Raw genomic sequence first — 121,896 nt, 5'->3', positions numbered from 1 at the left:
ATCTGTGAAAAATGAAATGCAGCATGAATTATAATTCCTATTAGTGATAATATCAAGGGTACTACAAATAGCACTACACTATCACTCTACATTCATTTAAAAATACATTTATTTATTTGGCTGAGCCAGGTCTTAGTTGTGGCATGCAGGATCTTTATCTAGTTGTGGTGCTTGGACTCTGGAGAGTGCAGGTTCAGTAGTTGTGGTGGTGGGCTTAGTTCCTCTGCGCATGTGAGATCTTAGTTTTCCAACCAGTGATCAAATCCATGTCCCCTGGATTGCAAGGCAGAGTCTTAACCACTGGACCACCAGGGCAGTCCCTCACTTTACATTCGTAATGATAGGAAACACTAAGTTTCAGTTAAAGGTCATTGAGAATAAAGAAGGGATTTTTTTATTTTCCTCATCCAGGTTCATGGTACTGATTTCTACTGATGGATACCTGGAGCTCTGGTTAGGACCCCTGAACTGGAGTTTTTATAGGCCTAGGAAAGTGACATTCAAATCATCCAGCCTCACACTGAACACTAATATATGCTTCATAACAACTCGAAGGAACAAGATGGTTTAACTTCTCTCACTTGTCCAAGAGTCTGGTTAGGGAACTATTCAAGGGTCCAGACTGAACTTCCCTATTCTCAGGTAATATCAGTAAGAGATGCCTTAATAAGAACTCAGAGTCCAGGAGAGCTCACCAAACTCACCAGAATACAATGACCTGAAACAGTGATGATCACATTTCCGTGGCCTGAGTCGTTTGGTACCATTCATCAATTCCTTTCATTCTTTTGACAGCCACACAGCTTGATATCATGAGCAGATGTTGTTTGTCAGACTGGACTCAGATTTGTGCAGAATTTAGGTATGGAAATAATGTTGTAGTTGCCCTCAAGGAAATTAATATTTTCTGGGATGAAAATTAGATTATCAGAGATTAGACTAAGATGGCACATATCCTTTCCTGCCCTCAATTTCCTAAAGTAACGGAAAACATAGCTTTGAGAAATTGTAAATCTCCCACTTTTTCTCTACTAGAAAGAGCAATATTTGGAAGAAAAAAAATGGTGGTGAATGGCAAGAGCAGTGTGTAACTTGGGACTAGAGAGTCTATGAAGGCAAGATGGTGCTGTTCTCTGGTTTTGATTCTGGAGATGGAGGAGTTTGTCACATTAATATTGATAATTATATTATCAATTATATCAATTAGCTATATTATTAACAGCCTTTTATTGACACAGAACTTTTCATGTGTTCAAGTTTCTTACACATTTATTTTCTAATTTAAATTTTTTCACCTCACAACAGTAGAGAACGCCCTGCCTAAAGGAATGCAGAGAAGAGACACAAAGCCTGTTCTTGGTCCCCAAGATTAGAACCACTGCATTCTTTCCCTTGGGCTGGGAGAATACCTTGCACACTTTTGGAAGGATTAGGTACATAAATCACAGACAACCTAGTTAGTGGTTTTAAATTTGTGTGTATCATCTGAAGGAGCCTGTTAAATATGCTTTCTGGGGACCCAGTCCTGAAATTTGGATTCAGCAAGTCTGGAGTGACGTAAGTCTGCATTTTTAACAAGTGCTCCATGTCCACTTGTGTCTTGTGCTTTAGGCATGTGACTGAAATTTGGAAAATCGGCCTGAACTTTCCTTTTAGGGTCACACTTACTAGGTTGAGATAATTTGTCTCTAATTACTATCCTGCTCAGGGGAGTTCAAGCCTGGGCTACACTATTCGAAAACAAAGGTCAGAGCAAGAACAAGATCACCTAGGAAAAAACAACGAGGAAACTTGATTAATACAGATTAATAACCGCACAGGCTCCAAGACTGAAGAAGCCAGGCACATACACACCATCTCCTATGCATTGTGTGGTGTTCATTAACGTCTTTAGTGTCGGACATACGATTGTTCAGTGAGAATGGATGAAAAGAATAACAAATACGAGGACACAAAAACATTAAGATATATTCTCCAGTATTGTTTTCAACTTGCTATTAAATTTAGGTCACCGTTTGATAGAAATGAAACCTCATATTCGCCTTTAATGTTATTTTCAAGTTTCAACATAAATACGGTGAATGAAAGTAAAGCAATAGACAAAGCAGCTCTCTGCCGCATCAGTGGGTACCGGAAGAGGTGAGCCCAAGAGGATGCCAGCGGAGGAAAACCATCAGGTTAGCTGTTTTGGTTGGAGGAAATAAGGATACCGCCCAACATCCCTGCCGGGCCGGAAACAGGGGCCCTGGGCCGCTCCAGCTTCCGGCGTCACTTCTCCGCGACTTCCTGCGAATGACATGGCTGCCCTCAGCCGTGTCCGCTGGCTGACCCGAGTGAGGCCCGGGACACGCAACGGCAGGCGGGAGGGCGGCGGGTTTGTACCGGGCTCACAGAAGTATTCGGGGCCTGAGGCGCCCAGATCCGACTTAAAAGGCTTGTGTGTCTGTTGCAGGCACTGGTCGCCGCTCCGAATCCCGGAGCATGGAGGAGCCTGTGTACCTCAACCGTGGCGCAAGCCTCCTCGCGGACCCAGGTAAGCGCAGGCCCGGCTCCAGTCTCGCTCAGTCCCCTGACATCTCCTTTCCTGGTCATGCCCTCCACCCCGCCCCAGAACCCCTTTCCTCGCCCCAGCTCTAGCTCTGCTGCCCCTGCTCGCAGGGCGAGGACGTGAGGGTGGAGGGCGCCTTTCCCGTGACTATGCTGCCAGGAGACGGCGTGGGGCCTGAGCTGATGCACGCTGTCAAGGAGGTGTTCAAGGTGAGTGCCCTGGGGCGTGACAGGGACGATTGCTTAAGTTGCAAAGGATTTACTCGATTCTGATCCTGTGATGTTTGGCACCTGTTCTTGAAGGCTGCCTCTGTCCCAGTGGAGTTCCAGGAGCATCACCTGAGCGAGGTGCAGAATATGGCATCTGAGGAGAAGCTGGAGCAGGTGCTGAGTTCCATGAAGGAGAACAAAGTGGCCATCATTGGTATGTGTGCCGAATAAATGCACATTAAGCTTCCCTCAGCACACACTAATACATTAACTCTTCTGAGTTCTCACCACTGATTGGTGACCATTAGTGGGAACCCAGTTGGAAACCCAGGAGCTAAGAGATCATGTGCCTCATGCTCTATGCAAGAAGGCTTTATGAATTTGTAGTCTGTCATGGGGCTACGTCGTGAGTCCTGGTGCTCAGTCCCGTCAGACTCTTTGCTTGGACTGTAGCTCGCCAGGCTCTTCTGTCCATGGAATTTTCCAGGCAAGAATATTGGAATGGGTTGCCATTTCCTTCTCTAGGGAAGTGGTCATCAAGTCTTGTTAATTGTGTCTTCAGAAATGCCATTTCTAGCTGCCTCTTTTCTGTCTTTCCTTCTGCTTTCCTGCAGTAACTGCCTCATTAGACTTTCTGGCTTTCAGTTCTGCCCCTACAGTCCATCCTGTACAGCTCTTCTCTTGGAAAGACCACCATGACTTTGCCAGTCCCAGCCCTAGGGTAGGAAAGTAAGTTCGTTATGAGTTTTTCTGCCTCAGCTTTTCTGCCTTTGTTTATGCAACATGTGTTCTGTTCTTTGGTCACTCCAGGCTGTGTTAGTTTCCAAATAATGTGTATTGTCTTGACTTTTGCTGTTCCTTCTGCCCACAGTATTCTCCTTTTGGTTCCTCCTGTCAGAATCTTCCTTACTCACTGTATTAGTTTCTGAATGCTGCCACACATTACTATAAACTTGGTGGCTTAAAATAATAGAAATTTTATTCTTTCCCAGTTCTGGAGGCCAGAATCCCAAAATTAAGGTGTTGGCAGAGCTTCGCCTAAAGACTTGAGAAGAATCTTCCCTAGCCTCTTCCAGCTTCTCTGGTGGCTCCTGGTAGCTACTGACATTCCTCAGTGTTTCTTGACTTGCAGACGTGTCACTTCAGTCTCTGCCTCTGTCTTGATATGGTTTTCTCCACTCTGTGTCTGTGTATCTGTTTCTCCTTCTTTTCTTGTAAAGGACTTGTTACTGGGTTTAGAACCTACAAGGATCCAGTGTGAATCCATCTCAAGATCCTTTACTTATTATCTCTGCAGACACTGTCTTAACAAATAAAGTCATATTTACAGGTTCTGGGAGTTAAAACATGGACATATCATTTTGGGGATCACTATTTAACCTGGTACACTCACTCAGACTAAGGTCTGGCTGAAGTGCCAGATGTTCTATGATACTTCCTGGTACCACCAGATCCCTCTGTGCATCCCTTTCTTCTCTGCGCTCCTGTGCACGTTGGTAATACCTCTCCCACGGTATTTATCATGTCCTTCCTATGACTTTCTTCCCCCAGTGCATTGTTTGCCCTTGAAGACAGGAGTTTGTGTTGTTTTTTGGTTGGTATTCCTAGTGCCTGACACATGATATGTGTTGGTTGAAAAGATGTCACATATGTAGACACAGAAACATCAAGAAAGGTCACAGATCTAAGTTGTTTCTCAACCTATTTAATCCAGGCCCTTTGAGAACATGAGAAAATTTTTTTCTGTTCTCCTCTTAGGTTATTTTGAAGTTTCAACATATATCTGGTGACTAGAAATGAAACAGTGGATACAATGTTTCTGGTTTTAACTACATTATTCTCCTTTGCCCCTTGCCTCCAAAGGCATTTAAGGGTCACTTATTTGGAAGTGTGAGGTGGGAGTGTGGGTTGCATTATGTCACTGAGGGGACACCACTCCGAGTTTCCTTGAACTTGGCCTGTGCTTGATTCTCCCCCCACAACCTCTACTTTGTTTATGCAGGAAAGATCCACACCCCAATGGAGTATAAAGGGGAGCTAGCCTCCTATGATATGCGGCTGAGGTAGGTGATGGGAGGCTATTGGTGAGGGGGTACTGGGGCACCAGGCACAGTGTTTATGGCTCTGCCCTATCCCCAGGCGGAAGTTGGACTTGTTTGCCAATGTGGTCCATGTGAAGTCACTTCCTGGGTACAAGACTCGACACAACAATCTAGATTTGGTGATTATTCGAGAGCAGACAGAAGGGGAGTACAGTTCTCTGGAACACGAGGTGAGATCCTAGAAACTGTGGGGAGCAGGGGTGAAGAGGGGAGAGAGGCTTAGCTCCTTCTTCCCTTCTTTCCAGTGTCACCCAGCTGCTTCTCTCTTATGCAGAGTGCGAGGGGTGTGATTGAGTGCTTGAAGATTGTCACTCGAACCAAATCACAGCGGATTGCAAAGTTCGCCTTTGACTATGCCACTAAGAAGGGGCGGGGCAAGGTCACGGCTGTCCACAAGGCCAATATCATGTGAGGGACATAACTTTGCATGGGGTAGGGTCCTGGGAAGGTAGCCCCCAGCACTCTCCCAGCTGAATCTGTTCCCTTTGGCCCATGAACAGGAAACTGGGGGATGGGTTGTTCCTGCAGTGCTGTGAGGAAGTTGCTGAACTGTATCCCAAGATCAAGTTTGAGAAAATGATCATAGACAACTGCTGCATGCAGGTAAGGCCCTCCCAGTGTCTCTGTTCTCAGTGAGAAGCAAGGCAAGGAGTTGGATTTATGTCTCTTCTCCATGCCCCCAGCTGGTGCAGAATCCTTACCAGTTTGACGTGCTGGTGATGCCCAATCTCTATGGGAACATTATTGACAATCTGGCTGCTGGCCTGGTTGGGGGAGCTGGTGTGGTCCCTGGTGAGAGCTACAGTGCAGAGTACGCAGTGTTTGAGACGGTGAGTGAGGTCATCTCCTCCCTCAGCCCTCTTGTGTGCCCTTCATCTGACCTCATATCCCCGATAGCTCTCCACCAGTGCATTCCCCTGGCCTGCTCATGACCGTGGCCTGCTCTTGTCCCCCCACCCCTTGCATCTTCTCAGTGTTCCTCGCCTGACCTTTCATGTAATACCCTTTCCTGGCCTCAGATTCTGCAGAATGTCTGCTGCTAGTGACTCTGGCCTGCTCATCTGTCCACAGGGTGCCCGGCATCCATTTGCCCAGGCAGTGGGCAGGAATATAGCCAACCCCACAGCCATGCTGCTGTCAGCTTCCAACATGCTGCGGCATCTCAAGTAGGTCACTGCCAGGCTAGGATGGTGGCTGGGTGGTTTGGGAAGCATGGGTGGGGAAATCAGGAAGATGACGTGGGGGTAATTTAGTTTCTGTCCACATTGGCAGTCTCGAGCATCACTCCAACATGATTGCAGAGGCAGTGAAGAAGGTGATTAAAGTTGGCAAGGTAAGTTTAGAAAGGCTGTGGGGTTTAGGGTCTTGGGCACTAATTTCTGGGAACCTGAGTTGGGGCCTCCTTTCCCTCCAGGTCCCCAGAGCTTCTGCTCTTCCCCCAATCCTGTCAGGGCTGTCTCATTCTCTTGATCATGTTTGCCTCTTAGTTTCCCATCTGCTATTTCCTCTTTCATCCACTGGCAGAACTTGTAGCTTCCTATCTAGCGTGGGGGGAGATGGAGCAGCAGAGGGAGATAGCTGACAGGATGAGGCACCACTTTCTCCACACCTGGAAGCCTATCCTTATCTGCCACCCCTGCAGTTAGGTATCTTCCTTCTGTCTGACTTGCATTTCCCATCTCACTCATGCTGAGCTTAACCTGCTGAGGCTGCAGCAGAGCATGAATCGTGGCTCTGGCCCTCAGAAGACAGGAGCGCACAGGTTTGTGCTTTTCCAAACCTGGCTGCCTCCTTGCATCTCTGCTGCATCGCATCTTGTTTTCCTGGCCTTGTCACCCTCTTTGGATTCCATTTCCATCACATTGCCCTGCCCCTCACCTTCATGGGCTCTCTTCTCTTCTTCACCACGGTTATTGCCGGTGGTGGCTGTAGGTACGGACTCGAGACATGGGCGGCTACAGCACCACAACCGACTTCATCAAGTCTGTCATCGGCCACCTGCACCCCTATGGGGGCTAGAGCCCTTTATTCCCTCCAACCTCACAAGGACCATACACCTCCCTTCAGTACTGTGGACCAGAGAAGAGCCCTATACTTCTAGACCATAATTACCTTCTGGGCAGAGCCTAGGTTGTTGGGAGCTGGCTTCCTTAGGGAACAGTTAGGTGGTGGGGGGTTAGGGATGGGGCCCAGGCCACAGAGATGATAACAATTCTCCCCTACAGGTTCGAACTTCTGACATGGGTGGTTATGCCACCTGCCAAGACTTCACTGAGGCTGTCATTGGTGCCCTGTCCAACCCATAGGTCCCACCCACACCCATGTTAAGATGTCCAATAAAACATGGTATGACTCTTTGTGAATTTGTTTTTATTTTTATTGGGCTCTAGGGAATGGGATGGGGAATACCTGTGTTAAGTTATGCCCCACTAGGGTCCATTCTAACTTTCCTGGGATAGCTTTCGGAGCTTTTTCTTTTTCTTGGAGCCGCTGCTCTTACTGGCAGCAGCCTCTTCAGGTCCGCTGCTGAGTGGCTCCTCCTTGGGAGACAATTTCCGCTTTTTCTTGGGGACCCTCTTGTTTTCTGACTCATCAGGGTCAGTAACTGGTTCCTCTTTGGGAAAAGATTTCTTCCTCTTGGGAAGACTTCCAGTACCAGCTGTCTCTTCAAGATCACTACTAACTAGCTCTTCCTTGGAAAAAGATTTCTTTTTCTTGGGTTTGGAAAAAGACACAGAAGGGTCTTCCATTCCATTCTCCTGAAGAACCTCCTGGGGCTTTTGCTTTTTCTTCTTTTTGGGTCTTTCACTTGTCTCCTGATGGCAGAAAGGGAAAAATGGGCATGAAGTGTCATCCAGCTGTTAAGTACTCAAGGAAGAAAGACTAGTGAAAATGGCATTAAAACTGCTCACTGTTTCTGGGATGATTTTTAATGGAATGGCTCTAGCTTTGGAAATCCATGTCAAAAAAAGGTAGAACACACAAATATCCTTAGGTAATTTACAGAAGAACCTCACCATGCTGGTCACAAAAAAGAATCATGATGCCAAGTTCCAGAGGGGACCCTGAAACACTGGCACTGCTGACACTCCTAGGGAGAATGATTCTACCATAGCAGCACATTGGAGTCCTCCCTGTTCCCCATTCCCAGTATGAGCTGCTATCATCTCTAGATACATCTGAGAATAAGCAGAGCAGTTTGCACTACCCCTGATTAAGAACTTCTGGAAGGCAGCAGAGGCAGAACACACTTGCCCAGGGAATGAACAGGTGTTGCTACAAACCAGCTCTCTGGGCTCTTGAATGAGTTCTCTCAGCACCTATCTCCTTCCTATAGAATCAAGAGGTAGACTTCAAGACTTCAATTCAATCCATAAGCATGTACTCTAGACCCTGACTTGAGATGCTATATTTTCTGTTCTGCTGTTTTCTGTCCTACAACCTAAGATCTTTACCTAGGGCTGAGGGCTGACAGTTTACTACTGACCTCACACTCCTCCGGGGCACTGCTATTTTCTGAAGAAGCCAGGGCAATCGCAGCCAGCCTTTTCTTTTCCTTCTTCAAGCGTTTCTTCTCCTGTTTCTCGAGCTTCCTAGTAATCTCAGCAGCCGCTTCCTCTGCCTGGCCAAAGAAAGATGCTGAAAATGCTTGAAGACTTCTGGTTCCCTAGGTCTCTCTCATGGTTTTGTTGGATCAGGCTCATTAAATCAGTTTTTTTGCCTCCACACTACATGGTCAGGGTAAGACAGTTCATCACCTCCAACAGCCAGCTCTTATTCTACCCCACCTGACCTGACCCAAACTGACCTGAACCATTGCCTCCTTCATGACATCCAGATTCTTTCGGGGAATCTCTCCAGTCTCATAGAAGGACAGCCGCTCCTCAACTTGTTCTCGAAGCTTCTCCCCAAAAACACTGGTGGGCACCTCTGGATGTGTTTATATAAGTAAATAAAGCACATCAGCCCCCAGAAGGACAAACTACTAGTTCAACCTCCAGTATTCCATCTACCCTCAGCTTTACTCAGACCCAAAGTATCAACACTCACTAGGTGAACTGCTGTTGACGAAAAATACTGCCATCATTGTAGAAGCTGCTAGGGTAGTCAGCCTCCCCACCCTCCCAACTGCCCACTCCCCCACCCATACCAGAGAAGCAATCGATTCGTGAGGCAATACTGCATTTGTTTGCCAGGTATCGGGAGATGCGACCTTTGTTCTTGGCAGCTGCTCGGCCAATGAAGGTAGAGTGGAAAATGAGTCCGTATTTTGGGGTGTTACCCCTTGTCTTCAAGGCTCTGGGAGAAGAATATTCAGCGGAGACTTTTAAGATCAGAAACTTCAACGGTGTTAGCTAAGGCAGTGCCTCCCTTCCCTTTCCCCGCAGTTTCCAGAGTGAGCCTCAGGCCAGGTTGGGTTGCTACCCCACCTCATGCCAACCCACCGCTCCCAGAGGCAGAGGGAAGGCATCCAATGTCGCTGACCTGGAAACTTGGTCCCTTTGCTGGGCCCAGGGAATCACTCAGACACCAGGACTGGCCATCACCCCCATAGCAGAGGCCTGTATAGGTCAGGGAGCCCTGGTCAACCATCACTGTGATCCCCAAACAAGCAAGTGGGCACCAGAAGTGGCACCTGAGTGTGAGCAGGTGCCCTCACTGGTACCTGAACAGGGCCTTTTCAGCCCCAAGGATCTGCACTGTGGATGCTGGATACTTGGCCAGATTGGTGAGACTGCCAGCGTGAGCAATGAGACGTGCACCTACCTAGAGAAAGAGTCAAGGAGTCAATGAAGCTGGAATTGCCAACGTACCAATTGTATAACTTGCTTCAACCTCCTTCCCCATCAAGTTCAACTGGGGAAGATATGATAGGTCACGAAATACAACAACAATATGACGAATATACATGGTAATCCCATAATCCCCCATCTTTTGGTTTCCCATGACGCACCGCTTCCCCAATCAGGGCAGACAGGCTGGGGGCTACTTGGCTCATCTTGGATCGCAAGTAAGTGTGTAGACTTTGGCGGTACTCTGACAAAGACACCACACGACTGGAGAAGCTCTCGATGTTTATCAAGTCAATGGCTGATATGTCCATGCCTAAAGAATGTCAAGTGTGAATGCAGAAGCCCAATATTTAGAGCCCCATACCTTATTTTCACTGCTAGGCTCTGTACTGACCCATGGAAGACCGTGAGGCATCCAGAATAGCCTTAGCCTTGGCTGCATCCATTGTCAGCTCCTCCAGCTTCTCCAACTTTTCTTCATTAAGCTCCTTCCGGTTTCCAATGAACTGAGCAAGGCGGCAGTACGTAGCATTGTCATTGATGATCTTTACCAGCTCAGGAAAGTGATACCCATACCACTCCCTGCAAAGAACCACAATCACTCCCTGGCCCAGCTGCCATGCCTCAAAGCTACACTCAGCCCTCTCCATATCTACTTTATGCCTGGAGGAAATGGGAACAAATCAGATCCAAAAACCTCCATGTCTCCCCATTCACAATGCAGACCAGGTAAAGGGCCTGCCTGGGCTGAGGTGTATATGGGGTGGGTTTACTCTGCCTCCTCTTTCTATACAGTCAGTGTAAGAACACAGCCTGTGGTAAGCATCAGGAGGCCCAGCTCTACCAGTCCTGATTTTAGGATTCAAAATTAGCTAACCCACAGACCCAAGACCTTGTTTCTCAGGTTACCCCTGCACTTTACCTGACACGCATGGAGAAGGTATTGATATCCTTGTCCAGCTGGTCCAGGAGGCTAATAGACTGGATAATCATGTTGTCCACTCGGTTCACATTAAACTTAACTTTCGCACGAGAATAGCTGTGTCCCAGCCCCAGTTGGGCTTTACAAGCAGACAAATCGGTCAGACCTTTCACCAGGTTGTGGAAGTGCAGACGAACTCCTAGAAGAGGGTGAGACTGTGAGTAAGGAAAGGCTCTGAGCTAGTTCCTGCACACACAGGCACCAGACAAGCAGGAGGGCTTCTAAAAAGCAACCTGCTAGGTTTCCAGAACCACCCCCACCCCCAGATTTCAAAACTGTCTCACCTCGAAGGATCTCGGCTATGACACCTCCAGTCTGGCAGTTGTACCCTAACTCCTCTTGTATAGCCGCACCTATCTTGGGGTCCCCAACTCCCAGAAGTACTTTCTTCTTTTTGGGTGGCAGGTGAGTCTCCAAGAGCAGGCGGAGGTCCTCATGAACAACACCTCAAGGCAAAGAACAGAGCTCCCACTAACATGCTGAAGGATGTTTAAATCGTAAAAAAGCAACTACTGATTAGTGAGACTGATCTTACATTGGTCTTGCAGAGCATGCTAAGATGGCCTGTGCCTACAGACCTCCTCTTACTCAGAGGCTTTGCTCAGAGACATGGAGACATCAGTGATTAAACTCACTCAGGGGATTGACAGACTCAAGTCATCACTGCAAAGCCAGCATCAACCATAGGAGAACAGAACTCAGGCCCAATAACGTAAATGTAAAATATATTACTGAAAGCTTGAAACACACCCTGGAGCACAATGGATGTATTTAGTACCAGATCTGCCTTCTGGGACTAAAACTCTTTCTCCAGGCTTTTGGCATCAAAATTGCCCTTTGCAATCAACTGAACAAACTAGCAGAGAACCACATTTGATTGGATCTACCATTATACCAGCCCCTCAACCCCAGCCTGATTTCACTTAAAAATCATTTATTACTACAGTGCCCACAAGAAATAAAGCCTACATCCTAGGTTGTTAAAGGGTTAACAGTAGCAAGAACTACATCTCGGCTCATCTCCCTACAATATTTAGTGGCCAACTCACTCACCTTCAGACACAGCGTTGGCATTTTCCAAGGCAACTTGGGACGAGGAAAAGGGACAAAAGGCCACAAGACGAACGATGTTGTGGAATTTGCCCAGGTTCAGCACGCACTCCTCCACCTGGGGGGAGAAAGATGAGTGATTTTCTTCCCTTCCTCTTGCCTCTAGGGCGCAGTAAAGCAGCAGCAGCTCTAGGACCTGAACGCACTTTTAGGACCAACCGAACACTAAACATGGACAGATCATGGGTCCTAAATCCAGGTTCCGCTTAATCGGTACGGGGTGGAGTCTGGGAAGCTTACTTTTTAATGCTTCTAACGCAATTCTAATCACGAATGCAGGTAAAGACCCCCTGCTTTGGAACTGTCGGGCCCAGCGCACCTCCCAACGCGCGGCGGGCCACGTGGGAGCGCGCGGTGCATGCTGGGGCACGCGCGGCCCGAGGGGCTGCGGAGCCTCCGGCTAGCCCACCATGTCCACCCACCTGCGGCAGCAGAAGGCTGATCTCCTCCACCTCCTTCAGCGCCAGAAGCGCGTAGCCGACCGCGTGCTCGAAAAGCACGTGCAGCAGCACCTGAAAAGGGAGCCGGAACGCCAGAGTAAGCGCCTATCTCACGTTTGCCTAGCCCCGTCCCCGGGGAAGGCCCTGGTCCCGGCCCACGCTCCAGCCCAAACCCAGGCCTAAACCACGGCCTCCACCTGGCCCGCAACCTACAACCACTCCTCACCATGGCGCTCGCTCCTGGTCCGGCTCGCACTGCGGCGAGCGCGCTGTGGCGCGCGGAACCGGGCTCCGGAGGCCACGCCCCCGCCTCGTCTGCCAATCAGGGGCCGGGGACGGTACCTTCTGTCGGGAGGGGTCGGCCGGGGTGGTACGGCCCGCAGGCGGGAATGGGGCGCGAGCGCCGGCAAGTCTTCCTTTTCCGATCTGTGCTGCGGCGTGGTTGCTTGGTACGCGCCGGCGGGAACGGGCCCTGCAGGCTGCAAAACGGTTTGGAAAGGCGCTTTTCTGGCTAACTGTCCATTCACTCTTGTTTTCATCCTGTAAATTACAGGCAGCAGAGCTTGGTGGGATCCGGGCTGGAGGCCCCCGCACTTTTCGCGGCGACACTTCAGAGCAAAAACTGTTGCGGAGCCCAGTCTCCGCAGCGTTAGGCATCTCAGGACCTAGGCCCGCCCCCGCCCCCAGGATACCAGGATCCCCTGCTTCCCCACCCAGCAATAGGGGTCTACCTCTCCTGGGCCAGGGTTCTGCGCGGGCTTTCCTCATCACTGGGGCGGAAGCTGGGCCTGGGGCGCGCTGGCGCGGACTTTGAAGTCGTGATTCCCATTGCCTGACTTCGTGCTTTTCAGTTATATTTTATTTTTAAAAATAAGGGCTTCAGGCGCTGAAGTAGGAAAGAAAGATGATCCTATCTTTTTTCGGTTCGGTTTATTGTTCCCTGCTTCGGCAGAACCTTTCTTTTGCGGGGCCACGTGTCACTCGCCCTGGGGCACTTCCCAACTTCTTAGTACCCCGTTAGTTCCGGAGCTGCTGTCGTGTCCTCTGGGCAGCTTTAAGGCACTCAGGAGACTGTTTCAAAATTATTGATAGTTTTGTTTAATAATGTCTGAGTTACAAGTCCAAAACCTGGTTACCCCAAAATGGTATATATATGTTGGTAAATTTAAAAATAAATCATCTTAAGGGGATTTTTACAACTTAAATTCCCACAACTAGCGTGCATTTATAAATTCAAGGTATTTTCTTAAGCCGGTTCAGTTATTTGACAAGATTCGAGTATTGAGCTCTTAAAATCTGGATTAAATTTAATAGATTAAATTTTAATCATAAATCTTAAAATCTCATAGTCTTAATATTGCTTACAAATGTGCTTACATTTTGTTGCCTGTATCCACTTAGAATCATGAGTTCAGACTCCATCTCATGTTTTTAAAATGGAATTGGATTAGTTACTCCATCTCATGTTTTAAAATGGAATTGCAAAATTAATCTGTTACATGAGAATGTTAACGCATTATAAATGCCAAATTAAATAGAAGTTTCTAAAATGTACTGGAAAATACTACTGCTATGACTGATTTACTTGATTTACTTGATTACTTCTATACTTAATCCTAAATATTCCTGGGGTTACAGGTGCTTGTCTGCTAAAGTAGGGAATTTCAGAGGAGAGGTTGGAATCCATTAATCGGTTTGCAGAATTAATTTAGACATTCTTGGCCAGCATTAAAAAAGTAGGATAAAAAATAAGGAAATAATAGTCCATCACATAGAGTAAGGAGTATTGATTTGTTAAAATTTTTGTTTTAAACATGTATATATACATATGTGTAAATATACATATATACATGTATATACAAATATATACATATATATACACCATATATATGTTATGTATATGCACATTTCTGTGGATTATGTACTAAAAGCCTGAGAGTCACTGAGTTGAAAGTTTACCTCATGGCTTTAGATAGATTTGAGTCCTCTGGTTATAAAGGAACTGTGTTAAAGCAGTTTGCTAACTTAGAGGGGTAGCTGAAGAAAAGTGCACTTCAACTGTACTGCTAAGTCACTTCAGTCGTGTCCGACTCTGTGCAACCCCATAGACGGCAGCCCAACAGGCTCCTCTGTCCCTGGGATTCTCCAGGCAAGAACACTGGATTGGGTTGCCATTTCCTTCTCCAATGCATGAAAGTGAAAAGTGAAAGTGAAGTCGCTCAGTTGTGTCCAACTCTTAGTGACCCCATGGACTGTAGCCAACCAGGCTCCTCTGTCCATGGGATTTTCCAGGCAAGAGTATTGGAGTAGGGTGCCATTGCCTTCTGCGAACACTCCTTTATCTCCCTCTCTTTGCTAAATTATCTCCCCTTGTGCTTCATAATCCTGACCTCCATGGGCATCTTTGCAGTATGTGATGTCAAAGAGGATATCTCCTTTGCCTTTGAGCTGTTTGTTAAATTCACTGAATTTGGGGATAATTTTTTAAGTAGCAGTAAATATGAATCAGAGTCAGCAAACCTGGGTTCAGATCTGAGCTCTGCTGCTTACAACATGACCTTAAGTTAATCACCCAACTTTCCTAAGCTTGCTTTCTTTTTTTTTTTCAGAATGAAGATGGAGGATTCATTCATCCCTCAACATACATTTTACTGAACATAGGCCAGGTGTGACACAGGTGTGGTACCTGGCATGTAGTAGGAACTCAATGAATATTGGTGGGCTTTTTTTTAAAATCTCTTTTATCAGTGAATAGTGATAATTTTTTATCACATTATTTCATTTTACCTATTCTCAGTTGAGTCCCAGTTCTCCCATCACTTCTCATAGAATCTATTAAAACCCCAATCTTTATAAACCCAACTACTCTGATTCATTTCTAACATTAACTTACACACATAGACAGAGCACTTCTAAAACTAAGTTTAGTTTCACATGGTAAAACAGTTACGCATTCTGTTTTTCAACTTCCAGTGGCAGTAGATAGATGGTTTACTGGTTAAATGTTGTTGAAACCTGAAAATATGTTCAATATATATATAAACCTGCCAGTTTATATACTGAACATATTTTATATACTGAACATATATACTGCTCCTCCATCCATGGGATTTTCCAGGCAAAAGTACTGGAGTGGGTTGCCATTTCCTTCTCCAGAGGATCTTCCCAACCCAGGGATCAAACCCAGGTCTCCTGCATTGTAAGCAGATGCTTCACCGTCTGAGCCACCACGGAAGATAGCTAACCTGCCAGTTATTGGTATCTCGGTTGTTTTTTTATTTAAATAGGGTTGCTAAGAATCTTTCAGGTTTCCTCTGTCTTCTTCAGGTCTTTTCAAAATGGCAGTGGGATTTGTGGGAGCACTCTCATACCCTAGTTGCAGGGGAAGAGGGGGGATTTCTCAGTTCTCTGTGCTTAGGATCTGGTGCTGTGTCTTGGGACACCATCAATCCCTGCTATAAAATGGCTGCTTTGGACTGGTCCCTGGACCTGTATACTTTTATCCTCTGAGCCACACTGATCTTAGCCAGATACTTGAAATCTCTGAGCTGTATCTTCTTATGTCAGGCCTCTATTGGTGGAAATACTCCTCACTAAGGCATGTGTGGTCTTTGGGGTCACCTGTCTGCCGTGTATAGGCTGGGAGGACCACGCTTATCACCAGAGGAACTTTTATCCTAACCCTTTGCTCATGAAGGACATCCCTGGTGTCTCAGACAGTAAAGAATCTACCTGCAATGCAAGAGATCTGGGTTTGATCCCTGGGTTGGGAAGATCCCCTGGAGAAGGGAATGGCCACCCACTCCTCATGAATGCTCTGTAAGCTTTCCTCTGCTGCACTGACCATTGCATCAGGTTGAGTGTGGGACCGATAGAGCAGGGGTCAGCAAACCATGACCCTGGGGACCAAATCTGGCCTGTGGCTTATTTTTGTAGGACCTCAGAGCTAAGAATGATTTTCGCATTTTTAAAGGGTTTTAAGTTTTTGGGGAGTGTGTGCAGAGGCTATATATGTGGCCCACAAAGTCTCAAATATTTATTATCTGACAATTTATGCAAAAGGATTGCTAGTCCCTATTCTGAGATCAGACGAGATTGGGTGTTTTCAGGGTCGTATGGCTGTCCCTGTTCTTGGAGGTAGGCAGTTTCATCTGTGCCATGTTTGGGGAGCATGGCAGAAGTGAACAGATAATGGTATTTGTAGAAATGAAAAACTTGTTGAAATTTAAAAGAAATGCATTGACTCGTTAGCAAATAGGCATGGCTTACGAGAGTATTAGTGAACTGGAAGATCTAACCAAATAATTTATTGAGAATGCAACAAGGTTAGGAGATGTCTAGCCTAGAAAGCAGGAAGGATATTAGTGAGGGTTCTCTACAGAGAAACAGAAGCAATAGGGTATAGCTATAGATTTTCCTGTGGTCATGTATGGATGTGAGAGTTGGACTGTGAAGAAAACTGAGCGCCGAGGAATTGATGCTTTTGAACTGTGGTGTTGGAGAAGACTCTTAAGAGTCCCTTGGACTGCAAGAAGATCTAACCTGTCCATTCTGAAGGAGATCAGCCCTGGGATTTCTTTGGAGGGAATGATGCTGAAGCTGAAACTCCAGTACTTTGGCCACCTCATGCGAAGAGTTGACTCATTGGAAAAGACTCTGATGCTGGGAGGGATTGGGGACAGGAGGAGAAGGGGACGACAGAGGATGAGATGGCTGGATGGCATCACCGACTCGATGGACGTGAGTCTGAGTGAACTCCTGGAGTTGGTGATGGACAGAGAGGCCTGGCATGCTGCGATTCATGGGGTTGCAAAGAGTCGGACACGACTGAGCGACTGAACTGAACTGATAGATACGATGAATGGGGCTTCCCTGGTGGCTCAGAATGGAGTAAAGAATTTGCCTGCAGTGCAGGAAACAGCCGGTTTGATCCCTGGAGAATCAAAGGATCGGGAAGATCCCCTGGAGGAGGGCATGGCAACCCACTCCAGTATTCTTGCCTGGATAATCCCCTGGGCATAGGAGCCTGGCTGGCTACTGTCTATAGGGTCACAAAGAGTCAGATGTGACTGAAGCGACTTAGCATGCACGCACATAGATATAGATAAGAGGAAATTTATTATAGGAAATGGCTCACATGTTTGTGGAAGCCAGGAAGTTCCTGTCTGCCATCTGTGGGCAGGACAACCAGGGAAACTGATGATTTTAATTCAATTTGAACCCAAAGGCCTGAGAATGGGGTTGAGGGCAGCTGATGTAGGCCCAAGACTGATACTGAAAGCCTGAGAACCCAGAGTGTCCGAGGGACAGGAGGAAATGGATGTCTCAGCTCAAGCAGAGATAGAACTAGTTTGCCCTTCACCTTTTTGTTCTATTCTTGTTCTCAGTGAATTGGTTGATGACCATCCATGTTTGGGAGGGCCATCTGCTCTACTCAGTTTACCAACTGATGCTAATCTCTTCCAGGAACACCCTCACAAACACAACTAGAAACAGTGTTTTACCAGCTATCTGGGGGTCCCTTAGTCTAGCTGAGTTGACAACGTAAAATTAACCATCATCAGGAGGAACAATATTTGAAGAGCTGGTGGACGCAGTTTCCCCAGAACTGATGAAAAACATTGAGCCAAAGGTACGGGAATGCATCTCAAACAGGATAAAAAGAAGTCCAGGCTTGTACCCTTGTAATAAACCAGCAAAACACCAAGAACAAAGAGACGATCTTGAAAGCATATTTTAAATAATTCAAATTTATAATGGTCACAAATTGTTTGGGATTTCTACTTGTACCATTTTTGTTAGTTTTCTGGGAATTTGTTCATTTCATATATTTTGTTACTCAGTCGTGTCTGACTCTTCATGACTCCATTGACTCCAGCACACCAGGCTTCCCTGTCTTTTACTATCTCCCGAGTTTGCTCAAACTTGTCCACTGAGTTGGTGATGCCATCCATTTCATCCTCTGTCGTCCCCTTCTGCCTTGAGTCTTTCCCAGCATCGGGGTCTTTTCCAGTGAGTCGGCTCTTCACATTAGGTGGGTAAAGTATCGGAGCTTAAGTTTCAGCATCAGTCCTTCCAATGAATATTCAGGATTGACTGGTTTGATCTCCTTGCTGTCCAAGGGACTTTCAAAAGTCTTCTCTGACACCACAGTTCAAAATCAATTCTTCAGCACTCAGCCTTTTTTATGGTCCAACTCACATCCATACATGACTACTGGAAAAACCATAGATTTGAATATATGGACCTTTGTAGGCAAAGTAATGCCTCTGCTTTTTAGTATGCTGTCTAGGTTGGTCATAGCTTTAATTTCAGTGAGCAAGCCTCTTAATTTCATAGCTATAGTCACCATCTACAGTGATTTTGGAGCCCAAGAAAAATAAAGCATTTCATCTGTGCTTTCACATTTTTTAGTATAGATAGATTTTTTTTTTATGTTTTGTGTAGCATATATAGCTGTGATCTTTTTTATCCTTAATATTTACTTTTACCTTATTTTCATCATTCTCAGAAATATGTTAATTTTATTTTCCTTTTCAAACATTGAACTTTAGATTTTGTTGATTCTATTGTATTTTTTTTTACTTTTATTCTTATATTATCCTTTCTTCTACTTGATGGCTTTATTTTGCTGTGTTTTGTTTCTTAATATGGAAGTTGGTTCTTTGGTTTAAAATATTCTCCTTCAATAAGCATTTCTCTGTAGACACTTCTTTAGCTGTATTCACTAATTTGGCATGCAATACTTTCATTATAATTCAAATCAAATTTATTCTAGTTTCCATTATGATTGCTTCAAGGACCCACATGTTGTTTAGATGGGTATTAAAGGGTGAAGTCCTCCTTGCTTTCCATTGCTGCTTTCTAAACATCATTTCCTCTTTCTCTGAGAAAACCCCCAGCCACCCATTACTGCCTGGTAGCATTCGATTTCGTACTGGGAAGGAGTGTACTTTTTGGATGAGGAGGCAAGATACTATTGATCAAAACAGTTTTGGGGTGCTACAGGCTGTTGTACTTCCTCATCTCAGATTTACTATCCTGATTGTATTGTTCCAGCTTCTGTCAGTATCCACCTAGTTCTTTAAGTGCTGGTGTGGCCCTGACAGCTGGCATCATTTTATGTGTTCACGTGAGGCCCAGGGATTCATTTGTAGTCTGCAGATACCTCACAGACAGGAAGCTTGAACTGGTGGGGGTGGTGGGAGGGTGCATGGAGAAATGAGCCTAAAGCTGCATCTGTTCATCTTCTCAGAACCCTAACTAAGTCATGTAATTCAACTGGTCTTTTTGGGGCCCCTAAGAACAGCTAAGTTTTGAGCTAGTGGGCATCTTGAAGACTATGTGATCTAACATCTTTTGTGGATGAGGCATCAGCTGTAATGAATTTCAAGAAGCTACAGAATCAGTTTTTCCATTCCTTAGAAGAAAAAAAATGGTTTTTATGTGCCTACTGTATGCCAAATATCTTTGTAGATGCTGGGGGTACAGTGGTATACAAAGTCAAGTCCCTGCCACCGTGGAGTTTACATCCTAGGAGACAGGGAATCAAGTAAGTATGTAGCACATACTTGGTACCATAGACGTTGGTACATGTTAAGGAGGGTTGCATCGAGTCCCTCAGTGGAGGGGCAGCATTTCGAGCAGAGATGTGGAAGGATGATGAAAGCAGTGATAGTGCTAACCCATGGCCTCTTCATTCAGAGACTTCACTAGATGTGGCAGTGTGGGAGGCTGACCAGGGTTCCTGAGGAAGATTTCAGGGGCAGGAAGTTAGGTGTTCACAGAAGGATGTGTAGGTCGTTTAGAGATGGAGGGTGGAAAGAGAGTTGAAAGCCAATCCAGAGAGAAGAAACTCCTGGAGGTGTAAAAGATTCATCCTGCTCGGTAGTTAGATGAAAGACTGAAGGATCTAACATGAAAGATCTAGAATGCATGAAGCCTCGAATGAAGGCCAGGGTGAGGGGCTTGGGCCTGATGACTCTTACTCTCCATAAGGCAGTGTTAGCAGATTAGTTTGGAGGTGATGTGCAAAACATTTCCCACCAAGTTCCAGCTGAGAAAATGGCAGCAGGTCTGAAGGAGGCTACTGGCTTGCCAGGTGTACTCCAGGCTCAGCTTTGAAAAGCCATGTGGGCCTTTCTTGTCTCTGTTCACCCATTGGGAAGGATAATACACTGCAGCATCTCTTCTTCTTTTATTTAGCCTGGTGTGTAAAATATGGCTCACTGTGTCATTTTGGTGTAATTAAGCCAGAGGTTTTACTCTGAGCAGTGTTAATGGGGACTTAGGGAAATTAATGTGCTATTTAAGTTCTAAGGACTAGGCAGAGCTTCAGGAAAGGAAATTGCATGAAACAACCACAGGATGGCAGCACTTAACACTCATTTCCTGAATTTTTCACATCAAATTTCAAAGGCGTCTGGCAATTCCTAGGCCAAATAAACCCTGCAACATTCTTTGGTAATGCTTTATACATATTTGCAGCATTTCTTTACAGAGACACATAGGAATGGGAAGCCTTCTAGAAAGATCATTTAGGAATACTGGGTAAAAGTTTTAAAAAGTCAATGCTGTTTGTGTTCATGACCTGAGCCTGAGGATGTTTGATCTTACCCAGGCCTATGATGATATCTGTTGCTTATTGAGCACTTAATCTGATGCTTGGCACTTAGTCTTATATGTGTCAGCTTGTTGAATCTTCACAACAGAATCTGGAGGTCCCCGTGCACCTGTCCTTAGGTTGCTGCTGCTGTGTCGCTTCAGTCGTGTCCGACTCTGTGCGACCCCATAGATGGCAGCCCACCAGGCTCCTCCATCCATGGGATTTTCCAGGCAAGAGTACTGGAGTGGGTTGCCATTGCTTTTTCCGGTCCTTAGGTTAATTCCTGATATATTTTGACTTATTTCTAGTATCATATATGCTTTGTATTTGTGCTGTTTTTTGTTTCTTTGTCCCCCGTCCTTTTTCTTAGAGGCACTAGTAACCTAAGATCACTTTAATTTTTTAGTAACTAATGTATTTTTTCTTTTTTATTGAGGTGTAGTTGATTTACAGTGTTGTGTTATTTTCAGGTATATAGCAAAGTGACTCATGTATATATATATTTCAGATTCTTTTCCATTAGAGTTTATTAGAAGATGTTGAATGTAGTCTCCTGTGCTATACAGTAGATTCTTATTTATAGCACTGTGTATCTGAGGCTCCAATACTTTGGCCACCTGATGTGAAGAGCCGACTCATTGGGAAAGACCCTGATGCTGGGAAAGATTGAGGGCAGGAGGAGAAGGGGATGACAGAGAATGAGATGGTTAGATGGCATCACTGATTCAATAGACATGAATCTGCGCAAACTCCTAGAGATAGTGAAGGACAAGAGAAGCCTGGCGTGCTGCAGCCCATGGGGTTGCAAAGAATCAGACATGACTTAGCAACTGAACAACAACTTATCTGTTAATTGCAAACTTCTAATTTATCCCCCCTTCTCCTTTGGTAATTATAAATTTGTTTTCTATGTGAGTCTTGTTTCATAGAGAGGTTTATCTGCATAATAATTTTTTAGATTTCACATATAAATGATATAATAATATGATACTTGTCTTTCTCTGTCTTAGTGTGATAATTTCTAGGTCCATCCATGTTACTGCAAATGGCATTATTTCATTTTTTATGGCTGAGTAATATTCCATTATATAGATAGATAGATGTGTGTGTGTGTACTGGCTCCTTGTATTGGGAGCATGGAGTCTTAGCTATTGGACTACCAGATAAATCCCTACCATATCTTTATCCATTTATCTGTTGATAGACCTTTAGGTTGCTTCTGTGTCTTGACTGTTGAAAATAGTGCTGCTATGAACAGTGAGGTTCATGTACCTTTTGGAATTAGAGTTTTTGTCTTTTCTGAATATATGCCAGGAGTGGGATTGCTTGATCATATGGTAACTCTCTAGTTTTTAAAGGAACCTCTCCATAGTGGCTGCACCAGTTTGTATTCCCAAAAATATTTCAGGAGGGTTCCTTTTTGTCTATACTCTTTCCATCATTTATTATTTGTAGACTTTGATAATGGTCATTCTGGCAAGTGTGAGGTGATACCTCATTGTAATTTTGATTTGCATTTTTGTAATAATTAGTGATGTTGAACATCTTTTCATGTGCCTGTTGGTCATCTGTATGTCATTTTTGGAGAAATGTCTATTTAGGTCTTCTGCCCATTTTTTGGTTAAATAGTTTTTTTTTTCTTTTTTTCTTGATATTGAGCTGTATGCACTGTTTTGGTATTTTGGAAATTAATCTGTTGCTGACTGCATTGTTTGCAAACATTTTCTCCCATTCTGTAGGTTATCTTTTCATTTTGTTTATGATTTCCCCTGTTATGCAAAAGCTTTTAAGCTTACTTAGGTCCCATTTGCATATTTCTGCTTTTGTTTGCATATCTCTAGGAGATGAACCCAAAAAACTATTCCTGTGATTTATGTTAAAGAGTGTTTTGCCTATGTTTTCCTTTAGGGGTTTTATAGTATCTGGTCTTACATTTAGGTCTTTAATCTATTTTGAGTTTATTTTTGTATGTGGTGTTAGAGAATGTTCTAGTTTCATTCTTTTACATACAGTGGTCCAGTTTTCCCAGCACCATTTCTTGAAGAGGCAGTCTTTTCTCCGCTGTGTATTCTTGCCGTCTTTGTCACGATTAATTGGCCGTAAGAGCAGGGGTTGCTTCTGGACTGTGTCCTGTTCCACTGGCGTGTGTGTCCGTTTTTGCGCCAGTACTGTACTGCTTTGATTATTGTAGCTTTGGAGTTTATTTTGGATTCAGATTCTTCCACCCCTGTTCTTCTTCAAGATTGTTTTGGCTAGTCAGGGTCTTTTTGTTTTTTTCCATGCAAGTTAAATTTTGGTTTTGTTCCAGTTCTGTGAAAAATGCCTCTGGTAATTTGATAGAAACTGCACTGAACCTGTAGATTGTCTTGGGTAATATGGTCATTTTAACAATATTGATCCTTCCAATCCAAGAACACTGTAGATCTTTCCATCTGTTCGTGTCATCTTTAATTTCTTTCATCAGCATCTTATAGTTTTTTGGAGTACAGGTTTTTGCCTCTTTAGGTAGGTTTATGCCTGGGCATTTTATTCATTTTGATGTGATTGTAAATAACCTAAGGTCACTTTAAATTAAATTTTCCATTTGAACTTTTAAAATATTTTTTTGTTTGTTTATTTGGCTGGGCTGAGTCTTGGTTGAGGCACATGGGATCTTCAGTCTTTGTTTCAGCATACAGAATCTTTATTTGCAGCATGTTGGATCTAGTTCCCCAATCAGGGATCAAACCCAGGCCCCCTGCATTGGGAGCATGGAGTCTTAGCCACTGGACCACCAGGGAAGTCCCCTTGAGTTTTTCTGACACACAGCTGGTATGGGGATTTTTGATTCTCTGTGTGAGGGGTGTCTTGAGATATAATTTCTCAAAGGAGACTTTTCGTCTTCCACTTTCTGCTGAGGTCAAAATAGACCAATGTCCCTTTCTGCATGGCAGGTTTATTCCTTATTGTCCCTTTTACAGCATATGGAACTTTGGTGCCCCAGCTTTGGGTGGGCTCTACAAAGCGTATCTGAATTGAGGGTCACCAGTGTAGTGGGTGCTGTTGGTACCCTGCCTAGGTTCCTGCTGGCTGGTGCATCACTTCTAGTTTCTGTGAGTATCTGAGTCATGGGGCAATCAGGTGTCCCCCTCGATCTGCAGCAGGAGTGTGTTTTTACTTATATGCTTCTTTGTATAATGGACCTGTTTATGGACATTAACCATGTAGATTCTTAGAAATGAAAGAATCAGCCTTCAAAAATAGTGTCTGACAGAAAATTTCAGTGTCTGTTTCATTTCCCTCCAGTAAGGAATGTGCAGACAAACTAAGGTAATATTGGTAAGATAACAATTATAGTTCTCTGGATAAACTATTAAATAGACTTGCTAGTTCAATCAGGCTTTCCTGGTGGCTCAGACGGTAAAGAATTTGCCTGCAATGCAGGAGACCTGCATTTGATTCCTGTGTCAGGAAGATTCCCCTGGAGAAGGAAATGGCTATCCACTCCAGTGAAAAGCAGAGATAGTGCTTTGCCAACAAAGGTCTGTATAGTCAAAGCTATGGTTTTTCCAGTAGTCGCTTATGGATGTGAGAGTTGGACCATAAAGAAAGCTGTGCGCCTAAGAATTGATGCTTTCAAACTGTGGTGCTTGAGAAGACTCTTGAGAGCCCCTTGGACAGCAAAGAATCAAAGCAGTCAGTGCTAAAGGAAAACAGCCCTGAATAATCATTGGAAGGACTGATGCTGAAGCTGAAGCTTCAGTACTTTGGCCACCTGATGCAAAGAGCCAGCTCATTGGAAAAGAGCCTGACGCTGGGAAAGATTGTGGGCAGGAGGAGAAGGGGGTGACAGAGGATGAGGTGGTTGGATGGCATCACCGACTTAATGAACATGAGTTTGAGCAAACTCTGGGAGATAATGAAGGACAGGGAAGCCTGGTGTGCTGAAGTCCATGGGGTCACAGAGAATGGGGCACCACTTAGTGATTGAACAGCAACAAAATTCAAATCATTCTTAGGTGAATTGAGGAAAGAAAGGAAGGAAAGAAAGGAAAGAGGGAAGGATGGAAGGGTGCTCTTCATGCTTGATGATCCCTAGGCTGATAACTGAAGCTTTAAGATGGAATGAGCTGGAAGATCAGCCCTGAGAAGGCAGAGATGAAACTCCCCTCACACCGTTTTCTAATGAAATGTCCCAGCTATAAAGTCACACCAGATGAACATCCCTTCTCTCTTACCCATGCCTTCTTCCTCTACCCATCTCCCTAGATCATTAGAAGTTTCCTTTTGCTTGATGATCCCAGGATCCACCATTAACGAATCCACTGATAGATCTTTCAGAAAAGCTTCAGTGTTTTCATGACAGAGATCTGGTAACCATTTAAATTAAGAAACCTGTTAAAATGTGTCCAAAAATTCTTTGACCACTCTTCATTCAAGAGCTGGAGCCTAATTTCCATCTCTGAGTGTAAGCTAGACTTAGTGACTCTGTTCTAATGAACAGAAACTGGTGGAGTTGACAGTGTAACTTTTGAGAACAGGTTATAAGAGGTGTGGCTTCCTCCTTGCTGTCAGATCACTGGGGGGAAGTGAGCTGCTGTGTGTGAGGATACCTAAGCAGCCCTATGGAGAGGTCAGTGTAGAGAGTAAGCAAGTCTGTGGATGGCCAGCAAGGATCCCTCCTGCTAGGAGCCACGAGTGAGCCACTTGTGAATGTATCTTCCAGCTCCTGACAAATGTTCTGATGACTGAAGCCCTGCCTCAGATTGTGACTGCAATGTGCAGAACCAGAATTTCCTGGTGAAGCCAATCCCAAATTCTTGACCCACAGAAACTGTGAGATAACAAACGTATACTGTTTTAAGCTGTTAAGTTTGGGCGATAATTTATTATGTAACAATAGATAACATACTTTCCTTCACATAAAGTTATGTGTCATCAGAGCAGGATAATTTGTATTTGTGGTGGGTGAGTAGGGATATTGGTCAGCCTTGGAAGCCTGAGGGTAACCCTCTGGGAGTCCTGGACTGAGACTGGCACCCTGCTGATACTTGTCCCATGCTGGCAAGGCCTCCTCAGTGGTCTGGCCTCCAGGGCTGATGCCCCCACAAGACTTCTGCACAGAACCAGGATGTGAAATGCAGGATGTGATCACCAGAGACAAGGCTCTGCACTGTACTCTTTGCAGAACTCCGCCCCCTCTCCCCCCCCAAACCCTTTATAGTAAACAATCATTCATTTTAGTATTTTTTGCATGAGAAAGATTTTTCTGCCCTGAGCAGTATTTTGTTTCCTTCACCAGGTCTTCCCTGATGGCTCAGAATGTAAATAATTCATCTACAATGCAGGAGGCCCAGGTTTGATCTCTGGGTCAGGAAGATCCTCTGGAGAAGGAAATGGCAACCCACTCCAGTATTCTTGCCTGGAGAATTCCATGGACAGAGAAGCCTGGTGGGCCACAGTCCATGGGGTCTTGAGTCAGACACGACTGAGTGACTAACACTCTCAGTTAGGTCAGAGGAACCATGCTGCTCTCTCTTTGCCTTGCTGCCAGGGAGGCTCCAGTGCCCTTTTGATGCTTGATGGCATCAGCTCTCCTCCAGCTGGTTTCTGGAGAATCACCATCTTCCCAATCACCAAGGCTGGACTTCATTTTACTTTTATTTTCATTGGCTTCTTGAACCTTTTGTTTACACTGCATCACCCCCTTTGGAAGGAAGTGGTTGGTGGTCAGGAACATGTGTCCCTCTGCAACCTGTTACCAGTTGGTGGAGCTGGTAGAAACCTGTCCCCAGGTGGGCTCCATGCAAAAAGTCTATGATGGTGATCATGGCCCTGCACCTGCTCCTGAGTCTGGAGCTGAGGGAATCTGCTGTGAGTGCAGGGTCCAGAGCTGCCTGAGCCAAGACTCTGGGATGGATAGTTAGTGAGGGGAAGGCTCAGCTCTCCTAAGAGGTGGATGAAGCCATCGTCCTCTTTTGGTAGCTAACAAGAGCCTGAGACTGAGTAATCAAAGTTCCCACGTTCAGTGAGAGTAGAGAGAACATGCATGTGTATGAGAGAAGAGAGGAAGAGAGACTGATTTGGGGGGTGGGGTGAGTTGGTGGGGTCTGAGGATCAGCCCCAGGACTATGCTCCATTAGTCCCAGCTGTCAGTGGGGTGGTCTCCAGGCCCGCTTTCCAGAGGTTGACCTCCAAGGATGAGCCTGAGGCCGGGCTTGGCCAGAGTCTGGTCTGACACCAGGGGCCCGAGATACAGGGAGGTGCTGGGAGGCAGGCAGCACAGTCTTGCCAGCAGAACTGGAGGCCCCAGGGCCCTGCGCCTTCTGGTCCAGGGTCAGGCTTTGGCTAGCAGAGTGATGGGCAGTCCCTGGAAATGAACAAGACAAGAATGAGGATGTAGGAGATTTCCCTACAGTGTCCTGGTGTGGAATTGGAGTTCTCGGAAGCTGCCCTGTGCTTTAGGTGGATTCCAGTCCTATTTGGTGATGTGAGAATGGTTGAATCACCCTTGGGCACCTGGGGGCACCTTGGCCCATTCTTGGTATAAACAGCTGTGTTGGAGGAGTGTGATCTGCTGGATAGAGAGCTAGATTTTGAATGCTGGCCTTAAGCTAGACTCTCTGAGCCTGGTTTTGTTGAGAATAAAATCGGAGCTATAATAACAGCTCACAAATGGCTACCAGGGTCAAATATGATGATAGAAAGGGTTGTGGAAACTGGATCAACCCCAGGACAGTGTCTTGCTAGTCAGATCCTGGGATGTGACAGATTCCAGCTCTTTGACCTACTTGTTTCCTTCCTTTCCCTAACTCCGAGTTGGGGAAAATTACTGGCTTGTTCTTCACCAAACCCAGTTCCAGGACGGAAATAGACTAAATTTCCATTGTGGATAGTATGGCCTGTGGCTGAAGTCCAGGCTTTGATGGGCACTGTATCCATGTGTGACCTCTAGGCTCCTCCCACTCCCAGCCTGATGCAGGTATAGTCACAGGATGAACAGAGCCAGGCTTCCCCACATCACTACTTGGGAGGAGAGTGGCCATCAAGTGGAAATACCCAATTTGGGCTTTATAGAGTGAGAAATTTTTATTGTGTTTGAGTCATTAGCTGTTTTAGGCCTGCTTGTTAGAGCAGTGTCATATTAGTGAATACTTCAAGAAAGAGAGGGCTTCCCTGGTGGCTCAGATGGTAAAGAATCTGTAGTGTGGGAGACCCAGGTTCAATCCCTGGATTGGGAAGATTCTCTGGAGAAGGAAATGACAAGAGAAGTTAAATGAAGGCAGCAATAGCTGCTGTTGGGAGTTTTCCAGGTGAAAGTTTAACACTCCTCAGTTTCCCCCAACATCCTAGTCCCACTGATGTGTTCTGATAGCCCGTTCATTAAAAAAAAAAAAAATCAAACACTGCAATATTGATTTAATTGGCATAAAATCGAAAGAGCTTCAGATCTGTAATAAAAAATTCAGATTTGGAGAGGAGCAAACTTTAGAACAGCAGCCAGTAAAGAAAGTAGAGGAAGGGAGTGGATAAGGGGCACAGGAACCTTGGTACTATGGGGCCATGAAGGGACCACTGTCAAACCAACGTTAGTTTCTTGCTTTCTCATGGAAAATGTTTTATAAACCTATTTTTTCTCTTCCATTGATGTTCAAATACATGCATTCCATTTTTTGTCTTTTTTTTTTGTTGGTGATACAGCAACATAATATCGCGTTTATTCCATTTCCTACCCCTTGTGAAAAAAATCAGGTGAACTCAAAAACTTTCTTCAGCTCCATGATAAATACCAACCACTCGCTCTGCTGCATTTCATCTCTGAACCAGCCTTCCGAGCTGTGGACGGACTGCAGCTGATCTTGCTAAGAGGGCTGTAGCTTTGAAATGCCTTCCATACATTTTTGAGACTCACCAGGAATAGGTTCTGTGTTCACACAGACTTCTTGTCCTCTTTTTGCAACCCCCACTTGTTCATGGCTTATTTTAATAACCTGTTGCTATTCCAATATCAATGAGCATTTGCTAGGAATATCCACACAGGTGCCCTTTTTCCTCCTGACTTGCTTCTACAGTCACTCTCTGCACTATTGCATCTGGGGAACTGAGGGTTTTCACCTTCGGGGAAATACCACTGTGGGATTAGATTCTTGGTTATGTTTCCTGAAGTCTTGCCTATACGTTATAAAGGCATCAAATAAATGGCAAGTAATTTCCGTACTATAAATTCTAACTCCTAAACTCTCAGCCATTTCTTGTGCATCTCATTGAGTTCCCACATGAAAGGTCAAAATTGCTGCATGCTGATACTTAAATTTTGATACAGGGACAATCCTTGGAAAACAAGAACAGCTCAGAGACGGTCTCCTTCAGTTTGCTTTCCTCACTGCTGAAGCAGAGGTGGTCTGTGATGACTCCCCTCTGAAGCTCTGTCACAACTTTGGAATGTGTGTGGCCCTTCCTCTCCATGTAATTCTAGCTGTTCTAGTGCTTCTTGTCTTTTAAGAGAAAATGAATTGGTTCTGGTGGGAGTAGCAGCAGCTAGATACAAATGTCCCTATTTCTTCTCTTAAAAAAACCGCTCAAAACAGCACAGAAAACAAGTAGCTCCTCCATCCCTGGCAGCTGCCAACCTCAGGGCATCTTAAAGGGATATGGGTGGGACACCAGGCATGCTCTTACAGTGGTTTAAGTAGCCAGATACTAAGAGGATATGACATGGGAAATGATGGATCTGGAGTGAGATGAAGGCAAAGTCACTTCAGAAATGAAGAACGATCACCATAGAAAATGTGGCACGAGACTCAGGATAGAAATGAGGGAAACAACCCTGGTATTTCCCCATTTTACAGACATTCCTCCTCCTACTGGTTCCAGGAAGTCTGTAAGCACTTCACATGCATAATCCCACCTCATTTGCACCACCCTGTGAGGTTACCTATGATTTACTCTTGCTTCTATTTGCCCAACTTCATACAGCTAGTTAGTAGTTGTCAGAATTCTGACTTCAGTCCCACATGCATCTGATTTCATAGCATTTGCTCTTTTCACTTTCCATGTCGCCTTGTAAAAATCATCGTGAAATAGAATATACCTTCTTTGGTGAGCTGGGTGTCATTTTTGGAGTTGTTTTTATCCGTGTCCTCTGAATCTCTGGCTGTGGCTCTGCCTTTGACAGATTTATGGCTCTTCTCAACTTCACGGAGCTGCAGAGAAAAAATGAATGGTTGGTCCTGGCCAGGGAAATGGGTGTTTTGAGTTTCGGACCCCAGGATGGTGAGATCCAGAGGGGAGCCACCTTAAATCACTGGTTCTTGTTCTCACCACTGGTCAGAGAGGGCACCCCAGGACTCAGGTTTGCATAGCATTTGAAGGAACATCTGGCTAGGGGAAGACACCCTCAGCCAATCCTGTATTTCAGTGGTTTTCTACACCTGGGCAGGAGGACAGTGAGAGTGGCAGAAGGAAGTGTGGGTGGGGAACTGGCAGCGAGGCTGACGAGATTAGTTCCAGAAGAGAGGGTGAGAAAGCAAGGACAGGGCTTAGGGAGGGTTGGGGTCCAGCTTTTTCCACATTAAAGAGGTGGGGGTGGGTGTTGTGAGAGCAGGAGAGGAGTCAGGGTGTCATGGGATGTTGAGAGAGGCTGTGCTTGTGTGGAGGGGACTTACAGAGGCTCCTTAGGCCATGGGGCACAAGCACTATGTCATTCTGACAATGCTGTTTTCTTTAGTATTTCTAGTACTCGTTTTGAAGAAGGAATTCATAGGGCCTGGACTCCATCTTAGGCCTGTTCATGCTGATCATGCTCGGCCACCTTTCCAATGGACTCTGAACTCTGTGTTTAGTGCCTATGAAAACAACAACCGAAGGATAAGGCCCCTCCAGACTGGGGAACCTTGAAGATCGTATCTAGGTTACTCATCGCCTAAGAGTAAACATACACTAATCACCCCTTCCTCCGGACAGGCCATAAATTTTTCCGTATCAATCGGAGTGTAACCTTGGGTTTATTGATTATTGGCTAATTGTTTGACTGTTTGAGCACATGAGCACATAGTATGTGAATGATGGGGTTATTGGGATTGTATTTTCCTTGGTTTATGTAAGTCTCAAGGAATTTGGAGTGGTGGGTTCAGACACGTACACATGGGGTACAAAAGATTTTCACAAATGCTGGTCGGGGTCCTTGGCTAAGAGGAGACTCTGCCTTGGGCCCGCCGGTGTAATAAACTGCACTCCACTATCTGCATTGTCCTTCTGAGTGAGTATGTTTCCTGGAACGTGTGGCTACAACAGTTTTAATCAGTAGGAGTTATTGTGGGTACTAGTTTTATTATGTTTGAACACCGGTTTAACCCATTGACTTTTTCCTGTTCTTTAGCAACTGCTCAAAATCTAAGTCGTTACTGTTGAAAGAAAGTGAAGTGGTTCAGTCATGTCCGACTCTTTGCGACCCTATGGACTATTGCGTGCCAGGCTCCTCCATCCGTGGGATTTTTCAGGCAAGAATACTGGAGTGGGTGGCTATTTCCTTCTCCAGGGTATTGTCCCAACCCAGGGATCGAACCCCAGTCTCCCGCATTGCACCCAGACTTTACCATCTGACCCACCAGGGGATTACTATTATGTATTCCCAAATACCCTCAGAATATAAATGGGTGTCACTGAATCTCTCAAGGCTGCTTCCTACCATACAGATAACTTGGGGTTTGGTTTAGGAGAAGGCCTTTAAAGAATACAACTTGGCTCAAAAGGTGAATTAGCAAAAGCCAAAAACACAACATTTTGTTTAATGAAAACTCCCGACAGACTTACCGCTTGGATTTTCTTTCTCAGCTGGGCATTTGCTCGAGAAAGGCTTTTGGAAACTGAGTTCAAGTAGTAGATGGCCAGGCTGCAAGAGAAAAGAATGCTCCAGGGGTACTGTGGTCTTGGAAGACGAGAGCTGGACACCTTACCTAGGAATCATAGCTGGCTTCCGGGAATAGGTGACCTACTTTGCCTCTGGGCAGGGTGGTGGGAAGTCTAACCATCCTAAGTTCCCCGCCTAGTATCAAGAAGGTCTTAGATATCCCTGTTCTCTCTATTTTATTGAACACATTTTTAGTTCTCTGAGTGTTTAATAAAGGTTAGCTAGAGGAGTCAGTCCCCTTCTTGGAAATCTGAAGAGGCAGGGCAGAGGCAGTGTTTCTTGTCTGCAGGAGCAGCCTGGGTACCAGGCTCTGTGCCATGTGGATCCCACTCCACATCTCCATGGTTTTGCTGAAACCCCGTAAGAAGAAATGATGACTTCCATCTTTAAGGGTCAGCATCCCGGAATGCAGAGAGTTAAGTCATTTGCCCAAGGCCACCTTATCTGTTAGCACTTGTCAGAGGCTAAATTTGATGCCAAAGCCCTTTCCACAATCTTCACATGCAGAGGGAGGAGAGAGAGGTGCTAGGTGACCTGCTCCAAGTTTGCCTAGAAACACAAGTGCATAGACCCTGAAGGCCCTCCCCCAGGGTACACGGACAGGAATGTCTGTCCTGGACTTGTGGTTTTCAGAGGCCGGCCCCCGCTGGCTGACTGGGTGTCCTTAAAGCTGTAGCCTGGTTTCTCTTTCATGGGACCTGGGATTTGGGGTTATGACCTGGATGTACCACTTGAGAGTGAGGGGCCACAAAAGCCTGGGATGCCTCCTGGACTAGGTGCTCTGACAGCTTGTCCTTATCTGTTTCTTTTCTTCCTGCATTTCAAGCCTCAGCTGCCCAGCTTGGGTCATCTGATCCTTGCCCTGGGGCCACCCTGAGTCACTTCAGCAGGGTCCAAGAGCTCTCTTGCAGGCAGAAGGGAGGAACTACTTTGCCTTTGGCAGAGTATAGGTCAGAGGTGTCCTGTGAGCCTCCTAAAGCAAAGACTCAGAGGACTATGGGTGATGAGAGGCCAAAGGGAGGACAAGTGAAGGGACCACCATCTGTCGGGAAGGCGCCCAGCCTGCTCTCCTAATTCACAGCCCATTCTTTAGGGAGGAGCTGGAGATGAGAGATGATAAAATGCTCCTCGGTGGCTGTTTCTTTTGAGGCTGTTTCCAAGCTTAGTGTTTCCCTGTGCAGCCTGCAAGGTCGGATTTGGCATTTGGGTTGCAGCATTTCCTCAGGTGGTGGTCACTACCATGTCAACCTTCCCTCACATTCAGACTAGATGCAGAGGGTATTTGAAATCAAGGATGTAAGGAAATATACCTATTTTGGAGAGCAATTCAGCACTGTCTACAAAGATTGAAGAAACACATACCTATGACCCAGCCATTCCACTTCTGGAAGTCTGTTTTAGAGAAAACTCTGTGTACAAGGAGACATATATAAGGAGAGCATTTGCAATAGCAGAAGAGTGGAAACAACCTATCTCTATGCAGAGAAATGGGTAAATTATGGTTTATTCATACAACTGATAAAAGCAGTTTTCACATATTAAGGTTTGGGGAAGTCACTCTGGCTTAAAAAGGAGTTAACTTGAATTTTATGCTAACTGAAATAGCCCGTTTGTGGCCTATGAAACATACACTGTACATCTGCTTTCTTTCTTTGTTTTCTCCTCTTGGCTTATAGGATCTCAGTTCTTGACCCGAGATTGAGCCAGGGCAGTGAAAGTCCAGAGTGTTAACTACTAGGCCACCAGGGGATTCCTAGATCAGCTTTAATTATGAAAGAAAAGGGTGCATTGACTAGAAGTAAAGAATGTCCATGTGAAAAATAAAGATTAAATGTCTCCTTTCCTAGGATTCCAATTCCAGTCCTTCTTCAATGATAAGACTCTCTTCCCAGGTGCCAAGGCCATACCAACTCATTGTGTATGTGCTGATCTATTTCTTTTTTTTTTTTGAAACCTTGAAGGAATGTATCCCTGATTTGTTTAATGTTCTTTGTTCTGACAAGATATAAAACTGTGCTGAAAACCAGGATTCTCTGGAGCAGCTTCTCAGAGTTATCTAAGAGGCTGTCTTCCAGGATATAGTCTTCAGTTTGGCTCAAATAAAATCCTTTTCTCTTCCTATTATAGATTGTTTATTGATTATTTTTGAGACACAGTGGAACACAGAAGAGTCATTAAAATGTGTGTTCATGTATCCACATGAGAAAGTCCCCCAAACATAATGTGAGTGAGGGAAGCTGTGTAGTCTGAACCTGTCATGAAAAATTTTATAACTCAGAAGCAATAGTACATACATGTGATTAAATGGTTCAGATTGAAAATGATTAAAATTAATCCAAATAGCGGTTACCTTTGGAGAGGGAGGGAGAGAGAAAATTAGGTGGGCTTGACGTGTACTGTTTATTTCTTTTAAAAAGAGGCCAATCGGAAGCAAATATTGCTAAATGTTAACATCTGCTTAATCTTGTGGTCTTGCACATGATTGTATATGTCTGTACGTTGGGAATATTTCATACTGCCCTCTTCCTTCCTTGAACATTCATTGCCTTCTGTGCCCCAGCCATGGAGCTGGTACTGGGCACACAGAGATCACCAAGCCCACTCACAGGTTCGGTCTGTGAGGATGATGGTGACAAATGTAGCGAATGCGCTCGTGTACAGGGTGCTCTGCAGAGAAATCCCGTGAGCCCAGCCAGGCACAGGCTGCATCAGCCTCGGCTTTCTTGAGGGGTGGGTCTTTGATATTTCTGATGGACGTTTTGGAGAGAGCTGTAGCTGCTGCCAGACTCCCCTTATCCTTGGGCCCTGTCTTCAGTGTGTTCCCTGAAAGACATACATTGCCAGTGCCTGATGCCTCCTCTCCAGCCTGCACAGAAATCATTCTGCCCATAGATGCCGCTGGCCCAAACTGCCGGGGAGTTAACCAACACCTCTCCCCTGCCATATCCAGCGGCGCTCAACCCGTGATGGATGGGAACTGACCTAAAATGTCCCGATCTTTCACCCTTGAGCAGGATAACTCAGAGGCACACTGTTTCCCAGAGCTTCCATCAGGATTAAAGTCACCGCAGGAGTTAGAATGCACCTTCCTGTCCCTTCTCTGTCTTATGTCCCTACACACACTGCCCCCTCCAAGAAACTGCTTGCACTTAAATCCTTGTCTGAGGATCTACTTCTGGGAAATCTAGATTGAGAGGGCAAGAAAGAAGGACCTGCCAAGGAAGTCTCAACTGCAAGGGGAGGTCTCCATGAGGCAGGGCCATGGCTCCTGGCTAACTTACAACATCAGCAGGATGGCTGGAATGATCAGGCCTGGATTGGCGAGGAAGGCAAAGATCTTGCCCAGGAAGGTTGGGAAATCATTTTCAACTGTCTCTTGGATGACGTCATACATTCTGTTTTTCCCACTGGAAAGAGGAGAGGATACATTATAGCATATTTCTTAGCTCATATGGCATGAATGACTGTGTCCATACCTGGAGGGTCCAGGCTGCCACTCACCACTGCTCTCCTGGAAGAACAGAGCTCTTCTGCACAGGGACTGCAGTGAATTGACACAGACACCAGTATGTATGAAACAGATAACTAATGAGAACCTACTGTGTGACACAGGGAACTCTGCTCTATGCTCTGTGGTGACCTAAATGGGAAGGAAATCCAAAAAAGAGGAAACACGTGTATACAAACGGCTGATTCACTTTGCTATACAGCAGAAAATAACACAACATTGTAGTCCAATAAAAGTTGAAAAAAGGAAAAAAGCCCCACGAGGGGATGTCCTGTAGGTGAGAGAGGGCTGCCCCAGCATCCTGACTCCCCAGCCCACCATGCCACATGATCTCTCAACTACCTTGGTTTCCTGTGCCTGGCCCCTTCCTTGGCAAGATGAAAATGTTTGTTTTTTCCTTATGTACTCTCATGGGAGAAAATGGTCTGTGATGTGGCTTAGAGACCAACATGGAGCTTCCTCTGGGCCCCTGGACTTGGGGGCAGCTCTCCAGAGACTGATGTGATGGACACCGTCATGGTGACTCAAAGATACCTACAGTTAGTCTTCAGGTTGTAATTCCAGGAGACTGATTGCCTAGGGTAGGCTCCTGGACAGTTTACAACAGTAACTTTGATATTCTTTGAATACCTAACAACCATTTTGTAGGCTGCCTTCCATAAATACCCGCCCAGAGATTACTGACTGCTGTTAGCTTTTGATTGGTAGTTTGGTGCCAAGAAATGAAATTTGTGTTTTGAAAGTCCTGATTTAAATCCTCATTTCTCCATTTATTAGCTGTGGGACACCACAGACAATTTTCTTACCTTCTGCCTGTATTTATACCCTCACTCTCCCTGGTAGAGCTGTACTGTCCAATGTGACTATTAAAATTAAATTAAAAATTCAATATATTAGTCACACATTTCAATTGCTCAGTAGTCATGTGACTAATAGCTCCTATATTTGAGGAGCTGATGTGGATTTTTTTTCCCCTCATTTAGTTCTATTGGGTAGTGCTGCAGAGATTTGATATCTTTGGGTAAGATACTGAAAATTTCTCTGCCTTGGTTTCCTCATCTGTATAATATAGTACAGTAATGATATAGTATAATATGGTATTATAAATATAATAACAGCATTTGCCTCAGAAGGTTGTTTAGAGAATATAGACATGAATTCATATGAAATATTGAGGATGGGGCTGTCAAATTATAAGTGCCCTGCAAAATGTTGCATCTAGAAGCTTTGCTTTGCTCTTATGTGTCAATTAGGACTGGCCAACAAAGGCCCATGGACCAAATTCTGCTTGCTACCTGATATTATAAGGGCTGGGGGCTAAGAATGATTTTTACATTTTTAAATAACAGGAAAAGATCAAAAGAAGAATAATATTTTGAGACTTATAAAAATTCAGTGTCTGTAAATAAGTTTTACTGGCACACAACCATGCTCATTTATTTGTGTATTGTCTGTGGTTTCAGGTGCCATACATATCACCATATTGTGACATTTAATTTATTATTTTTAAAATTACCAGTGCATACCCATTTTCTTGTTTGTAAAAACAAGAAAAGTGGACTTCAAATGGTACGCTTAAGTCACAATAGAGTGTAGATTATTTTGTCATTGAATTATAATGTATTAGATGATGTATTAGTTTTCAGTGATTACTCTATAACAAATTACTACATAGGTGGCTTAAAACAAGACAAACTATTCTTTTACAGTTCTGGAGCCCAAAAAGTCTGAAATGGTTTCACTGGACTGAAACCAAGGTGTTGGCAGGGCTGCTCCCCTTTCAGAGGGAGGCTCTAAGGAAGACTATTTCCTTTCCTTTTTCAGCTTTTAGAGATTCATTCCTTGCATTTCTAGGCTTATGGCCCCTTTCTGTTTTCAAAGCTAGCAGGATAAAAGCTTCAAATCTCTTCCTGCTTTCAAAGTCACACCACTTACTGATCTTTTATAGTCAAATCTCCCTCTGCCTCCCTCTAATAAGGACACTTGCTATTTAGGGCCTATCAGGGTAATTCAGACAGTCTCCCCATCTCAACATCCTTAATCAGATAATCAAAGGCCATTATGATATATAAGGTAACATTCCAGGAATTAGGACCTAGATATTTTGGGGAACCATTATATAACCCACCAGTCTGCTCTCTGGGTTCAAAGATTCATACTCATTCTACCTGCAAAATACATTCACCACCATCTCTACATGTTTGAAGTCTCAGCTCACCTAAATATCATGGACTCAAAGTCCCAAATCTCATCATCTAAATCAGATGTAGATAAGACTCAAGAGTATGATACATTTTAGGGGCAAAATTCCTTTCTATCTCTAATGAGAGCTGTGAAACTAGAAAGCAAGTTGTACATGCATGCTCAATCACTTCAGTCATGTTATTTACTCCCAAAACACAATGGTGGGCCAGCCAGGATAGCAGTTATAGACATTCCAATTCAAAAAGGAGAAAAAGGAAGGAAGAAAGAAATCACAAGTTCCTAGCAATTTTGAAATCCAATCAGCCAAATTCCATTAGATTTCAAAGACCTGAAAATAATCTTTCCTTGGCTTGACATACCTGCCTGCATGCAGCTCTGCCTTCCAGGTCCAAAACTCTGGCCTTGGAATTATCCTTCCTTTTTCTTGAAGAGTAGCACATGTTTCAGCTAAGGAGATTTAATTAGCCTGTTTACTGTCTGTAGAATATTTGGAGCCCAGCAGCTTCCTTTGTTTTGTCTTTTTTATTCCCCTTTCAGGCCAAGCTGTGTTACTGCTCATAACACATTCTCAAATACCTGGTGGATCTTCTACCCATGTCATGGGAATTCAGTTCACTACACAAGAGAGTCCTACACAGATCATTCCTGGATATTCTATTTCTTCTGCGTCTTCAGGCTTCTGCTGAGATGGTTGAGGGGATCTGAGTTGAACAACCTTCTTTAAAGATTCTTAAAAGAATCCTCTGTGTGAATGAATATTCAGATCTTATGATCCTTTAGAAGTGCTAGCAAAAGGTTGTCCAGCTTCCCCCTTGACTTTCTCCTTAGAGCATGTTTTCCTGACAGAGAATCTGCTCTTCGTGTCTTCTGCAATCTGACTAGGCTGAGAATTTCTAAAATCATCAAGTCCTGGTTCCTTTTTGCTTATCAGTTCTTTCCTCAATTTATCTCTTTCTTACATTTTAGTATAAATGGCAAGAAGTAACCAGGCTGCACCTTCAACACTGCTCAGAAATATCCTCCTGAGTTGGTGATGGACAGGGAGGCCTGGCGTGCTGCGATTCATGGGGTCGCAAAGAGTCGGACACGACTGAGCGACTGATCTGATCTGATAATATCCAAAATATACGAACAGCTTATAAACTCAACAACAGAAAAACAAACTACTCAGCTGAAAAATGGACAGAGGATCTTAATAAACATTTCTCTAAAGAAGACACACAAATGACCAGTTGGCACATGAAAAGATGCTCACCACCCCTAATTATTAGAGAAATGCAAATAAAAACTACAGTAAGGGATTTCCTTGGTGGCTCAGTGGATGGGAATCCGCCTGTCAACACAGAGGACACAGGTTCAATCCCTGGTCCAGGAAGATTCCCCTTGCCTGCGAGCAGCTAAGCCGATGCACCACAGCTTCTGAAGCTCGTGTCCCTGGAGCCTGTGCTCTACAACAAGAGAAGCCACCGCAGTGAGAAGCCTGAGCACCGCACCTAGAGAGTAGCTCCCACTCTCAGCAACTAGAGAAAGCCTGCACGCAGCAATGAAGACCCAGCACAAACAAAAATCAAATAAAAAGTTAATTAATTAAAGAAAAGTACAATGCGGTACCACCTCACCCCGATCAGAATGGCCATCATAAAAAAGTCTACAAATAAACGCTGGAGAGGGTGTGGAGAAAAGGAAACTCTCCTACACTGTTGGTGGGAATGTAAATTGGTGCAGCTACTATGGAGAACATTATAGAGGTTCCTTAAAATAACCGAAAAAATAGAACTACCATATAACCCAGCAATTCCACTCCTGGGCATATACCTGGACAAAACTGTAATTCAAAAAGATGCATGCAGCCCTATGTTCATAGCAGCGCTATTCACAATAGCCAACACATGGGAACAACCTAAGTATCCTCTGACAGATAAATGGATACAGAAGATGTGGTACATACATACAACGGAAAACCACTCAGCCATTAAAGTGAATGAAATAATGCCATGTGGAGCAACATGGACACAATTAGAGATTATCATATTAAGTGAAGTGAGTCAGAAAGAGAAAGAGAAATATCCTATGATATCACTTATATGTGGAATCTAAAACATAATAGAAATGGATTTATCCACAAATCAGAAACACACTCACAGTCACAGAGAACAGACTTGCAGTTGACAAGGAGCGGGGATTGGGGAATGGATGGATTGGGAGTTTGCGGTTAGGAGATGCAAGCTATTACATTTAGAATGGATAAACAAGGTCCTACTTATAGAACAGGAAGGTATATCCAATCTCCTGGGATAAACTATAATGGAAAAGAATATTTTAAAAAAGAATGTATGCATGTATATAACTACTTTGCTGTATAACAGAAATTGGCACAACATTGAAAATCAACTATACTTCAATTAAAAAACAGAGAAAAATAGTTTTTACTAAGATTGATCTCGAAAAAACATCCTCAGCTAAACATTCAAGTTTATCGTTTACAAATTTATCTTTCCATATAACGGAAGGACATAGTTTAGCTAAAGCTTTCTGTCTCTATACAACAAGGATCCCCTTTCCTCTAGTTTCCAAATGTTTCTCATTTACCAGTGATGAAGTAATTAAATCGTAGGAGCTAAAGAAATGTATTCAGAGAAAATAAACTTAAAACTTTTAGATTTTCCACCAAGAGCAGCTGCTTGAGGAGTTGAAAATATTGAGAATGATGTCCTATTCAGACACAAGGCAAGTGATCTCAAGTGGTTTACCTTGGCTTTTGATGAGTCAATAGATGTAACTGATACTGATCAGTTATTTATTTGAGGAGTTAATGCCAAGTCTAAGATGACTGGAGAATTAAATCCCATGAATATTCTGTGCAGGACATATATGGGTGAAAGTTTCTCAAAGAAATTGAGAAAACACTAATTTAGTACAACTGAATTGACTGGGATTCAGCACAACTGAAATAAAGGAGAATCTGCTATGATGTGCTACAACTGACAATGGTCAAACTATATACAGTGAAGAAGAAGGCACAACTGAACAAATTAACATAGCTTGTGAAATTTTCAGTTTGTGCAGACTATGGTTATTCTTATTCATCACTAAGTAATTTGCAGAAAACATTTGAATCTATCATGTACAACTGAATCAACAATGTCAATGGTAAACATTTTCTTTCATGACTTTTAACCATTTTAATATTTGTAAATTTTTATCAGAAATAGAAACAGAATATCCTGACTTGTCCTACTGCACAGCAGTTCAATGGCTTGGCAGTAAAGAAGCTTGTGTCAATTTTTTTTCCTATGGTGGTAGATGTGTTGCCATGTTACTAAAGTGGATCCAGGCAGAAAAGGCAGCAGTCTGGGCAGGACAACTGACTTTTTTTTTTTGGCCGCATGGCCTGTGGGATCCTAGTTCCCCAACCAGGGATTGAATCCACACCCCCTGCAGTGGAAGTGCAGTCTTAACCACTGAACCACCAAGGAATCCCCTAATTTTTGACGATAGAGAATAGCAACTTTGAACTTCTATTGTGTGAAATATCACCTCCTTTCCCTCAGAAGAATTCCATTCTTCTCATGCATAGCCCTGTATTACAAAAATTTATACTCTATTATTATCATATTTTTGTCAATAAAAACTTTGTGGATGTTTGTTCCTCTCCTGTTATATAAGTACCTACATAATAGTCTTGATTTTTGCCTCTTGATCCCCAAAGCTTAAAATATGTACTTTCCGGCTCTAAAAGAAAAAGTTAGCTGATCCCTGGTATAGATAATGCTCACCACCTCGTAGTATTGTTATGACTACCAGCTACCCCAGATTTGGGCAGGACTGAAACTAACAAACTTGTATATATGTCCTACAATGGATTAGCATACTTCTCCTAGTACTTAATAGATAATAGCCCACTAAATCCTTACAGCCACCCTATGAAGGAGGCACTACCATTATTTCCATCTCAGAGATGATGAACTTGCAGTGTAACTTGTTCAAGATGACCCAGCTGGCAAACAACAGACCAGGCTCTAGACTCTATGCTCTAAATCATGGGGGTGGCAATTTTTCTCTGAAAAGATTTTAGACTTTGTGAACCAGGTGGTCTCTGTTGGAACTATTTAAATTCTGCTGTTGTAATTAGAAAGCAGCCATAGATTATATGCAAGGAAATGCATGAGGCTATGTCCCAATAAAACTTTATTTACAAAAACAAGGGGTGGTCTGGATTTGGTCCATGGCTGTAGTTTGCCAATCCTTACTTTTAACTTCATGCTATACAATGCTGTCCACCTCACTCATTTATGTTGCCTGCCTGGATTTGGTCCAAACCCTAAGTCCCTCTCTGGAAAAATGAATTTCTGCAAGGTGAAGGGGCTGGTTTAAGCATTGACCATAAACCAGGTGTTTTCTCCTAGATACTGGGTGTAAACCAGGGAGAAAGGAAGAAAAAGAAAATCATACCTTCATGGAGCTTATGGTCTGGTGGGGGCAACAAATAAGATTAAAAAAGGAAAAAGAGTGGCGTGCTAGATGTTGATGAAGAGATGTGATAATCAGAAGTAATGATAAGGGGTGTGTGTGTGTGTATGTGTGATTTTAGTTACCATTTCTAGGGAAGGCCTCACTGAAAATGAGACCACTGAGTAAAGCTCTGAAACAAGTGGCTTCCCTGATGGCTCAGTTGGTAAAGAATCCCCCTGCAATGCAGGAGACCCTGGTTCAATTTTTGGGTCGGGAAGATCCCCTGGAGAAGGGATAGGCTACCCACTCCAGTATTCTTGGGCTTCCCTTGTGGCTTAGCTGGTAAAGAATCCACCCACAATGTGGGAGACCTGGGTTCAATCCCTGGGTTGGGAAGATCCCCTGGAGAAAGGAAAGGCTATCCACTCCAGTATTCTGGCCTGGAGAATTCCATGGACTGCATAGTCCACGGGATCACAAAGAGTCGGACAGGACTGAGCAACTTTCACTTTCACTGAAGGAAGTGAGAGAACAGCTGTGATGAATGTTCTAGCTGTTGCTGGGTTTTGATCAGAAGACGGATAGGAAGGAGGTGGCAGCCATATGTTCTCCTGGCTCCATTTTCAGGTCCCTTCCTCTGCCATCTGGGGGTCGGCTGTCAAGGGCCTCAGGAAGCAGATGAAGCAAGAGTGGGGCAGGTGCTGAGGGCCAGACGTGGTGCGGGCCCACTCACTGACCTCCTGCCTGGGACAGGTGGGCGGTTTGGAAAAAGGGGCACCAGAGTTCACTTCCAGAGCCCAGCCTTCCAAACCTTGCTCAGGAAGAAGCCAAAAGAAGCTTCTGCCACTTCTGCCGCTGAGGTTGTCCCTCAGCCTGGCACGTAGGCCTCCTACGGCTCAGTGTGGTGCTCCACTCTGGATTCAGCCCCCCTTTTTCTTCTGTCTGGACCCCTTTTCAGCCCTATCACACTCTGCTGTGAGCCTTCCTGCCAAGAACTCCTCAGAACTCCAGGCCCTTGCTGTGGGGCACAACCACAGGCTTTCTCAACGTCAGTCTGTTATAAACTAAGTTCCAGCTCAGCATTTCCCAAAGTATGTGGACCCACATTAGCAGGCAGGGCCAGGACTGGAGTGAGGTGGGTGAGGCCTTGGGGTGCACAGTTTAAGGAGGTACTGCCCTTGGGGTTGAAAAAGTGCAGGGTGGGCACCTTACTTGCCTCACCCTCCTCCTGGCCCTGGATGGTGTTCTGTGAAGCAAGGGTCTGTGGTTAGTGGGGATAGAGGCACCAGCTTGCACACCATATCTCCCTGCACGTTACTGCAGAGCCTTGAATAAAGGAGTGTGCACTGCGTATTTCTAAGTAAGGAGGTGGCTGATAAGAGGGGCAGCATCCCAAACTCTTGAACCACAGTCTTTTTTTACACAGGAAAGAAAGGGCTTTGTTTTCAGAGGGTGTTGCATTTGGAAGCAGAGCAGTAGATAAACATTACCTCTCCATCTACCTCTTTACATAATTATCTCTTTATATACTGTCTCTGAACCTAGTCTGGCCCATAGTGCTCTGTAGAGCATGGGGACCCAGTCAAGAGTCTCGGCAGCTGCTTCACATTTGAATGGCACTTGTAAACGGATGGTCATTTCATTTTCAGAATACTCCCTGTTAACTCATCCTAAAGTAATCCAGGGCAGTAGATTACCCATATGTTAAAAAGTTAGAACTGCCCTTTCCAATATGAGTTGGAGAACTATAACCATACCATAACAAATATGGTAGCCATTAGCCACTGCTGGTTATTTACATTAAAATTAATTAAAATGAAATAAAATTAGAACTTGAACTTCTTGGTCCTCATTTCAAGTGCTCCACAACCAGATGTGGCTGGTGGCTACCATGTTGGATAGCACAGACATAAAACATCTCCATCCTGCAGAAAGCTCTGTTGACAGTGTTAATAACTTGCCCAAAGCTCCACTCCATGGCCTTTTGCAGGCTGATGTGATATCAGAACTGGAATTCTGGGCCTGAGACCTCTGAGCAGACTGCCCCAGGAAAGGAGCTGCTCCCCTCCAACCGAGACTGTGCACCTGAATGGCCCGCAGTCGAAGGAGGGCGGAAGGGACATGATGGTGTAGGCCACGGGCAGGAGGCTGAGGAAGAGCACCAGCAGCAGGAGGCCCATGTAGAAGTTGTTGGAGCGGGAGGCCTTGAACACGCGTTCGTGGGGGACGTTGCTGCTCATCACTGCCCAGCACTGGAAGTACATGGAGGTCAGCAGGCGCAGCACATTAATGCCCACCAGTCCCGGGGCGTAGAAGGAACCCATCCTGGAAGGGCAGAGATGGCACACCTGGTTGACTAGACAGCAGGAGAGGCCAGGGAAAGACGGCAGAAGGAAATGGGGCTGATGGGCTAGGGGCAGGAGGCCTTGCTGCTTTCCCTGTAGGTCCCAAGGGAAGGGATCTCCCACTTAGCCAGGACATTTATCACCAAGCCATAGCCATCCATTCCTCAGGACAGGGATGTTCTAAGCATTACTGGCTTGGGTTCTGGCCAGGATTTTACCACTGCCCCACCTCCAGCCATGAAGCAAATTACATGGCCTCCTGTTACTCTGTGGTCTCCATTAAACTGTGCTGCTGATCAGAAAAGTATCGGAAGTCCTTAAATTAAAAGAATTGGATATTGGCTTGCAATGAGCCCGTGGAAGCCTTTGCCCAGTTCCCTGGTGGCTCAGATGGTAAAGAAACTGCCTGCAATGCAGGAGACCCAGGTTCAATCCTTGGGTCTGGAAGATCCCCCAGAGAAGGAAATGGCAACCGACTCCAGTATTCTTGCCTGGAGAATCCCATGGACAGAGGAGTCTGGTGGGCTACAGTTCATGGGGTCACAGAGTCGGACATGATTGAGCAACTAACACACTTGAAAGCCTTTGGCTGAAGTCAGGCAGCTTCCTTAGTTCATGTGTCTCCCTCTTTCCTATCTTTCCTCCCCACCGCTTCCTCCTGCCTCCCTTTCTTTCTCTTCCTTCCTTCCCATCCTACTTTTTCCTTTTTTCTTTCTTGCTTCTCTCCTCTCTCTTTCCTGCCTCTTCCTTTTTTCCTTCTCTCTCCTTCACTCTTCTCTCACCTTGCTATGTACATGGTAGCAACAGAGTGGGCCAGACACCATCCTGGTTCAAATCTAGTCCTGCTCAAGTGAAGGAAAGGAGCTCAGAGAGGCCAGATGACTTGCCCAGCCTCTGTCCTGCTGACTGAGAGGCTAAGCCTGGGATTCCAGCTTTTTTACTTCCCAGATGAGCTGATGCCCAGAGGAAATGGATAACTCACCAGATCATTCCTTGGTTGAAGATCAAACCAAGCACATTTCCACTAATATCAAACTCAGCATATGAGGGCTGGAGGGAAAGAGAGAAAGAGGAGAGAGAGAGAAAGTCTGTTAGGTGGTGTCAGCCAGATCCCACTACCAGCCAACCGACCAAGCCACTCCATCCCAAAGAGCCTGCTCTGGTGAGCAGAGAGGAACCTCAGATTCAGGGTTCTATTTCTTTAACATGTTTTCAACTTTTTAAAAAGAGCTTTTTTTTTTTTCTTAAGATTTATTTATTATTTATTTATTTTTGGCTGTGCTGGGTCTTCATTGCTGCTCGTGGAGAGCTTGTTGCTGCTCTTCGGTTGTGCCAAGCAGGGGCTACTTTCCAGTTGCAGTGCGCGGGCTTCTCATTGCAGTGGTTTCTCTTGTTGCAGAGCACATGGCTTTGCAATGTGCCTGGGCTTTGGTAGTTGCAGCTCACAGGCTCAGTAGAGCACAGGTTCAATACTTGTGGTTGAACCACGGGTTTAGTTGTCCTGTGGCATGTGGGATCTGCCTGGACTAGGGATTGAAACTGTGGTCCTGAACTGGCAGGCAGATTCCTTACCATTGAGCCAACAGGGAAGCCCCCTAAAAAGAGTTTTAAATTTCTCAAACTTGAAGCATTCTTCAATGTCTTCTTCAATTTAAAAAATGAGATTTTTTTGGGGGAAAATCCATGGTGGTCCAGGGATTAGGGCTCCTTCCTTCTGCTGCTGGGGGTCCAGGTTCAATCCCTGGTAAGAGAACTAAGATTCCACAAGCCACAGGGTGTAGTCAGATTTAAAAAAAATGAGAGAGAATTTTACCATTTAGGGCCTGCAGGTTGACAGTGTGTTCTTGGGACACCCCCTAAGAGAATGTTTTATCAATGCTTTAATCAGAAATGTATCTTGAAATTATGATCAAGTAATCTAAAGTGTAAATAAAATAAATAACAAAATGCAAATAATTAAACGAGGAGTCAAATGTAAAGAAAGCTTTAAAAGCAAACAAAATAAATCAATCACTCCTCCAATTCTCTTTTCTCCTTCTCATCTTCCTCTTGGAAAGTAGTGAGCTCAGACAGATTCACATTTTCAACCTGACTCTGATTTTCAGAGTTTTGGAGATTAGTCAATTGTTTGAAAGGATACAAAGTGTGTGAGCACAGGGGAGCTTCAGTGGGGAGCTGGGGTCTTTGTGAGGCCAGTTTAAACCTGCTTCCTGATTTGTCTTCCAGCTATGGAGATAAAAAGTGACAGGAATGAGAGAAGAGGAAAACAAAGTGAGGAGAGAGAAAAGGAAGGTCACATGAGTGTGGATCAAAGGAGGAAACATGCCAAATCCAAATACAGGAAGGTTAAATCTTGGGGATTTAAAATTTGAAAATATTTTAAAAAACTTCTTTATCTATTGAATTTTGTGACTTGCCTAGAAAAAAATGAAATACTTTACTACTTCACAGAGTGGAGATTGACATTAAACATCTAAATGTCAGAATAATAGAATGCATCTAACTATATCAGAGAGGATGGTTGGAATGCCTTTCTGCAGAATGTTCAGGAAATGGTGACCTACAAATCCAGCCTCCAGGTCCCAGCACCAGCAGTAGTTCATGAACCGGACAAAACAAGCCCGCAGGAAGTCGCCCAGCAGGATGGTGATATACGTTACCAGCATGTCGGACACTGTCAGCCTCATGAATTCCTGCAAAAAGGAACAAAGCGAAAGGGGGTGGTCAGGGTTTGACCATGCCCACTTCTCCCAACTGACTGCAGCCATGCCATGCCCCCCAACTCCATATTCTTTTTTGTGACTCTCTGATTGATAGTAGCAGAATGGTGGTGCAGATAAGACTCCATGCTTTGAAAAATGCTTACTACAGGTTCCAGTTAAGTGAGTTACAAGTTACTAATTTATTGCTTTGAATAGTCTCTGAACATTTTGATGTTGACATTAACCTTGCAAGTTTATTGGGAAGCTTAATGATTATGCATACAAATTTTCTGGCAGTTGGTAACACCCAGTATTTGGTAGTTATCAGCACTATTGCATAAATGAAAGATCTGAAGGCTTACTCCTTGCTTCCCCCACCTGCTCTGAAGTACCATCTGTACCAACTAAGACTGAATCTGACCACTGTCCTTGGGGACAGCCACTGACATTCTTCACCCCCTGCTGATTGATTTTTTTTTGGGGGGGGGTATGTAGAGAAAATAATCTAAGTTTTTTACAGAGGCACATGGAATAAGAGCTCAACGCAAAGAAACAAAGTTTTCTCTGCTTTGCAGAGTACATATAATTTATTAATTTTTTAAAAAGTTGAAAAGATCTACCAGACATCATTAAGCCTTCAAGACATCCAATAGACTTGGAGTTCCCAGGGGCATAGGGCCTGCTTTATTCATTTTTGTGTCTTCCAAGATGATTAATAAATGTTTGCTGGATGAACAGCTGATGAGTTTTTATGGTTTTTCCTCAATCCTAATGCTGTTAAGTAAAAGGCAAACCAACTTGTATTTGGTCTCCACATCTGTGCAAGGTGATGCTCTGAGGCCTGGGGTGGAGATGAACATGGGTAAGCAGGACATAACATTTCAAACCTATCATCACCAGCAAGCTCAGAAAGAAGCAAGCTTTAATCAGTGATGGGCATTCAGGGAGGAGTCAAGAGAGATGCCCTCCAAGGATGTGAGGTGGGAAAAGAGAAATTCTACAGCAGAATATTCCAAAGGAATCATGTAGGTAATGAACTCTTCTGTCTTCCAAAGAGGGTGGGTTTTACGCATGTGAAGACTTTCTCTGTTACACAGCTGTGATGGGTTTAGAAATGTGAGTTGCTCTTCACATTAAAGATGAAGAGGACTTGATGAGAATGGGGTACTCTGAACCAGAGGACATGAGAAGTGGTGAGTCTTAGCCCTCCATGAAGCAAGTAGAGACAAAATCCCCCAGGACCCTGTGGGAAACAGACTCTGCAGCAGGAAAATATCTGTTATTGGACCTGCAGGCAGTGTTTGTCAGGGTGTATGATTAATCCCCTCTTCCACTGGACTTCATTACCCTCAGTTAAAAACATTATTTTCTAAAGCTCTGCTGCTGCTAAGTCGCTTCAGTCGTGGCCGACTCTGTGCGACCCCATAGACGGAAGCCCACCAGGCTCCCCTGTCCCTGGGATTCTCCAGGCAAGAACACTGGAGTGGGTTGCCATTTCCTTCTCCAATGCATGAAAGTGAAAAGTGAAAGTGAAGTCGCTCAGTCGTGTCCGACCCTCAGCAACCCCATGGACTGCAGCCTACCAGGCTCCGCCGTCCATGGGATTTTCTAGGCAAAAGTACTGGAGTGGGTGCCATTGCCTTCTCTGTCTAATGCTCTAGGGGTGCATTAGATTATTCAGCAGTGACAGGTGAATAGAAACCCCATGCAAAGAGATGCAGCTGAGGAGGAGATGGCAGCTGATCCCTATGTTACCCGTGAATACTTCAGATTTCTGCCTGTGAAAACAAAGAACACTAGCCCTAGAAATCTGCACCGTGAAAGTACAAGGACAGTAGTGAAAGTGGGTAAGCGGAAATGGTTGTTGTTAATTTTTGACTTTCTAATGAAAACCTTTAATTCTCTTTACAGAAAAATGCACAGATGCATATACACACAAAATCCTGTACCCAGTTTTTAGGATTATCTATTTATGATTTCCAGGTGGAGAACCTCAGGCTTTTAGTGAAATCTGCAGTAAAACTCTAAATAAATTCAAGTGGTATAGATTGGCAGATGGAAGACATAGAGAAATGTGTGAGACGCTGAGAAAAAGGGCAATGTGAAAAGGTGGAACTTTCCTAAGACATGCTGGCTTGATATTTTGGAGACATGGAAACATCAAGGAAGGGATAACAAAGAACTGAGAATAGGGACCATCTTATCAGGAGAGCGTAATTACTCACAATGCCCACAGCCGTCTCCCAGCAAGAACCCCGGGGCACATCTGCAGGGTGCAGGGGGGGCCGGGGGACACTCTCATTCCAACCTGAGGAGTTGTAGTAGTGAAACAGAGTCCAGTGAGTGATGTTCTTTATCGTCTCTTCATTAGAAAGCTAGAAGGGAAGATGGAGATGTGGGGTTGGAAAGAGCCAGGGAAGGTTCAACAGTTTCTACAGAAAGAACAATTCAAGCCAGCATATGCCACAACCCTACCATCTAGCCTCTGCCCTATCCCTTAACAGGGTCTCTCCAGAACTGCCCTCCCCAGCCTTTCAATCTATAGAGAAGAGGCGGGGGCAACTGGCTGAAGTCCCTGGGTCTTTTCCAGGAATTTTTCTTCTTTAAGTTATTACTCATCCATCCAAGTATACATTCTTATTTTGAGATTAATTTATTCTGGGCATATAAGGCAATGGAGACACAAGAGTGACATAGAAATGAACAGAGTTTACCTCAGAAAATTGCCAGTCTAGAAAATGATACTTACACTTCCTCAGTCTAGTAGTAAGTGAGAGAGATGAACAGACACTTGCAGAACAGAGTGATAAAAGCTGTGGGAAATTTTCTCTGGGGACTGAGGAAATCCACTTCAGACCATGGGGCTCTTTCCTGGAGGTGGGGACATCTGAGCCAAACTGCAGAAGGATAACTCAACTAGTCAAACACGGGGAGGAGAGGGGAGAGTGAGGCAAGAGAGGAGGAAATCTGAGCTCAGAAGGGTGAGACAGTTTATTAGGGTAGGAGGGAAGTGAGAGATGCAGATGGAGGGCAGGCAAGGGCCAGATCCAGTCACTACTATGCTTAGAATCTTCCAGCAGCTTCTTGTTAATCTCAGGAAAATTCATGAGGAGGGAGGCATGGGAAAGAGGAGCATCACCATCTGACCCTTGTCCAGTTTCATCTTTCACTTCCTGCCCTTCATGCACTTGTTCAGCTAATTCACAGTTCTCTATTTGCATAAGCTTTTTCCTCTGATTTTTTCCAGTGTCTGCTAAGATCCCTCATGGTGGGGTCTGCAGCCCCTCCTGTGCACTGTCCTGCTGCCCTGGGCTCACCCCCACTGAAGCACCTGGCCCAGAGTGCTGTGATGAATGAGTCTGTCTCCCCTGGAACAGGACTGTGTCTTGCTGTCTGCTGTACCCCCAGGGCCTGACTTGGTGGGTGCGCCATAACTGGTGAGCAGGGATGAAAGGGTAACTCAACCATTATTTATCATTTCAATGGACACTTGTCAGCTAGTAAACATATGGCAGCTAAGAAACAGTACTGGAAAGGCTGCAGACAAAATATTAAGGTTATCAAAGGACTAGAGGAGGATGTGAAAAAAGATAGCTTATGAAGAAGACAGTAAAGAACTGAAGCAAAACGTTAACAGTTGGGTCATAGGAATCTGGTGACATTTTTTCTTCATCTTATTTTTCTGACCTTTCTAAAATTTACTTAATATAAATCATACACAAGGAAATTATTATATTTAAAAAAGCAACATGGTGGATACTAGGAATTGGGAAGAAGTTTGTGGTCTCTACCTTCAGCTGGATGTCATCCATCAGGGCCAAGAGAAAGGTGTAGAGGTTTCCCAGGAAGAGTGCAAAGATGCGCCCCAGCTGCCACTTCAATCCAATGCGTGGGTGGTAATTCTCCAGGGCGGCAATAGTTTCAAACAGAGGGGGACAAAACATCCCAAGCAGAGACATCACAATTTCTACCTGGAAGTCAGGAGAGCTGGGCTAGCTTGTCATCAATGTCACTTGGTTGTCCACCGCCTCTGTACCCTCAGGGTCATGCATCTCCATCTCCCGGTTGCCTGCCCCCTCCTCTGCCTCTAGAAAAGCCCCACCTGGGGCCTCCACAACTTGCTGTGTGACCCTGACATAGGAACCAATATGCCCTGGGACTGCTTGTCACAATGACTGTTATCAGCAGCATTGATAAAAATAGCAATCTTTGAGAAGGAAATGAATTAACACATGGGACAGTGCTTTGTGTTTGGTAAAAGTTGTGTATCATTAAGAGTCATCTCATCTCAGGAGAATGGAAGACCAGAAGCTGAAATCATGGAACAAAATCAACAGTAGAGGTATGTGGTGTGGGGTGTGACCTTTGGGGTCAGCTCTCTGGGTTTTGGCCCCTGCTCTATTGCTTGCTGGCTTTGTAATTTAGAGAAAGTTACATAATTTCTCTGAGCTTCTTGTTTCTTTGTGTGTAAAATGGTGATGGTGGACTTCGTTGTAAGAATCAGGGGATAAGTCATAAGCCGACAGCACAGAACCGGTAAGAACTAAATTTTGGCTTCAACTTTGGGAAAATCCTGACTCGAATAATGGAACTGCCAGCCACAGTAGAACATTCTCTCTGCCACTGATTCTGCCCACCTAGTGGAGAGTATCCTGAACTGCTGATCAAAGTGCAGGTTGATCAGCTCTTCTGGACTGTGGCTCACTCCCCTCCACCCTCTCACACTGACCTTTGGGATGGCTTCTCATAACCTTCATTCCTCCAGCCCTGCTCATGCAGTTCTTCCCACCTAGAAAGCCATCCTGGCATCACATCCACCAAGGCCCTTCTCTAACGTTTGTCTGATGCTCAGCTTGATTCCTGCCTTTGCCATAATATCCCCCAGTCTCTCTGGCTCACATGGGCTTTCCCACCTGTCACACATCTGAAATGCAAAACATCTTATTTGATCACATTCTTCCTGCCTATTACTGGTTGTGCCAAAGTTTATTCTTGCCAAACCTGCTTCCTGAGGAGATTGGCAATTCCATTAAAGGCAGAATTCATCTTGAGCATCTTTGTATTCCTCTCATAACTTAGTGTTTTAGACATTAAGTGTAAATATAATTTAAAAAAAACTCAATCTGATTATCACTGACTTTGAGCTATAGCTTTCATTCATTCACATTCATTGAAATCACTGATACATTTATATTTAAGTCTATCTGATTTTCTGCTTTATATTTGTCCTGCCAGTTCCACATTTCCTTTTTTATCCTTTCTTGCCTTATGATGGGAGGAAGATTCTTTCTTCTTTGGGTCAGTAATATTTTCTGGGCTTAGCAAGGTGGTTCTTCTGCTGGTCTCACCTGGGTTCATTCATGTATTAATATCTATAGTCAGCTGATGGCTGATGTTTTCATTTATACATCTGGTGGTGGATCTGCTAATCACCTAGGGTGATGAGAAAATTGGGCCATGTGTCTCTCATCATTTAGGAGGCCAGCCTGGCATCATCCACATGATGGATATTTCAGGTTCCCAAGAAAGCAAGTTCCAAAACATAAGCACTTTTCAAGTCTGCTTGTATCATGGTGATGGAAGCAAGGCCTGATGCTGTAAAGAACAATATTGCATAGGAATATGGAATGTTAGGTCCATGAATCAAGGCAAATTGGAAGTGGTCAAACAGGAGATGGCAAGAGTGGACATCGACATTTTAGGAATCAGTGAACTAAAATGGACTGGATGGGTGAATTTAACTGAGATGACCCTTAATCTACTACTGTGGGCAAGAATCCCTTACAAGAAATGGAGTAGCCATCAAAGTCAACAAAAGAGTCTGAAATGCAGTACTTGGATGCAATCTAAAAAATGACAGAATGATTGCTGTTCATTTCCAAGGCAAACCATTCAGTATCATGGTAATCCAAGTCTATGCCCTGACCATTAATGCTGAAGAAGCTGAAGTTGAACGGTTCTATGAAGACATACAAGACCTTCTAGAACTAACACCCCAAAAAGATGTCCTTTCATTATAGAGGACTGGAATGTAAAAGTAGGAAGTCCAGAAATACCTGGAGTAACAGGCAAATTTGGCCTTGGAGTACAGAATAAAGCAGGGCAAAGGCTAATAGAATTTTGCCAAGAGAACACACTGGTCATAGCAAACACCCTCTTCCAACAACACAAGAGAAGACTCTACACATGGACATCACCAGATGGTCAACACCGAACCCAGACTGATTGTATTCTTTGCAGCCAAAGATGGAGAAGCTCTATACAGTTAGCAAAAAACAAGACCAGGAGCTGACTGTGGCTCAGATCATGAACTCTTTATTGCCAAATTCAGACTTAAATTGAAGAAAGTAGGGAAAACCACTAGACCATTCAGGTATGACCTAAATCAAATCCCTTATGATTATACAGTGGAAATGAGAAATAGATTTAAGGGACTAGATCTGATAGACAGAGTTCTTGATGAACTATGGATGGAGATTTGTGACATTGTACAGGAGACAGGGATCAAGACCATCCCCAAGAAAAGAAAAGCAAAATGGCTGTCTGAGGAGGCCTTACAAACAGCTATGAAAAGAAGAGAAGCAAAAAGCAAAGGAGAAAAGGAAAGATATACCCATTTGAATGCAGAGTTCCAAACAATAGCAAGGAGAGATAAGAAAGCCTTCCTCAGCGATCAATGCAAAGAAATAGAGGAAAACAATAGAATGGGAAAGACTAGAGATCTCTTCAAGAAAATTAGAGATACCAAGGGAACATTTCATGCAAAGATGGGCTCGATAAAGGACAGAAATGGTATGGACCTAACAGAAGCAGAAGATATTAAGAAGAGGTGGCAAGAATACACACAAGAACTTTACAAAAAAGATCTTCATGACCCAGATAATCATGATGGTGTGATCACTCACCTAGAGCCAGACATCCTGGAATGTGAAGTCAAGTGGGCCTTAGGAAGCATCACTACGAACAAAGCTAGTGGAGGTGATGGAATTCCAGTTGAGCTATTTCAAATCCTGAAAGATGATGCTGTGAAAGTGCTGCACTCAATGTGCCAGCAAATTTGGAAAACTCAGCAGTGGCCACAGGACTGGAAAAGTCAGTTTTCATTCCAATCCCAAAGAAAAGCAATGCCAAAGAATGCTCAAACTACCGCACAATTGCACTCATCTCACACGCTAGTAAAGTAATTCTCAAAATTCTCCAGGCCAGGCTTCAACAATACATGAACCGTGAAGTTCCAGATGTTCAAGCTGGTTTTCAAAAGGCAGAGGAACCAGAGATCAAATTGCCAACATTTGCTGGATCATCAAAAAAGCAAGAGAGTTCCAGAAAAACATCTATTTCTGCTTTATTGACTATGCCAAAGCCTTTGACTGTGTGGATCACAATAAACTGTGGAAAATTCTGAAAGAGATGGGAATCCCAGATCACCTGACCCGCCTCTTGAGAAACCTGTATGCAGGTCAGGAAGCAACAGTTAGAACTGGACATGGAACAACAGATTGGTTCCAAATAGGAAAAGGAGTACCTCAAAGGTGTATATTGTCACCCTGCTTATTTAACTTATATGTATAGTACATCATGAGAAATGCTGGGCTGGAAGAAGCACAAGCTGGAATCAGGATTGTTGGGAGAAATATCAAAAACCTCAGATATGCAGATGACACCACCCTTATAGCAGAAAGTAAGAAGAACTAAAGAGCCTCTTGATGAAAGTGAAAGAGGAGAGTGAAAAAGTTGGCCTACAGCTCAACATTCAGAAAACTAAGATCATGGCATCTAGTCCCGTCACTTCGTGGCAAATAGATGGGGAAACAGTGGAAACAGTGTCAGACTTTATTTTTCTGGGATCTGAAATCACTGCAGATGGTGACTGCAGCCATGAAATCAAAAGACGCTTACTCCTTGGAAGGAAAGTTATGACCAACCTAGACAGCGTATTAAGAAGCAGAGACGTTACTTTGCCAACAAAAGTCTGTCTAGTCAAGGCTATGGTTTTTCCAGTAGTCATGTATGGATGTGAGAGTTGGACTATAAAGAAAGCTGAGCGCCAAAGAATTGATGTTTTTAACTGTGGTGTTGGAGAAGACTCTTGAGAGTCCCTTGGACTGCAAGGAGATCAAACCAGTCCATCCTAAAGGAAACCAGTCCTGAATATTCATTGGAAGGAGTGATGCTGAAGCTAAAACTCCAATACTTTGGCCACTTGATGAGAAGAACTGACTCATTGGAAAAGACCCTGATGCTGGGAAATATTGAAGGCAGGAGGAGAAGGGGATGACAGAGGATGAGATGGTTGGATGGCATCACCAACTTGATGGACATGAGTTTGAGTAAACTGTGGGAGGTGGTGATGGACAGGGAAGCCTGGCATGCTGCAGTCCATGGGGTTGCAGAGTCGGTCGTGACTGAGCAACTGAACTGAACTGAACTGTATCATGGTTGTTATTGTTCACTGACTAAGGCAAGGTGTTGGGAAACAGATTTCACGTCTTCATGGGAGGGGCTATAAAATCACATTTCAAAAAAAAATGTGCATATAAGGATGGGAAGAACTTGTAGCCATTTTTTCCAACTACCACAGATGTCAAATTCCTGAGATTTATAGGTTAAACATAATCACAATAAAACCTTAATATGTTTTATTGTCAATCTGATGAGAGAACTCACTCTATCAGGTATCAAGACATACTACAGAGTCACAGTTTATCAATATGTTATTAGTGCAAGAATAAACAAATAGACCAGTGGAACAGAAAGCAGCCCAGAATCACACCCATGCAGTACTAGACAACTGACTTATGATCTACGGCTCTGTAGAGACCTGAGGAAAGGACCATCTTTTTTAAAAATTCATGTTATGACAACTGGCTACTTAGCTGACTGACATGTTAATTGAATCCAGCTTTATCCAGCTATGAAAGCCTAATAACAGGTGACTGTTCAAGATGTTCATGTTACTTGACTTGAAAGCAATGGAATTTCACTTTTTAAAATAAGTCCCACTGTCCACATGAATGGCATAGGAACAGGGTAATTTCAGGATATTCACTTCAGCAGGTATACCATCTTACCTCATTTCTTTCATACCAGCTGACATTCTGCATTTTGGAAAATTCCTGGGATCGCTTCACCACAAAGTAAATGAGGTACCCACTTCCACACAAGCAGCAGATGATGAGAAAGTTGGCCAGGACACGGAGAAATCTTGTCAGATGGACATTTTCTTCTTTGTTACTCTCTTGTTCATCCACTATTGACTCCTGGATGTGTGAAAATGAAATGTGAATTATAACAAGGAATTGTCGTTCGGTTCCTGAGATGACTACTTTTTATATTTTCAGAAATTAAATAATTGGGGTGGTAGAGAGCACTGCTGTCTCGTGGGAGTTAGTTCTTTAAGAAAATATACTTTGAATAGGTGAGGGATATTAAGAGGCACAAACCTCCACTTGCAAAATAAGTGAGTCATGAGTATGAAATGTACAAATGTACAAAATGTACAAATATCTTTGGTGACATATTATGACTAGACTTACCACAGTGACCTTTTTGAATTGTATAGAAATATTGAATCACTACGCTGTACAAGAAGAAGTAACACTGAATTGTAGGTCAGTTATATTTAAACAAACAAACAAACTTATAGAAAAAGAGATCAGATTTGTGGTTACCAGAGGTAGGGGTTGGAGGCAGAGGGAGAACTGGATGAAGGTAGTCAAAAGATACAAACTTCTAGTTATAAGATAACGAAGTCCTAAAGTACAACATGATGAACCTAATTAACACTACTGTGTATTATATATGAAAGTTGTTAAGAGAGTAAATCCTAAGTTCTCATTACAAGGAAAATTTTTTTCTTTAATTTTGTATCTATATGAGATGATGGATGTTCACTAAACTTATTGTGTTAATCATTTCATGATGTAAGTCAAAGCATTATGCTGTACAACTTAAACTTATACAGTGCTGTCTTTCAATTGTATTCCAATAGAACTGGAAGGAAAAAAAGGAATCTTAAAAAATTACATTTTTTGTTGTTACTGCTATTTCGGTACATGTAATGACAAAAGCTTAGATTTATTGGAAACTTACTGTATGTCAGCTGCAGTGCTAAATGCTTTCCATGCATTATTGTTCTTAGTCCCAACAGCAAACCAATAGTAGTTACTGTTATTACCCACATTACAGATACTAATGCCCAGAGAGATTTTTCTAAGCCACTGGGATTGTTTTAAATCTACATCATCAAATAGATTAAAATTGCATCTTAAAAATATCGAGTCTTCTAAGCCAGGGGCTGGCTTTTTCTATAAAAAAGTTCTGGCCAAACTTTTTTCTATAAAAAAATCAGAAAGTGAATAGTTTTGGTTTTGCAGGCCACATGGTGTCTTTCATAACTACTTAACTGTGTTGCTGTAGCATGAAAGCAACTATAGACAATATATAATAAATGGGCATGACTTTATTTCAATAAAATGTTATTTATAAAAATAGACAGCAGGCTGGATTTGGACCCAGGGCTATAGTTTGTTGATCCCTGTTCTAATCCATGGGCATGGTATATTTCTCCATTTATTTAGAGTTTATTAATTCCTTTCAGCAATGTTTTATACTTTTTTGGTGTAGGCAGCTTTGCACACTTTTTTTGGTGTGTGAAATCCATTCCTTGAAATTTTTTATACTTTATGTCATTTTATTGTATTGTGTCATTTTATTATAAATGGAATGAAATTGCTTTCTATTTGTTTGCTGCTAGTGTATACAAATACAATAGATTTTTTATTATTAAACTTATACCCTGCATTAGTACGTTTTTTATCGTATGTGAAATTAGAATGTGGCACAATTAGTATGTGGCAGAATAAGGGTGGAAAATGAGGTCCCCTGGACACAAAAGTCCTGGAAGGAGATCTTTCTTTACTTTTTCAAAGTTGAATATAATCTACAATGTTGTATTAATTACAACTGCACACCAAAGTGATTCAGTTAAATATGTATACATTCCTTTTTAGAAAAACATTCTTTCCAGTATTGTTTATCACAGGAAATTGAATATAATTCTCTAGGCTATACAGTAGGACCTTGTTGTTTATCTATTCCATATATAAAGGCTTACATCTGCTAAACCTGAACCCTTACTCTACCCCTCCCCCAGCCCCCTCCCCCTTGGAACCACGAGTCTGTTCTCCACGTCTGTGAGTCGGTTTCTGTTTCATAGGTAGGTTCATCTGTGTCATATTTTAGACTCCACATATAAGAGATCTCATACAGTATTTTTCTCTTTCTGACTTGACTTAGTGTGATAATCTCTAGTTGCATCCATGTTGCTGCAAATGGCATTATTTCATTCTTTTTTATGACCAAGTAGTATGTGTATATATTACATCTTCTTTATCCATTCACCTATAGTTGGACATTTAGATGTTTCCATATATTGGCTAATGTGAATAGTGCTTCTATGAACACAGTAGTGCATGTATCTTTTTGAATTATAGTTTTGTCTGGCTATACGGCCAGGAGTGGGATGCTGGATCATATCGTAATTCTACTTTCAGTTTTCTGAGGAACATCTATACTGTTTTCAATAGTGGCTATACCAACTAACATCCCTACCAACAGTGAAGGAGGGTTCCCTTTTCTCCATACCCTCTCCAGCATTTGTTATTTGTAGATTTTTTTCATGATGACCACTCTAACTGGTGTGAGGTGACACCTCATTGTAGTTTTGATTTGCATTTCTCTATTAATTAGCAATGTTGAACATCTTTTCATGTGCCTGCTGGCCATCTGTATGTCTTCTTTGAAACCATTCAGAGTTCTTGATAGTCCAATGCTTCCCCTGTCTGATCAGTCAGACTTTGTTACTCCAGGACCTTACAGGGGTCAGATCTACACCACAGCAGTGCTTGATGGTCTTGTCTTCTTCCCTCTCCTCTCTCTTGGCCCTTCTGGGAGGAGAATGGACTGCTGCCCACTGATACCAGTTGTTGCTTGCAGAAGGCAGGTAAACCCACCAGGGACAGGGCTTGAGTCATGAGCCCCAGAGTCCTCTAGGTTTGACAGTTGTTGGAGCAGGGAGCTGGCTCAGTTCTCCCATCCACAGCAATGGGGAGCCTGTGATGGAGCATCTAAGGGCAGGGTAGGGATCAACAGGGTTTTTGACCCTTCCTCCAGGACTACTAGAGAGAGGCAAAGCAGGTCAATGCCTATGAAGCACTTTGAACATCTAGGAAGGAGAAGGCTTCTCCTCTGAATATGTTAAAAGCCAAAATAATATACTTCTATAACAGGGCACATGTTGTGAGAACTGTGTGCATTAATGTATTTTAACTGCCTGATGAGTTAGTTGAAGCTGAACCTGAACACAATAACTGTTAGTTGATTGAAAAATCTCCTTCCTTCTCTTAAGGCAATAAAAATAACAAAACAAAAATAAATAAATGGGGCCTAATCAAACTTATAAGCTTTTGCACAGCAAAGGAAACCATAAAAAAAAAAAAGACAACCTACAGAATGGGAGAAAATAACAAATTTTGGAGAGGATGTGGAGAAAAGGGAACCCTCCTACACTGTTGGTGGGAATGTAAGTGGTTGCAGCCACTATATGCATGCACGCTAAGTTACTTCAGTCGTGCCCGACTCTTTGTGACTCTATGGACTGTAGCCCTCCAGGCTCCTCTGTGCAAGGGATTCTCCAGGCAAGAATACTGGAGTGGGTTGCCATGTCCTCCTCCAGGGGCTCTTCCTGACGCTGGGATTAAACCCACATTTCTTATGTCTCCTGCATTGGCTACCTGGGAGCTGTCACTATGGAGAACAGTAAAACTAAAGTAGAACTACCACATGATCCAGCAATCCCAATCTTGGGCATATATTTGGAAAACATGAAAACTCTAATTCAAAAAGATATAAGCATCCCGATGTTCCAAGCAGCACTATTTACAACAGCGAAGACAAGAAAGCAACCTAAGAATCCATTCACAGATGAATGAAAAAAGAAGATGTGGTACATATGAAAAATTATATATTAAAAAGGATGAAAATTTAAAAAGCCATAAAAAAGAATGAAATAGTGCCTTTTGCAGCAACATGGATGGATCCAGAGATTATCATAGAAAGTGAAGTAAATCAGAGACAGACAAATGTCATGATACTGTTTATATGTGGAGTCTAAAAAATGATAAAAATAAACTTTTTTTTCCTCAAAACTGAAACAGACGCATAGACTTAGAAAACAAACTTATGTTTACTAAAGGAGATAGCAGGGGGATAAATTAGGAGTTTGGGACTGGTAGATGCAAACTACTGTTATATATAAAATAGATAAACAGCAAGGTCCTACTGTATAGCATAGGGAATCATATTCAATATCTTGTAATAACCTATAATGGAAAAGAATATGAAAATGAATATATATACATATAATTGAATCATTTTGCTGTACAACCGAAACTAACACAACGTTGTAAATCAAATATACTTCAGTTAAAAGTAAAGAACCCTGAGTGGTACCCTGAGTGGTATACACGGTCATGGAGGGAAAAACTGAGATGTGCAGTGCTTCCCCCTTCATTCCAACTGCTTACCCTCAGGCTTGTTTTTGTTCTTTATTCTGTAGGCCACCTCACATCTCTCTTGCGAGCAAATTAATAAGATAATTGAGTGTGGAATTATACATTTAACTGATTCCTTTATTCCCACACCCCCAAACCAGGGTTCTCAACTCTCTGTGGGTGTTCTAGTTGCCTGGGGAAGTTTTTTAAAAAAACCAATGCCAGGACCCCACCCTAGACCCATTATATGAGAATCTCTGGGGGTGGGGCCCAGAAGATTTTTTCAAGCGCCTCAGATCATGCAAATATGTGTAAAAATTGAGAACAGCTGCCCCAAGTGAGTCCTTTCACTTCCTCCTGCAGAAAGCAGTTCTGAGAGGAAAGAGGCAGGGCCCAGCATCCATGATTCTCAACCATATTAAGAAACAGATGGTGAGTACCACCCATGAGCATTCTTTCTTGAAGGCTTGAGAGCTAGGCTCCCACTTCAGGGAAAGCTCTTACCACAAACTAATTGGGGATCTTGTTTCCCATGCCCCGGCTGGGAGAACTCTCCCAGTGACCGGAGGGACTCAGAGTTCCCCAGGAAGTGGGAACGGCCCTGAGGTGACTACCTTGAAGCTGGTGGTGATGGAGGCATATTTGTTGTCAGCGGTCTCTGAATTCCCAATCAGGTAGTCCCAGCTGGTGAACATCTTGAAGCTGAATGTGAAGTTATCACTCTCCCCCTCGCTCGTGCTGCCCTGGTTGTTGCTGGCCATCCTGCAGGGCACAGACTGCTGTCGTTAGGTCTGCTCCGTGTCTGCTGTGTCAGCCCAGTCTTGGGCACAGGTGGCAGATATCCAGTGAAGGAAAAGAGCTAAGACAGATTTGAGTCAGGCTACTGACAGCCAGAGCACCTTCCCCTCAAAGTCAGAGTGCCCTGTGAGCATACATGGAGTCAGCTGGATAACAAGAATCCAGCATGGGTTCAGGACACATAACCATGTTTTCTACTCTGACGTCTAAATTCTTGTGACTTGACTCACTTGCCAATGTTTTAGAACTCTTCTCACAGAGAACATCCCTTCCTTTTTTAAAATTTACTTCCATTACTTCTTTGCACATGTATTTTTTTATTTTTAAACTTTTCTGTTGGGGTATTTTATTGGGTTAGGAAGATCCCCTGGAGAAGGGAAAGGGTACCCACTCCAGTAGTCTGGCCTGGAGAATTCCATGGACTGTATAGAGCCTTTGTGACATGGAATCACAAAGAGCTGGCACAACTGGGCAAATTTCACTTTCGCTTTCATTGGGGTATAGCCAATTAAAAATATTGTGATAGTTTCAGGTGAACAGCAAAGGGACTCAGCCATATATAAACATATACATGTATCCCTTCTCCCTTGAACTCTCCTCCCATCCAGGCTGCCATATAACCGTGAGCAGAGTTCTCAGTTGTTCCTTGTTGGTTATTCATTTTAAATATAGCAGTGTGTAGATGTCTATCTCCCTAACTATCCCTTCCCCTCATCCTTCCCCCTAGCAACCATAAATTCAAGAACATCCCCTTCTAATTCATCTATTTTCTTGGATAAAAATTATATTTTTCTGATATAAAATTCAATAAGCCCTGAGGCAGTTGGTATTACAGCCAGATCATGCACACATCCTTTTATTAAGCAAGCTTGGAGGAAAGTACCTTGGAGCTGCTTTAATAGCCCCCTATTTCAACCTCCCTGTCCTCATTCTCTTTTTGTGCTTCCTGGAGGTCCACCCTGGGAGAACCATAGAATTCCAGGCAGGGGTTCCATCATATGCAATGGGGGGTTTGCTTCTCTCTGACTCTGTCTGACATGTTGGCTTTTGGGATTTGCTGTTTCAGGGGCCTGGTTGCTTTCGTTAGCTTTTTGGTTCAACAGGGAAACATTCCATATCCTTACACTTTTCTGGGAAAAATGTAACAATGTCAGGGCCAAGAATAAAACCAACCCTGTCTCGCCTGCCCCCTTGTTTTTTTTTTCCTTTTGCTTGATAGATCTGGGTAGCCACATGTCATGTAGTGGTCACTGTCTCATGGCAGACAGGCTCTCATGAACAGCAGCATTTTCCTCTGAGTGGATGAGATAGAAAACCCAGCTGGGCCCGTCCATCGCCTTGCGGGGGTCCTGGCCGGGCTTCAACGGCTCTCCGCTTCTGCTGCATACACAGCTGCTCTGCTCTTCTAGGATACGTGACCTCCGGTGGCCCTGCTGAAGGGGGGGCCTGGTGGTCAGGTCTGTGCACAGACTGCGCCCCCATCCTGCACAGCCTGTGCTGACTGGGATCCCCTGACTTAGAAGAAGGCAATCCGAGGGGTAAGCCAAGTTTTTTTCTTCAGAGAATATGAATTAGGAGGCACAAATGTATTAAAGCACCATTTCTGACCACACAGAAAAGCAGAGTTGGGGTCGGAGAGGACACCAAGGTTAGCCACTGCCACGTACTCTGTGTGAAGCCTCATTGGCCTCATTTAGCCTCATTGTTGTATCTTCGTAAGTGCCTCCTCAGCTCTCATGTGAGCTTACAGCAGAGGGTTTTTCTGAGGAAGCCAGGCTCTGAGGAAAACAGAAACAGGCCTCGAAAACTTCTCCAGCATTTTCTTACCAGGTACCATGTTCCTCTTCAAGCCATACTGTTTTGTTTTGTTTAAGATTTTAATCATTTCTATGTATTTATGTATGGCTGTCCTGAGTCTTCCTCACTCTGTGGGCCTTCTCTGGTTGTAGACAGCAGGGACTACTCTTTGCCGCGATTGCAGTGATTTCTCTTGCTGCAGAGCATGGGGTCTGGGCACGTGGGCTTCAGTAGTTGTGGCTTCCAGGGCCTAGAGTGCAGGTTCAATAGTTGTGGCACACGGCTTAGCTGCTCCATGTCTGGTAGGATCTTCCTGGATCAGAGATTGAATCTGTGCTTCCTGCACTGGCAGGCAGATTTTTTACCATTTAGGCACTAGGGAAGCCCTACACTGGCTTTTTGACTGTTTTTGGGGCCCAGTAGGATATTCACTGCCTCAGGGCCTTTGCACATGCTCTTGCTTTGTCTAAAGTGCTGTGCCAGCTTCTTCTAAAGGAGTGTCTATCCCATTTTCCAGAACTTCCCACATTAACCTGTATATATCTTTCATGCCTCGTATGACAACCTGCATTTGCTTTATTTGTTTCCTTGTTTTCTCTCTAAATCCTTGAGAAAGACGGTAAGTAGGCACAGTGTGACCATAGGAGTGGGCTGTTTGTGGGAAGATTAAATGCCTGAAAATGAGATAATCATACTTACGATCTAATGACGATCATCAGACTGTAGCCGAACACGCTGACCCCCACCATGAAGTAAGCCATGGGCAACCTGTACCTCAGCCACCCGATGGTCCTCTGGTTGTTGTAGTAGCCATAGAAGAGAGCAGAATACTTCATGTAGCCCTGGGCGTCAGCAAAGCAAATGTTCTGGGTTAGTGAGCTTAGAGTGACAGTCATCAGACCCTCCTGTCTGACCTGGGGTTTCTTTTTCAGAGGTATGATGGGAGCTGGAGGGGAGGAAGGAAGAGCTCTGGACATTCTTGTTCTTCCCTTCATTCCCCTGGTTTGGTCCAGAGTCTGTGCAGGTCTCCACTCTCCCCTCTTTCCTTTCTCCTTCTATTTCTCCATTACAATGAGTACGGAGGACACGGAGATACAGAAGGGGGAGGAGATTATTGTTAACATTTGGGATGAATTAGGGATGAGGGATGTTTGTGTGTATGTGTCTGTGTGCACCTGCACACACCACTCCAAGCTCCCCTCTGCTCTGCCTCCTGTGCCCAGGGTCTTAATTTAACACTCTGGAACTAGGTGGAAATCCATCTTTCTCAGTGTCTCAAAACTTCTAAAGAAAACTGTGTGATAAAGCTCACAATCTAACCTGAATTTTAATTTCAGTTTGGTTCTGGGTATAATTTGCTTTCCTGGAGGAGGGCATGGCAACCCACTCCAGTATTCTTGCCTGGAGAATCCCCATGGACAAAGGAGCCTGGTGGGCTACAGTCCATGGGGTCGCAAAGAGTCGGGCATGACTGAGAGACTAAGCACAAAAGCACAAGCACATAATTGACTTTAAGTGTAATTAGCACACTTTTTAGGTGTGTAGTTGTTTAGGTATAATATTAACTTAGAATTTTAGTACTTCTTTTATATCTTTACTGAACACAAAACATGGGATTCTTCTGGCTTCACACAGACGTGTAGCTGGAGAGAGGAGGCAAATTTTAATAGTATTTTTCACATACTTGTGATTATTTCTTCTTTGATATTTTACCTCAACCCCATAACTAGTTCTTAAAAGTTAGCTATCATGTGGAATATGAATCATATAATGAACTTTTTATACCTGAAGATCCATTGCTGTCCCTCAAGTACTAAGTAATTGAAAAGGGAAAAATACTCACTTTACAGCAGAGAACTCTGGCAGATACCACTTTAACCAAGAGCTCAACATAATGTAACTCTGATTTGACACCCTGAGAAAGTCACATTACCTCTGTGGTATCCTTCCCAATGATGCATAACCTTAATACAATCATGAGAAAACATCAGACAAACCCAAATTCAGGGGCATTTTCCAAAAACAACTGATTAGCTATTCAAATGTGTCAAGGTCACTGAAAGATAGAGAACAGTCACAGGTTGGAGGAGAGTAAAGAGACTTGACAAATCAATGTGAGATTTTGAATTGGGTCCTGGGACAGAAAAAGAACATTAGTGGAAAAACAGGTGAAATTCAAATAAATACAGTATTTCAATACTGGATGAAGATTAATTTCTTAGTTTTGATGATTGTTCTCTGGATATCATAAGGTGAATGGGTGAACGGTATATGGGAATTCTCTGTACTATTTATGCAACTCTTCTATAAGTTTAAAGTTATCTCAAAATATAAAGTTTTAAAAAATCAATTGCTCTATCTTTTACTATCAAGATGTGGGATCTTTCACTCACACATCATTTTGTATTGGTCATCTGGAAAGTTCACTGAGTTATGAACATACACCAAATGTCAACACATTTCTTATACAAGCAGTTTTCTCTTTTGTTTTAGCTTTGGCTGTGCCTCATGGCATGTGGGATCTTTAGTTTCCTGACCAGGGATTGAACCTGTGCCCCCTGCAGTGGAAGCAGAGTCTTAATCATTGGACTCCCAAAAATCACGTTGTTAACATCTCCATTGATCTCATCAGAAAAGTATTTAACTACTGAGAAACTGCCATTGTCATGGTGATGGATGTAAGTTTTCCAAAATTTCTATTTTTACTTGAAATATAAAAATTTATCCTTGGCAACAACAAATACAACGTAGGATTATTGCTGAAAAAATTGTTGGTCTGGGCTGGATAGGACATTTCAACAAGGGTTCTTGGGTGAAATAAAGAATAAAGAAGGGTTTTCCTGATGGTCTAGTTGTTAAGAATCCTCCTGCCAATGCAGGGGATGTGGATTAGATCTCTGGTCTGGGAAGATTCCACGTGCCATGGGGCAACTAAATCTGAGCCTATGTGCCTGGAGCTTGTGCTCTGCAACAAGAGAGTGAAAGCTGCTCAGTCGTGTCCAACTCTTTGCAACTCCATGGACTAATACAGTCCCTGGAATTCTCCAGGCCAGAACACTTTCTCTTCTCCAGGGGATCTTCCCAACCCAGGGATCGAACCCAAGTCTCCCTCATTGCAGGTGGATTCTTTACCAGCTGAGCCACCAGGAAAGCCCAAGAATACTGGAGTGGGTAGCCTATCCCTTCTCCAGCAGATCTTTATGACACAGGAATCAAACTGAGGTCTCCTGCATTGCAGGCGGATTCTTTACCAACTGAGCTAACAAGGGAAGCCACCGCAAATAAGAAGCTTGTGCACCAGAATTAGAGAGTAGTCCCATTTGCTGCAACTAGAGAAAGCCTGCACACAACAAGGAAGACCCAGAGTAGCTAAAAATAAATAAATGAATAAATAAATATTTAAAAAAAAAGAATAAAGGAAATTCTCAGTAGCAGCATATAGTAGTGGTGGTGGCATGTGTGTGTGCTCAGTTGCTAAAGTTGTGTCTGACTCTTGTGACCCCATGGAGTGTAGCCCGCCAGGCTCCTCTGTTCATGGGATTTCCCAGGCAAGAATACTGGAGTGGGTTGCTATTTCCTTCTCCAGAGGATCTTCTTGACCCAGGGGTCAAACCCAGGTCTCCTGCATTGCAGGTGGATTCTTTACTGCTGAGCCACCAAGGAAACCCACATATAGTGGCAATAGTATGCAATTCTTAGTGGTATAGTAATTATTTGAAACACTCCTTTCCAGATAACTTGAAAAAAATACTCCAACTCACTTTCACACTTTTCTGAGGAAAGGATGGGCACAGGACCCTGAGCAAAGGCACGGGGCACTGGACTTCCCCCCAGGTTGATAATATTGCGACACAAAATATGAGGTCTTAGACAGACTGGGACTGGCAAGATAGAGGGCAACTGGGTCATGAACAATTCTTTTGTAAACCCAATTCAGAACACTTGGTTTTATTCCAACTGGGAATAGGAATGAATGAATATCGACCATGGGGAGTCACAGGGTCACGCTTGTATTTTAGAAAGGTCCCTGGCAGCATAGGGAATGGAGATGTGAGGAGCCAAGAAAAGGCTGGGAGCACAGGCAGAAGATTCTGACAGTGATCTTGGTACAGTGTTATTCAGAGCAGAGGTCCAAGGGAAAGATAAAAGGAGACTAAGAAATATTTAGTAGACAGGCTCAGATTCAGTGATTCGTTGGATGTGAGGGGTGGTAGTGATGACAGAAAAATGTGGGATGACTTTCAGGTTTCAGACTTGAATGACTGGATGACTGGTGGTTCCCATAAAAGAGATGAGAAAAGATGATGTGAGTTTGGTTGGATAGCTGTTGGATTTGAGAAGCAAATTTGATACTTAGTTGAAGATGTCAAGTGAAGCTTGGGGAAATGTTGGACTGGCAATAGCCCTGGGGTCTTACTGGGTTATAATGAGATAAAACCATCCTGCAAGATTGCCTTACATAGATCTGGCAGAATGGGGGGAGCAGTGACCTCGTGGGGAACTTGTGCGCATCAGGATGTGTGATGGAAAGACCCATGAAGGGGACCTAGGTGGACATGGTTGGCTAGCTTATTCTGCACAGTGCCGGGATCCCACTGGTTGAAGCACTGGCTTTCCAATAATTAAACATTTCAACACTTATCCACACTCACAACATTGTGCACATTGGCAATGGTACCTCAAAATCCCAAAGAACAGAAAAATCCATGGCTTTTTCTTCCTCAGCCCGAGGCACCGTCTTTCTGGGAATACTTCCATAGGGCATGCCCATTAGCACCTTGTGTTGGGAGAGAATGACACAATTACATGTGGAGGAGAAACAAACACACAGAAATGTGCACACAGTGGGTTAAATTCCTTCTCAGAGCAGGAACACTCATTAAAAAAAAATAACATTACTTTCCTGATTTAAAACAGTATATACTCATTGTAGAAAATGTGAAAAAGTAAAGAAGAGTGTTTAAAAAATTACCTATCACTTTCACATCTTAAAGATGATTGATAGATATTCATATATTTTCTTTCAAAGTTTCTGAGTTTTATGTATGTTTTAGTTTGGCTATTTAGCTTACTATTATTTTATGACCAGTTCCTTATGGCATATGGTATTTTTCAAAATAAAATGACTTCAAAATACCTAATCACATGTATGTACCCCAAACCTATTTTAAAAATCCCGTATTGTTGGAATAATTAGAGTATTTCAAGTTCTTTGTTGTTGTTGTTCAGTCACTAAGTCGTGTCCCACTCTTTGAGACGCTATGGACTGGAGCATGCCAGGAAACTGTCCTTCACTATCTCCTGGAGTTTGCTCAAACTCATGTCCACTGAGTCAGTGATGCCATCCAACCATCTCATCCTCTGTCACCCCCTTCTCCTCCTGCCCTCAATCTTTCCCAGCATCAAGGTCTTTTCCAATGAGTCAGCTCTTTGCATCAGGGGGCCAAAGTATTGGAGTTTCAGCTTCAGCAACAGTCCTTCCGATGAGTATTCAGCGCTGATTTCCTTTAGGATTGAATGGTTTGGTCTCGTGGCAGTCCAAGGGACTCTCAAGAGTCTTCTCCAGCACCACAATTCAAAAGCATCAATTCTTCAGCACTCAGCTTTCTTTATGGTCCAACTCTCACATCTGTACGTGACTACTGGAAGAATCATAGCTTTCACTATATGGACCTGGTGGTATCATTTTGTTGGCAAAATGATATCTCTGCTTTTTAATTTGCTGTCTGGGTGTACATAATTCTGTTATCTATATAGATATATACATATATATATATATGCCTTGATTCACATTGCTATTTATTAAAAAATCAGAATTATATTAAATTTACATACTGATTTAGAGAGGATTGATCTTTTTAATGATATTAAATCTTATCTTCCACGAATGTGCCTCCTGTTTATTTGGTGATATTTTTGTCCTGCCTTGCTTTATAATATTCCTCATAGAAATCTACTTTGTTAAATTTATTGCTAGTTATTTTATAGATTTATTACTATTTTGAGTATGAACATTTTAAATTTAATTTCAAACTTGATACTGAGAATGTAGAAAATATCACTGATGTTTGTTTATTTAAAATGACTCTCAGTTCAGTTCAGTTGCTCAGTTGTGTCCAACTCTTTGCAACCCCATGGACTGCAGCACGCCAGGCTTCCCTGTCCATCACCAACTCCTGAAGCTTGCTCAAACCCATGTCCATCAATTCGGTAATGCCATCCAGCCATCTCATCCTCTGTCGTCCCCTTCTCCTCCTGCCCTCAATCTTTTCCAGCATCAAGGTCTTTTCCAGTGAGTCAGTTCTTCACATCAGGTGGCCAAAGTATTGGAGGTTCAGCTTCAGCATCAGTTCTTACAATGAATATTCAGGAGTGATTTCCTTTGAGATTGCCTGGTTTGATCTCCTTGCAGTCCAAGGGACTCTCAAGAATCTTCTCCAACCCCACAGTTCAAAAGCATTGATTCTTCGGTGCTCAGCCTTCTTTATAGTCCAAATCTTCTCCTGAGAGAACTCCAAAATTACAACTTGCTGCTGAATAACTGTTGACAGGAGAATGTTCAGTTCATTTCAGTCGCTCAGTCGTGTCTGACTTTTTGTGACCCCATGAACCACAGTACGCTAGGCCTCCCTGTCCATCACCAACTCCCAGAGTCCACCCAAACCCATGTCCATTGTGTTGGTGGTGCCATCCAGCCATCTCATCCTCTGTCATCCCCTCTCCTCCTGCCCTCAATCTTTCCCATCATCAAGGTCTTTTCAAATGAGTCAGCTCTCCACATCAGGTGGCCAAAGTATTGGAGTTTCAGCTTCAACATCAGGCCCTCCAATGAACACTCAGGACTGATCTCCTTTAGAATGGACTGGTTGGATCTCCTTGGAGTCCAAGGGACTCTCAAGAGTCTTCTCCGACACCACAGTTCAAAAGCATCAATTCTTCGGTGCTCAGCCTTCTTTATAGTCCAACTCTCACATCCATACATGACTACTGGAAAAACCATAGCCTTGACTAGACGGACCTTTGTTGGCAAAGTAATGTCTCTGCTTTTTAATATGCTGTCTAGTTTGGTCATAACTTTCCTTCCAAGGAGTAAGCGTCTTTTAATTCCATTGCTGTAATCACCATCTGCAGTGATTTCAGAGCCCAGAAAAATAAAGTCAGCCACTGTTTCCACTGTTTCCCTATCTATTTGCCATGAAGTGATAGGCCCGGATGCCATGATCTTAGTTTTCTGAATGTTGAGCTTTAAGCCAGCTTTTTCACTCTCCTCTTTTACTTTCATCAAGAGGTTCTTTAGTTCTTCTTCACTTTCTGCCATAAGGGTGGTGTCATTTTCATATCTGAGGTTATTGATATTTCTCCTGGCAATCTTGATTCCAGCTTGTGCTTCTTCCAGCCCAGCGTTTCTCATGATGTACCCTGCATAGAAGTTAAATAATCAGGATGACAAAATACAGCCTTGACGTACTCCTTTTCCTATTTGGACCCAGTCTGTTGTTCCATGTCCAGTTCTAACTGTTGCTTCCTTACCTGTATACAGGTTACTCAAGAGGCAGGTCAGGTGGTCTGGTATTCCCATATCTTTCAGAATTTTCCACAGTTTATTGTGATCCACACAGTCAAAGGCTTTGGCATAGTCAATAAAGCAGAAATAGATGTTTTTCTGGAACTCTCTTGCTTTTTCAATGATCTAGATGATGTTAGCAATTTGATCGCTGATTCTTCTGCCTTTTCTAAAACCAGCTTGAACATCTGAAAGTTCATGGTTCACATATTCAAAAAAAAAATACCCCACATCCAAGGGCAAAGGAGAAGCCCCAGCAAGATGGTAGGAGGGGCAAAATTGCATTTAGATTCAAACCCCATAGCCATCAGAGATGCTCAGAGGGCTCAAACAAAACCGTGTGCACACCAGGAGACCCTATAGAGACTGAGCCAGACCTGCCTTTGAGTGTTTGAGTGTCTCCTGTGGAGGTATGGGTCAGCAGTGGCCTGCCTCAGAAGCAGGAGCTCTGGGTACAGCAGACCTGGGTATGGCATAAGCCCTCTTGGAGGAGGTTGCCATTAACCCCACCACAGAGGTGCCAGAACATACAAAAGACTGGGGAAACAGACTCTTGGAGGGCACAAACAAAACCTTGTATGCACCAGGACCCAGGAGAAAGGAGCAGTGACCGCACAAGAGACTGAACCAGACTTGCCAGTGAGTGTCCAGGAGTCTCCAGCAGAGGTGTGGGTCGGCAGTGGCCTGCTACAGGGTCAGGGCGCTGAGTGTGGCAGTGCCTGCACAGCACCTTTTGAAGGAGGTTGCCATTATCTTCATTACCTCCATACTTTCATTACCTTCATCACCATAGTTTGGCTTCAGGTCAAACAACAGGGAGGGAACACAGCTCCACCCATCAACAGAAAGTTGGATTAAAGTTTTACTGAGCACGGACCCGCCCATCAGAACAAGACCCAGTTTCCCCCACAGTTAGTCTCTCCCAACAGGAAGCTTCCATAAGCCTCTTATCCTTATCCATCAGAGGGCAGACAGAATGAAAACCACAATCACAGAAAACTACTCAAACTGATCACATGAACCACAGCCTTGTCTGACTCAATGAAGCTATGAGCCATGCCATGTAGGGCTACTCAAGATGGACGGGTCATGGGAGAGAGTTCTGACGTGGTCCACTGGAGAAGGAAATGACAAGCTACTTCAGTATTCTTGCCTTGAGAACCCCATGAACAGTATGAAAAAGTGAAAATGACTCTAGTCATCTCTATATATTTTTTTATTAATTCAAGAAACTTTTGATGCACTCATTGGTACTTGGGGGTATATGATAGTATCACCTGCAAATTAAAAGAATTTTGTATTTTTTACATAAAATGTATAAGTTTATTTTTCTTTACTTATTGCGTTAGGTAGAAATTTGAAAATAAAGTTGAAAAGTGCTGGGATGGGCATTCCATATTGCTCTTGATTTTTACTAACACGGGCTTTATTGTTTAGTATCTAATGTAACATTTGTTTTTTAATTTATAGGTTCATAATTTTTAGGTAATTCACTCCTATTTCTTTTTGCTTGCTTTAAAATTTATATTATTTTAAAATATATAAAATTTATATTATATCTGTGATTGTGGTTTTCATTCTGTCTGCCCTCTGATGGATAAAGATAAGAAGCTTATGGAGGCTTCCTGTTGGGAGAGACTAACTGTGGGGGAAACTGGGTCTTGTTCTGATGGGCGGGTCCGTGCTCAGTAAAACTTTAATCCAACTTTCTGTTGATGGGCGGAGCTGTGTTCCCTCCCTGTTGTTTGACCTGAGGCCAAACTATGGTGAAGGTAATGAAGGTATGGAGGTAATGAAGATAATGGCAACCTCCTTCAAAATGTGCTGTGCAGGCACTGCCACACTCAGCGCCCCTGACCCTGTAGCAGGCCACTGCTGACCCACACCTCTGCTTATTGGGAAACACATTGTATATAAAATAGTATATATATATATATATATATATATATATATGTATATATGTCTGATCATAATGAAAAGAAAATTAACTAGCGTATATTCACTACCTCGTTTAAGAAACAGAATACCACCTGGTTTTCATAACACCTTGGATAAGCCCCTCCTAATCCACAGAAATTGTGAAATAACAAATGTTTGTTTTTTTAGTAAAAATTTCAGGATACCTTTCTTACTCAGCAATAGATAACTAATACAAACTCAAAGACATGAGCAGGAAAGAAACTATTAATTTATGAGTAGAAATTAAGGATGTAGAAAATAGAGATACATAAGACAAAGGCCTGAAAGGTGAATGTTTACAGTAGCTTTGTTCATCATAGTCCTCAGCTGGAAACAACCCAAATATTCATGGACTGGTGAATAGATAACAAACTATGGTACATCCATACAACAGGATATTACCCAGCAATAAAGGGACAAACTATTTGATACATACAACAACATGGATGAATCTCATTGACACTGTGCTAAATGAAAGAGGCCAGGCACAAAAAGCTACAGAGTGCATGATTTTATTCATAGGATATTCTGGAAAAGGCAAAAATTTAGGGTCAGAAATCAGATCACTGCTGGTCAAGGGCTGGAGGTAAGGAGAGATTTCTTGCAAAGGGGGCATCGGGGAACTTTCTAGGTGATAGAAGTTGTGGTGATAGTTCCTTGACTATATATTTGTCAAAACTTATCAAACTGTATACTTTAAAAGAGTGAAGTTTACAATATGTAAATTATGTCCTCCTCAACGTGAATTAAAAAAAAGACACGCCAGAGAATCAACAAAGCCAGTTGTTTCTTTAATAAAATAACTAAAAGAGACAAACCTTCAATGTAAATGAAAGAGGAAAAAAATTACACTATCATGCAAAAGGGAATATAACTTCAGATACATGAGTGATTAAAAAAAAAAGAAACCATGTTATTTAACTTTAAGCCAATATATTTTAAAATGTAAGTTGAAATGGAAAGTTCAGGAGACTGATTACATGTGAGAATTATGTGGGTAATACAATTACTTTGCCAACAAAGGTCCGTCTAGTCAAGGCTATGGTTTTTCCAGTGGTCATGTATGGATGTGAGAGTTGGACTGTGAAGAAAGCTGAGTGCCAAAGAATTGATGCTTTTGAACTGTGGTGTTGGAGAAGACTCTTGAGAGTCCCTTGGACTCCAAGGAGATCCAACCAGTCCATTCTGAAGGAGATCAGCCCTGGGATTTCTTTGGAAGGAATGATGCTAAAGCTGAAACTCCAGTACTTTAGCCACCTCATGCAAAAAGTTGACTCATTGGAAAAGACTCATGCTGGGAGGGATTGGGGGCAGGAGGAGAAAGGGACAGCAGAGGATGAGATGGCTGGATGGCATCACTGACTCTATGGACGGGAGTTTGAGTGAACTCCAGGAGTTGGTGATGGACAGGGAGGCCTGGCATGCTGCGATTCATGGGGTCACAAAGAGTCAAACACAACTGAGAGACTGAACTGAACTGAATACAACTGGGGAGAAGCAGATGGAGGACTTTAGTGTGCATGTAACTTTTTATTCTTAAACTTAGTAGTAGGTGAGTGGGCTCATTCTTTATACCTTTCTAAATATCTGAAATTTTTAACAGTTATGTTTAGAAGAAGTATCAATACGAGGCTTCTCTGTACTGGAGAGTGACAATGGCTTGAGAATATAGGACAAAGTGGACTAACTCATAATCCTTGAGTGCTGCCTATGTGAATCCTAGAGCAGAACTTACAAGGTATTTTAAAGAATTATTTAGGCTAATTAATTAATGTACACCAGCAATGTACACCCTGGCTGCACATTAAGATCCCCTGGGGAACTGGATCCATTGTCTGCTGCTGTGCATCAAATTACCATACAACTATCTCTTGGTTTCTGCAGGTCAGGAACCTGGGTTTGGTTTATTTGGGTCCTTTAGTCTCATCTGTAGGGCTGGTGGGGAGGATCTGATTCCAGATTCACTAACATAGTTACTGGCAAGATTTAGTTCCTTGTGGGCTGTTGGACTGAGGTCTCAGTTCCTTGCTGGCTCCTGTCCAAAGGTCACATCAGTTACTTGCCAGTGGGCTTCTCCAGTCTGGCAGATTGCTTCGTCAAATCATGTGAGCCAAGAAGGGAATCAAGAGAGAATGCCAGATGAAAGTCATGGTTTTTTATAAGCTAGTCCTGTAAGTGACAGTTTGTTATTTTGGTTATATTCTATTTGTTAAAAGCAAGCCACAAAGTCTAGCCTTTACTCAAGTGAGGGGATTATACAAAGGCATGATATCAGGAAAGGGGGATCACTGGGGGCAATCTGAGATACCTGCCTACCATAGGAGCACTTAACATAGGGGTAAAATTTCATCACCATAAAATTTCAGCAAATTCACAGGTCCAGTCCACATTCAAGAGAAGGAAATTCTACACAAGTGTGGGTTATTGGGGGTCACTTTAGGGTTCTGTCAACCAAAGATAGATGAAGACTTCCTAGACTGGACACAAAAAGCATGAATCATTAAAAAAAGTAATTAATCTGTGGCTTCCCTGGTGGTTCAGTGGTTAAGAATTCACCTTGCAATACAAGGACACTGGTTCGATCCCCGGTCTGGGAAGATCCTACACACTTCGCGGCAATTGAGCCCATGTGCCACAACTAATGAGCTTGTACTCTGGAGGCCACAAGCGGCAACTACTGAAGCCATGCACCACAACTACTAAAGCCCGCGTGCCTAGAGCCTAAGCCCTGCAACAATGGAAGTCATCACAATGAGAAGCCCTTGCACGGCAACTAGAGTCGCCCTAGCTCGCAGCAACTAGAGAAGGCCCACGGGTAGCAACAAAGACCCAGCACAGCCAAAATAAATAAATTGGTATTTTTTCAAGTGATAATTTGAACTTCATCAAAATTACAACTTTCTGCTCTTTGAGAAACACCATTCAGTTCAGTTCAGTTCAGTCACTCAGTCGTGTTGGACTCTTTGCGACCCCATGAACCACAGCACGCCAGGCCTCCCTGTCCATCACTAACTCCCGGAGTCCACCCAAACCCATGTCCATTGAGTCAGTGATACCATCCAACCATCTCATCCTCTGTCGTCCCCTTCTCCTCTTGCCCTCATTCTTTCCCAGCATCAGGGTTTTTCAAATGAGTCAGCTCTTCACATCAGGTGGCCAAAGTATTGGAGTTTCAGGTTCAACATCAGACCTTCCAATGAACACCCAACACTGATCTCCTTTAGGATGGACTGGTTGGATCTCCTTTCAGTCCAAGGGACTCTCAAGAGTCTTCTCCAACACCACAGTTCAAAAGCATCAATTCTTCAGTGCTCAGCTTTCTTTATAGTCCAGCTCTCACATCCATACATGACTACTAGAAAAACCATAGCTTTGACTAGACAGACCCACTACCCTAATTGAGGGCATTTTGAGATACCCTATATTCTCAACTGTGGTTGTCCAACCCATCATCAAGTCCTCTCTGTTCTATTCTTTCCCTGTCTCTCTCTCTCTCTTCTTTCCTCCAGCTTATTCCAATACAGCTTCATAAACACCTGCCAATGAAATCAAGGTACTCTTGCCTGGACAGTTAAGGTCTTGCCTTCTTCACTGAAAGCACCAATCACTAAATTTTCATTTTTTTCAAACAAACGTCCACTGGATATTAATTTATATAAATTATACAAGATGTAAGGTTTTCTTTGAGAAGAAAAAATCCTCAGTATTTTTAAAATTATTCAACTTCCGTAACACACAGCCTTCTTGGACCATTGTACAGCAAAACTCTAGGGATGTCTCATAGGTTTACAGCATTTAAATGTACTCTCTTCTTATGGAAGTAAAGTCGTTTGGAATCAAAAACTCCCAAGAAAAAAGCAAAGAGTCTGCGAAGATAAAATTCCTCACTGACTACTGCAGAAAACTCTTACTTCCTAGGTTATGGAAAGGAGAAGTGAAACTTAACTTCTGACAATATTTTCCACTTGAAGAGACCCAGATTTGTTTCAAGAACATCTGCATACATTTACCAGAAGGTTAAAATCCTTTTCTTTGTATGCGAGAGTGACAATGGCTTAAGGCTATAGGACAAAGTGGACTGACTCATAATCCTTGATTTTCAGGTGTGCACTCTTTAGGTCATGTAGAAAAGAATTCAGTGGTTTTGTAAGTAATATAACACTCCTTTGCTACCAAGTATTAATACTATTATAATAGATCCTCAACCTTTTCTAACTAATTTAATTCACATTCTGTGGAAGTCTTTTAATTTCATGAAAAATAGATATTCAGGAATGTTTCCCAAGGATGTGACTACAGATAGAATTGACTCTAATATTCTCATGGAATTATTTGTAATAAAGTAGGAATCAGTAACCTATCATAGAGCTGATTAATAAATCTGGAAGGAAAAACTACTAAATTCATAAATATCATTACCCTCTAAGCTGTAGAGGTAAATCTGCCGGTGTGCCCCGCACTAGTGCCAGGAGGTTCAGACAGGACTATAGCAATTACTGTGCTGAGTGCTAGTGGACGACAGTCACCCCTGGAAAGGGACCCAGGACAGCACTCTGGAAACCTGGCATCTCATTCACCACAAGTTTATCATGTAGATTTGCACAGGTCATTTGTTCGTTTTTTGTCTCTCTATTACTCATTTATAGGTAAGGATCTATCTACATCCATAATAAGATTGTATCTGGGAGAATAGTGAGGAGCGCTATTCAAATGCAGGGTTTCTTTGGGGTAATAATTTATAATGTAATGCATTCTATCTCTTTTTTTTCAGGGTAAAAGAAAACACCTCACTGAAGTATTAATTCTTGACTAATCTCAAAGTAAAATAAAAGGTAGAAAAATGTAGGGTCCACATATTCATTCAGACATGCAAGTATTCTGGTTCCATTCTTCGTACTGGGTTCTCTGGGCAATTGATGTGAGCATCGAATTAAAAACAAATAATGGATTCTTTGTAAAACAGAGTATTTGTTTCATATAAATGAAGATGGAAGTCATGATAAGACTCATAACACTATCCAAAGTTATAGGCAGTTATTTTCTTACCTCTGGGATTATGACTAGACCAAATATTAAGCCAAAAAGGACAAGGTTAACTCCATACATCCATCGGAGGAAGATGAAATATGATGCCACCGAAGAACCAAAGTGACCTGAAGAGAAGTAAGTGTTACAGAAGGAGAATGGTAACATTGCCAAGCACTGTATGTGTGTGATGGGTACAATTTGCATGTCAGTCTGTGGAACACATATCTCTTCTTTTTTTTTTCAAATAAAAAGGGCTTAACCGATCTGCCTAAGTTCCTACAATCAGAAAGTGAAGAAGCACAATTTAAATTCTGGTCTAACTAGTCCAAAGCCCATTCCTTTTTCTAATACAACAGAACCTATGATAAACTAACCCGTTGGTCCAGGACACAGTCCAAACCCTTGGAAAACCCTTTAGCAAACCAACTAAAAACAGGGACACCAAAATACTCACTTTCAATGTCCTTGATCTTCATTTCCCAGGGGATACACTGAGTCTTGAAATTATGAAAGTCTCTTTTAAACTTGACCCATTTCTGAAATTAAACAGACAACACCCTCAGTTCATTAACATGCTGCTTTGGGGCTTGGAGGTGCATGTGGATGTTGACATGTCAACACGAGGTCAACAGGTGAGTGAGGCTGTCGCGCTGGAGCTGTTGAGACCAGGCTGTCTGAGGTGGAGGCTCACATCATCACTTTCAAAGCTAGGTGTGAGTGAGAGAGAAGCCAGGGCAACACAATGTCTTGCAACTTTCTATAATGCTGATAAAATTTCAGGTTTGGACAGTTTACATATGAACTTAGAAAGTCTATGTATAATTTCTGATTTGGGGAATCAAATTAGTTTAGCAAACTCTTATGTAACTTCCTTCATCTAAAACCAAAAATTCAAGGGAAAAAAAAATCTCACACCTACAACTGGCAGATGGTCGAGTGCCTTAATCTCATAGGAACTGTTGCTAAACTATAAGACTGAAGGCAGTGCTAAAAGAGATCTCAGCCCCAGGTGTCCCATTCTTCTTCCAGTGAAACGGCAGCCTGTGTTTTTTTTTTAACCCCGCTAACATTAGTTAGGAAGGCATTATGCCCCTTTCCAGGGTCTACTCCAGCTCCAACTCTCACTTTTTACCAGTCAGAAACCTGAGCAGCTGTCTGCTGGCTGCATGAAAATCTGTCAACTCTTTCAGGGGATGCTCTTCAGCAGTCCTACCCCCTGAAAATAAATCCATTTGGAATTTTTTTTAAAACTTATAGAAAATAGCAGGCAAAGATAAAGTAAAGAGAAAATTCTAAGATCAGTTTCTATCATTACAAAGGTCTCAAAAGAACTTGTTCATGAAGGAAATGAGATTTTCATTTGTAAATTCATTAAAACATAAAAGGGAAAATTTACCTGAAGGAACCAGATGGACTTCCAGATGTAAAGGCTTTGACTATATAGTTATTGGATAATTACTGTATAAGGAAGGAAACCACCTGTCAGAAGGGAGATGGTCACAGATGCCAAGGAGAAGAGGGACCCATCAGCAAAGGACAGGTTCATAATAATGGCAAAGATCTTCCTAAGATGAGCAGGGATGTGGGGACACTGGCTAACCCAATCCCATTGCTTCTTCTACCTTTCCTAGTTCTGATTCTGTGCTTGAAAACCATCTTCGGTTTATTTGGCTTCTTATGTAGGTCTGTCTATAAGGAAAGCATTTGCCTGTCACCTAGGCTGTGAATATTTTGATTTCTATGGCAGTAATTTTTTTCACTGCAAATTAGTAGATTGGAATTGGAATAATAATTCATGTGTACATGTTAAGTCATGTCTGACAACCCCATGGATGGTAGCCCACCAGGCTCTGTCCATGGAATTTCCCAGGCAAGAATACTGGAGTGGGTTGCCATTTCCTACTTCAGGGGATCTTCCTGACCCAGGGATTGAACCTGCATCTCCTCCAGTGGATTCTTTACCACCGAGCCACTTGGGAAGCCTGGGATTATTGTTTAGCTTCCCATAAAACTGTATTGGGATTCCCTGGTGGCTCAGATGGTAAAGAATCTGCCTGCAGTGTGGGAGACCTGGGTTGGGAAGATCCTGGAGGAGGGCATGGTAACCCACTCCAGTATTCTTGCCTGGAGAATCTCATGGACAGAGGAGCCTGGCAGGCTACAGTCCATGGGGTCGCAAAGAGTCAGACACGACTGAGCGACTAAGCATAGCACATAACTGTACTATCAAAAATAAAAGACACTGTTATGAACTTCAAATTTTTCAGTTCTTGCATTGGTTATTCCTCCTTGTAAATTAGTAATCTGGTATCTGATTTTATATATTTGTCTCATAAGCTTTGTTAATGTAAGTCCTTCCCTGAGAGACAGATCCTCTATCAGGGTGCTGATAAAATCAGTATAAAATATAGCTTTGCGAGGCTAAGGATCAATGGAGTAATGCATGTTGCCAAGTGAGGCCCTTGGAGACACAGTCTGCCAGTCTTGTCACTTGGCAACCACTTGCAGCCCCTCAAGGCTGAGGGCATCTCAGCCTAAAAGTGATGCCTGGAGGTGGGGGGCATAGGCAGAGAGAGGTCTGGGAGAAGCTCAGCATTGAAACTCTTATTCTTCATTGATTTAGAGCATCAGAAAACTGAGCCTGGGTGTGGGTGGGAGAAGACGTCAACTCCCCCAGAACTGTGTGACACGGTAGCTGCCCCCTCGGACGGGGTTCCTGGCTGTGTGTGTCATCTTGCTCTTCAGCTGTATATAGGAGAAAAGATTTCAAACAGCAGTCAAATGAGACACGGCACATCCTGCCTGTGGATGATACCTGAATCTGAATAACCAAAAACGACCAGTGAAGCCTGAGAAATAGTGTGAAAAACAAGGAAAAAGAGATTCTTTCTTTCAGGTTTTTAGAAAGTATTTCCTCCAGGATACATAATTAAATTTTGAGAGACGGTTCAATATTCTTGCTTGCATATGTGCTTAGTCACTCAGTCTTGTCCAACTCTTTGTGACCCCACAGACTGTAGGCCTCCAGGCTCCTCTGTCCATGAGATTTTCCAGGTGAGAATACTAGAGTGGGTTACCATTTTCTATGCCATCAATATTAGCAGGATACAAAAAACATGGCTTCTAAAGTACAGGATGGCAATTAGAGTTTTAAAAAAGAATATGGGGTATGTGTGTGGGGGGCAGAATTCCCTGGCAGCCCAGTGGTTTAGGACTCTGCATTTTCACTGCTGAGGGAATGGGTTCAATCCTTGGTCCAGGGAACTAAGATCCCACAAGCCTTGTGGCTGGAAAATAAAAGAATACAGGTGAAGTATGGAAGAATTGATTACAAGATTGCTAAAAGTTCAGTAATAGAATGAAAATAAACATTATACTTTAACTGAGACAAAAGAAAATTGATCCAATGATACTGAAAATAAACCTGAGAAATTTCTGAGATGCAGAGAGAGAATAAGCAAAGAATTAAAAATCGTGAGGGAAAGTAAATGCAAAGAGTGAGGAATTGGCAGCCATCCTTCTCCTAGTGCAGAAGCTGGAACTGTTTGAACAGAAACAAATTAGATCATTCATCAGACATATTTGAAGAATACGTTCCTCAGTTGAGAAGAAAATTCTGAGTGTGCAGTTAAACGATAAATGGTTTTTAGATAAAAATTAATGTGACCCATAGATAGTTGTCAGGCAACTATAATGGAAAAGGAAGAAAAAATAATATTAGGGATAAAAAAGATTTAAACTCAACATATATAAAATGTAGTTACAAAAATTATGAGACTATCTATATGCAATTTTCTGTTAATACATATGAAACTCTTAATGAAAGGATCAAGTCTGGGAAGATAAAAAATATCAAAATGACCCCAAGAAGAAGTTAAACCTTGACTATCCCAATTGGAAAAACATTAAAAAATTATCAAGATATTCTATAAAATGCTTCCTGACCTGTATAGTTTTGAGGATGTCATCTTTCAATTTTCAAAAAAAAAAAAAAAACATGCTCCTCAAGCTGATTTACAGCATAAAAGGGAGGTAATGCTATTCGTTTAATGTTACAAAGCAAGTACCACCCTAATATTAAAATATGCCAGGACAGCATGCATGTGTGTGTGTGCACACATAAATTCAATCAATCTTGCGAAATTTTATGTAAAAATTATAAATAAAATACCTGAAAATCAGATGTGCCTGATAAAACTAAGTTTATGAACATATGGGAAAAGTATTTAACAAAATTTAACATCTATTTATCTTACGAAGTATCACTATGAACAAAGCTAGTGGAGGTGTTGGAATTCCAGCTGAGCTATTTCAAATCCTAAAAGATGATGCTATTAAGTGCCTCATTTAATATGCCAGCAAATTTGCAAAACTCAGCAGTGGCCACAGGACTGGAAAAGGTCAGTTTTCATTCCAACACCAAAGAAAGGCAATGCTGAAGAATGTTCAAACTACTGCACAATTGCACTCATCTCAAACGCTAGCAAAGCAATGCTCAAAATTCTCCAAGCCAGGTTTCAATAGTATGTGAACCGAGAACTTCCAGATGTTCAAGCTGGATTTAGAAAAGGCAGAGGAACCAGAGATCAAATTGCCAATATCCACTGGATCATTGAAAAAGCAAGAGAGTTCCAGGAAAACATCTACTGCTTTATTAACTATGCCAAAGCTTTTGACTGTGTGGATCACAATGAACTGTGGAACATTCTTAAAGAGATGGGAATACCAGACGACCTGACCAGCCTCTTGAGAAATCTGTATGCAGGTCAAGAAGCAACAGTTAGAACCAGACATGGAACAATGGACTGGTTCCACATTGGGAAAGGAATACATCAAGGCTGTTATATTGTCACCCTGCTTATTTAACTTATATGCAGAGTACATCATGAGAAACGCTGGGCTGGAAGAAGCACAAGCTGGAATCAAGATTACCGGGAGAAATATCAATAACCTCAGATATGCAGATGACAGCACCATTATGGCAGAAAGTGAAGAAACACTAAAGAGCCTCTTGATGAAAGTGAAAGAGGAGAGTGAAAAAGCTGGTTTAAAACTCAGCGTTCAAAAAACTAAGACCATGGCTTCTGGTCCCATCACTTCATGGCAAATAGATGGGGAAACAGTGACAGACTTTATTTTCTTGGGATCCAAAATCACTGCAGATGGTGACAGCAGCCATGAAATTAAAAGATGTCTGCTCCTTGGAAGAAAAGCCATGACAAATCTAGACAGCATATTAAAAAGCAGAGACATTACTTTGCTGACAAAGGAGGTATGTTTAGTCAAAGCTATGGTTTTGACTATACTGGAAAAACCATAGCTATGGTTATATATGTATGTATGGATGTATGGATGTAAGAGTTAGACCATAAAGAAAGCTGAGTGTGGGAGAATTGATGCTTTTGAACTATCATGTTTGAGAAGACTCTTGAGAGTCCCTTGGGACTGCAAGGAAATCAAACCAGTGAGTCCTAAAGGAAATCAGTCCTAAATATTCATTGGAAGGACTGTTGCTGAAGCTGAAGCTCCAATACTCTGGCCACCTGATGCAAAGAACTGACACTGGGAAAGACCCTGATGCTGGGAAAGATTGAAGGCAGGAGGAGAATGGGATGACAGAGAATGAGATGGTTGGATGGCATTGCTGACTCAATGGACATGAGTTTGAGCAAGCTCTGGGAGTTGGTGATGGGCAGGGAAGCCTGGCATTTTGCAGTCCATGGGGTCGCAAAGAGCTGGACACAACTGAGCAACTAAACTAAACTGAATTGAACATCTATTTGGAAATTCCGATAAAATGGAAGTCTTATTAAATTATAAATAAAAGGATAGTTTCTTATTGTGAGAAAGAAAATCTATTTCAAAGTTGTCAAGGTAACAACTCTCATCAATCTAATGTGAAACATCGGAATAATTTTCATTAAAGTAATGGAAAAGCAAAGAGACTTATGATCACCATCATCAACTGAAACTGTTCTAGTATTGCTAATCTGCAGTTCAGGACAGGAATGACTTAGAACTCAAGAAAAATATCTTTACATACACAATTAGATGAAAGTGATTAAAACTAATAAGGAAGTACAATAGAGGAAGCAGATTAAAAATGAATATTCAAATACACAGTTTTCCTGCATACCAGCAATATCTAGTTATTAAATAAAAGGAAAAATAATCTCATTCACAAAAGCAACCAAAATGTAAATTTTGTAGAAATAACATATAACATAGAAAAGATCTATATGAAGAAAATGACAAACTTTGCTGAAGGATTTAAAACTAAATCTTGAGAAATTATGATATTCTTAGATGTGAAGACTGGATATTCTACAGATAAGTTTTCCCAAATTAAACCAAAAATTTAAAAAATTTCCACTCTATTTTGTGGTTTAAGGAGAATAAAATTGACTACATTAAAAAAAATTTCCAATAAAAATCTCAATGGACTATACTGGAAATTGGCAAAGTGATTTTAAAATTGCATATGGAAAAAAAAACAATGCTAGTAAAACATAACAAAATGCAAATGGAAACATAGGAAAGACTGGCCAAGACATTTTTGAGAAAGAAAGGTAAAAAGAGGAAGGCTTATGAGCCATTAGACTGAATCAATAGTTGAAATGATGAATTCAAATAAAAGTTCCAAAAAAGGCCCTATACAAGAACTAAGTGAATGAAAATGATAGTTTTTCAGATCAGTAGGTAAAAGAAAGATACTTCCATAGTTTCATAGTTAAATATCCAATTAGAGGTCATTACTTTAGCTTGAATTGGAAGCCCAGGTTATGACATAACACACCAGAGCTGTCCTTGACACCCTGTTGACATCACTGTTTGTCTTCTGTGTGACTCTGATTAAACCATGGCCCTTCTGGGTCTCTGCCAAACCAAAGTCTTGATTTGGGGGCTTGGAAAATAATATCCCAGTGATTCAACACCATTAATTCTGTGAGTTTAGTTCTTCACTGGAGGGAAACAAGTCTCCAGTATATTGAAGCCTTCACAGTTAATCAGAGAGAAATGGACAGTTGGTTTCATTCCTGGATAAATTAGAATGACTGACTGGACCTCAGACTCAGGATTCTGGGGGAGGTGGACACAAGTTGTGAAGCCAGGCAGGTGCTTGCGATGGTCAGGAACTGAGCAAGTCCTCCCATAGGTTTGCAGCCTCCAAACCACACACCTTAGCCATCAGCATCCTATAGGCGTAGAGTCGCTTGCCTTTGCCCTTTCCCAAGGCTCCTTCATACTTCTCCACAAATTCTTGGGCCTCCCTGGTTAGAGGAGGGAATAAGGCAGAAATTTAATTAACACCCAAGCAAAAGAAATCTGAACTATGAAAGCATATATATGGCCGAGGGCCTTGAGTGTTTTATACCCCTAGTTTAGAATGTAAGTTCCACGAAGGCAGGACATTTTGTCTGTTTTGTCCACTGGAGTTTCCCAAATGCCAAGGACAGTGATTGGTACATGGTTGGCACCTGTAGGCAGAATTTCGGCTTCCATGACCTTCACCCCCTTGTGAATAGCAAAAGGAATTTTGCAGATGTAATTAAGATTACTGACTTTAACCTAGCGAGATTACACTGGATATTTGGAAGGCTCAACATCACATGAGCCCTTAGAAAAAGAAGAGGAAGGCAGAAGAGTCAGAGAGAGATGTGGCAAAAAAGGAAATCAGAGAAATTAGAATAAGGAGAATCCTCTCTCCTCTGTTGCTGGGGCCCTTCTGGAGGATGCCACATTGGAGAGCAAGAGAAGAAAATGAATTTCTATCAAAAGTCAGTGAACCTGGAAGAGGACCTCGAGTCCCAGGTGGGAGGGAACCATAGCCCTGCTGATCCCTTGATTTAGCCTGGTGAGACCCTGAGCAAAGAATCCAGCCACACTATGCTGAACTTGTGACCAACAGGATTGTGAGCTAATAAACTGTCTTAAGCTATTAAATTTGTAGTATTTTGTTAGAGCAGCAATAAAAAAAAAAAATACAGCATTCACTAGATATTTTTAGAGTGCATGAACATTGAATGAGTGAGTGAACATCCAAAGAAGACTGCATGAGAAACACATGGATAGGTCTCTCTGTTGAATACTTTGGGTCAAATGCTGGAGCTAGTGAGGGCTGGCTTCTGAGAACTGATTGTTAAATACTCAGAAACTTGGTCCACCAATTATTAAACTATTGATAACTTGAAACTGGCCATGGTGGGAGTATTTAGACTATGGGAATCAGCAAGTGTTCCACATCAGGGCTCTCCCATGCCAACACCCAAAGAATCAGTTTATCAGCAACCACTGGATAAGACCATACAAGTAGTTGAAGAATTAAATCCATCTCAGCGTGGGTGGAAGAAGACATTGGGTGTCTGGCTGCTGTTGCTCGGGCTCTCCTGCTGGCAACATAACCTACACTACCTCCAAAGTGCAAATGCAGGTAGTTGCTACCTGTCAAAGTTACATTCTAACCTGGGTTTAATCCCAGGACTGGTTTTATTAGGATGTCTCAGTGATGTCCCAATGTTAATGAGGCCATCTGTGTAGCTTCTGGGTCTGGGGTCAAAAGCAGGGCTGTATGGGATTAAGGCTCCTTGGTGGGGTCAGCCCCTGCTCCCCCCAGGCTGCAGTCATTCTGGCAGTGAGTTATCTGTGACTACCAATGACTCCAGGACAACAAAGAATGTTTTCATGAAACTCATATTTTTGTCCTCTTCCTATATTTCACGAGTGGGTAGGGACTCCTAGGCATTCAGGGTTTGTGAGTTTGAACGTGACAACATTTTAAGATTTGGTAACTTTGGATAAAAAATCTCAAACATAAGAGCCAGATCTTATGCCTGAGCCACTGAACCTGGCACCAAATGCTTCTTTTCTTGACATTCAGACTGTGTCCAGAAACCCAGAGAGCCCTCAGAAGAACAGAGGTCCCTGCTCAGAACTGGATACAAACTCTAAGGATCATTCACTGCAAACAGACCAAGCAGTCTAACAATTTTGATGGATGCAACAAGCTTTTTTGGATCAGTAAAAGTGTATAAATAATCACAACTAACATTTTTATAGCAAATCCTTTTACATCTGTTATCTGTGATCCATGTGCTTCCTTACTAGAAATAGTAGTTGGTTTATGGAAACACTGGCTCTTGCCCTGCACTTCCCAACTGCTGCAAATCCTCTTTTTTTTTTGGTCATGTTGTGTGGCTTGCAGGATCTTAGTTCCAAAACCAGGGATTGAACCCATGACTTTGGCAGTGAAATTGTGGAGGTCTAATCACTGGACAACCGGGGGAAGTCCCTGCAAATCTTCCTTCTGTAGGGTGCTCCTGTCCCCTCCTTTTCCCCTCCTTTCAAACGGGGAACTTCATGCAAGCTCATCTCTCCTCTTCCTCAAACCAGATGGTGTGTGAAAAATGAAGCGAAAGGGCAAAAGAGATGGGATCCTTTGCTTTGTGTAAAGTTCTAGGGGCCTGAATCTCAAGGTCACTTTTTTTTTCAAGGTCACTTTTGACATGTGGTTATCAACCCCTCAGGCCCCTCCAACACTCAGGAGAGGAGGAAGCCATTGAGGCATGGCTTTCCTCAGTAGCCACCCACAGACAGCACTTCAGGAGCCCCTCACATTGCCCTAGAAAGACCCTCCTTGTTGATAAAGTGGCCCAAATAACAGTTTGAAAGACACATCAGGGTGGCCAGTGATTACTGCTGGGAGAAAAGGGGTTTATTGTGTGGCTTTAGTGCCAGAGAGAGCCAGGCAAGATTCTGTGCCTCCTGGGGTGGCAGTTTTCATCTAGAAATGGGCCTGATATTATGAGATTTAAATATGTGGATGCAGACCATGTGACCACAGTGGTTTCATTTAGCAAGCAGTCACTCTTCTCCTTCTGGGGAAATATCAGCTCCTAAAGTGGACAGCTGATAAAGAGTCTTTGCTAGCACAGGGGGCTGCTGTGAAGGGCCTTCTTCTCCGCAGGGGTCTGGACAAGGGACTCAGCAATGCAGCCTTCCACAACAGGGATACTCTGAAGTTGATCCAAAGTATCTCTCAGAGAGACCAGATACATCCAAAAACCCACCGCTGGTGAAGCAGATCAGATTTAAAATCACACTTAATTTTGCAATGCAGAGGTACAAATAGACACAGGGCAGCCTGAGTTTGACAGCATCCTTGCAGAGCTTTGCTGTCCCATGCAGAACACTGGGAAAGTGTATGAGTCAGCCAGAAATGCAGAAGACATCTAGATTAAGGTAGGGGACACAGATGGCCAAAGAGAGGTGGCCAGAGATTGGAGATGGCCAGATGTTGAAGGTAATTTGGACTACGCTGGTTTGGTGTCTCCCTTTGGCTCCAAGCGGTTTTTATTTTTCAGTTGTGGAGGCAAAGATCAAACAGATGCTGAACTCACTCTGAGTGGAAACTCAAAGCCAGGCCTAGAGATGTCACTGAATCAATCTAAAGGTACCTGAGGCTAACCAAGCATACCTGACTTCCCATATGTGTTGGTTTTCAACTATGTCAACAGATTTCTTGACATTCCTCCCTTTAAAATGGAGAAATGAATTTTTCTCCCCTTGAATGTGGGCCAAACTCAGCAATGTGCCTCCAAGGAATAGAAAGTGGTAAAAGTGACAACTTATGACTTCTGAGACTAGGACTTCTGAAACTAGGTGTCGTGACTTTCCCCTTGAAATCTCTCTCTTTTAGAGGAAGCTAGCTGTCATGTTATGAGGATACTTAAGCAGCCTATGGAGAGGCCCATATGGAGAGAAACTGGGGCCCCTACTAATAATCAGAACCACCTTGTCATCCATGTATATGAGCAACCTTGGAAGTGGCTTCACCACCCCCAGTCATCTGAAGGCTGAAGCCCTGACCAACAACTTGACTCAACCTTATGAGAGACTGTCAGGAAGCATTTAACAGGCTTCCTGTGTGCTGTTTTGGATCTGTCAGGAATTCTCTGCTCCGTATTAATTCCTGAATATTTAGGAATTAAGAGGAGAGGCAAGCCTCTCCCAGGACTGAGGAATCCAGGCATTTCCTTCATTAGTGTTTCTATACAGTGATAAGTACCCTCTTCCTTCTTGTGAGTTCAGTTCAGTTCAGTTCAGACACTCAGTCGTGTCTGACTCTTTGTGACCCCATGAATTGCAGCACACCAGGCCTCCCTGTCCATCACCAACTCCCGGAGTTCACTCAGACTCACGTCCATCGAGTCAGTGATGCCATCCAGCCATCTCATCCTCTGTCGTCCCTTTCTCCTCCTGCCCCCAATCCCTCCCAGCATCAAAGTCTTTTCCAATGAGTCAACTCTTCGCATGAGGTGGCCAAAGTACTGGAGTTTCAGCTTTAGCATCATTCCTTCCAAAGAAATCCCAGGGCTGATCTCCTTCAGAATGGACTGGTTGGATCTCCTTGCAGTCCAAGGGACTCTCAAGAGTCTTCTCCAACACCACAGTTCAAAAGCATCAATTCTTCGGCCATACGGTAAAAGTGATTGTTTACAAATCTCTCTCTTTAATATGGATTGCATATGTTTTGTAAGTCTGGAATTTTAATCTTTATCTTTGCTGAGAATAACTACTTTGTAAGACAGTATATATGCCCACACCATGTTGATTAAAACACCTTTGCTCCATCAGAGCTCTGGTCCCCGTGTCTTTCTTTCTCTCTCTCTCTCTCTTTTTCAGGCTGATCACCTGCAGCTCAGAGGCTCTCTGAGTTCACTTTCCTGTCCAGCTTCTAAGACCCTCTCGAGAAGGTGCTCTGCACCTTCACCCCATCGAGAGGGTGCTTGAGGCCTCCGTGAACAGAGCAAGCCCCGTGCAGGGGCTTTATTGGCTTTCTGTGTAAACGAAGGAATATCAGCCTGTTTCTCTCCTTTACTTTCTTTTCATCGACTCTGGACCACCAAGTTCCGGTCCATTAAAGGACCTCAACAAGAGACTCCAAGTTAGAGCCACCAGCTAAACTGATCCTGAATTTCTGACTAACAGAAGATAACACATGTTTTTTTACTGTTTTCAATTATTAAGTTTTAGGGTAATTTATTACATAGCACTGGAAAATTAATAACCGATAGAATCCAAACCACTGATCTCTTTGGTGCATATACATTTAGGATTGTTCTGTTTGCGTGGTATATTGACCCTTTTATCATTATGTTTTTTTTCTTGCTCAGCTGTGACCAACTCTTTGCGACCCCATGGACTACAGCATGCTGGGTTTCCCTGTCCTTCACTATCTTCTGGAGTTTGCTCAAACTCATATCCACTGAATCAGTGATGCCAGCCAACTATCTCATCCTCTGTTGTCCCCTTCTCCTCCTGCCTTTAATCTTTCCCAGCATCAGGGTCTTTTCCAATGAGTTGGCTCTTTACATCAGGTGGCCAAAGTATTGGAGCTTCAGCTTAGCAAGAGTCCTTCCAATGAATATTCAGGGTTGATTTCCTTTAGGATAGACTGGCTTGATCTCTGTCAGGGACTCTCAAGAGTCTTCTCCAGCACCACAGTTCTAAAGCATCAGTTCTTTGGTGCTCAGCCTTCTTTATGGTCCAACTCTAACATCCTTACATGATGACTGGAAAAAACCATAGCTTTGATATATGGACCTTTGTTGACAAAATAATATCTCTGCTTTTTAATATGCTGTCTAGGTTGGTCATAACTTTTCTTCTAAGGAGCAAGTGTCTTTTAATTTCATGGCAGCAGTCACCATCTGCAGGGATTTTGGATCCCAAGAAAATAAAGTCTGTCACTGTTTCCATTGTTTCCCCATCTATTTGCCATGAAGTGATGGGACTAAAAGCCATGATTTTAGTTTTTTGAATGTTGAGTTTTAAGCCAGCTTTTTACTCTCCTCTTTCAGTTTCATCAACAGGCTCTTCAGTTCCTCTTCACTTTCATAAGAGTGGTGTCATCTGCATATCTAAGGTTACTGATATTTCTCCCAGCAGTCTTGATTCCAGCTTGTGCTTTATCCAGCCTGGCATTGCCTATGATGTACTCTGCATATAATTAAATAAGCAGTGTGACAATATACAGTCTAGATGTTCTTTCCCAATTTGGAACCAGTCCGTTGTTCCATGTCTGATTCTAACTGTTACTTTTTGAGCTGCCTACAGGTTTCTCAGGAGGCGGTAAGTGTTAGTCACTCAGTCGTGTCCAACTCTTTGTGATCCTATGGACTATAGCCAACCAGGCTCCTCTGTCCATGGGATTCTCCAGGCAAGAATACTGGAGTGGGTTGCCGTTCCCTTCTCCTTGGGAGCTTCCTGACCCAGGGATCGAACCAAGGTCTCCTGCATTGCAGGCAGATACTTTACCGTCTGAGCCACCTGAGAAGCCCAGGTAAGGTGGTATTCCCATCTCTTTAATAATTTTTTATAGTTTCTTGTTATCCACAAAGTCAAAGCCTTTAGTGTAGTAAATAAAGCAGAAGCAGATGTTTTTCTGGAATTCCCCTGCTTTTTCTATGATCCATCAAATGTTGGCAATGTGATATCTTGTTCTTCTGCCTTTTCTAAACTCAGATTGTATACCTGGAAGTTCTCAGTTCACATACTATTGAAGCCTAGCTTGAAGGATTTTGAGCATTACCTTGCTAGCCTGTGAAATGAGTGCAATTGTGCAGTACTTTGAGCATTCTGTGGCACTGGAATGAAAATTGACTTTTTCCAGTCCTGTGGCCAGTGCTAAGGCATATTGAATGCAGCACTTTTACAGCATCACCTTTTAGGATTTTAAATAGCTCAGCTGGAATTCCATCACCTCCACTAGCTTTGTTTATAGTGATGCTTCCTAAGGCCCACTTGACCTCACACTCCAGGATGTCTGGCTCTAGATGAGTGATCACACCATCGCAGTTATCTGGGTCATCAAGGTCTTCTTTGTACAGTTCTTCTGTGTAGTCTTGCCACCTCTTCTTAATATCTTCTGCTTCTGTTAGGTCCATACCATTTCTGTCCTTTATTGTGCCCATCTTTGCATGAAATGTTCCCTTGGTATCTCTAATTTTCTTGAAGAGATCTCTAGTCTTTCCCATTTTGTTGTTTTCCTCTATTTCTTTACATTGTTCACTTAAGGCTTTCTTATCTCTCCTTGCTATTCTTTAGAACTCTGCATTTAGATGAGTATCTCTCTCCTTTTCCCTTTGCCTTTCACTTCTTTTCTCAGTTGTTTGTAAGGCCTCCTCAGACAACCATTTTGCCTTGTTGCATTTCTTTTTCTTGGGGATGGTTTTGATCACTGACTCCAGCACTCTGTCCATAATTCTTCTGGCACTCTATCAGATCTAATTTCTTGAGTCTATTTGTCACTTCTACTGTATAATCATAAGGGATTTTATTTAGGTCATGCAGTTTTCCTGGCCTAGTGGTTTTCCCTACTTTCTTCAATTTAAGTCTGAATTTTGCAATAAGGAGTTCAGTCAGCTCCTGGTTTTGCTTTTGTTGACTGTATAGAGCTTATCCATTTTCAGCTGCAAAGAATATAATCAATCTGATTTTGGTATTGACCATCTGGTGACATCCCTGTGTAGAGTTGTCTCTTGTGTTTTGGGAAGAGGGTGTTTGCTATGACCAGCACATTCTCTTGGTAAAAGTCTGTTAGTTTTTGTCCTGCTTTATTTTGTACTCCAAGGCCAAACTTGCCTGTTGCTCTAGGTATCTCTTGACTTCTTACTTTTGCATTCCAGTCCCCTACGATGAAAAGGACACCTTTTTTTTTTTTTTTTGGTGTTAGTTCTACAAGGTCTTGTAGGTCTTCATAGAATCATTCAACTTCAGCTTCTTTGGCATTAGTGGTTGGGGCATAGACTTGGATTACTGTTATTGAATGGTTTGCTTTGAAATGAATCGAGATCATTCTGTCATTTTTGAGATTGCACCCGAGTGCTGCATTTTGGACTCTTTTGTTGATTAGGAGGACTAGTCCATTTCTTCTAAGGGATTCTTGCCCACAGTTGTACATATGGTCATCTGAATTAAATTTACCCATTCCCGTCCATTTAGTTCACTGATTCCTAAAATGTTGACGTTCACTCTTGCCATCTCATTATATAGTGTCCCTCTATAACCTTGGTGATTTTCTTTGCTCTGAAATTGACTTTGACATTTACATAGCTTCTCCTACTTTCTTTTGGTTAATTTTTCATGGTGTATTTTCTGCCATTCTTTACTTGCAGCTTATGTATATCATATTTAAAGTGAGTTTCTTATAGACTGCATGTACTTGGATCATCTTTTAAATCCAGTCTGCCAATCTCTGTCTTTTAATTGATATATTTAGACCACTAACATAATTATTTAGATGTTACAGTTTAAATACAACATTTTATTTCTTGTTTTCTGTTTTTCATTTCTACTTGCCTTCTTCCCTGTCTTCCTGAACATTTTTTTAGAATTCAATTTTGTTTAACCTGCAGTGTTTTTTAGTATATCAATTTGTATAGCCTTTTCAATAGTTGCTCTAGGCATTACTATGTGTCGACCTATATCTGTCGTCCATCTATCTGTTATCTACCTATCTATATGTATTATCAAAACTTATGGATTCATTTTACTAGCTAGAGTGAAGTGTAGAGCCTTATTTCTCTTTATGTCACTTTATCCTACTCATTTATAATGGTCTTAACTATTTTCTCTGCATTTTTGAGAATCACATTAGGTGGTGTTTTCATTTTTGCTTCAACTTTCAAACATAATTTTAAAAATCAAGAGGAGAAGGAAAAAACATGGTATTTCCCAAGATTTTCTCTCTTACCATGTTCTTCCTTCATGATGTTCCAAGATGCCTTCTTTTATCATATCCTTTATTTTTAGAGAACTTTTTTTTAGTTATACTTTAGGGTATACCTGGTAACAGATTCTTCTAGTTTTCCTTCATCTGAGAATGTCTTGATTTTTCATTTATTCTTGAAGGATGTTTCTGCTGGATATAGAATTCTGGACTGACAATTCTTTTCACTTAGTACTTCTGTTCTCCATGGTTTCTGATGAGAAATATGCTGTCTTTCTATTTGTTTTTTTTTTTTTTTTCTTTAGTAATGCATTGCTTCTCTCAGACTCTCAAAAGTATTCAGAAGTTTGACCATGATGTGTATTAGCATGGATTACTTTGGATTTATCTTACTGGGGTTTTGTTTAACTTCTTGAATACTTAAGTTTTGTCAAATTTGAAAATTTTTCAGTCCTTATATATTTGAAGACTTTTTTTCCAGCCCCACTCTATGTTCTGACAACTCCTTTTTTTCTTTCATATCTAGGGATTTGGAGGAGACACCAAGGTTAGATTTTTTAAAAATAATCCTACATGTCCCTGAGGCTCTATTCACTTTCCCTCCAGGCTGTTTTCTTGCTATTGTTCAGATTGAGTGATCTGTCTTGTTCTACCTTCACTGATAATCTACTCAGTTTTCTCCATTCTGCTGTTGAGCCCATTCAAAAATTTTTAGTTACTATATTTTTTATTTCTAAAATTTCCAGTTCCTCTCTTTTATATCTTCTATTCATTTTCTGAGACTATTTCTTTATTTGTTTTGTGTGTTCATAACTGCTCAGTGAAACATTTTTATGATGATTTCTTTAAAATCTTTGTCAGATAACCCTAACATCTATATAATCTTGATGTTAGCATCTGTTGATTACCTTTTATCATTCAGTTAGAGATCTTTCTGGTTCTTGGTATGATGAGTGAGTTTTCAATTGAAGCCTAGACATTTGGGATTTTTTGTTATGCGAGTCTGGATCTTACTTAAATCTTGTGTTTTAGCAGGCCTCTTCTGACACTGCTTCAGTAGGTGAAGGGGGATGCTGCCTGGTTACTTCTAGGTAGAAGTCCAGATTACTCACTTGGCCTCCTTTGACACCTGGAACTGGGCTGGAGCTCCTTGTTACTGGTGAGTCAGGATGGGAGTTCAGGCTTCCACAAGCCTTCTACTCATACCATCCTGGCTTGAAGGTATAATTTGTTACTGCCTGGTTGTGGTGAAAGTTCATGCTCCCTGTGTGGTCTCCATTGACACCACAGGGAGAGGGAGAGCTTGCTACTACAGTGGATATGAATGTCCCTGCTCCTCACTTGGCTTTCTCTGATAATTTATTGATAAGGGTGTTGGGATATCATGTTAAATCCTGGCAACAGAGGAAATATTGACTTGACTTTTGCTGCCAGGAGTGGGGCTAGAGATGTTTTTTATTTATGGTGTTTGGTTGGAGAAGGATTGTTTTCATTGCTAAGTATTCTGTCTTTTCTGGTCCTTTGGCTAGAAACAGCAGACTTTTCTTGAGGTGTTTTTGTGAGTATCTGTCCATATTTGGGGGCTGCCAGCTTCTCCAATATTCCCAGTATCCAGTTTGGATACATAGACAAAAAGGAAACCTAGAACTTGATGCCCTGTCATCCATTTGACCCTGAGGTCCTTAGCCAGTCTGCTTTCTTCTCTCCACCTTTCTGAGTCTCTTATGTTTGCTTTACACATACTGTCTGGGGTTTCAGTTGTACTTCATGGGAAGACTATGGAGAAGTATGCCTATTGCGTCTTTTTGGAAGTGGAATTCTTCAGATCTCTCTGAAGAGAGCAAGCACTTTGGCTAATTTTCTAGCACATTGGGTTTCTGACAAAGCTGAGTGACACACCTAATTAATTCTATGATTAAAGCAAACATCCCAGACTCAAGGGCACAAGAAACTCATTTACCAACATCATCAGCCTGCCTTGTGCCATTATTGATGTGCATCACTAGTGAAGTCTCCTCTGATTCACCTTTGTTCCCCATCCTCATTTCTCAGGGTTTAGCACAGTGTCTGGCACAAGATGTTCAACCATTAATAATAGCAATAACTACTATCTATTAATTGTACATTACATGCTGGGCCCTTAAATAAATATTTTGAATTTGTCAAAATAACTCTGAAGGTAGATAATATTATTCCTAATTTACAAAAAAGGCTGTGAGGCTCAGAGAGTTTAAGGGAAGGAAGCCAGCCTGAGGGGGATTGAATAGCTAGTCAAATCACCCAGATATGGTAGAAGTGTGAATGCAGGCTTGCCCCAGTTCACTGCTGCTGCTTTTTATCCCTTACCACCCTTCTTCAATTGTCTACAACAAGTATGCCAAAGTCAGCCAGCTGCCTGAGTCGGCCAGAGACTGGGGTCCCCACACCATTGCTTCTAAAAAAAGATGTAGTCTGGGGATGCTATCTGCAAATCTGCAGTTGAAGACTTTATGCCAGAAGAGGAAATTATACAGGAGGCAAAGGGTGTATTCTAGAATGTCTAGGAATTCTAGAGAGGCAATTATAATTTAAGAGTGCAAGTTCTGGAGCCAGAATTCCTTAGTTCAAATTCTGGCCAGGCCTCTAAACTCACTGTGTGGCCTGGAAAAATTATTAGATTGCTCTGTGTCTCAGTTTGCCATCAGTAAAATGGGGACAATAACAATAGTATCTACATCAGAGGGTGATTAGGAAGATTAAATGAATTTTTACACATCCAGGCTCCGAACAATATCTGGCACATAGGGAGCATGCAGCAAATGTTGGCAAAATATAACAAAGAAAGAAATTAAAAGATGAATAAGACACAGCTTTGCAAACTAGAGCAGCCAGTCAAGTGAGGGATAGGGCCTTAAGGCTCAGAGAAGTGGTAACTAACTCAGCCTGAATGCAGGTAGGATCAGTAGGGACTTCCCTGCAGAGGCAACACTTGGCCTGAGTCTCAAAAGGTAGGACCTAGCCAGGTGGGCAAGGCAGAGGCATTACTGGAGCTGAGACCCAGAGGCTGGAGAGCCTGAGACTTGAGTCTGGGATAGGGAGCCTTGCAAGAGGGAAGAGGAAGGCGGGCAGGCTGGAGGGAAGAGATCACTATTGTCAGGAGGACTTGCTCCAGTGGGAGAGATGAGAGTCCTTTCAGCTTCTCGGGCCTTAGCCACTTCCCACACTGACCACGAGCAGGAACTCTGCCCCCAGGCCTGGAGGAGATACAGACTTCTCCTCTGGGCAGCTCAGGGATTTTCATGGTCCCTGAGAGTTCCAGTCAGCTGGCTATCTCATTTCCATAAACAGCAAGGTTGCTCTTTTTCCACTGTTAATAAAAGATGTGTCCCAGTGACACTTGAGTGGGGATGAGGTTCTGTTAGAGAGACAGATGGAAGGAGGAAGAACTTGGCCCTGGGGGAGCAGGAAGAAGAGACTCAGAAAAAGGGAGCTGGCAAGGCAGACAGCCCACTGCCTGAAGCTGTACCTACCGCTTAAACTGTTGCTACCTGTGACTACCTGCTGCAGCTGCTAAGTCGCTTCAGACGTGTCTGACTCTGTGCGACCCCATAGACGGCAGCCCACCAGGCTCCCCCGTCCCTGGGATTCTCCAGGCAGAACACTGGTGTGGGTTGCCATTTCCTTCTCCAATGCATGAAAGTGAAAAGTGAAAGTGAAGTTGCTCAATTGTGTCCGACTCTTAGCGACGCCATGGACTGCAGCCTACCAGGCTCCTCCGTCCTTGGGATTTCCTAGGCAAGAGTACTGGAGTGGGTTGCCATTGCCTTCTCTGTGTGACTACCTAAGTTTAAATAAGTTAAAATAAAACATAAATTCAGTTTCTCAGTTGCGCTATTTTCTAAGTGCTTACTAGCTACATGTGACTGGTGGCTACTCTATTGGCATAGAGTTAGAACATTTCCATTATCTCAGAAAGTTCTGTTGGTCAGCACTGGCCTGGAGGCACTGCAGGGAGGCATTTCTTCCAGCAACTGACTTTGAGAGAAGGTAATATTCTCAGGGCAGTGGCGGGTGTGTTCGGTTGCTCAGTCATGTTCGACTCTTTGTAACCCCATGGACTGCCAGGCTCCTCTGTCCATGTCATTTTTCAGACAAGAATACTGGAGTGGGTTGCCATATCCCCTTCCAGGGGATCTCCTGACCCAGGGATAGAACCCACATCTCCTGCATTGGCAGGCAGATTCTTTATCATGGCACCACCTGGGGAGCCCTCAACACAGTGGAGTAAGCTCTATTTACCAGATTACTTGTCAGGGCCGGACCCCATTTGCACAGCCAACATCCTTGCTGTGCCTTGGAGACACAAACAGAGAGGCTGAAGGTCAAAATACGGCTGCCAAATTGTTCTGTGATAAAGGGTGAGCCATTTGAGCAATGAGGAAACTCAGGTGTGAGAAGAGCTGAGAAAAATAATAGCTTTATATAGGGGGAACGAGGAAGGGAGTCACCCAATCTTATGGCAGAAAGATTGAGGCAGGACTTGGGGGAAGACAGTAAAATCAGATTATAGTTTTCTAGTAGAAACATCCTGCTCTTCTTTCAAAACTGCAGCAGAGACTGAAGAGCCATAAAATGAGTGATGAGCTGGCCGGTCATATGGAAACCAGGGAAGCAGCTGAGCTGAAAATAGAATTCAGGGGCATGGGCACGAGGCCAGGCAATATTTATGGAGCGTCACTGCAAGCTTGGTCCCATGTTAGGCCTCCGGGACACAAGTGTAGCTAAGACAGCCCATCCCCCTGTTCTCCACACTGCAAGGGTGAGTGTGTGACAAGGGGAGAGATTCTGGTGCGTAGAGAACACAAGAGAGGTAGGAACTTGTTGAGGCGGGGGATCATAATCGCCCCCCACCCCACCACCACCACCAAGGAAGGCATGGGCTTCCCTGGTGGCTCAGATGGTAAAGAATCTGCCTGCAATGAGGGAGACCCAGGTTCGATCCCTGGGTCAGGAAGATCCCCTGGAGGAGGGAATGGCAACCCACTCCAGTATTCTTGCCTGGAGAATTCCATGGACAGAGGAGCCTGGCAGGCTACAGTCCATTGGGTCTCAAAGAGTTGGACATGACTGAGCAATTAACACACACACACATACAAAGAAGGCATGTCTGTTTAGTTGTGAGGGAAGCGCAGAAGCCACCAGATGGGGTGGGGTGTGAGACAAAGGGGTGACGAGGCAGTGGAGGCAGGGTGTAGCCCAAGGGCCATGATCCTCCTTGTCTCCTACTAGGCCTGGCTCGGTGCTAACCAACAGCAGGGCCAGTGGCCAGTCATGTGCTGGGGACAGGGGGACCGAAGCAGGGTGGAAGGGTGAACCCCCATTCTTGTTGAGCTCTTTTAGGTGGAGAGAAGAGGAGAAGGGATTCTCAAGCCCATTAGAGGAGCTGAGCCTTCTCAACTGGGAGAGCCCTGACCAACTGCCACCCCTCACCTGAGCTCTGCCAGCTTCCTCGCCATGGGCCAAGGCTTGCTCCGCATGCTGGCGATCAGCTTCTTCTTATCTTCCACCTGCTCCAAGATACGGGCCAGTTCCTCCTCAGACAGAGACTCCCCACTGGAGGTGCTGGAGGCCATGGAGGATGACCTGGAGCAGAGGCAGGGTGGAGTGGAGGAGAGTGGGGAGGAGAGCGGGGTCCTCGGGGATTCTGTGGGATGCAAGGAGCCCCACAGAATGCTGAGATGCTCCCAGCTGCCACCTTGCACAGGCCTGCCCTGCTCAGAACTCTCTGTGACTTCACCCATCTGGCAGAGGAGGCCACTACTCTTTCTGCAGCCTGGAGTGCCTTGAGGGCTGCATCTCCAAACTCCATGCCTCTGAATCCTACCCACACAGACATCCTCACTTGCGTAGGGTTGCCCAATGGAAACGTATCATAATTTTAAAGTTTCTAGTGGCTATATTATAAAATAACATGAATATATTATTAATAATTTTAATAATACACTTCATTTAACCCAATATATTAAAATTTTATAATTTAAACATATAATCAGTGAAAAAATTATTAATGAGACAATTTACATCCTTTTTGTTCTGTCTTCAAAATCCAGTGTTCACCTTGTACTCACTGTCAATTCAGACATGAAATTTTCATTGAACATATTTAATCTGTATTTGGATTTCATAAAATTTAGTTGAAAGAGTAGATTCACATATCTAAATTGTTTTAGACATACTTAGAACTTTTCTCATAAATGAATCAAGTGATAGAATATCATTTTCCTTTGATGTTCACATCTGCACTGATGAAACTGTCTTTTTTTGGGGGAAGAAGTGCTTTGGTTTCAAAATTAAATCAACCTCAAAACTACATCTGTCCAAGTAAATTTACTAATTCTTGGTGTGTGTGTGTGTGTGTGTGTGTGTCCAACTCTTTACAACCTTTTGGACTGTAGCCCACCAGGCTCCCCTGTCCATGGGATTTTTCAGGCAAGAATACAGGAGTGGGTTGCCATTTCCTCCTCCAGGGGATCTTCCTGACCCAGAATTGAACCTGTATCGCCTGCATTTCAGAAGGTTTCTTTACCAGCTGAGCCATTGGGCAAGGCTAATTCTTGTTTTAACTCAGTAGTATTAACATCAGATTAAAGTTAAATTGAATTAAAAGTTCAGTTCCTCAGTTGTAGCAGCCACATTTCAAATGCCCAACATGTGGCTAGCGACTGCTGTATGGGACAGCACAGCTGCAGAACCCTTCCAGCTGGAGGGTGTGAGGACCCTCACCATCTGACAAAGACTGTGCGCTCAGTTGCCACAAAATCCAAGTTCTTGTCTGTGTGGCTCACAGCCTCCTTCACTCATAAAAACAGTGACTCTCAGCTGAGTTGGCAGCAACCGACAGAGGGTAAGGGAGGGGCTGGAGAAGGGTTCTCCTGGGCAGCCTGCTTAGCAAGTCATAATTGGAAATATCAGGATGTGGACTTGGGTTACCACGGGCTTTAGAGACCAGTTTGCAGCAGACTCTGTGAGTTTAGCTTCTGATCAACTCCTGAGGAGCAAGGAGCGGTCATAGGAATGAGGTGGAGAGGAGGGACCCTAGCTCTTGAATGCTAGGAAGCCTAGAGCACAGGGGCTTTCTGCCGTGCCTCACGCACACCCCAGGACATCTGCCCTTGAGTTTCTGTATAAGGTGTTCCCTCAGTTTGGGTGGTGGTGGAGGTGCGACATTCAGTCACTGTTCAAATTCCATCTGGTCTTCCAAGTCTTACTGAAATGTTTACCTTCTCCATAGAGGAACCCCAGCCTCCCAGCAGTACACTCTTCATCAAATCCTTTCTGGTATACATATTGCTTTCTCTTTTGTGCTATGATGATGGCTCAGACCGTAAAGAATCTGCCTGAAATATGCAGGAGACCCAGGTTTGAATGCTGGATCTGGAAGATCCCCTGGAGAAGGGAATGACTGCCCACTCCAGTATTCTTGCCTGGAGAAGTCCATGGACAGAGGAGCCTGGTGGGTTACAGTCCATGGGGTCTCAAAGAGTTGGACACAACTGAGCAATTAACACTTGTACTATGATAGCTGATAACCCTGTCTTATTTCCCATGTCAGACTGTCAGCCTCTGGGGAAGAAGGCTGGATATTTTTCATCTCTATGCCCTGCTATGGCATGAAGCTGAAAATTGCACAATTGAGTCCTTATCCCTTACTTTGCATCTGTCTTCCAGACAGGAGACTTCCCTGGTGGCTCAGATGGCAAAAGCGTCTGCCTACAATGCAGGAGATCTGGGTTTGATTCCTGGGTTGGGAAGATCCCCTGGAGAAGGAAATGGCAACCCACTCCAGTATTCTTGCCTGGAAAATTCCATGGACAGAGGAGGCTGGTAGGCTACAGTCCATGGGGTCTCAAAGAGTCAGACACAACTGAGCAATTAACACTCGTGCTATCATAGCTGATAACCCTGTCTTATTTCCCATGTCAGACTGTCAGCCTCTGGGGAAGAAGGCTGGATATTTTTCATCTCTATGCCCTGCTATGGCATGAAGCTGAAAATTGCACAATTGAGTCCTTATCCCTTACTTTGCATCTGTCTTCCAGACAGGAGACTTCCCTGGTGGCTCAGATGGCAAAAGCGTCTGCCTACAATGCAGGAGATCTGGGTTCGATTCCTGGGTTGGGAAGATCCTCTGGAGAAGGAAATGGCAACCCAATCTAGTATTCTTGCCTGGAAAATTCCATGGACAGAGGAGGCTGGTAGGCTACAGTCTACGGGGTTGCAAAGAGTCCGACACGACTGGGTGACTTCACTTTCACTTTTCACTTTCATGCATTGGAGAAGGAAATGGCAACCCACTCCAGTGTTCTTGCCTGGAGAATCCCAGGGATGGGGGAGCCTGGTGGGCTACCATCTATGGGGTCACACAGAGTTGGACATGACTGAAGTGACTTAGCAGCAGCAGCAGCAGGGACAACCAGACAATAAACAAAAGCCCTAAGGGAGCCAGGAATGGCTGGCAGGGGTGATGGAAGAAATCAGTGGCCCCTTTTGAGGGCCTTAATTTCCCCTCTGTAAAGTTGGAGATGTACAGTGGAACACCTGAGTGAGAGTGTGGGCAAATAAGGTTTATTAGAAATGGGTGGAAGGAGTATCAACTCTTTGCCATAATCCTAGTATCTGTTTCCAAAGCCTCTTCACCCATTATCAATGGGGATTCTTAAAACATCCTGAGAAGTGATGCAAAGTAAAGTGGAAGAGGGAGGCAAAGAGAGGGAGATGGTTCATCAAAATTGGTAGCAAAAAAATGAAACTAAAATCCCAACTTGTTGATTCCATACACCGACTCTATCAATTAACCCCCCGTGTGCCAATGCTAATAGAACAAAGGAAATATAGCAAATAAACCCCCTAATCCTGGAATTTCAGAGCTGATGGGACTCTTGAAGTTCTTCTAGATCAAAACCATATTTCACAGAAGAGGATGCAGGTCAGGTTGGGAAACGGCATGCTTAAGCCCTCTTATGACTCCTAAATTCAATTTTAATTTTTAATTTCCAATTTTAACTAGAAATTTAGAATTTTTAATTTTTAATAATTAATTTTAGATTTCTCTCAGCTCCTCTTCAAGAGCTGTAGTGAGTCACCACTACAGCTGAAATTCAGGAGATTTGGGATCTTGTCCCACCGTGCCGCTGTGTCACCTCCCCATTCACAGCCTCCGCTTGCACCTGCCCTACTAGAGGGGTTGGGACAACAGTGCGCAGGGCCACTCCACCTGGGATGAGTGTGATCCTCATCCAGGTTGGCCCCAGCGGTGAGCCGGGCAGGGACGAAGGTAGAGGCAGAGGGAGGCTGGAGAGAGCAAGGGCCGTCCATTCGTGGGAGGGGGTAGGGAGGATGGCACCTGACCCTTACAAGGGAGGGAGCAGGGCTGGCAGGAGGGAGAGGGCGCATTGAAACGCGCCTGAAGTCGGGTCACAACACACCTGTGTTTCTTCAGCTGCTTCCACATCTCTTCCTTCCTCCGGACCTCCTTTTCCTTCTTTGAAGGAGCTCTCTGCTCCCTGAGGGAAGCCCTCCCATCCTTCCTCCTCCCTCGGCAGGTCTTCTCTGCTGACCCCCGCTCCCGGTCCCCCAGCAGCTCCCGGCGTCCCCTGCGCTCTGCCTGCTTCCTCCGAGGAGACCCGGACCCTGGGCTGCCCCCGGCCCGCTCCTTCTGGCCTGGCTGGGCTCTGCGCGGAACTGGCGCCTTCTCGGCTCTATGAGGCCGCTTCATCGAGGGGCTCCTCCTGGACCTGTCACCTGCAAGGGCAGAGAATAAGTAGTTCTGGCCTCAGGGGCCTCCTCCCCAGGAAAGTGCCCCCAGCAGTGAGAAGTCCGTGGTCCAGTGGCTAAGACTCCTTACAACCAGGAAGCCCGGTTGGATCCTTGGTCAGGGAACTAGATCTCACCTGTCACACTAAGAGTTAGCATGGCATCTAAAAGATCTTTCAGCCCACAACTAAGACCTGGTGCAGCCAAAATAAATAAATATGTTTTTTAAAAATAGATGCTTCCTGGAGCTTACTGGCTCCAAAGGCTCTTTCAGATAAAGCCTCTGGTCTGGGGTGAGAGCCAAGGTCTCTCTCCCTGAGCAGCAGGCACTCCCACACTCTCATCTAAACCTCAGCTAAAGACCCAGGCCTTCCTCTGCTTGGGGTGCGGTCCACTGGGGTCACAGCTGAGTCCTCTGCTTCTGCCCAGGACCAAGGCCAAGCATGGGCCTCTGTTTGGTAAGGCTGGACCACTGGCCTGCTGGCTCCACTCTCCAGGGGCTGTCCCCTTATGTGTCCTGCCTGGCATGAGAGACAGGGCAGGTGCCAGAGCCTATCCTGCTCCTCAGCACTGCCCCAACCTTGATGCTGTTATTTTATTTTTTGATGCTGTTATTTTAAACTACTACTTTATAACACTGGCAAAAGGCTCTTGCTTGGAAAATCTCATGGACGGAGGAGCCTGTTAGGCTGCACTCCATAGGGTCGCTAAGAGTTGGACACGACTGAGCGACTTCACTTTCACTTTTCACTTTCATGCGTTGGAGAAGGAAATGGCAACCCACTCCAGTGTTCTTGCCTGGAGAATCCCAGGGACGGGGGAGCCTGGTGGGCTGCCGTCTATGGGGTCGCAGAGAGTCGGACACGACTGAAGTGACTTAGCATAAACAGAATCTGCTCTACAGTGTGATCTTTCTGCAACAGCTTGCCCAACTCCTTGTTTAAGAACAACTATCCTATCTGGGCATTTACAACATTAAACACAGGAAAAATTGTAATGAGATTCTAGTATTAATAAGCAGCCTCTCCATCACTTACTAGCAGGATGTCTGAGCCAGTCACTTAACCTCTCTGGGCCTCAGCTCATCTCTAACATGGGGATGTTACCTCTCCAACAGCTTGTTAATGAACATGACACAGTGACTGACATCTGAGAACAGACATCATTACTCTGATACTCTTATCCAGAAATAAGATCTTCTTACTTGTAAAAAGAACACAGGTTTGGAGCTAGGCCAGTCTGCATGAAAATATCAGTTCTATCTTGTACTTATCTCTGTGACCACAGATAAACTACTTAGCTTTATCGCACCTCAGTTTTCTCATCTGTAAAACGGCTCTGCTGCTAAGTCACTTTAGTCGTATCCGACTCTGTGCGACCCCATAGACGGCAGCCCACCAGGCTCCCCTGTCCCTGGGATTCTCCAGGCAAGAACACTGGAGTGGGTTGCCATTTCCTTCTCCAATGCATGAAAGTGAAAAGTGAAAGTGAAGTCGCTCAGTCGTGTCCGACCCTCAGCGACCCCATGGACTGCAGCCTATCAGGCTCCTCCATCCATAGGATTTTCCAAGTAAGAGTACTTGAGTGGGGTGCCATTAGTAGCTTCTATTCCCCTACGTGGTTGGGTTAATTCAAATAGGAATAAAGGGGAGGGAGGAGGGAGGAGGGTCCAGGATGGGGAACACATGTGTACCTGGGGCGGATTCATTTTGATATATGGCAAAACCAATACAATATTGTAAAGTTAAAAAATAAAATAAAATAAAAAAATCAATTAAAAAAATTAATAGGAATAAAGGATCTGATTCATGGGAGGAACACAACAAAGGCCTTTCCCTTACTGCCCCTTCAGCCTGCCTTGCCACTTTTGTGCTCTAGGTGGGCACCTAGAACCCGATTGGCTGCAGAGCACAGTTTCTCACTGTTCACAGAGGCTCCCCACCCAGGCTTTTCTGCCTGATTATGACCAGGCTGATTTTCCCAACAGAGTTGTGAGAGCCCCAACTTTGGGCAAAACAGAACAGAGTGGAGTTTTGTCACCCAACATCCCCAGTGGCAGTCACATCAGCGATGGAATCCAGGACAAGGAGTCCCAAGTTCTCAAATTCTTGCCTCTGTCCCACTCCCTTTCCAGCCTCTCAAGGTTGTGCATGTAATGTAGCAGCCACAGAGAGTTTTCCTCACTGCTCCCCTGATCCCTGCGCTTTACATTCTGAGAAGCAAGCCACCCTGTGAAACAGCAACAAAAACTGGTCACTGGTGGATTTGGGCAGACTGAACTGGGGATTTAGAGTCTGGGTATCTGAGCCTGAAGCCTTGTTCTGCTGGTTACTACCTGGGTAACTCTGGGCAGGTTGCCTAGTCTCCCGAATCAGTTTCCTCGTGGGTATGCTGTTGGTGGTCTAACCAGATCTCCATTATCTGGCCACTGCATTGTTCCTTAGCTGCTCTGCATCTTGGCCCTGACAGTTCACAGCTTCTCCCTTTCCAAGGGAGCCCAAGGTTGATGGAAACCATCTTGCTGGTAAATGCCTGGGAGTTTACATCTGTCCCCTCTCTTCAAGTCAGCTGACAGACAATTGCTAACTGATATGGAATACAAATGTCCAGTCCTCTGGCCTCCAGGCAGAGTAAGGCTGGTGGTTCATTCATGTTCCAGGGCTCCCCATGGGATCAGGCAGAGGCTAGGCTCCAGCTGAACGCACATCATTGCTCATCTTCTTCCCTTGATCTGTCCTGCTTCCCTTACTGCTTATCACCTGAGAACTGCCCTCAATAAATCACAGGCACAAGAATCCCCATCTCTTCTAGATACCTGATCTATCTATAGACACCCATCTCAAAGTGTGGTAGGTAAATTCAACTGAAAAAACATGTCTACAAGTGTGATGTAAGCTGGAACATGCTGGATTTAGCAAGCAGAATTTACTTTGCGTTTCAAAGAAAAACTACCCAAAATTCTCTTCTTGGATCTCAAGCTAGGATACTGTAGGATTCAAGAAGTACTGTGGTGAGTTTTACCCAGACCTGAGAAAAATATACTGGAGGAAGAAACTTCTAAACTAGGACCTGAAAACAGAGTTTGTGTGTGTTGAGGTGTGTGTGTGGGCAGTGGGTGGGTATAGGGTAGGGTTAGGTAGTGAGTGGGTGGGAAAGACCCAGAAATATTTTAAGCAGAGAAGATATGGTCAGTTCATGCTTTTATAAAGGTCCCATTCGGTATTCAAACCCCAATGGAGGGAGTTTATTGATAAAGATACTTGGAGAAACTATAACCACAAAGGATACTGGGAAAAGAATTGTTCTGCCTTGGCTAAGAAGATAGAGAAAATAGGTAAGAATATTAAATGATTGGGCTTCTGGGTTTCACACCAATCTGTAAAGAGCTCCATCCTAACAATAAGAAAAAAAATCTGAGTGAACTAAAAAACAATTATAAATAGATCCATCAGAGAATTGGGTTTGTAGGGCAAGCTACTGTCCAGAAACTGGAGAGAGAGGCAGAGAATCATAGCTTATCTTGAGCAGAAGCCCTCCATGGAAGCCAGTACCCATAGTGCTTAAAGGAAGAGTTGTTGTTCCACTGCTAAGTTGTATTTGACTCTTTTGTGACCCCATGGACTGTAGCCTACTAGGCTCCTCTGTCCATGCGATTTCTCAGGTAAGAATACTGGAGTGGGTTGCCATTTCCTTCACCAGGGGATCTTTCCAACCCAGGGACTGAACCCTTGTCTCCTGCACTGCAGGCAGATTCTTTACTGCTGAGCCACCAGGGAAGCCCAAAGGAAGAGCATTCAGGGCTTATTTTAATTAGATACTCAGACACAGAAATGATCATCATGTACTTACAGATCCCAAGAGACACCATGCCACATAGGGCTACATGAGGCAGCAGCAGGTTCAGTCAATGGCAAGGTAGAGAGGAAGGATGTGGGGAAGAAATTTTATTATGGTTTCTAGGGAAAGGAAAGGGTGAGCCAGCATATGCAGAGCTAGAATTGGCTATTTTGAATACTTTCAGTGGGCCCTGAAGCATAGGGACTTTCCCTAGTTTTCTGGTAACAGGTCCTGGGTTGAATAAGGTAGGTGGATAGAAATCCAGAGTATGAACTTGATAAGGAGGTGGTTGAGCTTATAAGCTCTGGGTTGGTGGGTCTGCATATGAAAGGAAAGCTTGCCGATGACTTGTCTGCTATCTCTAAGAATTAGCTAAAACTGGGAGGGCTGTCTCTCCAGGGCCAGCAAAGCCTCAAGGTGTTATAGGATCAGACTTTAGAAGATAAAAAGAATGGCTATTACTGGTAGGAATACAAACTGTAATTGATGAAATGCTGGAGGTTCAGTGTGGACTAACTTGAGAGTTAAAAACTGCAGGGTCCAGTCTTCGGAGGAGGTTCAGTTCAGTTCAGTTCAGTCGCTCAGTTGTGTCTGACTCTTTGTGATCCCATGGACTGCAGCAAACCAGGCTTCCCTGTCCATCACCAACTCCCAGAGCTTAGTCAAACTCACATCCATTGAGTTGGTGATGACATCCAACCATCTCATCCTCTGTCATCCCCTTCTTCTGCCTTCAGTCTTTCCCAGCATCAGGGTCTTTTCAAATAGGTCAGTTCTTCACACCAGGTGGCCAAAGTATTGGAGTTTCAGCTTCAACATCAGTCCTTCCAATGAACACTCAGGACTGATTTTCTTTAGGATTGACTGGCTGGATCTCCTTGCAGTCCAAGGGACTCTCAAGAGTCTTCTCCAACACCATAGTTCAAAAGCATCAGTTCTTCGGCGCTCAGCTTTCTTCACAGTCCAACTCTCACATCCACACATGACTACTGGAAAAATCATAGCTTTGACTAGATGGACCTTTGTTGGCAAAGTAATGTCTCTGCTTTTTCATATGCTGTCATAACTTTCCTTCCAAGGAGCAAGCATCTTTTAATTTCATGGCTGCAGTCACCATCTGCAGTGATTTTGGAGCCAGAAAAATAAAGTCTGTCACTGTTTCCACTGTTTTCCCATCTATTTGCCATGAAGTGACGGGACCGGATACTATGATCTTAGTTTTCTGAATGTTGAGTTTTAAGCCAACTTTTTCACTCTCCTCTTTCACTTTCATCAAGAGGCTCTTTAGTTCTTTTTCACTTTCTGCCATAAGGATGGTGTCATCTGCATATCTGAGGTTATTGATATTTCTCCCGGCAATCTTGATTCCAGCTTGTGCTTCATCCAGTCCAGCGTTTCTCATGATGTACTCTGCATATAAGTTAAATAAGCAGGGTAACAATATACAGCTTGATGTATGTACTCCTTTTCCTATTTGGAACCAGTCTGTTGTTCATGTCCAGTTCTAACTTTTGCTTCTTGACCTGCATACAGATTTCTCAGGAGGCAGGTCAGGTGGTCTGGTATTTCCATCTCTAAGAATTTTCCACAGTTTTTTGTGATCCACACAGTCAAAGGCTTTGGTGTAGTCAATAAAGCAGAAGTAGATGTTTTTCTGGAATTCTCTCGCTTTTTCTATGATCCAACGGATGTTGGCAATTTGATCTCTGGTTACTCTGCCTTTTCTAAATCCAGCATGAGCATCTGGAAGTTCATGGTTCATGTACTATTGAAGCCTGGCTTGGAGAATTCTGAGCATTTACTTTGCTAGCGTGTGAGATGAGTGTAATTGTGTGGTAGTTTGAGTATTCTTTGGCATTGCCTTTCTTTGGGATTGGAATGAAAACTGACCTATTCCAGTCCTGTGGCCACTGCTGAGTTTTCCAAATTTGCTGACATATTGAGTGCAGCACTCTAACACCATCATCTTTTAGGATTTGAAATAGCTCAGCTGGAATCCCATCACCTCCACTAGCTTTGTTTATAGTGATGCTTCCTAAGGCCTGCTTGACCTCACACTCCAGGATATCTGGCTCTAGGTGAGTGATCACACCATCGTGATTATCTGGGTCATGAAGATCTTTTTTTTTTTAATTCATTTTAATTGGAGGCTAATTACTTTACAATATTGCATTGGTTTTGCCATACATCAACATGAATTCGCCACGGGTGTACATGTGTTCCCCATCCTGAACCCCCTTCCCACCTCCCTCTCCATACCATCCCTCTGGGTCATCCCAGTGCACCAGCCCCAAGCACCCTGTATCCTGCATCGAACCTGGACTGGTGATTCATTTCTTATATGATATTATACATGTTTCAATGCCATTCTCCCAAATCATCCCACCCTCTCCCTCTCCCACAGAGTCCGAAAGACTGTTCTATACATCTGTGTCTCTTTTGCTTTCTCGCAAACAGGGTTATCGTTACCGTTTTTCTAAATTCCATATATATGCATTAGTATACTGTATTGGTGTTTTTCTTTCTGGCTTACTTCACTCTGTATAATAGGCTCCAGTTTCATCCACCTCATTAGAACTGATTCAAATGTATTCTTTTTAATGGCTGAGTAATACTCCATTGTGTATATGCACCACAGCTTTCTTATCCATTCATCTGCTGATGGACATCTAGGTTGCTTCCATGTCCTGGCTATTATAAAAAGCACTGTGATGAACATTGGGGTACACGTGTCTCTTTCAATTCTGGTTTCCTCGGTGTGTATGAAGATCTTTTTTGTACATTTCTTCTGTGTATTCTTGCCACCTTTTCTTAATATCTTCTGCTTCTGTTAGGTCCATACCATTTCTGTCCTTTATTGTGCCCATCTTTGTATGAAATGTTCCCTTGGTATCTCTAATTTTCTTGAAGAGATCTCTAGTCTTTCCCATTCTGATGTTTTCCTCTATTTCTTTGCATTGATCACTAAGGAAGGCTTTCTTATCTCTCCTTCTTATTCTTTGGAACTCTGGATTCAAATGGGTATATCTTTCCCTTTCTCCTTTGCCTAGGGGGCACACTTAAATGAGTTTTACCTCCTGAGCACCCTAACAGGTTCTCACTGTGGAGACTGTAGAAAAATCCCTGGTGCTTCTAGCAGAGGGAGGAGAAAGTTGTTACTTTAAAACATGAAAAGTAACTCAGAGTGTCCTGTTCTCTTTAACAAAGGCCTATTGTGAGATAATGGAAAATGTGTATTGGTCTCTGTCCCCACTTTCTGGCACAGAGGTCCCCAAATCTCTGTAAAACCCTAATAGCATGAGAAGCATCTATTGTTCTAAGGAGGTGACTCTGGTGGGCTCCTGAATGGCTGGATGGGGGCTGGTCACCAGAAAAACCACTCCATGATTAGAAGCGTGGAATTGTCATCCCCACCCCACTCCCATTCTCAAGAGATGGGAGAGGGGCTAGAAAGGAAGGTAAAAAATGCTAATGTCTACATGAGGAAGTCTCCATAAAATTCCAGTAACAGTGGATTTGGAGAGCAAGTCTCCATAAAATTCCAGTAACAGTGGATTTGGAGAGCTTCCAGATGGGTAAACACATCCACAGACCAGGAGGGTGACATACCCCAACTCCCAGACTTGCTGTCTGTATCTCTTCATCTGTATTCTTTATCATGTGCATGCATGCTAAGTCGCTTCCATTGTGTCCAACTTTTTGTGACCCTGTAGACTGTAGCCCACCAGGCTCCTCTGTCCATGGGATTCTCCAGGCAAGAATACTGGAGTGGGTTGCCATGCTCTCCTCCAGGGGATCTTCTTGACATAGGGATCGAAACTGTGTCTCTTGTGTCTCCTGAATTAGCAGGAAGATTCTTTAGCAGGCTTTCCTGGTGGCGCAGATGGTAAAACATTTGCCTGTAGTGTTGGAGAAGGAAATGCCAACCCACTCCAGTACTCTTGCCTGGAAAATCCCATGGATGGAGGATCCTGGTAGGCTTCAGTCCATGGGGTTGCAAAGAGTTGCACACGACTGAGTGACTTCACTTTCAGTGTGGGAGACCGGGGTTCAATCACAGGGTTGGGAATATCTCTAGAGAAGGGAGTGGCAACCCATTCCAGTATTCTTGCCTGGAGAATTCCATGGGTAGAGGATCCTGGAGGGCTACACTCCATGGGGTCACAAAGAGTCAGACACAACTGAGCGACTAACATTTTCTTTACCACTAGTACCCTGGAAAGCCCATTCTCTACCATGTTGTTGTTGTGTTAGTCGCTCAGTCGTGTCTGACTCTTTGCAACCTCATGGACTGTAGCTCACTAGGCTCTTCTGTCCATGGAATTCTTCAAGCAAGAATAATGGAGTGGGTAACTAGTCCCTTCTCCGGGGGATCTTCCTGACCCAGGGATCAAACCCACATCTCCTGCATTGGCAGTCAGATACCATCTGAGCCACCAGGGAAGCCCATTTTTTATTACGTCTGTTAGTAAATTAGTAAATGTAAATAAATATTTCTCTGAGTTCTGTGAGCTAAACTAGCAAATATAACTGAACACAAGGAGGGGGTCTTTGGAAACTTTGATCTATAGCTGGTTGGTCAGAAGCACCTGGGCTTGTGATTGGCGTCTGAAGTGGGTTGTAGTCTTGAGGAAATGAGTCTGTGGGGTCTGATGCTATCTTTGGGTAGGTAGTGTCACAGTTGACTTATATTGTGGGACACCCAGCAATGTCATTGAGAATTGTTTGTTATAAGGAAAACTATCCACACATTTGGTGAAATGTCAGAAGTGAAGTATTCTGTGTAAGTGATAAAGGAGACACACAGGGAAGAAACTCACAGTAGGGAAGAATTGGGTATTTCCCTAGGTGGGAAAGAAAAAACTGAGTTTTTCTTTTACACCTAGGCTCCAGGGAAACTATTTTCCCAGAGTGAGCCTAACTGACCAGAGTTTACCAGTTTAACTGACCTGGAGGAAGGGAAGTACCCCACTCCAGACCTCTAGATAATTTGTCTCACTGAAGGCTAGCAGGAGAAGGCTGAGAAACATTTGTGAAGGTCACAGCCCAGAGGCACAGGCTCACGAAAGACTGAAATCTAGTCACAAGATTATAGAACTTCCCCTGCCCCGTATCTCACCGCTACATCAACAGAATTCTGATACAATGACAGGAGATGACAATGGAAAGAATTGCAAGGCTCAGACTAAAAAAAAAAAAAGGAGTTCCCAAGTAAACTCAAAACATCTGGAGAGACAAGAACAAGAACTTTAAAGGAAATTGGGTCCTCTTACACCTACAACTACAATGAACAGTGAACACGATCTAACATCTAGCCAGACAAAAATAAAACCTCATGCTAAAGGCCTATTTACCTCAATTCTTTTTACCCAGTACATCATGCTGACTCTCAACAAACATTACAAGGGACATTAAGAGGCAAAAAAAAAAAAATTTGTAGAGACAGAGAAAACATCAGAATCAGACTCAGATATGGCAGAGGTTTTAGAATTATCAGGCCAAGAATTTAAAAATAACTATGATTAATAAGCTAACAAATCTAATGGAAAATGTGGACAGTATACAAAAACGTATGGGTAATGTAAGCAGAGAGATTCAAACTTTTGAAAAGAATCAAAAGGAAATGATCGGAACAAAAAACACCATAAGAGAGATGAAGGATATCTTTGATGGATTCAGTAGTAGACTGATCATGGTCAAGGGGAAAAAATCAGTTGAGTGAAAGATACGTCAATAGAAACTTCCAAAACTGAAAAGCAAAGAGGAAAAAAGAAAGATAACAGAATATCACAAGAATTGTGAGACAATCACAAAATGTGTAACATAGAGTAATGGGGATACCAGAAGGAGAAGAAAGAGAGAAAAAAATAGAACTATTTGAAGCAATAATGGCTGAAAAATGTCCAAAATCAATGACAACCACCAAACCACAGATGCAGGAAGCTCAGAAAATAACAGGAAGAACAAATGCCAATATGCTTTAATCTAAAAGCATATTGTATTGAGACTACAGAGAATCAAAGACAAAGAGAAAATCTTGCAAGAAGCCAGAGGGAGGAAGAAAAAAACTCATTTTACCTATAAAGGAGGAAAGATAAGAATTACATTAGATTTCTCTTCAGAAACCACACAAGCAAGAAGAGAGTGAGGTGAAATATTTTAAAGCAATAAAAGAAAAAAAAAAAACCCACAGACTAATCTTGTATTAAACAAAATTATTCTTCAAACATAAAGGAGAAATAGACTTTCTCAGACAAACAAAAGTTGAGTTGATTTACCTTGTAAAAAATGTTAAGTTCTTCAGAGAGAAAGAAAATGACGTAGGTCATAAAGAAAGAGCACTTAAGAAGGAACAAAGGACAGGTAAAATATTTTATTTTTCTTATTCTTAATCTAACAGATGAGTTTGTTTAAAATAATAATAGCAACAATATATTAGATGATTATAGCTAATAGGTAAGCGAAATGAATGACAACAATGTTAAAGAGATGAGAAGGAGGAATTGGGAACACTGTCATAAGGTGCCTGCACTACCCATGAAGAGGTATAGTTTTGTTTGAAAGTGGACTTGACTTTGTCCTAACTGTATATTGCAAACTCTACGACCACTAAAAAAAAGTGAAAAAGGAGTGTAATTGATATGCTACAAAGGAAAGAAACTGGAGTCATAGAAAATGCTCAATCAAAAACCACAAAATACAGGAAAAAAGAGCGGAAGACAAGAATAGGAACAAAAAACAAGGGCAATGAATAGACAACAGCAACAAATATGGTCAGATCAGATCAGATCAGATCAGTCGCTCAGTCGTGTCTGACTCTTTGCGACCCCATGAATCGCAGCACGCCAGGCCTCCCTGCCCATCACCAACTCCCGGAGTTCACTGAGACTCACATCCATCGAGTCAGTGATGCCATCCAGCCATCTCATCCTCTGTCGTCCCCTTCTCCTCTTGCCCCCAATCCCTCCCAGCATCAGAGTCTTTTCCAATGAGTCAATTCTTTGCATGAGGTGGCCAAACTACTGGAGTTTCAGCTTTAGCATCATTCCTTCCAAAGAAATCCAGGGCTGATCTCCTTCAGAATGGACTAGTTGGATCTCCTTGCAGTCCAAGGGACTCTCAAGAGTCTTCTCCAACACCACAGTTCAAAAGCATCAATTCTTCGGCACTCAGCCTTCTTCACAGTCCAACTCTCACATTCGTACATGACCACAGGAAAAACCATAGCCTTGACTAGACGAACCTTTGTTGGCAAAGTAATGTCTCTGCTTTTGAATATGCTATCTAGGTTGGTCATAACTTTCCTTCCAAGGAGTAAGCGTCTTTTAATTTCATGGCTGCAGTCACCATCTGCAGTGATTTTGGAGGCCAGAAAAATAAAGTCAGCCACTGTTTCCACTGTTTCCCCATCTATTTCCCATAAAATGATGGGACCGGATACCATGATCTTAGTTTTCTGAATGTTGAGCTTTAAGCCAACTTTTTCACTCTCCTTTCACTTTCATCAAGAAGCTTTTTAGTTCCTCTTCACTTTCTGCCATAAGGGTGGTGTCATCTGCATATCTGAGGTTATTGATCTTTCTCCCGGCAATCTTGATTCCAGCTTGTGTTTCTTCCAGTCCAGCATTTCTCATGATGTACTCTGCATATAAGTTAAATAAACAGGGTGACAATATACAGCCTTGACGAAATCCTTTTCCTATTTGGAACCAGTCTGTTGTTCCATGTCCAGTTCTAACTGTTGCTTCCTGACCTGCATACACATTTCTCAAGAGGCAGATCAGGTGGCCTGGTATTCCCATCTCTTTCAGAATTTTCCACAGTTTATTGTGATCCACACAGTCAAAGGCTTTGGCATAGTCAATAAAGCAGAAATAGATGCTTTTCTGGAACTCTCTTGCTTTTTCCATGATCCAGTGGATGTCGGCAATTTGATCTCTGGTTCCTCTGCCTTTTCTAAAACCAGCTTGAACATCAGGAAGTTCATATTGCTGAAGCCTGGTTTGGAGAATTTTGAGCATTACTTTACTAGCGTGTGAGATGAGTGCAATTGTGTGGTAGTCTGAGCATTCTTTGGCATTGCCTTTCTTTGGGGTTGGAATGAAAACTGACCTTTTCCAGTCCTGTGGCCAATATGGTAAATGTTGTCAATGGTCTAAATATAGCAATTAAAGATACAGATTGTCAGAGTGAATTAAAAAAGACAACTATGTGTTGTCTATAAGAAATCCACTTAATATAAAGACACATATAGACTAAAAGTAAAGGAATGGAGAAAAAATATCATGGTAACAGTAACCAAAAGAAAGCTAGAATAACTGTACTAGTTTCAGACAAAACAGATTTCAGAGCAGGGAAAGTTACTAGGGATAAAGTAGGGCATTAGGGGGATTTGGGGGAGAATGGATATATGTATATGTATGGCTGAGTCCCTTTGCTGTTCATCTGAATCTGTGACAACACTTTTGGTTAATTGACTATACCCCAATACAAAATAAAAAGTTTAAAAAACTAGTAAACAGGCTGGTTCTCCAAGATGACATAACAATCTCTCATATCTACACACCTAACAACAGAGCACCCAAATATGTGAGGCAAAATCTGATAAAACTGCAAGGAGAAATGGACAAATCCACTATTACAGCTGGAGACTTCAACACACATCTATCAGTAACTGAAAGATAGAACAGGCAGAAGATCAGTAAGGACATAATTGAACTGAATAGCACCACCAATCAAGTGAATCTAATTGACATTTATAAAACATTTCATCCAACAACAGCAGAACATACACTCTTCTTGAAGAATTTACCAAGATAGACAACATTCTGGCCCCTAAAACATAAGTTAACAAATTTAAAAGAATAGAAATTATTCAAAATATGCTGTCAGATCACAATGGAATTAACTTAGAAATCCCTAAGAGAAAGATAACTTAAAAAATACCAAAATGATTGAAGATAGAACAACACACTTTTAAATAACATATGGGATAAAGAAGTCTCAAGAGAAATTTTAAAATACTTTGAACTAAATTTAAATGAAAATAAAACTTATCAAAATTTGTAGGAGGGACTTTCCTGGTGGTCCAGTGGTTAAGAATCCACCTGCCAATGCAGGTGATATGAGTTTGATCCCTGGTCTGGGAAGATTCCACTTGCCACTGGGTAACTAAGCCTGTGCACCACTACTCAGCCTGCTCTCTAGAGCCTGTAAGCCACAACTACTGAAGCCTGTAAGCCTTAGAGTTCAGGCACCACAACCAGAGAAAGTGCACACGCAGCACTGAAGATGCAGTGCAGTCATACACAAATACATGAGTAATAATAAAATAAAGGAGCTCATTTGATTGGTTCATAAGATATCAGTGTGTTTATATAAATTATATATTCCAAAAAATCCTAGGAATTTAATAAGCATTTGGCAAATGAATTAATTTAATGCATGTGTGTGTGCGTGCTCAGCCACCGAGTTGTGTCCAACTTGTTGCAATTCCACGGACTGTGGCCCGCCAGATTCTTCTGTCCATAGATTTTTCCAGGCAAGATTACTGGAGTGGGTTGCCATTTCCTACTCCAGGGGAATTAGTTTAATACTTCTGGTTTAATAAGAACAAACATGTTTTTTGTTTGTTTTTTTTAATTTATTTTTTTACTTTACAATATTGTATTGGTTCTGCCACACATCAACATGACTCCACCACGGGTGTACGCGTGTTCCCCATCCTGAACCCCCCTCCCACCTCTCTCCCCGTACCATCCCTCTGGGTCATCCCAGTGCAACAGCCCCAGTCATCCTGTATCTTCTTTGATTTTTCAGCATTAAATATAATGCAATATTGTAGTTTTATTCTACTTAGGTTCTTCCTAAACTTACATTGGTTCATTGATTAAATATACTAGCATTATTTCTGTTGTTGTTTAATCACTAAGTTGTGTCCAACTCTTTGTGACCCCAAGGACTGCAGCATGCTAGGCTTCCCTGTCCCTCACTATCTCCTGGAGTTTGCCCAAGTTCATGCCCATGGAGTTGGTGATGCTATCCAACCATCTCATCCTCGCTGCCCTCTTCTCCTTTTGCCTTCAATCTTTCCCAGAATCAGGTTCTTTTCCAGTGAGTCAGCTCTTCACATCAGGCGGCCGAAGTACTGGAGCTTCAGCTTCAGCATCAGTCCTTCCAATGAGTATTTGGGGTTGATGTCCTCTAAGACTGACTAGTTTGATCTTGATATCCACAGGACTCTAAAAAGTCTTCTCCAGCACCACAATTTGAAAGCATCAATTCTTTGGCACTCAGCCTTCTTTATGGTCCTACTCTCACTCCTACATGACTACTGGAAAAACGTAGCTTTGATTATATGGACCTTTTTTGGCAAAGTGCTATCTTTGCTTTTTAATACACTGTCCAGGTTTGTCATAGCTTTCCTTCTAAGAAGCAATCGTCTTTTAATTTCATAGCTGCAGTCACCATCTGCAGTGATTTTGGAGCCCAAGAATAGAAAATCTGTCACAGCTTCTACTTTTTTCCCTTCTATCTGCCATGAAGTCATAGGACTGGATGCCATGATCTTTGTTTTTTGAATGGTGAATTTCAAGCCAGCTTTTTCACTCTCCTCTTTCACCCTCATCAAGAGGCTCTTTAGTGCCTCTTCACTTTCTGCCATTAGAGTGGTATCATCTGCATATCTGAGATTGTTCATATTTCTTCCAGCAGTCTTGATTCCAGCTTGTGATTCATCCAGCCCAGCATTTCACATGATATACTCATCATAGAAGTTAAACAGAGTGACAATATACAGACTTGTTGTACTCTTTTCCTGATTTTGAACCAGTCCATTCCATGTAAGTTTCTTACTGTTGCTTCTTGATCCTCATACAGGTTTCTCAGGAGATAGGTAAGATGGTCTGGTATTCCCATCTCTTTAAGAATTTTCCACAGTTTGTTGTGATCCACACAGTCATAGGTTTTAGTATAATCAATGAGACAGAAGTAGCTGTTTCTCTGGAATTCCCTTGCTTTCTCTATGATCCAACAAATCTTGGCAATTTGATCTCTTATTCCTCTGCCTTTTCTAAACTCAGCTTGTACATCTGGAAGTTCTTGATTCAAGTACTGCTAAAGCCTAGCTTGAAGGATTTTGAGCCTAACCTTACTAGCATGGGAAATGAGCAAAACTGTCTGGTAGTTAGAACATTCTTTAGCACTGCCCTTATTTGGGGTTGGGATGAAAACTAACTTTTTCCTGTTCAGTGGCCACTGCTGGGTTTTCTGAATTTGCTGACATATTGAGTGCAACACTTTAACAGCATCATCTTTTAGGATTTGAAATAGCTCAACTCGAATTCCATCACCTTCACTAGCTTTGTTCACAGCAATGCTTCCTAAGGCCCACTTGACTTCACACTCTAGGATGTCTGACTCTAGGTGAATAACCACACCATCATGGTTATTCAGGTCATTAAGACCTTTTTGTATAATTCTTCTGTGTATTCTTGCCATCTCTTCTCAACCTCTTTTGCCTCTCTTAGATCCTTACCGTTTCTGTCCTTTATTATGCCCATCCTTGCATGAAATGTTTGTTTGATATCTCCAGTTTTCTTGAAGAGATCTCTAGTCTTCTCTATCCTATTGTTTTCCTCTATTTCTTTGCATTGTTCATTGAAGAAGGCCTTCTTATCTAGTCTTGCTTTTATCTTAAACTCTGCATTCAGTTGGGTATATCCTTTCCTTTCTCCCTTGCTTTTCACTTCTCTTCTTTCCTTGGCTACTTGTAAAGCCTCCTCAGACCGCCACTTTGCCTTCTTGCATTTCTTTTTCTCTGTGATGGTTTTGGTCACTGCTTCCTGTACAACGTCACAAACCTCCATCCATAGTTCTTCAGGTACTCTGTCTATCAGATCTAATCCCTTGAATCTATCTGTCACCTTCACTGAATCATATGAGATTTGATTTGGGTCATATGTAAATGAGCTGGTGGTTTTCCCTACTTTCTTCAATTTAAGCCGGAATTTTGCTATATGGAGCTGATGATCTGAACCAGTCAGCTCTAAGTCTTGTTTTTGCTGATTATTTAGAACTTCTCCATCTTCAGCTGCAAAGAATATAATTAATCTGATTTTGGTATTGACCATCTGGTGATGTCCACATGTAGAGTCATCTCTTGTGTTGTTGGAAAAGAGTGTTTGCTATAACCAGCATGCTCTCTTGACAAAACTCTGTTAGCCTTTGTCCTGCTTCATTTTGTAATCCAAGGCCTAAGTTACCTGTTACTCTAGGTATCTCTTGACTTCCTACTTTTGCATTCCAATTTCCTATGATGAAAAGGACATCTTTTTTGGTGTTAGTTCTAGAAGGTCTTGATAGGTCTTCATAGAACCAGTCAGCTTCAGCTTCTTAGGTATTAGAGTTGTTGGAGCATAGACTTGGATTACCATGATGTTGAATGGTTTGCTTGGAAATGAACTGAGATCATTCTGTCATTGTTGAGATTGCACCCAAGTACTGTATTTTGGACTCTTTTGTTGACTATAAGGGTTACTTCACTTCCTCTATGGGATTCTTGCCCACAGTAGTGGACATAATGATCATCTGAATTAAATTTGTCCATTCCTGTCCATTTTAGTTCACTGATTTGCCCTCCACTCTTCCCCAGTAGCATATTGAACACCTTCCAACCTGGGAAGCTCATCTTTTGGTGTCATATCTTTTTGCCTTTTTATACTGTTCGTGGGGTTCTTGAGACAACCACTGGAGTGGTTTGTCATTCACTCCTCCAATGGACCTAGTTTTTTCAGCATTATTTCTGCATCATGTTTAAAATTATGAAGTACCTAAATTTGTGCTTAATTAAGTTGATTCATTATAATGAACATTTGATTTCATTAGTATTTATATTTTATAGTATCCCAGCTGTAAGATTAATTTCCAAGATCTAGGACTTACCTGGTGGTATAGGGGTTGTGAATCTGTCTGCCAATGCAGGGACATGGGTTTGGCCCCTGGTCTGGAAAGATTCCCCATACTGCAGGGCAGCTAAGCCCATGATCCATAACTACCAAAGCCTGTGTGTTGTTCAGCCAGTGCTCCACAACAAGACGAAGCCACCACAATGAGAAGCCTGTGCACTGCAAGTAGAGAACAGCCCCAGCTCCCTGCAACTAGAGAGAGCCTGAAGGCAGCAACAAAGATCCAGCACCAAAAATAAAATTAATTAATTAATTTAAAAAATTCCAAGATCTTGAAACTTTGGACTAATATTAAAGGGAATTAATGAATATTCATTGGATGCTTATCTCATTCTAAATAAGATGGAATTCTAAAACACTGATTGTGCTACATGCTAAATTGTTTCAGTTGTGTTCAACTCTTTGTGATCGTATGGCCCATAGCCCGCCAGGCTCTTCTGTCCATGATTGCTAAGCATTATTTTAAGTATGGGCTTCCTTTATAGCTCAGTCAGTAAAGAATCTGCCTGCAGTGCAGAGGACCCAGGTTCAATCCCTGGGTCTGAAAGATCCCCTGGAGAAGGAAATGGCAATCCACTCCAGTATTCTTGCCTGGAGAATCCCATGGACAGAGGGGCCTGGCAGGCTACAGTCCATGGGGGTGCAAGAGTCGGACATGACTTAGTGACTAAACATTGCCATCATTTTAAGTATATATACTTCTGCTTCTTTTTAAAAAATATGCTACATAGAAGTAATAGCTTCGTGTCTATAAATGAACATGTACATTCCTTTTCCTTTGAAAAATTATGTGTGGGTTGAGTTTGTTTGTAGAAAGTTGTGTTAGTGTACTCATGAGTTCTGCTAGTCTCAAGTGCTGATGTGTGACACCTGACAAATCTCCATCTTCCCAGCTTGTTTTGTGAAACAAAAGCTTCTTCAGTTAAGGGTCATAACTCAGTGAGACTCTACTATGATTCGTTCTGACAGAAAGGTACAACTCTGTATGCAAAGTAAAGAAACGTGCTTTTGTTAAGGCAAAAGGAATAGGTTTGTCCTAAAATGATATAACAGGTTGTTGCAGAGCAAAAGGAGCATGGTGAAGGGCAAAACCTGAATGGATACAGAAAATAACAGAAGGGTCATGGAAAGTGAATTTTATTGGCCTCGGATTATAGATGAGTAAATAATGAGTCTGAGAAGCTATTAAGCGTGTTAAAATTCTAACAAAATCTGCTCAATTTTGATGGGCTTGTTTCTGTTTATTTTTATTGTTTACTGTTTGTTGCCTTCATCTACAATATAAAGGATCCTCCCATCACTTATCTGCCTATATAGCAAAGATTCTGAGTCTTTCCACAATAATTTTCTGTGTTTTGTCTTGATTTCATTATGGCTTTGGTTATTTAGGGGAAACAAAGCTTCGTCATTTTTGAAAGTGCTAAGGTTCTCGTAGGTGATCATGTTACCTTCTAAGTATATATATATATATTTTAAAGTCTTTTTGTCACTTTCAACTAAATAGCCAAATACTGTTTCCAAGGCAGCCATGATCCTATCTTGCGTTCAAATCCTATTTTTTTTTAATGTGGTTGCACCACGTGGCTTGCTGGATCTCAGTTCCCTGACCAAGGATTGAACCTGGGCCCACAGCAGTGAAAGTGCTGAGTTCTAACCACTGGATCACAAGGGAATTCCCATCAAATCTGAAAAATTTTGATTTCATTTTTCTTCCTAAGACTGATTTGGAAGTGTAAAATGAAGTATAATTACTTTCAGAATATCTTTTGTATCTAAAACTATCTTTGTGACTTCCCAGATGGCCCTGGGAAGTCACAAAGATTTGCTCTTCCATTTCCTAAAAAAGAGACGAGCCAGAAACTATTAGGGTTATTCGATATGTTACTGGAGTTACGCGGGCCTCCTTCCTCATGACCTTTGCCACGGGTGGAGCTCCTCACGCCGGCTCCTGGCAGAGTTATTTGGAGTTTCATGGGAAGAGGTG

The 121,896-nt window shown here is 43.0% G+C and overlaps 3 protein-coding genes, 2 long non-coding RNA genes and 5 other non-coding genes across 12 annotated transcripts; 3 read left to right on the top strand and 7 right to left on the bottom strand.

Annotated features, from left to right (window-relative positions):
• Positions 1-2,280: 2,280 nt before the first annotated feature.
• IDH3B (isocitrate dehydrogenase (NAD(+)) 3 non-catalytic subunit beta) lies at positions 2,281-7,216 on the top strand. 3 transcript variants are annotated; one of them, XR_015139310.1, is made up of 13 exons: positions 2,281-2,333; positions 2,453-2,533; positions 2,659-2,757; positions 2,851-2,971; positions 4,760-4,820; positions 4,897-5,029; positions 5,134-5,267; positions 5,360-5,462; positions 5,543-5,689; positions 5,931-6,025; positions 6,132-6,192; positions 6,792-6,989; positions 7,085-7,216. XR_015139310.1 is itself a non-coding variant. In XM_086333113.1 (12 exons), exons 1-12 carry the CDS (start codon positions 2,298-2,300, stop codon positions 7,163-7,165), a joined length of 1,152 nt encoding a protein of 383 aa, XP_086189239.1. In that variant the 5' UTR covers positions 2,281-2,297; the 3' UTR covers positions 7,166-7,216. The 3 variants fall into 3 exon arrangements, 2 of the variants coding, with proteins under 2 accessions (XP_086189239.1, XP_086189237.1); XM_086333113.1 differs by lacking the exon at positions 6,792-6,989; XM_086333111.1 differs by having other exon boundaries at positions 6,792-7,216.
• NOP56 (NOP56 ribonucleoprotein) lies at positions 7,215-12,441 on the bottom strand. Its single transcript, XM_086333110.1, has 12 exons — positions 12,411-12,441; positions 12,167-12,256; positions 11,688-11,802; positions 10,919-11,080; positions 10,575-10,773; positions 10,047-10,234; positions 9,814-9,965; positions 9,526-9,626; positions 9,010-9,158; positions 8,668-8,789; positions 8,347-8,481; positions 7,215-7,675 (listed from the first exon to the last, which is right to left on the bottom strand). The coding sequence occupies exons 1-12, from the start codon at positions 12,411-12,413 to the stop codon at positions 7,301-7,303; spliced, it is 1,791 nt and encodes a 596-aa protein (XP_086189236.1). The 5' UTR covers positions 12,414-12,441; the 3' UTR covers positions 7,215-7,300.
• LOC147360663 (small nucleolar RNA SNORD57) lies at positions 8,551-8,622 on the bottom strand. Its single transcript, XR_015140065.1, has one exon. It is a non-coding gene; the product is annotated as a small nucleolar RNA SNORD57 (small nucleolar RNA).
• LOC147360662 (small nucleolar RNA SNORD56) lies at positions 8,881-8,951 on the bottom strand. Its single transcript, XR_015140068.1, has one exon. It is a non-coding gene; the product is annotated as a small nucleolar RNA SNORD56 (small nucleolar RNA).
• Positions 9,377-9,462, bottom strand: LOC147360661 (small nucleolar RNA SNORD86). The gene has a single exon (XR_015140073.1). It is a non-coding gene; the product is annotated as a small nucleolar RNA SNORD86 (small nucleolar RNA).
• LOC147360660 (small nucleolar RNA SNORA51) lies at positions 10,352-10,487 on the bottom strand. The gene has a single exon (XR_015140079.1). It is a non-coding gene; the product is annotated as a small nucleolar RNA SNORA51 (small nucleolar RNA).
• LOC147360659 (small nucleolar RNA SNORD110) lies at positions 11,232-11,303 on the bottom strand. Its single transcript, XR_015140084.1, has one exon. It is a non-coding gene; the product is annotated as a small nucleolar RNA SNORD110 (small nucleolar RNA).
• Positions 12,442-12,510: 69 nt separating the features above from the next.
• Positions 12,511-15,046, top strand: LOC147360657 (uncharacterized). Its single transcript, XR_015139311.1, has 2 exons — positions 12,511-12,673; positions 14,794-15,046. It is a non-coding gene; the product is annotated as an uncharacterized LOC147360657 (long non-coding RNA).
• An 11,795-nt stretch (positions 15,047-26,841) lies between these two features.
• TMC2 (transmembrane channel like 2) lies at positions 26,842-103,295 on the bottom strand. Its single transcript, XM_086333114.1, has 18 exons — positions 102,783-103,295; positions 98,788-98,940; positions 84,769-84,859; positions 78,043-78,124; positions 77,607-77,713; positions 67,716-67,814; positions 63,737-63,879; positions 61,057-61,204; positions 55,961-56,149; positions 50,681-50,860; positions 49,115-49,264; positions 46,752-46,880; positions 45,170-45,237; positions 43,928-44,167; positions 34,959-35,084; positions 31,581-31,659; positions 29,860-29,971; positions 26,842-27,138 (listed from the first exon to the last, which is right to left on the bottom strand). The coding sequence occupies exons 1-18, from the start codon at positions 103,070-103,072 to the stop codon at positions 26,921-26,923; spliced, it is 2,604 nt and encodes an 867-aa protein (XP_086189240.1). The 5' UTR covers positions 103,073-103,295; the 3' UTR covers positions 26,842-26,920.
• LOC147360656 (uncharacterized) lies at positions 50,194-56,116 on the top strand. Its single transcript, XR_015139312.1, has 3 exons — positions 50,194-50,326; positions 51,182-51,231; positions 55,980-56,116. It is a non-coding gene; the product is annotated as an uncharacterized LOC147360656 (long non-coding RNA).
• Positions 103,296-121,896: the final 18,601 nt, after the last annotated feature.

Source organism: Bos grunniens, chromosome 13, assembly GCF_055505025.1.
Source record: "Bos grunniens cultivar Pamir isolate PY7600 chromosome 13, Bosgru_T2T1.0, whole genome shotgun sequence".
NCBI lineage: Eukaryota > Metazoa > Chordata > Mammalia > Artiodactyla > Bovidae > Bos > Bos grunniens.
This window is presented reverse-complemented; position numbering and strand designations above follow the sequence as displayed.

What these genes read in the sequence shown, in the direction of transcription:
- IDH3B (XM_086333111.1), top strand. Translation starts at nt 2,298, where the DNA reads ATGGCTGCCCTCAGCCGTGTCCGCTGGCTGACCCGA. An exon ending in AGTACGCAGTGTTTGAGACG is followed by an intron (nt 5,690 to 5,930) that starts GTGAGTGAGGTC and finishes ATCTGTCCACAG; the next exon opens with GGTGCCCGGCATCCATTTGC. An exon ending in AACATGCTGCGGCATCTCAA is followed by an intron (nt 6,026 to 6,131) that starts GTAGGTCACTGC and finishes CCACATTGGCAG; the next exon opens with TCTCGAGCATCACTCCAACA.
- NOP56 (XM_086333110.1), bottom strand. An exon ending in TGCCAACGCTGTGTCTGAAG is followed by an intron (nt 11,081 to 11,687) that starts GTGAGTGAGTTG and finishes CTTTGCCTTGAG; the next exon opens with GTGTTGTTCATGAGGACCTC. An exon ending in TGCCTCACGGTCTTCCATGG is followed by an intron (nt 9,966 to 10,046) that starts GTCAGTACAGAG and finishes GACATTCTTTAG; the next exon opens with GCATGGACATATCAGCCATT.
- TMC2 (XM_086333114.1), bottom strand. Translation starts at nt 103,072, where the DNA reads ATGAAGCGGCCTCATAGAGCCGAGAAGGCGCCAGTTCCGCGCAGAGCC. An exon ending in TTCGACTGCGGGCCATTCAG is followed by an intron (nt 35,085 to 43,927) that starts GTGCACAGTCTC and finishes TCCTCTTTCCAG; the next exon opens with TGGGAAAAACAGAATGTATG. An exon ending in CACCCAGCTCACCAAAGAAG is followed by an intron (nt 27,139 to 29,859) that starts GTATATTCTATT and finishes GTTCATTTCCAG; the next exon opens with GGACTGCCCATCACTCTGCT.